The sequence below is a fragment of the Hemitrygon akajei genome, unplaced genomic scaffold (assembly GCF_048418815.1).
Source record: "Hemitrygon akajei unplaced genomic scaffold, sHemAka1.3 Scf000052, whole genome shotgun sequence".
Classification (NCBI taxonomy): Eukaryota; Metazoa; Chordata; class Chondrichthyes; order Myliobatiformes; family Dasyatidae; genus Hemitrygon; species Hemitrygon akajei.
Window position 1 is genome coordinate 7,459 of NW_027331938.1, and position 144,179 is coordinate 151,637.

Here is a 144,179-nt window from a genome sequence, read left to right on the forward strand (position 1 = left end):
CAACCTAACAGGAACATAAAGATTCTGTACACTCAAAATTTCACCTTTCCATGACCTCCATTTCTCTATTTTATCCTTCCCATAAAACAAATTGTCCCAATCCATTCCTTCTAAATCCTTTCCCATCTCCTCAAAGTTATCCTTTCTCGAATCGAAAATCTCAACCCTGGGTCCAGTCTTAACCATCTCCACAATTATATTGAAATTAATAGCATTGCGATCACTGGACCCAAAGTGCGCGCCAACACATACTTCCGTCACCTGACCTTTCTCATTCCCTAACAGGAGATCCAACACTGCCCCTTCTCTAGATGGTGCCTCTATGTATTGCTGCAAAAAAAAATATCCTGCACACATTTTACAAACTCCAAACCATCCAGCCCTTTTACAGTGTGGGCTTCCCAGTCCATGTGAGGAATATTAAAATCTCCCACAATCACAACCCTGTGCTTAGGTGCCAGGTGACCTTATATCACCTGGACAATGCAAACACCAATGACAGGACGTTGTTCATCGGCTGCAGCTCAGCATTTAACACCGTCATTCCCGCATTCTGACTGAGAAGTTACTGAAGCTGAGCAGTTCGCTGTCCCCGTTTCTTTCGCAAGAGGAAATCCTGCAGCTCAATTTCATATCTTCCTCTTTTACAGTTATGTTAACAGTTGGGCAACGCTCTCCATCCCTGTTCTGTCCTTGAATCACACTGGTGTTTATGCTTGCAGAGTTTCCAACAGGGAAACACGGAAATCCATTGGAACAGCAAGGGCCCCTCACGCACACCACTTGTTGGTCTGTAACTGCCGTTGGAGTTGACAGTGATGAGAGTTTTGAATCCATGGTCGGATCAGTACTCCTCTAATCAACGCGCTCCACACTTCCGCCCCCTCCTGTGAGGGAAGTCAAACCCACACGAAACTGCGGTTTGTATCTTAGCAACCGACTGTTGCAATTCATTCCACCACTGATGCACATTTCCAGTCAACGTGTTCATACCTTCCGAGAAGAGGACATGTTCAGGATAGATGCTGCGCACTTTCGGAAACTGCGTCAGCTTTTTAGGACCAAACATGCAACGGTCTGCGAGCTGGTGTTTCAACATCTTTGCCTCTGATCTCAACGTGCATAATGTACAAATCAACGGTTGGTTCAGCAAAGACACAGTAACTGTCAGACTCACACAAAGCTGAACCAGGCCCTTTGCCCGATCTGGTTTATCCCACCGAATATTCTGCCTGAGGTGGTAGCATTTACTCGCCCTTGTTTCATCGCATCTGACCAAATCAATTTTAAACAACCCGAATGCGTCCGCATCTACAAATCCCTCCGGCTGATCTTTCTACATCAGCATCAAGCTCTGTGTGAGATCTTTGCTCCTCGCGTCTCCTTGAAATGAATCCCCTTTCATCTTAACAAAGGCCCCGTAGTGTTGCCTTCTCTGCCCTGGAAAATGACTAACAATTTACATCCTGTGTCTGTACCTCACCGTTCCGTTCAACTAGATTCACTACAGCCTTTGAACACCACGGTTCCTGTACCCGACCATAACATCTCTGTCTCATTGAAAAGTACCTATGCAGAACTCCACACAAACATCCGCTGAGCATTCGCCACATTCAATTCCCAATACCAAACACCAGGTTCATTTCCCAATACCAAACACCAGGTTCATTTCCCAATACCAAACACCAGGTTCATTTCCCAATACCAAACACCAGGTTCAATTCCCAATACCAAACACCAGGTTCAATTCCCAATACCAAACACCAGGTTCAATTCCCAATACCAAACACCAGGTTCATTTCCCAATACCAAACACCAGGTTCAATTCCCAATACCAAACACCAGGTTCAATTCCCAATACCAAACATCAGGTTCAATTCCCAAAACCAAACACCAGGTTCAATTCCCAATACCAAACACCAGGTTCATTTCGCAATACCAAACACCAGGTTCAATTCCCAATACCAAACACCAGGTTCAATTCCCAATACCAAACACCAGGATCAATTCCCAATACCAAACACCAGGTTCATTTCCCAATACCAAACACCAGGTTCAATTCCCAATACCAAACACCAGGTTCAATTCCCAATACCAAACACCAGGTTCAATTCCCAATACCAAACACCAGGATCAATTCCCAATACCAAACACCAGGTTCAATTCCCAATACCAAACACCAGGTTCAATTCCCAATACCAAACACCAGGTTCAATTCCCAATACTAAACACCAGGATCAATTCCCAAAACCAAACACCAGGTTCAATTCCCAATACCAAACACCAGGTTCAAATCCCAATACCAAACACCAGGTTCAATTCCCAATACCAAACACCAGGATCATTTCCCAATACCAAACACCAGGTTCATTTCCCAATACCAAACACCAGGATCAATTCCCAATACCAAACACCAGGTTCAATTCCCAATACCAAACACCAGGTTCAAATCCCAATACCAAACACCAGGTTCATTTCCCAATACCAAACACCAGGTTCATTTCCCAATACCAAACACCAGGTTCATTTCCCAATACCAAACACCAGGTTCATTTCCCAATACCAAACACCAGGTTCAATTCCCAATACCAAACACCAGGTTCATTTCCCAATACCAAACACCAGGTTCAATTCCCAATACCAAACACCAGGATCAATTCCCAATACCAAACACCAGGTTCAATTCCCAATTCTGACTTCCTCACCGAAAGAGGGCAGCCTCCGTGGATCGGGAATAACGTCGCTTCCTCGCTGACAATCCACACTGGCTGCACACGGATGGGGAGCAGTTTAAAGATGCTGGCTGTCAACCTTTCTGAGGATCTATCCCGGGCCCAACATATTGATGCAATGGCCGTGAAGGCAATTTTTCATAAGGAGTTTGAGGAAAATTGATATGCTACAGGAAATACTCGCAAATTTCTAAAGTTGTGCCGTTGGGAGCATTCTAACTGCTTGCAGAACGCGCTGGTCTTGGACCCAGCACGTAAGTGCAATAGCAACGATAGCGTGGCAGAGCCCCCACTTCCTTAGGAGTCTGCGGAGATTCGTCCTGACGTCTAATGCTTTGACAAACATCGACAGATGTGTAATGGTGAGAGTATTGACCTTCTACCTCACGGCCTGGAATGAGGAAAGTCAATGCCTTTGAATGGAAAATCCTGCAAAAATTAGTGGATTCAACCCTGTCCACCATGGGTAAAGCCCTCTATAAACAATAGGGGGCTATGGGAAACAATAGACAATTTCTCTGGCAGGGACATTCTCGGCACAGCTTTGTGGGCCGAGGGACCTGTATAGTCCTGTAGGTTTTTCAATGGTTCTACGTTTTTTTAAAAACCATTGAGTGCATCTGCATGACGCATTTTCATCCATCATCAGACACCCTCACCACCCAGGACTTGAGCCTCCCGCGATGCTGCCATCAGGTGGAAGGTACAAGAACCTCAAAACTGGTCGCACCGGACTGAAGGATAGTTACAACCCTTCAGCCATCAGGCTCTTGAACAAAGCGGATAACTTAACTCAGTTGGTTCCCACAACCAATGATCTCTCTTTAAGGACACTTTATCTTGTTATTTCATGTTCCCATTACTTATTACTCTTTGTATCTGCGCAGTGTGTTATCTTGTCCACTCTCGTGGATTTTCCATTGATCCTGTTAAAGTTGCTAATCTACAACTTTACTGAGTACGAGTGAGAGTTGAGCAGTCCGGAAAGTGGGACTGGTCGGGTTCGCTAGAGGCCAGGTGCCGCGTCCATAGCCACCAATCATCCCCGAGGCCTCTCCGAAATGGACTTCAAACTAAATCTAATGCGGAACTGTGTTGTTCACTCGGTCTAGTTTTTCATTCGGAAAGAATCCGTCATTCAGCAACGAACAGTAAGGGTTAGATTGTATTCTGTAACAACGGGAATGAAATGAATGTTATAATCGGAGATCGCAGAACTCTGTGTAACTCTGTCTCACTTACCAAGGACATACAGAGAGATGGTCGCTGAGGTTTGTGAGCCATTAGCTAGAACCATATTCACACGGTATACCCCACTGTCCGACGTGATCACCGACTTCAGTAGAAGCGACCGGTTGGAGGAGAATGACTCAGCCCGCGATCGGTAGGCATTGTCTATGGACACGGTTTGCGGGTCAGATATCTGGATTCTGACGTCACAAGCGGCAGCGCTGTTTGGATCAGAGAATCTGTACTTTGCTGAAAATCTGGATCAAATCTTATGTGCTGTTCTACAACTATCTGCTGCTGTGGTGAATCAATAAAAATCTCAAAGAGAGTTTCTCTCACCCACATGCAGGAAGAGAAAGCGAGAGAGTAAAGTGAACGTCATCCACGCGATCCCGAGAGAGCGGCGCCTGTCTCTGTTACATTCGGAGAGTGAGCCACATCTCCTGATCACTATTGCAGACCTCGGGAGTCCCTTATCTGTAAACCCGGAGCTGAATGGATCGCACAGCGAGAAGGCGGGCTCTGAACGCACGTAAAACACTGCGGAAACGGGAGGCTATTCGGCCCTTGATATTCCTCACCCGTCCTCTATCAGCTCACGTAGCATTTTCCTCAGAACTATTTTCCTGCGAGATTGATGGACTGGTCGGGTGATGTCGCCGCATTTGTGTTTGCACACAAAGTCAGCAAGACCAAGGAATTCATTTTAACCTCAGGAAGGGGCAGTCGGCAGAACGCTCACCAGTTCTCATTGAAGGGTCAGCGGAGATAAGGGTGAGCAGCTTTAAGCTCCTTCTTAGGGTATCTCTGTTTGGCCGCACATATTTATACCTTCACAAAGAAAGTCACGTCAGCGGTTGTATTCTGTTACGTCATTGAAGAGACTTGGTATTGGTATGACATCAAAGACCGGGAAATATGCAAGATGGGGAGCACTCTGACTGTTTCCATTGCCCTCTGGTCAGCAGGCTCCAATGCCCAGGATCGACAAAGCTTGCAGACGGCAGTGTACACAATCACATCCATCACGGTACAAGCCTCACCATAATCCAAGACATCTTGAAAAGGTGGTCACTCAACAATACCAGGTCCAGAAATAAGGGCCACCACCTTCCGTGACCTGGTCTCGTCTCATTACCACCTTCCGTGACCTGGTCTCGTCTCATTATCACCTTCCGTGACCTGGTCTCGTCTCATTACTACCTTCCGTGACCTGGTCTCTTCTCATTACCACCTTCCGTGACCTGGTCTCGTCTCATTACTACCTTCTGTGACATGGTCTCTTCTCATTACTACCTTCCGTGAACTGGTCTCTTCTCATTACTACCATCGGGAATATGCTCTCCTCTCATTACTACCATCGGGAATGTGCTCTCTTCTCATTACTACCATCGGGAATATGCTCTCTTCTCATTACTACCATCGGGAATATGCTCTCGTCTCATTACTACCATGCGGGATATGCTCTCGTCTCATTACCACCATCCGGGATATGCTCTCGTCTCATTACTACCATCCGGGATATGCTCTTGTCTCATTACTACCATCCGGGATATGCTCTTCTCTCATTACTACCATCCGGGATATGCTCTTGTCTCATTACTACCATCCTGATATGCTTTTGTCCAATTACTACCATCAGGAATATGCACTGGTCACATTACTACCATCAGGAATATGCACTGGTCACATTACTACCATCAGGAATATGCACTGGTCACATTACTACCATGCGGGATATGCTCTTGTTTCATTACTACCATCCGGGATATGCTCCGAGGGAGCAGCGCCTGTGTCTGTTATACCTGGGGACTGAGCCACACTTCCTGGTCCTCGGGTCAGATAATTGGATCCTGTGAGTTATAAGCGTCAGTGTTGAACAGAAACAATATTTTCTTCAACAAATGATCAATTGTTGTGAACTATTCCACAAACATCTGCCACCGTCTCAGAATGAATTGCTCGGTCTGGCCCTTCCTCCCTTCTTGGCTGTGCCGAACCGTACTTCTTCCTTGTCCCACTGACCTGCACCTGGACCATTTCCCTCCAAACCCCTCTCATCTATGTACCTGTCCAAGTTTTTCTTAAATGCTAAAAGTGAGCCCGCATTCACCACTTCATCCGGCAGCTCGTTCCACACTCCCACCACTCTCTGTGTGAAGAACCCGCCCCCCATGTTCCCTTTAAACTTTTCCCCCTTCACCCTTAACCCATGTCCTCTGGTTTTTTTCTCCCCTAGCCTCAGTGGAAAAAGCCTGCTCGCAAATGACCATAAATCCTGCCTCACGCGATCTTCTCCAACATCCTTCCCACCGCTGAGCTAAGGCTCACTGGTGTATAATCTCCTGGGTTAATTTAATTATTCGTTCATTCATTTCTGTCATCAATTTACTCATTTTCGTGCTTCGTCTTCGCCCGGAGAATAGAGACGTTTGTCTCACCAATCCGCACAGTTAAAGTTCACCACAGCGAGAGGAAGGACAGATCGGGGCTGTATTTTGGACAGTATTTTAATAGACAAATGACTCCTGAGTTATTGACTCAGAGACGGGGTCTGACCGCCACATGACAGCTGAAGGATTATAGTTCATTAGTTCATTATTATTATTATTATTATTATTATTATTATTATTATTATTATTATTATTATTATTATTATTATTATTATTATTATTATTATTATTAGTAGTAGTAGTAGTAGTAGTAGTAGTAGTAGTATTTTTTTCCTCTTCTACTAATTCTGTATTACGTGTTGCATTGAACCGCTGCTGCTAAGTTAACAAATTTCACCACACGTGCCGGTGATAATAAACCTGATTCTGATTCTGAATCCACTGTGGAATGAGGTTGAAAATCTCACCGCGGACAAATATTGTCCCTGCACTGGAGTTTCGTCCTTTGGCCTCTCAATGTCAATATCATTTCACCGGCTCCTCGGAACAGAAGCCACGATAAAACAGAGAGTGGACAAAGAACGTTGAACCAAGTGTAACTAACTGCAGTAAACACAGACTCTGTTTACAAACGGAGCAGTCACTTGGAGCGGGGTTGCGACCAGGCCTAAAAGGGGGATCGTTAAGTGTCACTGGAGGCTGGGACCTGTGGCTCTGTCTTGTTAAGTCGATATCGTTTCTCTTTGGCAACGAACAAACAGTAAAGGTGAAATTGTATTATTTCACCACAGGAATAAAATGCAAGTAATCTTCCGGGAATGCGTGACTGAATACGGCGAAATCTCACTTACCGAGGACTTGCAGAGTGACGAACGCTGAGGTCCGGGAGCCGCTGGTTGGAATCATTACTACACGGTAATCCCCACTGTCCGCGCTGTTCACCGACTTCAGCAGAAGCGACCCGTTGGAGGCGAATGACTCAGCCCGAGAAGTGTATTCTTTAGTAACAGTCGCGTTCTGTCCGATCCAGTAGGCGATTATTTTATACCTAACATCCCAGACACCCCTGCTGACCCCGGCCGATGGCCGCACGGAAAAGAACGCATCACCCCCCTCGGGGACATTTATCCGGCTGTGCTCCACGTGGATGGTAAAGTTCTGAGACTGACCTGAGGAAGAGAAAACCGTATCAGGGAAAAGCGACAGAGGCGGAGAGACTCGGGACGACACAGATACTTACACAGAACAATAAGTACCGACATTTAAGCTGTAACTTCTCTCGCAATCTATTTTCTACAGCAACCACCCGCCGCTCTGTCAGTTCTCTGAACACTACCGGTCTGTGAGAGAGAGAGACCCTCACCCGCGGGAATGAAGAGACAAAGAACAAACGCCGAGAAGGACAGCCCCGCCATCCCGAGAGAGCAGCGCCTGTCTCTGTCACACTCGGAGACTGAGCCGCCCTTCCTGGTCCCCAGGCCGGATCACTGCAGCCCGTCATCGGAAAAGGCGGAGCTGAATGGATCGCCGAGCGAGAACGTGTCGGGGAGAATGAACGAGCCTGAAACGCGGAAGATGTAGAAGACCCTTCAGTCCTCGCTCCTCTTCTTTCCTCCTCTACCAGCTCTCGTGACATTTACCTGAAAACTACTTTCCAACCAGATAGGTAGACTGTCTGAGTGGCGCCGCCACGACAATTTTGCACACAAAGACAACACGACGAAGGAGTTGATTGTCGACTTCACGAAAGAGAAATCGGGAGAACATACACACGTTCATATTGAAGTGGTGCAAATGGCGAGCAGCTTTAAGATCTTTGGCGCGGATCTTCGTGGAAGATCTCCGCTTGGCCTGACATACTGATACATTCACAAAGAAAGGCACATCAGCGGCTGCAGCTTATTAAGAGTGTGAAGAGACTCGGCATGTCAGAAATGACACGGGGTGGTGTACAGCATGGACAGAGGCTGCAGAGGATTGTAGGCACAATCACATCCATTAACGGCACAAACCTCACCATCACGGAGGCACAAAGTCGAAACGCCCCTCAACACACAAACAGGAGCTTCTGCCCATCTGCATAGACCCATCGACCTCGATGTTGTACATAGTTAATGCTTGATATCCCACACCCCATCGCTGCTTATTTGTTCATTTGTCATTCTTTCTGTATGTTTTATTCCTACAGTGTGCTGTCGTTTGCAACCTGCTGGAACACGTAGTGGATTTGCCGTCTCCCTGGTTCTAATACGGTTATTAATCCATAGATGTACTAAGGATGCCTGAAGAAAATTATCCCCGGGGTTGTATCTGGCGACTAAAGTGGACTTTGATAAACGTCCTTGAAAGAGATGGAGCAAGTAAATTTGTGTGCAGTTAGCCCCTCCTGATTCGACAGCATCGGTGGTGTCGTCAGCAGACGTCAACATGCCATTGGAGCTGGGCATAACCTCATAGTCTTCCATCAGTGTAAAGCAAATAGAGCAGGGAAGCGAAACTCGCTTCTGTGAAACCTGACTTAATGTACCAAAGACAAACAGCCACCATGAGATGTTCCTGAGCTGACCTCAGCACCCTGGAACGAAGCAGAAATCAGGATGTGTCAGTGAAGATGTCCCACACCTCCCTTGGGAGGACTGAGAAGGTTCACGTGTGAGTTTGTATCTGAGAGATCAGTGGGTCGGTGAGATCACGTTTGACACCGAGGAATTTAATTTGCACGATTTCAGTGGAGGTGAGATCAGAAAATTCAAGATACTCTGCACGTACAGACACATGAGTGGAACCCCATTTTACCGGGCGCATCCAGAAACACCGCTGTTTAGCCCCTCGTTAACAGGCCAATCAACACAGCGGTGAGAAAACTATTTTTCTCGAACTCCGCACCTCTAGCCGTGATATGACTTGTTTCTCACCAAACAGAGAGACCCGGGATATATTGTCCACCCGCACCCCAATCTGAGCGAAGACTGTGTAAATGCTGCCCTCTTGCAATTTCCCGTCCTCAAGATATCACCGATCGTACACTGTATACAACAGGAAAGGTTTATTTATGAATGCCGACTTAATCAAACAGTGGTTCAGGAAGAGAAGAAAGGGAGAAAAATTAAATATTATTGCCCATTATAATCATAAAAATTAAAAAGTGCACAAAGTTGGAGCTCAAATTTTCCGGAAGCTGGATGTGTCTTCCCGTCTTCTGCCTTCACCCGGCAAACTGGCCAAGCTGGCATCAGACTCTACAGTCCGAAAGGCGTCGCCACCGAACGGTCAGCCAATTTAATCCGTAAACACGAGGAAATCTGCAGATGCTGGAAATTCAGGCAACACACTCAAAGTGCTGGTGAAACGCAGCAGGCCAGGCAACAGACGTTTCTGACCGAAACCCTTCGTCAGGACTAACTGAAAGGTAAGATAGTAAGGGATGTGAAAGTAAGAGGGGGAGGGGAATGCGAAATGATAGGAGAAGACAGGAGGGGTTGGGGTGAAGGTGAGAGCCGGAAAGGTGATTGGCAAAAGGGATACAAAGCCGGAGAAGGGAAAGGATCATGGGACGGGAGGCCTCGGGAGAAAGAAAGGGGGAGGGGAGCACCAGAGGAAGATGGAGAACAGGCAGAGTGATGGGCAGAGACAGGTAAAAAAAGGGAGGAGGGGGAAAACTAAATATATCAGGGATGGGGTAAGAAGGGGAGGAGGGGCATTAACGGAAGTTAGAGAAGTCAATGTTCATGCCATCAGGTTGGAGGGTATACAGCCAGTATACAGGGTGTTGTATCTCCAGACTGAGTGTTGCCTCATCTTGACAGTAGAGGGGGCCATGGATAGACATATCAGAATGGGAATGGGACGTGGAATTAAAATGTGTGGCCACTGGGACATCCTGCTTTCTCTGGCGAACAGAGCGTCGGTGTTCACCGAAACGATTGAGCCAATTGAATCCTCGCTGAGAGCTCCAAACGCCTTGTTACGACTCATCCTCCCGGCCTCAGTTGGGCGAATCTTATCTTTTGATCCTATCTCTCTTGCTTCCTTGACTCTACCTAATAGAAGAGACCTCTTCTAGTTCACGGGCCTTCAGCAGATCCTCCTCAGATTAGCCAAGTCATTAATGAAGGTCTTCTGTGCGAAGTCTCTCACTGCCAGTCCCAAAGCAGAGATCTACAGGCAACCTCGCATCGCGCCCGAGCGTCAAACAGTCCGGCGAGTGTCCAGGACCTTCATTCTGTGCCCAGCTGTACCCGCGGACCAAATGCCTGGTATGGAGACTGTATGTGTTCCTCTTGTTGATATCCATGGCTCCGAGCAGGTCTCGCCGTATCGGGTTGAAACCCCCAGGCTGGGGATCATCCTGAGGGCGATGAGGCGGGGCTTCCACTGGATCAGTCCTTCGCGAATCTCCTGTGTTACCCACAGAATCTAAGGGACGGGCGGACAGCACGCATATTCTTGAGCCGTGATTTTAGAGAAGAACACTACAGCACAGAAACAGGCCCTTCCGCCCTTCTTGGCTGTGCCGAACCATTTTTCCACCCAGTCCCACTGACCTGCACCTGGACCATATCCCTCTATACACCTGTCATCCCTGTACCTGTCCAAGATTTTCTTAAGTGTTAAAAGTGAGCCCGCATTTACCACTTCAGCTGGCAGCTCACTCCACACTCCCACCACTCTCTGTGTGAAGAAGCCCCGCCCCGATGTTCGCTTTAAACTTTCCCCCTTCACCCTTAACTCATGTCCTCTGCTTTTCTCTCTCCCCGAGCCTCAGTGGAAAAAGCCTGCTCGCAAATTGACCATAAATCCTGCATCTCGCGATCTTCTCCAACATCCTTCCAACCGCTGAGGTAAGGCTCACTGGTGTATAATCTCCTGGGTTAAATTAATTATTCGTTCATTCATTTCTGTCATCAATTTATGCATTTACGTGCTTCGTCTGTCTGTCTGTTTGTTTATTCTGCAGCTGCGTTCGCCCGGAGAATAGAGACGATTGTCTCACCAATCCGCACAGGTAAAGTCCACCACAGCGAGAGGAAGGACAGGTCGGGGCTGTATTTTGTACGGTATTTTAATAGGCAAATGACACCTGAGTTATTGACTCAGAGACGGGGTCTGACTGTCACGTGACAGCTGAAGGATTATAGTTCAACTTAGCAAGTAAATCAAAGTCAAAGTAAAATATATTATCAGTGTACACACATACACGTCACCACAAGCACCCTCAGATTCTTTTACTGTGGGCATATTAGCAAATCTATAGAACTGTAACTCTAAACAGGATCAGTGTAACTGTGCAAATGCAGATATAAATAAATAACAAGAAATCACGACTATGAGATAACAGGATAACAGGGTCCTTAAATCAGTGTGGTAATCTCCTTTTGGTGAAGAGTCTGATGGTTGAGGGTCAGTAACTGTTCTTCATTCCGGTGCTGCCAGTCCCGAGGCAGCTTTACCTTCTACCTCATGGCAGCGGCGGGAAAAGTGCACACACTGGGTCGTGAGGATCTTTGAGATGGTGGATGATGCTTTTCTCCGACGCGTTTCACGTGGATCTGCTCAGTGGTTTGGAGGGTTGTGCCCGTGACGTGCTGGGACGACTGCGCCACCTGCTGGGTGATTTGCCGCTCGAAGACATTGATCTTCCCACACGATGTCTGACTGCAGACTCTCAGTGCACTTCCCGCAACACATCCACAGAGGTTTGCCGAGGTATTTCATGACATGCCGGATCTCGGCAGGCTCCTGAGGAATTAAAACAGTTCTCGTGCTTTCGACGCAATTATATTTCTACGGTGGTTCCAGGACCGGTCCTCTGAGTGAGTAGCTCCCAGAAATTTAAAGTTACTGACCCCTCCACCTCTGATCCTCTGATGATTACTGGCTCATGGACCTCTGGTTTCTCAAAGGCCGAACATTTATTTGATGATTGCGTCGCTTTGTTCGTGTCTCGCCCTCCGGTGAAAACAATTTACTATCACACATAGAGCTGTACAGTGCAGGAGCAGAGCCTTCGCCATCGAAAAAAAAGTAAATCACATACCCTCTCCATGACCCCGTGGAATTGATGCCGCGCCCTCCTCTTCATGAGCTGTCATTCATTTGCCATAAACACCAATACGTCGGTCACAATTGTAATTTGGTCTACAGCTTCCGTGCTGAAATGATTGGACTGCAGCAGAAAGGAATAATTCCATTCCTCTTTCAGTTCTATTGGCAGAGCCCGTGTCTCGTGTCAATGTAAACATCAAGTATTACACTCTCAGAAAAAACAACGATACAGTTGTATTCCCCTGCGACGCTAAGGGCGCAATTCAGATAGAGCATGTTTAGAATACATCTGACCGAACTGATATCTTGTAGGTACGCAGTTAGATCATTACGTTAGTTTACACTCAATATCACCGATCACAGAAACAGCATACAATCTCTATTTCTGTTGTAGATGGGTCAGGGGATATCAGGATTCAGTCCGGTTGTCACACATACTGTCACGTCTGAAAATAACTTGTTCTGTCCAGGCAGTTCCCAATGCTGTCTCTAGATGGCGCAGTGGAGCTGACAGCAGGCAGGACAGGGCGACACCATCGAGTCAGTTGTCAACGTTGCCAGTGGAAATTGTACTTGCCAGGTTCAGAACAACGTAACTGCGAAACGCAGCGGATTTTCTGTAAAGATCAGCCTATCGCGTAAATAAAAGTTTCTGCCGATATTCCACTTCAATGGACAGCTTAATCGTCCAAGTAATTTTATTTTGCAATTTTGCAATTTTCATGCTGTGGTCTTCTGTCGAAGTCGGTCACCAGAGGAAAAAGAAAGTATGTGGTAAACATGGAGCAGCGTATCATGGAGGGTCTGGAGGGATTTATTTAGAGGTCAATTTACCGGGTATTTAAAATACTAATTTAAGGGGAAGGCGCATAATATTTTATGTTTCCCAGAGGATAGAGAACTAAAGAGCAGGTAGAACTCTCCGGTTAAAATTATGGAGTGCCATGTCGGCCTTTCTGCCTCAGTAACCGAGGGCCGCTGCTTGTCATCAGGATCGCTCAAAGCCGCTCTTCACGGTAGCAGCTTCACTTGACATCACCACATATTGTCGAGTGAAACTCCTGACGTTTTGAGAAGCAGATGCGTTTCTCAGAATACATATCCCCGATCAGTGCAAGCCTGACTTCACTAAGTTAAGGAAGCGACCCCTTTGTGAATAAAATACAGCCGCCGGACCCAGTGAGCGAACCAATCTTGGAGCCAGTTACCGGGGTATGAGTAACATAACATTAAGGGGTAGAAACATAAACCGCTGAAAACACTCAACAGGTCGGGTAGCATCTGTGAAAGGAGAAGCAGGAGTCGAGATTGCAATGCAGGACGGGAAGGCGGGGAACAACAAAGCGGCACAAAAATATAAAATTAACCTTTACCTGAGTAAATCTTCAAAAAAGATGGTTCCTTCAAATCTTCAAAAAATCTTCAAAAATCTTCAAAAGGTGGTTCCTCAGGAATACCAGGTCCATAATTAAGAGCGATCACCGTCAGGTATATGCTCTTGTCTCATTACAAACATTCGGGATATAGACCCTTCCATTGGTACAATCCGGAATATGCTCTCTTCCCAACAATACCATCCGGGATATGCTCTCGTCTCATTACTACCAGTCGGGACATGCTCTTGTCACATTACTGCCATTCGGGATATTTTCTAGTCTCATTACTATCATCCAAGATATTTTCTCGTGTCCTTACCACCATCCGGAAGTAGGTACATGACCCTGAAGACCCACGCTCAGAGATTTACCTAAATCTTCTGCAATCAGATTTCTGAACGGTCCATGGACCCATGAAAGCGACCTCATAATTCCTTTTTTACTTGTTAGTTCATTTACTTTTTCATTGGTTAATTTATTCGTTCATTCGTTTGTTTATTTACCGAAATACTTTGTACATTTTATGCATATATAACTTATTAATGAACTGAGGATGCGTTGCGCCACCTGGCGGTTATGACAGCAATGACGGGACTTCTCTGAATTGGCCATCCAGATGAAGAAGGACTCTCTATTGTTGGAACGGCCATTGCTGGAGTGGTGAATTGTTAGAGTGGTTCGGCTTTTGTGAAACAGGCTTAGGCGAGAACACGCTTGGATAAACCCAGCCGCATGCTCGAAGTAAGGAATGAAGTTTCAGGTAAGTTGATTTTTTTTTGTAATTACATAGCTAGTGCGCTGAGAATAGATGCCGAGTCAGTGTCATGTGTGAGATTTGTGTGAGATTTAGAGAAACTGAGATACCGCCTCTGTCCCGCATAAATAGATCTGCACAATGTCCATCCGGTGCAGCTCCTGAGCGAGCATGTTAAAGAACGGGAGCTGCTGGTCCATGAGCTTCGATTCACACGGGACAATGAGGAGGTGATAGGTAGAAGCTACAGGGAGGCAGCCACCCGAGATGAAGGCGACCGTATCACGGGTGACCTGCACGAGAGGCAAAGCAGATATACCGCCAGAACAGTGCCCCCTTGTGGCCATACCCTCAATAATAGGAGTACCGCTTCAGATGCATTTGGTAGGTTGCCGGTTGTGGAGATTACCAGGAGGAAGGTACTGAGACTGGCTCTGTGGCCCAGAAGGGGATGGTGAAAGGGGAGTGCAATAGCGATTGGGGATCCTCAATTAGAGGATCGGAACGCATATTCAGTGGACATGGAAGAGACACCCAGTTGCGCTCCGAATCCATGGTTTATCATGAAGGAGTCGCCGCTGCTCTTTCTTATCTGATGCAGCCTATCGGTCTGCCTGGTGGACTGAGAACCCTTTGGGCTGGAGAGCGACAACCAGAGCGTGGCAGATGGGCCGTAGCAGTGAAAGAGAGGACTCAGAAATCCTTTGTGCCCCTTCGAAACAGCAATCTTGCCCTTAGGCCCAGTGCTCAGCGCTCTAGTGAATGTACATTGGCCAGGAAGATGCGATGGAACAGTGGTCGTGTTCCGGTAGTTTCACTCTGGCCTGATACCCACCGCACTCCGTCCTCCCCTGGTCGATCTCGCTTTTCTGGCGGAATTCCGCTCACTTCCAGATGCAGTACTTGCATTGCTGGGAGTTTATCCTCGACGAGTCGTTACTGTTCACGTGGAGTTCGTATGATCGCTGGTGCATGTAGAGAATTCGCGTGTCTGTTTTTGTGCTTAATTGGCAGAAGACTGCGGCGATAACAGTTCAGAAAATGTACATCTTGTAGATCAGTGAGCTGACGGAAATTGTCGCCCTATATCGCCAGTGGTGCAATGTTTTTAAATCGGACGGGCGATGTTAAGGAGAGAGAAATGATACTGGAGTTTGAAGGAGACTGCTAGGTGGAGCGGCTCAGGTACGCGCGTGACCAATGCTCCCATTCTCACCTCGAGTCTGTATCTTCCACACTGCCCCCTGGTGGTGACAGCGTCCTGCCTGACTTCTGCACTGATGCCCTTAGGACCTTGCCAGTGAAAGTCTGGCCGTCACTGTGTTTCCGCCGGTGTCATTGATCGCCGTGTGCAGTTGTGTTTCTCCTTTTGTCATGCCCAGAAGCTGAAATTCCTCGAAGTTAAGCTGCCTGATACAGAAATACCCTTCGCATATGCGGGGAATTCTATTTGGGCTATAAATGAGAGACACCTCTGCATTATCGCGCCTTTGATTAAGGAGAGAGAGAGCGGGGAGAGGGAGAAAGAGAGAGAGGGAGAGGGAGAGAGAGAGAAAGAGAGAGAGAGGGAGGGAGAGAGGGAGAGGAGGAGAGAGGGGAGGGGGAGAGGGAGAAAGAGAGAGAGATGGGGAGAGAGAGAAGGAGAGAGAGAGAGAGAGAGAGAGAGAGAGAGAGAGAGAGAGAGAGAGAGAGAGAGAGAGAGAGAGAGAGAGAGAGAGAGAGAGAGAGAGAGAGAGAGAGAGAGAGAGAGAGAGAGAGAGAGAGAGAGGGAACTCTGAGATGAATGAGTCAGTACTGATCGGAGGATGAGAGGTGGAGAGGTTCAGTGACTTTATATTCCCGGATGTAACCATCTCAGAGGACCAGCCCTGGACGAAATATATAAATATAATTACAAGGTGAGCACAGCGGCGCCTCCTCTTCCTCAGGGGTCTGTGGAGATTCGGCATGTCATCGAAAACCTTGGCAAATATCCGCAGGGGTGCGGCAGGAAGGTGCTGACTGTCTGCATTCCGGCCTGGTGTGGGGAAACCAATGCCTTTGACCGAAAACCCCTGCAAAAGACAATGGATTTGCCCCAGTAAATCACGGGGAAAGCCCCCCCCCAACCACTGGGAACATTATTTCAAACGTTGCCCTGGAGAGGTGGCAACCATCAGCAAATGCGCTCACCAGCCAGGACACGCTCTTTGCTCGCTGCTGCCATCAGGGAGAAGGCACGAGTGTCTCAGGGCTCGGAGCGCCGGGGTCAAGAATGGTTACTCACCCTCAACCATCGGACGCTTGAACAAAATGGAATAACGGCACATATTCTCTTCCTGCTCTTCCCATAACCAATGAGCTGACAATTGTGGTCCCAAGGGTGGGGGAGGGATCGGGTCTGGCTTTGTGTTGGAATTGCATATGTGTTTGAACATTTGCGGAGTGGGTCAGGGTCCTGAAGATCATTCGCTGTTGCTGAGGGTCAGGGGGCGGGAAAGTTCAGTATAATCGGGTGCGTTGCCCGGAATTGGGGTGAGGGGTCTTTGTAGGGGCATGAGGTTGGGAATTGTTGTTGTGTAGTTCGGTTTGGGACTATGATAGAGTGACGGTGGCCAGTGTTAAAATGAAGGGTGTCTGAACAGGTCAAAGGAATGACGAACTCCCTGAATAAACCTTGAACTGTCCAACATTATATGATCTTAACATAATTGCACAGCAAACGAGCTGAAATTGCGCGCAGGAGAAACGAGGCAAATAAATGATATCCTCCTCAGATGATATTTAGTGGGATGAAGAAGATGTGAAGTGTAATGACGCAGTGCATCCTGGCTACTGATACTGGTACCTGGATTATGAGGATTCACCATCTGCAAGGTTCATAGAAACACAGAAAACCTACAGCACAATACAGGCCCTTCGGCCCACAAAGCTGTGCCCAACATGTCCTTACCTGAGAAATGACCTAGGGCTATCCATAGCCCTCTGAGCTCCATGTACCTGGCCAGGAGTCTCTTGAAAGACCCTATCGCATCCGCCTCCACCATTGTCACCAGCAGCCCATTCCACGCACTCACCACTCTCCAAGTCGAAAACTGAACCCTGACATCTCGGTTGCAGCATTCACTCATCCTGGGTCCTTGACTGCACTACTGCTAGAGTTATAAAGCAAATTACTGAAGGTTGTTCCTGGTCTCCACTAGCTACCACATACTGAAATTCCAAGAACATCTGCCCTGCCATCCCTGACCTGTCTCATATCAGAAGGATCATCCTATTTTCACTTGATATTTGGTTAAATCCAACCGGATAAATTATCCACTTTAAATTAAGCTAGTTTAAGTTATTAATTTATGCACATGATGACATTTGAGCTGTTCTGTTATCTCAGATTCTCCCAACCCAAACTTAGAAAACTAAAATGATGTGATATTTATCAGCCAGTCAGTATGTTTCTAACCATTGCAGACGTTTTTACTTAACCCATAACGCGGGGTTTCATTTTCCCTCTTTGGATAGGTTGGTGTTTTTTTTTTTAACTTAAGGCTTTATTTATGTGCACAGCTCTCACCTTTTCTCCCATTTGTCTCGTCATATTGCTTCAGCCAGGCAGGTTGAATTAAGCCAGTTACAAGAAAAAAAAAAGAGTTATTCACATCCTTTCCTGAAATCCGAAAATGCTTTCCTAGATGATGAAGTACTTCTGAAGTGTCGCCACAATTTCCAATGCAGGAAATACATTTTCATATTTGTGCTTATCAAGCTCTTCCAGACCAAAATGTGATAATGAATAGGTAGTTGTGTTTTAGAGTTGTCTGTGGGATTCATTGGACATGTGATTAGGAAAGGGGAGTTAGAATGCACGATGACTATGGGAAGGATTGAAGGGAAGAAAGCAAGAGGAAAGCAAAGACAAATGATGATGGAGACAGCAGCCAGAGAACTGGAAATGAATAACAATGAATTGATCCACTTGACCCGGAACAGGAGTGTGTGGGCCATGACAGTCAAAGCTCACACTGGACACGGCACCTGATGATGATGATGATGATGTCTATGGGATACTTGGGACAGCTCCTGCGTCATCATTGAAGCGAGTCCATGACACTCTTCGGCCTAGAGAGCTGATGTACTGTAGTGCTGATGTGCTGTAGGATTCAGTGCTAAGCAACTGAAAGTGCGCTTTCCTCGGAATGCCACATAATAACCATTTTCCAATGTCCTAAGGCCCAAATACTCCATTGATCAAAACTCCAAAAGCCAAGCCGATCACAGACTCTGACTGGGTGTGGAAGCCTTCTCTAATTGCCCACATCTCTAAGTATCCAGCCTTCATGTAATCAGCTTTGCACAAAAGGGCTCCAGAAGTGACGATTCAGCAATGTCTGAACAGCCCCATTTGCAGTGATAGACTCATAAGTAGCAGTCAGTACAATGGCATCGTACTGCGCTCATCATGCTACACCATGATGTTTGAGTCTTCATGTTCGTATGAGAGCAGCGTAAACCTTGGATTAATAGATGGACATCTAACAGAGTCTGACTGTTACCCTGGGGAGGCAGCATAGATGCACTGGAGTGGGACTTAAGATCTAGAGGTGCGACTGCTACTAGCTGACTCAGGGTGACAAACCAAACCTTCAGGGATATTGATTAGTATCGTCCAGTCCTCTATAAGCTTAGTGCAATAGTTAAGTTTTGCTGATTGGAATTACGGGCGTTTAAACTTGAGAATTCTTCAAAGCTTTTACACTATGAAGGGTAGAAGCCAAGAGTTACTGAATCACTAACGGCACTGCATATGCCACTCCATGGGGTATCTAACTGAAGAGCATCATCTTGTGCTGGGGCATCACCTCTCGGATCCTAGGTTATTTCAGATCTGGTATAAAATTGGAGGCTCCGTTGATTTCAGTGAAGAGTCTTTGCCTGCAGATTCATAAGCAAAGAAGCAGGCTTTTATTTTAATTATTTTACCTCAGTGTAATATATTTAATTATTTGCAAATGGTTTAATTTGTTCCCGTTAGCAACTCAAAATATTTAAAGAAGTTATTATTTGATTTACAATAATTTTTAAATAACTATTATCAGTGGTGATACCTTTGACAGAAGTTGAAGCTCCACGCGCAGTCTTTACCTTTCATCTGCAAGGAGTGTGTCAGGACAGAGCTGTTGTGCTGCTTCATCTGAGTATTACCTCGCTAACCTAACAATTTTAGAATTTCAACTTTATACTTTTACAAAACGCAGCCAAGTTGTATCCAGTAATCAAATACAATCACAGAAGATTCAGCAGGTGCTGCAAACCTTGAGCAGTACACACAAAATACTGGAGGAACTCTGCAAGTCAGGCAGCTTTTGTGGAATGGAATGAACAGTGTCCGCTTTTGGTCAAGACCCTTCATCAGGACTGGGGAAAAAGGGGCAGAATAATTTTATTTTGAGTTGTGCATTGCAACATTCAGCAAGTCGTGTCAGTACCCTCACTGACTATAACAAATTGCTTAAACTATTCTCCGTATAGATCCTTATCTTAGCTGGTTGCTGCATATGATTATTCTTGGAATTGTCCGTTTGACTGGAAGGACTTGTTGAATTTGATTGAACGGGATGATGACTCCTCTGACTAATCAGGTCAGCTCTTGTTCTGAGTGTAGTAGCAATGTTCATACCTCCTTACCTTTATTCCCATTGACCACCAAAACAATGTTCTCCCAATTGGTCATGTTTGCTCAATGTTTTCTTGTTACATAGACCTAGGTTCCAATGTCTTGGAGAATAAGGACCGATAGAAAGTGCGGACTTCTTTGATAATTTCGTCAGGATCCGTGATGGAGGAGCCATCGGCAGCCAGTAGCTCCACCAGCTGCTTTTGAACTCCCCACCACTACTCCAACGAGTAGAAGAAGGGAGAGCCGCGGTCCAAATCTTGCAGCATTTGGATCCGCGACCTCGCATATGCACCTCGGGACTGCTGAAGCTGCAGATGTCTGAGTGCGTCCTTCTTCTCCTGGTATTCCTGCCACATTTGATGGTCTCCACCGGTCGGACCAAGACGGGACTCGAGGTCAAGCAACGCTCTCTTAAGCCGCTCAATCTCAGAGCCCCGCCTCTTTGTCGACCCCCTAGTGTACTCCCGACATAAAAACCGGATGTGGGCCTTGCCCACATCCCACCACAGCCGTAGGGAGCTGAACTCTCTCCGTCTCTCTCTCCAGGTGGCCCAGAACGCTCGGAATGAATCCCGGAATCGGCTCTCCTCCAGCAGCCGGTTGTTAAAGTGCCAATACCCGGATCCCACCCGAGGGTGCAGAGGAGTAAATTCCATCCACACGAGGTAATGATCCGAGCACGACACCGGCCGCATGGAGGACGCCGACACGCGGGAGACATAAGCCCGAGAGATATACAGGCGGTCTATCCTGGAACCCCCCTCTCTAGATCTTCTGGAGAAGGCGCTAGAGTCGGGGTGAAGATTCCTCCAGCTGTCCACCAAGTCAAAGGAGCCGACTAGCTCCTTTAACTTTTTCGCCGAGGCTGGGTCGCGTTGGAGGCCCGAGCGGTCCTCCACCTCGAGTGTACAGTTGAAGCCTCCCCCGAGGATGACGCAGTCCCCAGGATCGATGGAACTCAGCAAGGTGGACAGCAGACAGAATAGGCGCGTCTGCATCATCCTGCGCCTTGGAGCATACACGTTGATAAAATGCAGCGGTACTCCATCGAGGCGCACAGCCAGGTGGAGCAGACGGCCGGGCAAAGCATCTTGGACCCCAACGATCTCTGGCCGGAAGGCTGGGGCCAACAGGATCGCCACCCCGCTAGAGTTGGAGCTAAGGTGACTCATGTAGACCCCGCCCTGCCACTCCAGGAGCCAAGCGGACTCGTCCCCCGGGGTGTTATGGGTTTCCTGCAGGAAACCCACCGCGTATCTCCCACCCCTGAGGACTGAGAGATTGTTATATCTGCGGAGAGAGCCCCTGCTACCGTTTACATTCAAACTAGCTATGGTAAGTTTCATATCGGGAGCACACTGGGCCTCAGCACCGGTACCCTTCCCGCTGAGAGCGGTGGCGCCCTCAGCCGCACAACCCCGAAGAAAACCAAGAATATTCTTTGCCTTCCGGGCCCGACTGCTACCATCACTACCCTGTGATCCACCATCTCCCGAAGGAGCGAGGCTGTTTTTCACCCTGATGTCCCTCACCAGGCCATCCAGGAAGGATTTCAGCTGCCGTCTGTCATTCCCTGACACTGCATTCTTCCTCCCCTTCCCTTTCCTCTTCCCCTTCCGTCTGAGGATGACGCGCAGGGATTTCACCAGCCTTGGCATGCTAGGCCAGCGAAGCGAGGCTAGTTTAGGCCGATGCTTTGCACCCACAGCGGAGTGAATGAACTCTCTGATCTCCTCCACAGGTATCAATGGGGACTTTTCAGGAGGGGTGAGGATGTCCATTGTCTCGCTATCAAAAGAATCTCCCTCCAACCCCTCACTGCAGACAGATTCCCCATCTTCCTCCTCATGAGTTGTATAAGGTGGCTGCCCCTGTAACCCACACTGCACAGCGGGTACCTCCCTCATACCTTCCCGCTCCACCGTCGCATCAGTCTTATCCACAGTAGCGACGAATAAGGGAAAATCCCCAGGGACTCCCTGCTGGCCATTAGTTGATGGGGTCGGCATGCAGGTTATATCACCCTGCCCAGGGGACCACAGCAGCTCTGGTCCAAGGGATTCACCGGCAGCCTGATGCTGACAGAGAGAGAGCTTGGTCTCCTCTCCGCTAGTCCTATTTAATACAGTTGCCTCCAGGGAGGCACTTACTGCTAAGTCCTGGGTGGAGGGCTCCAGGTCTGTTTTAGTTATGCAAACAGGCCCAGTACTAGCTTCCTGTACAACCACACCACCCACCACAGGACTGGTGGCTACATCTGGGGATTCAGGGTTAGACACAACTGCCACCCGGATTCCCACCCCTTTCTGGGACTCCCCCTCATCTACATTCTCTGCCCTCTTGGGGGAACAATCCCATCTCCTCTTCAAGCCGGAGGAGCACACAGGTGCGGAATTCACCGATGGAGCGTTACTCCCCGCCTCCATCACCCCGTCCGACTGTGCACTTCCCCGAGCCTCCCGCTCTACTTCAGGGCAAATGGGCGTGAGTTCTGCGGTCTCGGGGGCCGACTTCTTAATGTGTTTGGATTTCTTCCTCGCTTTCCTTCCCCGCACAGGCTCCACCCCGTCCCTCGCCTGAACCTCCCTGCACGTAGCCCCAGGATCACCCGCCTGAACCACAGGGGTAGGAGCAGAGACTGGAACAGACGTAGGAACAGGGACATGGTTAGAGACAGGGTCAGGGGCAGGAGCAGAGACTGGAACAGACGTAGGAATAGGGGCAGGGGTAGAGACAGGGTCAGGGGTAGGAGCAGAGACTGGAACAGACGTAGGAACAGGGACAGGGGTAGAGACAGGGTCAGGGGCAGGAGCAAGGGCCGGCACAGATGTAGGAGCAGGAATGGGATCAGGGGCAGTGGTAGCTGGGGCACTAGTTCCCGAAGTGGACTCCCTGGGTCTTCGGGTGTTCGGACAATCCCTCCGAAAGTGCCCCACCTCCCCGCACGCATGGCACCGTGGGCGCTCAGAGCTCCAATACACCTGATAATCTACCCCCTCGTGCCGGACAGTAAACCGGCCCTCAACTTCGTCCTCCTTTTCCAGCTTCATGAATACCTGTCTCCGGAAAGAGATTACGATACGGAGGGTGCGTCTATTCAATTTGTCCCTGACGGCAGTTATTTCTGACCGTACTTGCCCCAAGCGTGCTAGTGCGGGAAGCAGGTCCTCGTTGGGGATGAAAGGCTTTACGTGACCGAGGACGATGCGTTGTGTGGGAGCTGTCACTAGCTCCATCTGTAAAAAGATGTTCTCCACCGTGATCCCTCTACTGAGGGCCCGATGCACCAACTCATCATTCCTCAGGTAAAACACCGCCTTCCCGAACTCTTTCTCAGCGGCCAAAACACCATCTCTCCCCAACAAGTCCTCCATAGCCTCCGCGCAATTTTCCAGGGTAGTTCCAGTTCGCAAAATACATTGCACCCCGCGTTCAACTTTCACCGACCGAAACAGGGCGTTGTCCGAGGCTGGAGAGGCAGCCGCCTTTGCATAACTCCCCGAAGGCCTGCGACTCCCTGTAGACTGGTCCGGCATGTTACTTCTGTGTCCGAATCGAGAATGATACGGTGGTGCTGGTTATAAAGTCTTGGAGCGAGTTGAGTAACTGGCTGGAAAAGTTTGTACTCGACAGTACCTTGCTGGCTCCGTGCCAGAAATTCCAACGCCGGGAAAGGCTCCGTTAGACCTGCAGAACTTCCAGGCCGTGAGAGGTCGAGACGTCTCAAACGATGTTTCGGCTCCTGCACCAAACGAGAGTCACGACGATAGAGATGGAAGGATGTTGTCCCGATGTCAGTGGGGGAACAACAGCGTTTGTCTCCGGTTTTTGGAGCAACCCGGCTTCCCGGCGAGTTGTCAGTGGCCACAGCAGGGAGCTACGCAGTTCGCAGCCGTCAACGGACCCCGTCCAAACTGGCAGAAAAACTCAAAACGAAGCTTCCACTCTAAACCAGCCGCTCACTTAGATGTTCAAGAGACGTTTCAAAGCAATTTCCAAGTAAATCACGACCAACATACAGCAGTTTTTCGTCGATGTCTCCCAGCGCAATCAGAACAGCTCCACTCTGTGTCTCACCCCGGGAGTGTGTGACGGGACGGTGTGGAGGGAGATTCACTCTGTGTCTGACCCCAGGAGTGTGTGGTGGGACGGTGTGGACGGAGATTCACTCTGTGTCTGACCCCGGGAGTGTGTGATGGGATGGTGTGGAGGGAGATGCACTCTGTGTCTGACCCCGGGAGTTTGGTATGGGACGGTGCAGAGGGAGATTCACTCTGTGTCTGACCCCGGGAGTGTGTGACGGGACGGTGTGGATGGAGATTCACTCTGTGTCTGACCCCGGGAGTGTGTGATGGGACGGTGAGGAGGGAGATTCACTCTGTGTCTGACCCCGGGAGTGTGTGATGGGACGGTGTGGAGGGAGATTCACTCTGTCCGAACCCGGGAGTGTGTGATGGGACGGTGTGGAGGGAGATTCACTCTGTGTCTGAACCCGAGAGTGTGTGATGGGACAGTGTGGAGAGAGATTAACTCTGTGTCTGACCCCGGGAGAGTTTGATGGGACGGTGTGGAGGGAGATTCACCCTGTGTCTGACCCTGGGATTGTGTGATTGGACGTTGCGGAGGGAGATTAACTCTGTGTCTTACCCCAGGAGTGTGTGATGGGACGTTGTGGAGGGAGATTCACTCTGTGTCTGACCCCGGGATTGTGTGATTGGACGTTGCGGAGGGAGATTAACTCTGTGTCTTACCCCAGGAGTGTGTGATGGGACGTTGTGGAGGGAGATTCACTCTGTGTCTGACCCCGGGAGTGTGTGATGGGACGGTGTGGAGGGAGATTCACTCTGTGTCGGACCCCGGGAGTGTGTGACGGGACGGTGTGAAGGGAGAATCATTCTGTGTCTGACACCGGGAGTGTGTGATAGGACGGTGTGTAGGGAGATTCACTCTGTGTCTGACCCCGGGAGTGTGTGACGGGACGGTGTGAAGGGAGAATCATTCTGTGTCAGACGCCGGTTTTCCACCCCCCCCCCCCCCATCACTCTCGTACTCGGGATCTCAGTGGATTCACGTCGATTTAAACTGCGGGGGACAGGCGGGGGTCAATTAGCCAGGAATGGGCTTTGGAGGAGATGAGATCCTGGGCTCCTAGACTCTGCTTGTCCGACCTCCCTCAGCCTGGAGCTGAGACGCTACTGTGTCAGTGTGAGGAGCTCCGACCCATTGTTGCAGTGCACAGGGTGTGGAGGGCAACAGAAACCTCAAATAAAACTCGAGTCCGACACAAGACAGGAAGATACAGTGGTTTATTGTTTTTTTTATGAAAAATTTCAATGAAACAATATGTGAGCTGCTAACGTGCGGGAATAAATGATCTGCTCACAGTCACACACAATTAACTGTCCGGCGACAAGGAGTCAGAATAATCAATCCCTTTTCTCACCGTCACTCTGCATCGGGGAACCGATGATTATAAAATCACACTTCAGGGCCGTGTCCGGGATCGCTGCAGATCCAGTGTCACTGCCGAGGGATTTGTCCATTTAACATCATTATATCGGCCAGGCTGCCAAATGCACCGTCCTCAGCCAAGGGGGCAAAAGGATCCTCTCCCGGGATAATCCCCCCCCCCCCACCACCCCGGGACACCGGTGTCCCAGACTGAGCCCCGGACCCCCGGGCTCTTCCTGTCCGGGTAATTCCCCGGGGTGTCACGTGGGGAGTCTCGCACACGCACTTCCGGCGGAAGTTGCCCCGCCGGACAGCAGGCGGAAACACGTCACTGCGGGACCGCTGCGAGCGACGCACACAGCGCGAGGCCCGAGCCGGTTCCGTTAAAACCGTTGGGAATCAGCCCCCGCGCGCGGCCGTTAAAGGTAAGGGCGGGAGTTAAAGGGGAGGGCGGGGAGTCGGCCAAATGTCGCCATCCCGCGGGCGGGGATGTTCACACATTCAGATGTTCACAGATTCACTGTCAGTCCGGGTCTGACTCCCTGCAGAGGCTCCAGTTGCTTCTCTCCGGTCTCACTGAACCGATTCCACCGTAGCCTGAAACAGATGGGAGAATAAAGATGAAATAAACAGATTACACAACAGTGTCAGTAACAGGGGACCGGGGTTAATGTTTCAACAACACTCACAGACAAATATCACCAGAAAACCCGCCGATCCGCTGATATTTTATCACATTGAACATTAACACAAACACTCACCCGATCGACTCCAGACTCGGGAGGGTCAGTATGAGGCGGCGGAGAGCGGGGACAGATCGGTCTGTGAGCGAGTTGAATGTCAGGTCCAGCCAAGTCAGTGATGGGTTTGTACTGAGAGCGGAGACGAGATCCTCGGCACCAGAATCTGTGAGACCGACTTTGATCAGCCTGGAGATGAGAGAGAGTGAGGGTGAAGGACAGAGAGAGACAGGAGACGGTACAAATCCCCAGTGTTTATCAGTAACACAATTACTGATCACATTAATGTTCAGTGTCAGACACCCAGTGACTGTAAACACAATCTCCCACAGTCTGGTACTTACCCCAGTTTCTGTATTTTACACTCCGGGTTCCTCAGAGCCGCAGACACCAGTTTCACTCCTGAATCTCCCAGTTTATTATCACTCAGGTCCAGCTCCGTCAGTGATGGGTTTGTACTGAGAGCGGAGACGAGATCCTCGGCACCAGAATCTGTGAGACCGACATTCTCCAGCCTGGAGATGAGAGAGAGTGAGTGAGTGTGAAGGACACAGAGAGACAGGAGATGGTACAAATCCCCAGTGTTTATCAGTAACACAATTACTGATCACATTAATGTTCAGTGTCGGACACCCAGTGACTGTAAACACAATCTCCCACAGTCTGGTACTTACCACAGTCTCTGTATTTTACACTCCGGGTTCCTCAGAGCCGCAGACACCAGTTTCACTCCTGAATCCCCCAGTTTATTACCACTCAGGTCCAGCTCCGTCAGTGATGGGTTTGTACTGAGAGCGGAGACGAGATCCTCGGCACCAGAATCTGTGAGACCGACACGGACCAGCCTGGAGATGAGAGAGAGTGAGGGTGAAGGACACAGAGAGACAGGAGACGGTACAAATCCCCAGTGTTTATCATTAACACAATTACTGATTTTTTTTCTTCAGCACGACTGCGCAAGTCGGCCAGTGACAACAGTGAGAAGAGTTTAAAAGGAAGACAGATTTACAGAGCGAGCGTCAGAGGAGCGGGAGACAGAGTAGGAAGGCTTTGGCTCAACGGGACTTCGGCGATAAAGGGTCGAGGCGAGGTAGGTTATCTGTTTACAATACAGATAGATAGATAGATAGATAGATAGATAGATAGATAGATAGATAGATAGATAGATACTTTATTCAACCCCATGGGGAAATTCAACATTTTTTCCAATGTCCCATACACTTGTTGTAGCAAAAACTCATTACATACAATACTTAACTCAGTAATAATATGATATGCATCTAAATCACTAACTCAAAAAGCATTAATAATAGCTTTAAAAAAAAAGTTCTTAAGTCCTGGCAGTTGAATTGTAAAGCCTAATGGCATTGGGGAGTATTGACCTCTTCATCCTGTCTGAGGAGCATTGCATCGATAGTAACCTGTCGCTGAAACTGCTTCTCTGTCTCTGGATGGTGCTATGTAGAGGATGTTCAGGGTTTTCCATAATTGACCGTAGCCTACTCAGCGCCCTTCGCTCAGCTACCGATGTTAAACTCTCCAGTACTTTGCCCACGACAGAGCCCGCCTTCCTTACCAGCTTATTAAGACGTGAGGCGTCCTTCTTCTTAATGCTTCCTCCCCAACACGCCACCACAAAGAAGAGGGCGCTCTCAACAACTGACCTATAGAACATCTTCAGCATCTCACTGCAGACATTGAATGACGCCAACCTTCTAAGGAAGTACAGTCGACTCTGTGCCTTCCTGCACAAGGCATCTGTGTTGGCAGTCCAGTCTAGCTTCTCGTCTAACTGTACTCCCAGATACTTGTAGGTCTTAACCTGCTCCACACATTGTCCATTAATGATCACTGGCTCCATATGAGGCCTAGATCTCCTAAAGTCCACCACCATCTCCTTGGTCTTGGTGATATTGAGACGCAGGTAGTTTGAGTTGCACCATATCACAAAGTCCTGTATCAGTTTCCTATACTCCTTCTCCTGTCCATTCCTGACACACCCCACTATGGCCGTGTCATCAGCGAACTTCTGCACATGGCAGGACTCCGAGTTATATTGGAAGTCTGATGTGTACAGGGTGAACAGGACCGGAGAGAGTACGGTTCCCTGTGGCGCTCCTGTGCTGCTGACCACCGTGTCAGACCTACAGTCTCCCAACCGCACATACTGAGGTCTATCTGTCAAGTAGTCCACTATCCAATCCACCATGTGAGAGTCTACTCCCATCTCCGTTAGTTTGTGCTTTAAGATCTTGGGCTGGATGGTGTTAAAGGCACTAGAGAAGTCAAGGAATGTAATCCTCACAGCACAACTGACCCCATCTAGGTGAGAGAGTGATTTGTGCAGCAAATACGTGATAGCATCCTCCACTCCCACCTTCTCCTTATACGCAAACTGAAGCGGATCCCGGGCGTGCCTGGTTTGTGGCCTCAGATTCTGTATTATCAGCCGCTCCATGGTCTTCATCACATGCGACGTCAAGGCAACAGGTCTGAAGTCATTCAACTCCTTTGGTTGTGGTTTCTTCGGTACCGGGACAATACAGGATGTTTTCCACTGTCTGGGTACTCTTCTCTGATCTAGACTCATGTTGAAGATGCGCTGTAGTGGTTCTCCCAGTTCAGTCGCACAGGCCCTCAGTAATCGTGGGAAACTCCATCCGGTCCAGCCGCCTTGCTGGTACAGATCTTCCTCAGTTGACCTTCCACCTGTGCAGCCGTAAACCTGGGCGTGGGCCAGGTCTCCTGTGAGTGGCTATTTTCCTGTGAGGGAAGTAAGCCTGGTGTGGAGTTCTGCGGTGAGGGTGAGATTGTGCTGTCGAACCTATTGAAGAAGTTGTTCAGCTGGTTCGCTTTCTCCACATCTCCACTTATGTTTGCCTCCCGCTTTGCACCACATCCGGTGATGATCTTCATCCCATCCCACACCTCCTTCATGCTTTTTTTCTGCAGCTTTTGTTCTAACTTCCTCCTATACTGCTCCTTTGCCCCCCTTATCTGTACTCTGAGTTCCTTCTGAACAGACAGAGAGTATGTGTGTGAGGCTGGTTTTCTGTGCTCGGTGTCAGATGTGGGAGATCCTGGAGACTCCCAGCCTCCTGGACGGCAACATCTGCACCCGGTGTGTCGAGCTGCAGCTCCTTAGGGACCGAGTTAGGGAACTGGAGATGCAGCTCGATGACCTTCGTCTGGTCAGGGAGAGCGAGGAGGTGATAGAGAGGAGTTACAGGCAGGTGGTCACACTGGGGCCACGGGAGACTGAAGAAGTGGTCACTGTCAGGAGAGGGAAGGGCAAGAAGCAGGTACTAGTGAGTACCCCATGTGGCTATTCCCCTTGACGATAAGTACCCCTGTTCAAGTACTGCTGGAGAGGGGTGGGGACAGCCGACCTGGTGGAGGCAACAGTGGCCCTGTGGCTCAGAAGGGCAGGGAAAGGAAGAGGAAGACAGTAGTGATAGGTGACTCTGTCGTTTGAGGGCCAGACAGACGATTCTGTGGATGCAGGAAAGAAACGCGGATGGTCGTTTGCCTCCCAGGTGCCAGGGTCCGGGATGTTTCAGAACACGTCCAAGATATCCTGCGGTGGGAGGGAGAACAGCCAGAGGTCGTGGTACATATTGGTACCAGTGACATAGGTAGGAAAAGGGAAGAGGTCCTGAAAACAGAGTACAGGGAGTTAGGAAGGAAGTTGAGAAGCAGGACCGGCAAAGGTAGTAATCTCGGGATTACTGCCTGTGCCACGCGACAGTGAGTACAGGAATAGAATGAGGTGGAGGATGAATGCGTGGCTGAGGGATTGGAGCAGGAGGCAGGGATTCAGATTTCTGGATCACTGGGACCTCCTTTGGAGCAGCTGTGACCTGCACAAAAAGGACGGGTTGCACTTGAACGCCAGGGAAATCGATATCCTGGTGGAAAGGTTTGCTAAGGCTATTGGGGAGAATCTAAACTAGAATTGCTGGGAGGGGGTGGGAACTGAAATGAAGTGATGGCGAAAAGGGAGGTTGGCTCACAAATAGAGAAAATTTGGAGACAGCGCGAGATGGAGCATAGGCAGGTGATAGAGAAGGGACGCTCTCAGACCGATGGTTTGAGGTGTGTCTATTTTAATGCAAGGAGTGTTGTGAACAAAGCGGATGAGCTCAGAGCGTGGATCAGTACTTGGAGATATGATGTGGTGGCCATTCCAGAGACTTGGATGGTGCAGGGACAGGAATGTTTATTTCGAGTGCCAGGCTTTAGATGTTTCAGAAAGGACAGGGAGGGAGGCCACAGAGGTGGGGGCATGGCACAGTTGATCAGAGATAGTGTCACGGCTGCAGAAAAGGAGGACGTCATGGAGGGATTGTCTGTGGAGTCTCTGTGGGTGGAGGTTAGGAACAGGAAGGGGTCAATAACTCGACTGGGTGTTTTGTATAGACCTCCCAACAGTAACAGGGACATCGAGGAGCAGACAGGGAGACAGATTCTGGAAAGGAGTAACAATAACAGGGTTGTTGAAGTGTGAGATTTTAATTTCCCAAATATTGCTTTGCATCTCCCTAGAGTGAAGGGTTTTGACGGGGTGGAGTTTGTTAGGTGTGTTCAGGAAGGTTTCCTGACACAATTTGTAGATAAGCCTACAAGAGGAGAGGCTGCACTTGATCCGGTATTGGGAAATGAACCTGGCCAGGTGTCAGGTCTCTCAGTGGGAGAGCATTTTGGAGATAGTGATCACAATTCTATCTCTTTTACCATAGCATTAGAGAGGGATAGGAACAGGCAAGTTAGGGAAACCTCTAATTGGAGTAAGGAGAACTATGAGCATATCAGGCTGGAACTTGTAAGCATAAATTGGAAATTGATGTCCTCAGGGAAACGGACCAAAGAAATGTAGAAAATGTTCAGGGGATATTTGTGTGGGGTTCTGAGTAGATACGTTCCAATGAGATATGGAAAGGATGGTAGGGTACAAGATCTGTGGCGCACAAAAGCCGTTGTAAATCTAGTGAAGAAGAAAAGAAGAGCTTCCAAAAGGTTCAAAAATTAGGTAATGATATGAATCTGGAAGATTATAAGGCTAGTCTGTCAGCAAGTTTGATATCAGGTTCAGCCCCGTCAGTGATGGGTTTGTACTGAGAGCGGAGACGAGATCCTCGGCACCAGAATCTGTGAGACCGACATTCCACAGCCTGGAGATGAGAGAGAGTGAGGGTGAAGGACACAGAGAGACAGGAGACGGTACAAATCCCCAGTGTTTATCAGTAACACAATTACTAATCACATGAATGTTCAGTGTCAGACACCCAGTGACTGTAAACACAATTTCCCACAGTCTGGTACTTACCACAGCTTCTGTATTTTACACTCCGGGTTCCTCAGAGTCGCAGACACCAGTTTCACTCCTGAATCGCCCAGGCCATTCCACCCGAGTCTAAACACAGACAGATAGATTGATGAACATAGTGATTAAAACCGTGGGTCTGGGGGAATTTCTCTCACTCGGATATTTCAGCAAACATTAAACCCATTATTAATTCACTGATCATAGTTCCCTTCACTGTCAATGTCCCTGACTGCCCAGCTCCAATGAATTCACCGAATGTCAGTAATTTCGTCTGTCGCTGTGACCCTGTAAACTCCACATATTCTCTCTCATTCCCTGATGGTTAGAAAAGTGTTCCTGACGTGAGACAGTCGGAAAGGGCAGGGGTGAAGGGGAGAAAGTCAAACAGTGAGGATGATTTGAGAATCGGGGAATGTCGATGGGAGATGGAGGAAGAGACATCACCTAAGGTAAAGGATGGAAAGACACAGAAGGAAGCGGATGTGGAAGAGAGATCCCACAGGAGGAAGGGATGGGGAAGGGAGAACCCACAGGAGGAAGGGGGATGGGGAAAAGAGATCCCACAGTAGGAAGGGGGATGGGGAGAGAGATCCCACAGGAGGAAGGGGATGGGGAAGAGAGATCCCGCAGGAGAAAGGGGGATGTGGGAGAGATATCCCACAGGAGGAAGGGGGATGGGGAAGAGAGATCCCACAGCAGGAAGGGGGTTGGGGGAGCGAGAACCCACAAGAGGATGGGGGAGAGTGATCCCACAGGAGGAAGGGGATGGGGGAGAGAGATCCCACAAGAGGAAGGGGGATGGGGGAGAAAGAACCCACAAGAGGAAGGGGGATGGGGGATGGAGATCCCGCAGGAGGAAGGGGGACGGGGAAAATGAGCTCCCGCAGGAGGGAGGGGGACGGGGGAGGGAGATCCCGCAGGAGGGAGGGGGACGGGGGAGGGAGATCCCGCAGGAGGGAGGGGGATCGGGGAGAGAGATCCCGCAGGAGGAAGGGGGATCGGGGAGAGAGATCCCACAGGAGGAAGGGGGACGGGGTATAGAGATCCCGCAGGAGGGAGATGGGGTAGAGAGATCCTGCAGGAGGGAGGGGGATGTGGGAGAGAGATCCTGCAGGAGGTAGGGGGATGGGGGAGAGAGGTGCCGCAGGAGGAAGGGGGATGGGGGAGAGAGATCCCGCAGGAGGAAGGGGGATGGGGGAGAGAGATCCCACAGGAGGAAGGGGAATGGGCGAGAGAGATCCTGCAGGAGAGAGGGGGATGGGGGAGAGAGATGCCGCAGGAGGAAGGGGGATGGGGGAGAGAGATCCCACAGGAGGGAGGGGGATGGGGGAGAGAGATCACACAGGAGGAAGGGGGATCGGGGAGAGAGATCACACAGGAGGAAGGGGGATCGGGGAGAGAGATCCAACAGGAGGAAGGGGGACGGGGGATAGAGATCCCGCAGGAGGAAGTGGGGTGGGGCAGAAAGATCCGACAGGAGGAAGAGGGATGGGGGATAGAGATCCTGCAGCAGGAAGGGGAATGGGGGAGAGAGATGCCGCAGGAGGAAGGGGGATGGGGGAGAGAGATTCCACAGGAGGAAGGGGGATGGGGTAGAGAGATCCCGCAGGAGGGAGAGGGAATGGGGAGAGAGCTCCCGCAGGAGGTAGGGGGACGGGGGAGAGAGATCCCGCAGAATGAAGGGTGACGGGGGAGAGAGGTCCCGCAGGAGGAAGGTGGACGGGAGAGAGTGATCCCGCAGGAGGAAGGCGGACGGGGGAGAGAGCTCCCGCAGGAGGTAGGGGGATGGGGGAGAGAGATCCCGCAGAATGAAGGGTGACGGGGGAGAGGGGTCCCACAGGAGGAAGGTGGATGGGAGAGAGTGATACCGCAGGAGGAAGGGGGACGGGGGAGAGTGATCGGACAAGAGGAAGGGGGCGGGGGAGAGCGATCCCGCAGGAGGAAGTGGGATGGGGGTGAGAGATCCCGCAGGAGGAAGGGGGATGGGGGAGAGAGATCACACAGGAGGAAGGGGGATGGGGGAGAGAGGTGCCGCAGGATGAAGGGGGATGGCGTAGAGAGATCCCGCAGGAGGAAGGAGGATGGGGGAAGAGAGATCCCGCAGGAGGAAGGGAGACGGGGAGTGAGCTCCCGCAGGTGGAAGGGGGACGGGGCAGAGAGATCCCGCAAGAGGAATATGGACGTGGGAGAGAGCTCCCTCTGGGGGATGGGAGATGGGGCAGAGTGTTCCCGCAGGAGGAAGGGGGATGGGGGAGAGAGATCCCACAGGAGGAAGGAGGATGGGGGAGAGAGATGCTGCAGGAGGAAGGGGGATGGGGGAGAGAGATCCCACAGGAGTAAGGGGGATGGGTGAGAGAGATGCCACAGGAGGAGGGGGGGGTGGGGGAGAGATATGCCACAGGAGGAAGGGGGATGGGGGAGAGAGATGCCGCAGGAGGAAGGGGGACGGGGGATAGAGATCCCGCAGGAGGAAGGGGGAGGGGGGAGAGAGATGCCGCAGGAGGATGAGGGATGGGGGATTGAGATCCTGCAGGAGAGAGGGGGATGGGGGAGAGAGATGCCGCAGGAGGAAATGGGGATGGGGGGAGAGAGATCCCACAGGAGGGAGGGGGATGGGGGAGAGAGATCACACAGGAGGAAGGGGGATCGGGGAGAGAGATCCCACAGGAGGAAGGGGGACGGGGGATAGAGATCCCGCAGGAGGAAGTGGGGTGGGGCAGAAAGATCCGACAGGAGGAAGAGGGATGGGGGATAGAGATCCTGCAGCAGGAAGGGGGATGGGGGAGAGAGATGCCGCAGGAGGAAGGGGGATGGGGGAGAGAGATTCCACAGGAGGAAGGGGGATGGGGTAGAGAGATCCCGCAGCAGGGAGAGGGAATGGGGAGAGAGCTCCCGCAGGAGGTAGGGGGACGGGGGAGAGAGCTCCCGCAGGAGGAAGGTGCACGGGAGAGAGTGATCCCGCAGGAGGAAGGCGGACGGGGGAGAGAGCTCCCGCAGGAGGTAGGGGGATGGGGGAGAGAGATCCCGCAGAATGAAGGGTGACGGGGGAGAGAGGTCCCGCAGGAGGAAGGTGGATGGGAGAGAGTGATCCCGCAGGAGGAAGGGGGACGGGGGAGAGTGATCGGACAAGAGGAAGGGGGCGGGGGAGAGCGATCCCGCAGGAGGAAGTGGGATGGGGGTGAGAGATCCCGCAGGAGGAAGGGGGATGGGGGAGAGAGATCACACAGGAGGAAGGGGGATGGGGGAGAGAGGTGCCGCAGGATGAAGGGGGATGGCGTAGAGAGATCCCGCAGGAGGAAGGGGGATGGGGGAAGAGAGATCCCGCAGGAGGAAGGGAGACGGGGAGTGAGCTCCCGCAGGTGGAAGGGGGACGGGGCAGAGTGTTCCCGCAGGAGGAAGGGGGATGGGGGAGAAGGATCCCACAGGAGGAAGTGGGATGGTGGAGAGAGATCCCACAGGAGGAAGGGGAATGGGAACAGAGATCCCACAGGAGGAAGGAGGAAGGGGGATGGGGTAGAGGGATCCCGCAGGTGGAAGGGCGATGGGGGAGAGAGGTGACGTAGGAGGAAGGCGAATGGGGGAGAGAGGTGCCGCAGGTGGAAGGGAAATGGGGGAGAGGTGCCACAGGAGGAAGGGGGATGGGGGAGAGAGGTGCCGCAGGAGGAAGGGGGATGGGGGAGAGAGGTGCCGCAGGAGGAAGAGGGATGGGGGAGAGATGCCGCAGGAGGTAGGGGGATGGGGGAGATAGGTGCCGCAGGAGGAAGGGGGATTGGGGGGAGAGATCCCGCAGGAGGAAGTGGAATGGGGGAGAGAGATGCCGCGGGAGAAAGAGGGATGGGGCGAGAGATCCCGCAGGAGGAAGAGGGATGGGAGAGGGAGAGATGACGCAGGAGTTAGGGTGATGGGGGAGAGAGATGCCGCAGGAGGAAGGAGGATGGGGGAGAGAGATGCTGCAGGAGGAAGGGGGAAGGGGGAGAGAGATGCCGCAGGAGGAAGGGGGATGGGGGAGAGAGATCCCACAGGAGTAAGGGGGATGGGTGAGAGAGATGCCACAGGAGGAGGGGGGTGTGGGGGAGAGATATGCCACAGGAGGAAGGGGGATGGGGGAGAGAGATGCCGCAGGAGGAAGCGGGATGGGGGGGAGAGATCCAACAGTAGGAATGGGGGGAGGGGGGAGAGAGATCCCACAGGAGGAAGGGGGAGGGGGTAGAGAGATCCTGCAGGAGGAAGGGGGATGGGGGAGAGAGGTGCCGCAGGAGGAAGGGGGATGGGGGAGAGAGATCCCGCAGGAGGAAGGGGGATGGGGAGAGAGATGCCGCAGGAGGATGAGGGATGGGGGATAGAGATCCTGCAGGATGAAGGGGGATGGGGGAGAGAGATGCCGCAGGAGGAAGGGGGATGGGGGAGAGAGATCCCGCAGGAGGAAGGGGGATGGGCGAGAGAGATGCCGCAGGAGGATGAGGGATGGGGGATAGAGATCCTGCAGGAGGAAGGGGGATGGGGGAGAGAGACCCCACAGGAGGAAGGGGAATGGGCGAGAGAGATCCTGCAGGAGTGAGGGGGATGGGGAGAGAGATGCCGCAGGAGGATGAGGGATGGGGGATAGAGATCCTGAAGGAGGAAGGGGGATGGGGGAGAGAGATCCCACAGGAGGAAGGGGAATGGGCGAGAGAGATCCTGCAGGAGGGAGGGGGATGGGGGAGAGAGATCACACAGGAGGAAGGGGGATCGGGGAGAGAGATCCCACAGGAGGAAGGGGTCGGGGGATAGAGATCCCGCAGGAGGAAGGGGGGTGGGGGAGAGAGATCCCACAGGAGGAAGAGGAATGAGGGATAGAGATCCTGCAGGAGGAAGGGGGATGGGGGAGAGAGTTGCCGCAGGAGGAAGGGGGATGGGGGAGAGAGTTCCCACAGGAGGAAGGGGGATGGTGCAGAGAGGTCCCACAGGAGGAAGGGGGATGGGGGAGAGAGATGCCGCAGGAGGATGGGGGATGGGGGAGAGAGATGCCGCAGGAGGAAGGGGGATGGGGGAGAGAGATTCCACAGGAGGAAGGGGGATGGTGTAGAGAGGTCCCACAGGAGGAAGGGGGATGGGGGAGAGAGATTCCACAGGAGGAAGGGGAATGGGGGAGAGAGATCCCACAGGAGGATGGGGGATGGGGGAGAGAGATGCCGCAGGAGGAAGGGGGACGGGGGAGAGTGATCGGACAAGAGGAAGGGGGCGGGGGAGAGCGATCCCGCAGGAGGAAGTGGGATGGGGGTGAGAGATCCCGCAGGAGGAAGGGGGATGGGGGAGAGAGATCACACAGGAGGAAGGGGGATGGGGGAGAGAGGTGCCGCAGGATGAAGGGGGATGGGGGAAGAGAGATCCCGCAGGAGGAAGGGAGACGGGGAGTGAGCTCCCGCAGGTGGAAGGGGGACGGGGCAGAGAGATCCCGCAAGAGGAATATGGACGTGGGAGAGAGCTCCCTCTGGGGGATGGGAGATGGAGCAGACTGTTCCCGCAGGAGGAAGGGGGATTGGGAAGAGAGATCCCACAGGAGGAAGTGGGATGGGGGAGAGAGATCCCACAGGAGGAAGGGGAATGGGAACAGAGATCCCACAGGAGGAAGGAGGAAGGGGGATGGGGTAGAGAGATCCCGCAGGTGGAAGGGCGATGGGGGAGAGAGGTGACGCAGGAGGAAGGGGGATGGGGGAGAGCGATGCCGCAGGAGGAACGGAGATGGGGGAGAGAGATCCCGCAGGAGGAAGGGGGATGGGCGAGAGAGATGCCGCAGGAGGATGAGGGATGGGGGATAGAGATCCTGCAGGAGGAAGGGGGATGGGGGAGAGAGATCCCACAGGAGGAAGGGGAATGGGCGAGAGAGATCCTGCAGGAGTGAGGGGGATGGGGAGAGAGATGCCGCAGGAGGATGAGGGATGGGGGATAGAGATCCTGCAGGAGGAAGGGGGATGGGGGAGAGAGATCCCACAGGAGGAAGGGGAATGGGCGAGAGAGATCCTGCAGGAGGGAGGGGGATGGGGGAGAGAGATCACACAGGAGGAAGGGGGATCGGGGAGAGAGATCCCACAGGAGGAAGGGGTCGGGGGATAGAGATCCCGCAGGAGGAAGGGGGGGTGGGGGAGAGAGATCCCACAGGAGGAAGAGGAATGTGGGATAGAGATCCTGCAGGAGGAAGGGGGATGGGGGAGAGAGTTGCCGCAGGAGGAAGGGGGATGGGGGAGAGAGATCCCACAGGAGGAAGGGGGATGGGGGAGAGAGTTCCCACAGGAGGAAGGGGGATGGGGGAGAGAGATGCCGCAGGAGGAAGGGGGATGGGGGAGAGAGATGCCGCAGGAGGAAGGGGGATGGGGGAGAGAGATTCCACAGGAGGAAGGGGAATGGGGGAGAGAGAACCCACAGGAGGATGGGGGATGGGGGGAGAGAGATGCCGCAGGAGGAAGGGGGACGGGGGAGAGTGATCGGACAAGAGGAAGGGGGCGGGGGAGAGCGATCCCGCAGGAGGAAGTGGGATGGGGGTGAGAGATCCCGCAGGAGGAAGGGGAATGGGGGAGAGAGATCACACAGGAGGAAGGGGGATGGGGGAGAGAGGTCCCGCAGGTTGAAGGGGGATGGCGTAGAGAGATCCCGCAGGAGGAAGGGGGATGGGGGAAGAGAGATCCCGCAGGAGGAAGGAAGACGGGGAGTGAGCTCCCGCAGGTGGAAGGGGGACGGGGCAGAGAGATCCCGCAAGAGGAATATGGACGTGGGAGAGAGCTCCCTCTGGGGGATGGGAGATGGAGCAGACTGTTCCCGCAGGAGGAAGGGGGATGGGGAAGAGAGATCCCACAGGAGGAAGTGGGATGGGGGAGAGAGATCCCACAGGAGGAAGGGGAATGGGAACAGAGATCCCACAGGAAGAAGGAGGAAGGGGGATGGGGTAGAGAGATCCCGCAGGTGGAAGGGCGATGGGGGAGAGAGGTGACGCAGGAGGAAGGGGGATGGGGGAGAGCGATGCCGCAGGAGGAACGGAGATGGGGGAGAGAGGTGCCACAGGAGGAAGGAGGATGGGTGTGAGAGGTGCCGCAGGAGGATGGGAGATGGGATGGGAGGGGTGCCGCAAGAGGAAGAGGGATGCGGGGGGAGAGATGCCGCAGGAGGTAAGGGATGGGGGAGATAGGTGCCGCAGGAGGAAGGGGGATTCGGGGGAGAGATCCCGCAGGAGGAATTGGAATGGGGGAGGGAGAGATGACGCAGGAGTTAGGGTGATGGGGGAGAGAGATGCCGCAGGAGGTAGGAGGATGGGGGAGAGAGATGCTGCAGGAGGAAGGGGGAAGGGGGAGAGAGATGCCGCAGGAGGAAGGGAGATGGGGGAGAGAGATCCCACAGGAGTTAGGGGGATGGGTGAGAGGGATGCCACAGGAGGAGGGGGGGTGGGGGAGAGATATGCCACAGGAGGAATGGGGATAAGGGAGAGAGATGCCGCAGGAGGAAGCGGGATGGGGGAGAGAGATCCCACAGGAGGAAGGGGGACGGGGGAGAGAGATCCCGCAGGAGGAAGGGGGAGAGGGGAGAGAGATCCCACAGGAGGAAGGGGATGGGGAAGAGAGATCCCACAGGAGGAAGGGGGATGGGGTAGAGAGATCCTGAAGGAGGTAGGGGGATGGGGGAGAGAGGTGCCGCAGGTGGAAGGGGGATGGGGGAGAGAGATGCCGCAGGAGGAAGGGGGATGGGGGAGAGAGATCCCGCAGGAGGAAGGGGGATGGGGAGAGAGATGCCGCAGGAGGATGAGGGATGGGGGATAGAGATCCTGCAGGAAGAAGGGGGATGGGGGAGAGAGATCCCACAGGAGGAAGGGGAATGGGCGAGAGAGATCCTGCAGGAGGGAGGGGGATGGGGGAGAGAGATAACACAGGAGGAAGGGGGATCGGGGAGAGAGATCCCACAGGAGGAAGGGGACGGGGGATAGAGATCCCGCAGGAGGAAGGGGGGTGGGGGAGAGAGATCCCACAGGAGGAAGAGGGATGAGGGATAGAGATCCTGCAGGAGGAAGGGGGATGGGGGAGAGAGATCCCACAGGAGGAAGGGGGATGGTGCAGAGAGGTCCCACAGGAGGAAGGGGGATGGGGGAGAGAGAAACCGCAGGAGGAAGGGGGATGGGGGAGAGAGATGCCGCAGGAGGAAGGGGGATGCGGGAGAGAGATTCCACAGGAGGAAGGGGGATTGTGTAGAGAGGTCCCACAGGAGGAAGGGGGATGTGGGAGAGAGATTCCACAGGAGGAAGGGGAATTGGGGAGAGAGATCCCACAGGAGGAAGGGGGATGGGGAAGAGAGATGCCACAGGAGGAAGGGGGATGGGGGAGAGAGATCCTGCAGGAGTTAGGGGGATGGGTGAGAGGGATGCCACAGGAGGAGGGGGGGTGGGGGAGAGATATGCCACAGGAGGAATGGGGATAAGGGAGAGAGATGCCGCAGGAGGAAGCGGGATGGGGGAGAGAGATCCCACAGGAGGAAGGGGGACGGGGACGAGAGATCCCGCAGGAGGAAGGGGGACGGGGACGAGAGATCCCGCAGGAGGAAGGGGGAGAGGGGAGAGAGATCCCACAGGAGGAAGGGGATGGGGAAGAGAGATCCCACAGGAGGAAGGGGGATGGGGTAGAGAGATCCTGAAGGAGGAAGGGGGATGGGGGAGAGAGGTGCCGCAGGTGGAAGGGGGATGGGGGAGAGAGATCCCGCAGGAGGAAGGGGGATGGGGAGAGAGATGCCGCAGGAGGATGAGGGATGGGGGATAGAGATCCTGCAGGAGGAAGGGGGATGGGGGAGAGAGATCCCACAGGAGGAAGGGGAATGGGCGAGAGAGATCCTGCAGGAGGGAGGGGGATGGGGGAGAGAGATAACACAGGAGGAAGGGGGATCGGGGAGAGAGATCCCACAGGAGGAAGGGGACGGGGGATAGAGATCCCGCAGGAGGAAGGGGGGTGGGGGAGAGAGATCCCACAGGAGGAAGAGGGATGAGGGATAGAGATCCTGCAGGAGGAAGGGGGATGGGGGAGAGAGATCCCACAGGAGGAAGGGGGATGGTGCAGAGAGGTCCCACAGGAGGAAGGGGGATGGGGGAGAGAGATGCCGCAGGAGGAAGGGGGATGGGGGAGAGAGATGCCGCAGGATGAAGGGGGATGGGGGAGAGAGATGCCGCAGGAGGAAGGGGGATGGGGGAGAGAGATCCCGCAGGAGGAAGGGGGATGGGCGAGAGAGATGCCGCAGGAGGATGAGGGATGGGGGATAGAGATCCTGCAGGAGGAAGGGGGATGGGGGAGAGAGACCCCACAGGAGGAAGGGGAATGGGCGAGAGAGATCCTGCAGGAGTGAGGGGGATGGGGAGAGAGATGCCGCAGGAGGATGAGGGATGGGGGATAGAGATCCTGAAGGAGGAAGGGGGATGGGGGAGAGAGATCCCACAGGAGGAAGGGGAATGGGCGAGAGAGATCCTGCAGGAGGGAGGGGGATGGGGGAGAGAGATCACACAGGAGGAAGGGGGATCGGGGAGAGAGATCCCACAGGAGGAAGGGGTCGGGGGATAGAGATCCCGCAGGAGGAAGGGGGGTGGGGGAGAGAGATCCCACAGGAGGAAGAGGAATGAGGGATAGAGATCCTGCAGGAGGAAGGGGGATGGGGGAGAGAGTTGCCGCAGGAGGAAGGGGGATGGGGGAGAGAGTTCCCACAGGAGGAAGGGGGATGGTGCAGAGAGGTCCCACAGGAGGAAGGGGGATGGGGGAGAGAGATGCCGCAGGAGGAAGGGGGATGGGGGAGGGAGAGATGACGCAGGAGTTAGGGTGATGGGGGAGAGAGATGCCGCAGGAGGTAGGAGGATGGGGGAGAGAGATGCTGCAGGAGGAAGGGGGAAGGGGGAGAGAGATGCCGCAGGAGGAAGGGAGATGGGGGAGAGAGATCCCACAGGAGTTAGGGGGATGGGTGAGAGGGATGCCACAGGAGGAGGGGGGGGTGGGGGAGAGATATGCCACAGGAGGAATGGGGATAAGGGAGAGAGTTGCCGCAGGAGGAAGGGGGATGGGGGAGAGAGATCCCACAGGAGGAAGGGGGATGGTGCAGAGAGTTCCCACAGGAGGAAGGGGGATGGGGGAGAGAGATGCCGCAGGAGGAAGGGGGATGGGGGAGAGAGATGCCGCAGGAGGAAGGGGGATGGGGGAGAGAGATTCCACAGGAGGAAGGGGAATGGGGGAGAGAGATCCCACAGGAGGATGGGGGATGGGGGAGAGAGATGCCGCAGGAGGAAGGGGGACGGGGGAGAGTGATCGGACAAGAGGAAGGGGGCGGGGGAGAGCGATCCCGCAGGAGGAAGTGGGATGGGGGTGAGAGATCCCGCAGGAGGAAGGGGAATGGGGGAGAGAGATCACACAGGAGGAAGGGGGATGGGGGAGAGAGGTCCCGCAGGTGGAAGGGGGAGAGGGGAGAGAGATCCCACAGGAGGAAGGGGATGGGGAAGAGAGATCCCACAGGAGGAAGGGGGATGGGGGTAGAGAGATCCTGAAGGAGGAAGGGGGATGGGGGAGAGAGGTGCCGCAGGTGGAAGGGGGATGGGGGAGAGAGATGCCGCAGGAGGAAGGGGGATGGGGGAGAGAGATCCCGCAGGAGGAAGGGGGATGGGGAGAGAGATGCCGCAGGAGGATGAGGGATGGGGGATAGAGATCCTGCAGGAAGAAGGGGGATGGGGGAGAGAGATCCCACAGGAGGAAGGGGAATGGGCGAGAGAGATCCTGCAGGAGGGAGGGGGATGGGGGAGAGAGATAACACAGGAGGAAGGGGGATCGGGGAGAGAGATCCCGCAGGAGGAAGGGGGGTGGGGGAGAGAGATCCCACAGGAGGAAGAGGGATGAGGGATAGAGATCCTGCAGGAGGAAGGGGGATGGGGGAGAGAGATCCCACAGGAGGAAGGGGGATGGTGCAGAGAGGTCCCACAGGAGGAAGGGGGATGGGGGAGAGAGATGCCGCAGGAGGAAGGGGGATGGGGGAGAGAGATGCCGCAGGAGGAAGGGGGATGCGGGAGAGAGATTCCACAGGAGGAAGGGGGATTGTGTAGAGAGGTCCCACAGGAGGAAGGGGGATGTGGGAGAGTGATTCCACAGGAGGAAGGGGAATGGGGGAGAGAGATCCCACAGGAGGAAGGGGGATGGTGCAGAGAGGTCCCACAGGAGGAAGGGGGATGGGGGAGAGAGATGCCGCAGGAGGAAGGGGGATGGGGGAGAGAGATGCCGCAGGAGGAAGGGGGATGCGGGAGAGAGATTCCACAGGAGGAAGGGGGATGGTGTAGAGAGGTCCCACAGGAGGAAGGGGGATGTGGGAGAGAGATTCCACAGGAGGAAGGGGAATGGGGGAGAGAGATCCCACAGGAGGAAGGGGGATGGGGAAGAGAGATGCCACAGGAGGAAGGGGGATGGGGGAGAGAGATGCCGCAGGAGGAAGGGGGATGGGGGAGAGAGATCCTGCAGGAGGAAGGGGGATGGGGGAGAGAGATCCTGCAGGAGGATGGGGGATGGGGGAGCGAGATGCCGGAGGAGGAAGGGGGATGGGGGATAGAGAACCCCCACGAGGAAGGGGGATGGGGGAGAGAGATACCACAGGATGAAGGGGGATGGGGGATAGAGATCCCGCAGGAGGAAGGGGGATGGGGGCGAGTGCTCCCGCAGGAGGAAAGGGGATGGGGGACAGAGATCCCACAAGAGGAAGGGGGACGGGGGAGAGAGATCCCGCAGGAGGAAGGGGGATGGGGGAGAGAGATCCCACAGGAGGAAGAGGGATGGGGGATAGAGATCCTGCAGGAGGAAGGGGGATGAGGGCGAGAGATCCCGCAGGAGGAAGGGGGATGGGGGACCGAGATCCCACAGGAGGAAGAGGGATGGGGGATAGAGATCCCACAGGAGGAACTGGGATGGGGGATAGAGATCCCGCAGGAGGAAGGGGGATGGGGGCTAGTGCTCCCGCAGGAGGAAGGGGGATGGGGGAGAGAGATCCCACAGGAGGAAGGGGGATGGGGGAGAGAGATCCCGCAGGAGGAAGTGGGATGGGGGAGAGAGATCCCACAGGAGAATGGTGATGGGGATAGAGATCACGCAGGAGGAAGGGTGACGGGGGAGAGAGATCCCGCAGGAGGTAGGGGGATAGGGGAGAGAGATCCCGCAGGAGGAAGGGAGACGGGGAGAGAGCTCCCACAGGAGGAAGGGGGATGGGGGCGAGTGCTCCCGCAGGAGGAAGGGGGATGGGGGAGAGAGATCCCACAGGAGGAAGGTGGACGGGGAGAGAGATCCCACAAGAGGAAGCGGGACGGGGGAGAGATATCCCACAAGAGGAAGGGGGATGGGGGAGAGATATCCCACAAGAGGAAGTGGGATGGGGGAGAGATATCCCACAAGAGGAAGGGAGAAGGGCGAGAGAGCTCCCGCAGGAGGAAGGTGGAAGGGGGAGAGATATCCCACAAGAGGAAGGAAGGGGGAGAGAGCTCCCGCAGGAAGAAGGGGGATGGGGAGAGAGATCCCGCAGGAGGAAGGGAGATGGGGGACAGAGATCCCACAGGAGGAATGGGGATGGGGGAGTGAGGTCCCGCAGGAGGAAGGGGGATGGGGGAGAGAGGTCCCGCAGTAGGAAGGGGGATGGGGTACAGAGATCCCGCAGGAGGAAGGGGGATGGGGGAGAGACGTCCCGCAGGAGGAATGGGGATGGGGGAGAGAGGTCCCGCAGGAGGAAGGGGGATGGGAGAGAGAGATGCCGCAGGAGGAAGGGGGATGTGGGAGAGAGATGCCGCAGGAGGAAGGGGGATGGGGGAGAGAGTTGCCACAGGAGGAAGGGGGATGGCGGATAGAGATCCCGCAGGAGGTAGGGGGATGGGGGAGAGAGTTCCCGCAGGAGGAAGGGAGACGGGGAGAGAGCTCCCACAGGAGGAAGGGGGATGTGGGCGAGTGCTCCCGCAGGAGGAAGTGGGATGGCGGAGAGAGATCCCACAGGAGGAAGGTGGACGGGAGGACTGATCCCACAAGAGGAAGGGGGACGGGGGGTGAGATCGCACAAGCAGAAGGCGGACTGGGGAGAGAGATCCCACAAGAGGAAGCGGTACGGTGGAGAGATATCCCACAAGAGGAAGGGGGATGGGGGAGATATCCCACAAGAGGAAGTGGGATGGGGAAGAGAGATCCCACAGGAGGAAGGGGGATGGGGTAGAGAGATCCTGAAGGAGGAAGGGGGATGGGGGAGAGAGGTGCCGCAGGTGGAAGGGGGATGGGGGAGAGAGATCCCGCAGGAGGAAGGGGGATGGGGAGAGAGATGCCGCAGGAGGATGAGGGATGGGGGATAGAGATCCTGCAGGAGGAAGGGGGATGGGGGAGAGAGATCCCACAGGAGGAAGGGGAATGGGCGAGAGAGATCCTGCAGGAGGGAGGGGGATGGGGGAGAGAGATAACACAGGAGGAAGGGGGATCGGGGAGAGAGATCCCACAGGAGGAAGGGGACGGGGGATAGAGATCCCGCAGGAGGAAGGGGGGTGGGGGAGAGAGATCCCACAGGAGGAAGAGGGATGAGGGATAGAGATCCTGCAGGAGGAAGGGGGATGGGGGAGAGAGATCCCACAGGAGGAAGGGGGATGGTGCAGAGAGGTCCCACAGGAGGAAGGGGGATGGGGGAGAGAGATGCCGCAGGAGGAAGGGGGATGGGGGAGAGAGATGCCGCAGGATGAAGGGGGATGGGGGAGAGAGATGCCGCAGGAGGAAGGGGGATGGGGGAGAGAGATCCCGCAGGAGGAAGGGGGATGGGCGAGAGAGATGCCGCAGGAGGATGAGGGATGGGGGATAGAGATCCTGCAGGAGGAAGGGGGATGGGGGAGAGAGACCCCACAGGAGGAAGGGGAATGGGCGAGAGAGATCCTGCAGGAGTGAGGGGGATGGGGAGAGAGATGCCGCAGGAGGATGAGGGATGGGGGATAGAGATCCTGAAGGAGGAAGGGGGATGGGGGAGAGAGATCCCACAGGAGGAAGGGGAATGGGCGAGAGAGATCCTGCAGGAGGGAGGGGGATGGGGGAGAGAGATCACACAGGAGGAAGGGGGATCGGGGAGAGAGATCCCACAGGAGGAAGGGGTCGGGGGATAGAGATCCCGCAGGAGGAAGGGGGGTGGGGGAGAGAGATCCCACAGGAGGAAGAGGAATGAGGGATAGAGATCCTGCAGGAGGAAGGGGGATGGGGGAGAGAGTTGCCGCAGGAGGAAGGGGGATGGGGGAGAGAGTTCCCACAGGAGGAAGGGGGATGGTGCAGAGAGGTCCCACAGGAGGAAGGGGGATGGGGGAGAGAGATGCCGCAGGAGGAAGGGGGATGGGGGAGGGAGAGATGACGCAGGAGTTAGGGTGATGGGGGAGAGAGATGCCGCAGGAGGTAGGAGGATGGGGGAGAGAGATGCTGCAGGAGGAAGGGGGAAGGGGGAGAGAGATGCCGCAGGAGGAAGGGAGATGGGGGAGAGAGATCCCACAGGAGTTAGGGGGATGGGTGAGAGGGATGCCACAGGAGGAGGGGGGGTGGGGGAGAGATATGCCACAGGAGGAATGGGGATAAGGGAGAGAGTTGCCGCAGGAGGAAGGGGGATGGGGGAGAGAGATCCCACAGGAGGAAGGGGGATGGTGCAGAGAGTTCCCACAGGAGGAAGGGGGATGGGGGAGAGAGATGCCGCAGGAGGAAGGGGGATGGGGGAGAGAGATGCCGCAGGAGGAAGGGGGATGGGGGAGAGAGATTCCACAGGAGGAAGGGGAATGGGGGAGAGAGATCCCACAGGAGGATGGGGGATGGGGGAGAGAGATGCCGCAGGAGGAAGGGGGACGGGGGAGAGTGATCGGACAAGAGGAAGGGGGCGGGGGAGAGCGATCCCGCAGGAGGAAGTGGGATGGGGGTGAGAGATCCCGCAGGAGGAAGGGGAATGGGGGAGAGAGATCACACAGGAGGAAGGGGGATGGGGGAGAGAGGTCCCGCAGGTTGAAGGGGGATGGCGTAGAGAGATCCCGCAGGAGGAAGGGGGATGGGGGAAGAGAGATCCCGCAGGAGGAAGGAAGACGGGGAGTGAGCTCCCGCAGGTGGAAGGGGGACTGGGCAGAGAGATCCCGCAAGAGGAATATGGACGTGGGAGAGAGCTCCCTCTGGGGGATGGGAGATGGAGCAGACTGTTCCCGCAGGAGGAAGGGGGATGGGGAAGAGAGATCCCACAGGAGGAAGTGGGATGGGGGAGAGAGATCCCACAGGAGGAAGGGGAATGGGAACAGAGATCCCACAGGAAGAAGGAGGAAGGGGGATGGGGTAGAGAGATCCCGCAGGTGGAAGGGCGATGGGGGAGAGAGGTGACGCAGGAGGAAGGGGGATGGGGGAGAGCGATGCCGCAGGAGGAACGGAGATGGGGGAGAGAGGTGCCGCAGGAGGAAGGAGGATGGGTGTGAGAGGTGCCGCAGGAGGATGGGAGATGGGATGGGAGGGGTGCCGCAAGAGGAAGAGGGATGCGGGGGGAGAGATGCCGCAGGAGGTAAGGGATGGGGGAGATAGGTGCCGCAGGAGGAAGGGGGATTCGGGGGAGAGATCCCGCAGGAGGAAGTGGAATGGGGGAGAGAGATGCCGCGGGAGAAAGAGGGATGGGGCGAGAGATCCCGCAGGAGGAAGAGGGATGGGAGAGGGAGAGATGACGCAGGAGTTAGGGTGATGGGGGAGAGAGATGCCGCAGGAGGTAGGAGGATGGGGGAGAGAGATGCTGCAGGAGGAAGGGGGAAGGGGGAGAGAGATGCCGCAGGAGGAAGGGAGATGGGGGAGAGAGATCCCACAGGAGTTAGGGGGATGGGTGAGAGGGATGCCACAGGAGGAGGGGGGGTGGGGGAGAGTTATGCCACAGGAGGAATGGGGATAAGGGAGAGAGATGCCGCAGGAGGAAGCGGGATGGGGGAGAGAGATCCCACAGGAGGAAGGGGGACGGGGGAGAGAGATCCCGCAGGAGGAAGGGGGAGAGGGGAGAGAGATCCCACAGGAGGAAGGGGATGGGGAAGAGAGATCCCACAGGAGGAAGGGGGATGGGGTAGAGAGATCCTGAAGGAGGAAGGGGGATGGGGGAGAGAGGTGCCGCAGGTGGAAGGGGGATGGGGGAGAGAGATGCCGCAGGAGGAAGGGGGATGGGGGAGAGAGATCCCGCAGGAGGAAGGGGGATGGGGAGAGAGATGCCGCAGGAGGATGAGGGATGGGGGATAGAGATCCTGCAGGAAGAAGGGGGATGGGGGAGAGAGATCCCACAGGAGGAAGGGGAATGGGCGAGAGAGATCCTGCAGGAGGGAGGGGGATGGGGGAGAGAGATAACACAGGAGGAAGGGGGATCGGGGAGAGAGATCCCGCAGGAGGAAGGGGGGTGGGGGAGAGAGATCCCACAGGAGGAAGAGGGATGAGGGATAGAGATCCTGCAGGAGGAAGGGGGATGGGGGAGAGAGATCCCACAGGAGGAAGGGGGATGGTGCAGAGAGGTCCCACAGGAGGAAGGGGGATGGGGGAGAGAGATGCCGCAGGAGGAAGGGGGATGGGGGAGAGAGATGCCGCAGGAGGAAGGGGGATGCGGGAGAGAGATTCCACAGGAGGAAGGGGGATTGTGTAGAGAGGTCCCACAGGAGGAAGGGGGATGTGGGAGAGTGATTCCACAGGAGGAAGGGGAATGGGGGAGAGAGATCCCACAGGAGGAAGGGGGATGGTGCAGAGAGGTCCCACAGGAGGAAGGGGGATGGGGGAGAGAGATGCCGCAGGAGGAAGGGGGATGGGGGAGAGAGATGCCGCAGGAGGAAGGGGGATGCGGGAGAGAGATTCCACAGGAGGAAGGGGGATGGTGTAGAGAGGTCCCACAGGAGGAAGGGGGATGTGGGAGAGAGATTCCACAGGAGGAAGGGGAATGGGGGAGAGAGATCCCACAGGAGGAAGGGGGATGGGGAAGAGAGATGCCACAGGAGGAAGGGGGATGGGGGAGAGAGATGCCGCAGGAGGAAGGGGGATGGGGGAGAGAGATCCTGCAGGAGGAAGGGGGATGGGGGATAGAGATCCTGCAGGAGGATGGGGGATGGGGGAGCGAGATGCCGGAGGAGGAAGGGGGATGGGGGATAGAGAACCCCCACGAGGAAGGGGGATGGGGGAGAGAGATACCACAGGATGAAGGGGGATGGGGGATAGAGATCCCGCAGGAGGAAGGGGGATGGGGGCGAGTGCTCCCGCAGGAGGAAAGGGGATGGGGGACAGAGATCCCACAAGAGGAAGGGGGACGGGGGAGAGAGATCCCGCAGGAGGAAGGGGGATGGGGGAGAGAGATCCCACAGGAGGAAGAGGGATGGGGGATAGAGATCCTGCAGGAGGAAGGGGGATGAGGGCGAGAGATCCCGCAGGAGGAAGGGGGATGGGGGACCGAGATCCCACAGGAGGAAGAGGGATGGGGGATAGAGATCCCACAGGAGGAACTGGGATGGGGGATAGAGATCCCGCAGGAGGAAGGGGGATGGGGGCTAGTGCTCCCGCAGGAGGAAGGGGGATGGGGGAGAGAGATCCCACAGGAGGAAGGGGGATGGGGGAGAGAGATCCCGCAGGAGGAAGTGGGATGGGGGAGAGAGATCCCACAGGAGAATGGTGATGGGGATAGAGATCACGCAGGAGGAAGGGTGACGGGGGAGAGAGATCCCGCAGGAGGTAGGGGGATAGGGGAGAGAGATCCCGCAGGAGGAAGGGAGACGGGGAGAGAGCTCCCACAGGAGGAAGGGGGATGGGGGCGAGTGCTCCCGCAGGAGGAAGGGGGATGGGGGAGAGAGATCCCACAGGAGGAAGGTGGACGGGGAGAGAGATCCCACAAGAGGAAGCGGGACGGGGGAGAGATATCCCACAAGAGGAAGGGGGATGGGGGAGAGATATCCCACAAGAGGAAGTGGGATGGGGGAGAGATATCCCACAAGAGGAAGGGAGAAGGGCGAGAGAGCTCCCGCAGGAGGAAGGTGGAAGGGGGAGAGATATCCCACAAGAGGAAGGAAGGGGGAGAGAGCTCCCGCAGGAAGAAGGGGGATGGGGAGAGAGATCCCGCAGGAGGAAGGGAGATGGGGGACAGAGATCCCACAGGAGGAATGGGGATGGGGGAGTGAGGTCCCGCAGGAGGAAGGGGGATGGGGGAGAGAGGTCCCGCAGTAGGAAGGGGGATGGGGTACAGAGATCCCGCAGGAGGAAGGGGGATGGGGGAGAGACGTCCCGCAGGAGGAATGGGGATGGGGGAGAGAGGTCCCGCAGGAGGAAGGGGGATGGGAGAGAGAGATGCCGCAGGAGGAAGGGGGATGTGGGAGAGAGATGCCGCAGGAGGAAGGGGGATGGGGGAGAGAGTTGCCACAGGAGGAAGGGGGATGGCGGATAGAGATCCCGCAGGAGGTAGGGGGATGGGGGAGAGAGTTCCCGCAGGAGGAAGGGAGACGGGGAGAGAGCTCCCACAGGAGGAAGGGGGATGTGGGCGAGTGCTCCCGCAGGAGGAAGTGGGATGGCGGAGAGAGATCCCACAGGAGGAAGGTGGACGGGAGGACTGATCCCACAAGAGGAAGGGGGACGGGGGGTGAGATCGCACAAGCAGAAGGCGGACTGGGGAGAGAGATCCCACAAGAGGAAGCGGTACGGTGGAGAGATATCCCACAAGAGGAAGGGGGATGGGGGAGATATCCCACAAGAGGAAGTGGGATGGGGAAGAGAGATCCCACAGGAGGAAGGGGGATGGGGTAGAGAGATCCTGAAGGAGGAAGGGGGATGGGGGAGAGAGGTGCCGCAGGTGGAAGGGGGATGGGGGAGAGAGATCCCGCAGGAGGAAGGGGGATGGGGAGAGAGATGCCGCAGGAGGATGAGGGATGGGGGATAGAGATCCTGCAGGAGGAAGGGGGATGGGGGAGAGAGATCCCACAGGAGGAAGGGGAATGGGCGAGAGAGATCCTGCAGGAGGGAGGGGGATGGGGGAGAGAGATAACACAGGAGGAAGGGGGATCGGGGAGAGAGATCCCACAGGAGGAAGGGGACGGGGGATAGAGATCCCGCAGGAGGAAGGGGGGTGGGGGAGAGAGATCCCACAGGAGGAAGAGGGATGAGGGATAGAGATCCTGCAGGAGGAAGGGGGATGGGGGAGAGAGATCCCACAGGAGGAAGGGGGATGGTGCAGAGAGGTCCCACAGGAGGAAGGGGGATGGGGGAGAGAGATGCCGCAGGAGGAAGGGGGATGGGGGAGAGAGATGCCGCAGGATGAAGGGGGATGGGGGAGAGAGATGCCGCAGGAGGAAGGGGGATGGGGGAGAGAGATCCCGCAGGAGGAAGGGGGATGGGCGAGAGAGATGCCGCAGGAGGATGAGGGATGGGGGATAGAGATCCTGCAGGAGGAAGGGGGATGGGGGAGAGAGACCCCACAGGAGGAAGGGGAATGGGCGAGAGAGATCCTGCAGGAGTGAGGGGGATGGGGAGAGAGATGCCGCAGGAGGATGAGGGATGGGGGATAGAGATCCTGAAGGAGGAAGGGGGATGGGGGAGAGAGATCCCACAGGAGGAAGGGGAATGGGCGAGAGAGATCCTGCAGGAGGGAGGGGGATGGGGGAGAGAGATCACACAGGAGGAAGGGGGATCGGGGAGAGAGATCCCACAGGAGGAAGGGGTCGGGGGATAGAGATCCCGCAGGAGGAAGGGGGGTGGGGGAGAGAGATCCCACAGGAGGAAGAGGAATGAGGGATAGAGATCCTGCAGGAGGAAGGGGGATGGGGGAGAGAGTTGCCGCAGGAGGAAGGGGGATGGGGGAGAGAGTTCCCACAGGAGGAAGGGGGATGGTGCAGAGAGGTCCCACAGGAGGAAGGGGGATGGGGGAGAGAGATGCCGCAGGAGGAAGGGGGATGGGGGAGGGAGAGATGACGCAGGAGTTAGGGTGATGGGGGAGAGAGATGCCGCAGGAGGTAGGAGGATGGGGGAGAGAGATGCTGCAGGAGGAAGGGGGAAGGGGGAGAGAGATGCCGCAGGAGGAAGGGAGATGGGGGAGAGAGATCCCACAGGAGTTAGGGGGATGGGTGAGAGGGATGCCACAGGAGGAGGGGGGGTGGGGGAGAGATATGCCACAGGAGGAATGGGGATAAGGGAGAGAGTTGCCGCAGGAGGAAGGGGGATGGGGGAGAGAGATCCCACAGGAGGAAGGGGGATGGTGCAGAGAGTTCCCACAGGAGGAAGGGGGATGGGGGAGAGAGATGCCGCAGGAGGAAGGGGGATGGGGGAGAGAGATTCCACAGGAGGAAGGGGAATGGGGGAGAGAGATCCCACAGGAGGATGGGGGATGGGGGAGAGAGATGCCGCAGGAGGAAGGGGGACGGGGGAGAGTGATCGGACAAGAGGAAGGGGGCGGGGGAGAGCGATCCCGCAGGAGGAAGTGGGATGGGGGTGAGAGATCCCGCAGGAGGAAGGGGAATGGGGGAGAGAGATCACACAGGAGGAAGGGGGATGGGGGAGAGAGGTCCCGCAGGTTGAAGGGGGATGGCGTAGAGAGATCCCGCAGGAGGAAGGGGGATGGGGGAAGAGAGATCCCGCAGGAGGAAGGAAGACGGGGAGTGAGCTCCCGCAGGTGGAAGGGGGACTGGGCAGAGAGATCCCGCAAGAGGAATATGGACGTGGGAGAGAGCTCCCTCTGGGGGATGGGAGATGGAGCAGACTGTTCCCGCAGGAGGAAGGGGGATGGGGAAGAGAGATCCCACAGGAGGAAGTGGGATGGGGGAGAGAGATCCCACAGGAGGAAGGGGAATGGGAACAGAGATCCCACAGGAAGAAGGAGGAAGGGGGATGGGGTAGAGAGATCCCGCAGGTGGAAGGGCGATGGGGGAGAGAGGTGACGCAGGAGGAAGGGGGATGGGGGAGAGCGATGCCGCAGGAGGAACGGAGATGGGGGAGAGAGGTGCCGCAGGAGGAAGGAGGATGGGTGTGAGAGGTGCCGCAGGAGGATGGGAGATGGGATGGGAGGGGTGCCGCAAGAGGAAGAGGGATGCGGGGGGAGAGATGCCGCAGGAGGTAAGGGATGGGGGAGATAGGTGCCGCAGGAGGAAGGGGGATTCGGGGGAGAGATCCCGCAGGAGGAAGTGGAATGGGGGAGAGAGATGCCGCGGGAGAAAGAGGGATGGGGCGAGAGATCCCGCAGGAGGAAGAGGGATGGGAGAGGGAGAGATGACGCAGGAGTTAGGGTGATGGGGGAGAGAGATGCCGCAGGAGGTAGGAGGATGGGGGAGAGAGATGCTGCAGGAGGAAGGGGGAAGGGGGAGAGAGATGCCGCAGGAGGAAGGGAGATGGGGGAGAGAGATCCCACAGGAGTTAGGGGGATGGGTGAGAGGGATGCCACAGGAGGAGGGGGGGTGGGGGAGAGTTATGCCACAGGAGGAATGGGGATAAGGGAGAGAGATGCCGCAGGAGGAAGCGGGATGGGGGAGAGAGATCCCACAGGAGGAAGGGGGACGGGGGAGAGAGATCCCGCAGGAGGAAGGGGGAGAGGGGAGAGAGATCCCACAGGAGGAAGGGGATGGGGAAGAGAGATCCCACAGGAGGAAGGGGGATGGGGTAGAGAGATCCTGAAGGAGGAAGGGGGATGGGGGAGAGAGGTGCCGCAGGTGGAAGGGGGATGGGGGAGAGAGATGCCGCAGGAGGAAGGGGGATGGGGGAGAGAGATCCCGCAGGAGGAAGGGGGATGGGGAGAGAGATGCCGCAGGAGGATGAGGGATGGGGGATAGAGATCCTGCAGGAAGAAGGGGGATGGGGGAGAGAGATCCCACAGGAGGAAGGGGAATGGGCGAGAGAGATCCTGCAGGAGGGAGGGGGATGGGGGAGAGAGATAACACAGGAGGAAGGGGGATCGGGGAGAGAGATCCCGCAGGAGGAAGGGGGGTGGGGGAGAGAGATCCCACAGGAGGAAGAGGGATGAGGGATAGAGATCCTGCAGGAGGAAGGGGGATGGGGGAGAGAGATCCCACAGGAGGAAGTGGGATGGTGCAGAGAGGTCCCACAGGAGGAAGGGGGATGGGGGAGAGAGATGCCGCAGGAGGAAGGGGGATGGGGGAGAGAGATGCCGCAGGAGGAAGGGGGATGCGGGAGAGAGATTCCACAGGAGGAAGGGGGATTGTGTAGAGAGGTCCCACAGGAGGAAGGGGGATGTGGGAGAGTGATTCCACAGGAGGAAGGGGAATGGGGGAGAGAGATCCCACAGGAGGAAGGGGGATGGTGCAGAGAGGTCCCACAGGAGGAAGGGGGATGGGGGAGAGAGATGCCGCAGGAGGAAGGGGGATGGGGGAGAGAGATGCCGCAGGAGGAAGGGGGATGCGGGAGAGAGATTCCACAGGAGGAAGGGGGATGGTGTAGAGAGGTCCCACAAGAGGAAGGGGGATGTGGGAGAGAGATTCCACAGGAGGAAGGGGAATGGGGGAGAGAGATCCCACAGGAGGAAGGGGGATGGGGAAGAGAGATGCCACAGGAGGAAGGGGGATGGGGGAGAGAGATGCCGCAGGAGGAAGGGGGATGGGGGAGAGAGATCCTGCAGGAGGAAGGGGGATGGGGGAGAGAGATCCTGCAGGAGGATGGGGGATGGGGGAGCGAGATGCCGGAGGAGGAAGGGGGATGGGGGATAGAGAACCCCCACGAGGAAGGGGGATGGGGGAGAGAGATACCACAGGATGAAGGGGGATGGGGGATAGAGATCCCGCAGGAGGAAGGGGGATGGGGGCGAGTGCTCCCGCAGGAGGAAAGGGGATGGGGGACAGAGATCCCACAAGAGGAAGGGGGACGGGGGAGAGAGATCCCGCAGGAGGAAGGGGGATGGGGGAGAGAGATCCCACAGGAGGAAGAGGGATGGGGGATAGAGATCCTGCAGGAGGAAGGGGGATGAGGGCGAGAGATCCCGCAGGAGGAAGGGGGATGGGGGACCGAGATCCCACAGGAGGAAGAGGGATGGGGGATAGAGATCCCACAGGAGGAACTGGGATGGGGGATAGAGATCCCGCAGGAGGAAGGGGGATGGGGGCTAGTGCTCCCGCAGGAGGAAGGGGGATGGGGGAGAGAGATCCCACAGGAGGAAGGGGGATGGGGGAGAGAGATCCCGCAGGAGGAAGTGGGATGGGGGAGAGAGATCCCACAGGAGAATGGTGATGGGGATAGAGATCACGCAGGAGGAAGGGTGACGGGGGAGAGAGATCCCGCAGGAGGTAGGGGGATAGGGGAGAGAGATCCCGCAGGAGGAAGGGAGACGGGGAGAGAGCTCCCACAGGAGGAAGGGGGATGGGGGCGAGTGCTCCCGCAGGAGGAAGGGGGATGGGGGAGAGAGATCCCACAGGAGGAAGGTGGACGGGGAGAGAGATCCCACAAGAGGAAGCGGGACGGGGGAGAGATATCCCACAAGAGGAAGGGGGATGGGGGAGAGATATCCCACAAGAGGAAGTGGGATGGGGGAGAGATATCCCACAAGAGGAAGGGAGAAGGGCGAGAGAGCTCCCGCAGGAGGAAGGTGGAAGGGGGAGAGATATCCCACAAGAGGAAGGAAGGGGGAGAGAGCTCCCGCAGGAAGAAGGGGGATGGGGAGAGAGATCCCGCAGGAGGAAGGGAGATGGGGGACAGAGATCCCACAGGAGGAATGGGGATGGGGGAGTGAGGTCCCGCAGGAGGAAGGGGGATGGGGGAGAGAGGTCCCGCAGTAGGAAGGGGGATGGGGTACAGAGATCCCGCAGGAGGAAGGGGGATGGGGGAGAGACGTCCCGCAGGAGGAATGGGGATGGGGGAGAGAGGTCCCGCAGGAGGAAGGGGGATGGGAGAGAGAGATGCCGCAGGAGGAAGGGGGATGTGGGAGAGAGATGCCGCAGGAGGAAGGGGGATGGGGGAGAGAGTTGCCACAGGAGGAAGGGGGATGGCGGATAGAGATCCCGCAGGAGGTAGGGGGATGGGGGAGAGAGTTCCCGCAGGAGGAAGGGAGACGGGGAGAGAGCTCCCACAGGAGGAAGGGGGATGTGGGCGAGTGCTCCCGCAGGAGGAAGTGGGATGGCGGAGAGAGATCCCACAGGAGGAAGGTGGACGGGAGGACTGATCCCACAAGAGGAAGGGGGACGGGGGGTGAGATCGCACAAGCAGAAGGCGGACTGGGGAGAGAGATCCCACAAGAGGAAGCGGTACGGTGGAGAGATATCCCACAAGAGGAAGGGGGATGGGGGAGATATCCCACAAGAGGAAGTGGGATGGGGGAGAGATATCCCACAAGAGGAAGGGAGAAGGGCGAGAGAGCTCCCGCAGAAGGAAGGGGGATGAGGAGCGAGATCCCGCAGGAGGAAGGGAGTTGGGTGACAGAGATCCCGCAGGAGGAACGGGGATGGGGGATAGAGATCCCGCAGGAGAAAGGGGGATGGGGGAAAGAGTTCCCGCACAAGGAAGGGAGACGGGGAGAGTGCTCTCACTGGAGGAAGGAGAATGGGGGATAGAGATCCCACAGGAGGAAGGGGGATGGGGGATAGAGATCCCGCAGGTGGAAGGGGAATGGGGGATAGAGATCCCACAGGAGGAAGGGGGACGGGGGAGAGAGATCCCGCAGGAGGTAGGGGGATGGGGGAGAGAATCCCGCACAAGGAAGGGAGTCGCGGAGAGTGCTCCCACTGGAGGAAGGGGGAAGGGGGAGAGAGATCCCACAGGAGGAAGGTAGACGGGGGGAGTGATCCCACAGGAGGAAGGTAGACGGGGGGAGAGATCCCACAGGAGGAAGGGGGATGGGGAGAGAGATCCCACAAGAGGAAGCGGGACGGGGTAGAGATATCCCACAAGAGGAAGGGGGATGGGGGTGAGATATCCCACAAGAGGAAGTGGGATGGGGGAGAGATATCCCACAAGAGGAAGTGGGAAGGGCGAGTGAGCTCCCGCAGGAGGAAGGGGCAAGGCGGAGAGAGCTCCCGCAGGAAGAAGGGAATGGGGAGCGAGATCCCGCAGGAGGAACGGGGATGGGGGAGAGACGTCCCACAGGAGAAAGGGGGATGGGGGAGAGAGTTCCCGCAGTAGGATAGAGGATGGCGGAGAGAGATCCCGCAGGAGGAACGGGGATGGGGGAGAGAGGTCCCGCAGGAGAAAGGGGGATGGGTGAGAGAGGTCCCGCAGGAGGAAGAGAGATGGGGAGGGGAGATCCAGGAGGAGGAAGGGGAATCGGTTGAGCGATCCCGCCGGAGGAAGGGGGATGGGGGAGAGGGATCCCTCCGGAGGAAGGGGGATGGTGTAGAGAGGTCCCGCAGGAGAAAGCGGGATGGGGGAGAGAGTTCCCGCAGCAGGAAGGGGAATGGGGGAGAGAGATCACGCAGGAGGAAGGGGGATAGGGAAGAGAGTTCCCGCAGGAGTTAGGGGGATGGGGGTAGCGAGTTCCCGCAGGAGGAAGGGGGATGGGGAGAGGGATCCCGCCGGAGGAACGGGGATGGGGGAGAGACGTCCCACAGGAGGAAGGGGGATGGGGAAGAGAGTTCCCGCAGTAGGATGGAGGATGGGGGAGAGAGATCCCGCAGGAGGAACGGGGATGGGGGAGAGAGGTCCCGCAGGAGAAAGGGGGATGGGTGAGAGAGGTCCCGCAGGAGGAAGAGAGATGGGGAGGGGAGATCCTGGAGGAGGAAGGGGGATCGGTTGAGCGATCCCGCCGGAGGAAGGGGGATGGGGGAGAGGGATCCCTCCGGAGGAAGGGGGATGGTGTAGAGAGGTCCTGCAGGAGAAAGGGGGATGGGGGAGAGAGTTCCCGCAGCAGGAAGGGGGATGGGGAGAGGGATCCCGCCGGAGGAAGGGGGATGGGGGAGAGGGATGCCGCCGAAGGTTTGGGGATGGGTGAGAGAGTTCCCGCCGGAGGAAGGGGGATGGGGGAGAGAGATCCCGCCGGAGGAAGGGGGATTGGGGAGAGGGATGCCGCCGGAGGTTGGGGGATTGGGGAGAGATTTCCCGCAGGAGGAAGGGGGCTGGGGGGAGAGAGAACCTGCAGGAGGAACGGGGATGGGGGAGAGAGGTCCCGTAGGAGAAAGGGTTATGGGGGAGAGAGATGCCGCAGGAGGATGAGGGATGGGGGATAGAGATCCTGCAGGAGGAAGGGGGATGGGGGGTGAGATCGCACAAGCAGAAGGCGGACTGGGGAGAGAGATCCCACAAGAGGAAGCGGTACGTTGGAGAGATATCCCACAAGAGGAAGGGGGATGGGGGAGATATCCCACAAGAGGAAGTGGGATGGGGGAGAGAGGTCCCGTAGGAGAAAGGGTTATGGGGGAGACAGATCCCTCAGGAAGATGGGGGATGGTTGAGAGAGATCCCGCCGGGGGAAGGGGGATGGGGGAGAGAGATCCCGCAGGAGGAAGGGGGATGGGGGAGTGAGATCCCGCAGGAGGAATGGGGATGGGGGAAAGAGTTCCGGCAGCAGGAAGGGGGATGGGGGAGAGAGGTCCCGCAGGAGAAAGGGGGATGGGGGAGAGAGGTCCCGCAGGAGGAAGGGAGATGGGGAGGGGAGATCCCGGAGGATGAAGGGGGATGGGGGAGAGGGATCCCGCCGGAGGAAGGGGGATGGGGGAGAGGGATCCCGCCGGAGGAGGGGGATCGTGGATAAGGATCCCGCCGGAGGAAGGTGGATGGGGGAGAGAGATCCCGCAGGAGGAAGTGGGATCCCGCCGGAGGAAGGGGGATGGGGGAGAGTGCTCCCGCAGGAGGAAGGGGGATGGGGGAGAGAGCTCACACAGGAGGAAGTGGGATGTGTGAGAGAGGTCCCACAAGAGGAAGGGGGATGGGGGAGAGAGGTCACACAGGAGGAAGGGGGATGGGGAAGAGACGTCCCGCAGGAGGAATGGGGATGGGGGAGAGAGGTCCCGCAGGAGGAAGGGGGATGGGGTAGAGCTCCCGCAGGAGGAATGGGGAATGGGGAGAGAGGTCCCGCAGGAGGAAGGGGGATGTGAGAGAGAGTTCCTGCCGGAGGAAGGGGGACGGGGGGATGGAGGTCCCGCAGGAGGAAGGGGGTCGGGGGAGAGAGATCCCACAGGAGAATGGTGATGGGGATAGAGATCACGCAGGAGGAAGGGGGACGGGGGAGAGAGATCCCGCAGGAGGTAGGGGGATAGGGGAGAGAGATCCCGCAGGAGGAAGGGAGACGGGGAGAGAGCTCCCACAGGAGGAAGGGGGATGGGGGCGAGTGCTCCCGCAGGAGGAAGGGGGATGGGGGAGAGAGATCCCACAGGAGGAAGGTGGACGGGGAGAGAGATCCCACAAGAGGAAGCGGGACGGGGGAGAGATATCCCACAAGAGGAAGGGGGATGGGGGAGAGATATCCCACAAGAGGAAGTGGGATGGGGGAGAGATATCCCACAAGAGGAAGGGGGATGGGGGAGAGATATCCCACAAGAGGAAGGGGGATGGGGGAGAGATATCCCACAAGAGGAAGTGGGATGGGGGAGAGATATCCCACAAGAGGAAGGGAGAAGGGCGAGAGAGCTCCCGCGGGAGGAAGGTGGAAGGGGGAGAGATATCCCACAAGAGGAAGGAAGGGGGAGAGAGCTGCCGCAGGAAGAAGGGGGATGGGGAGAGAGATCCCGCAGGAGGAAGGGAGATGGGGGACAGAGATCCCACAGGAGGAATGGGGATGGGGGAGTGAGGTCCCGCAGGAGGAATGGGGATGGGGGAGAGAGGTCCCGCAGGAGGAAGGGGGATGGGAGAGAGAGATGCCGCAGGAGGAAGGGGGATGTGGGAGAGAGATGCCGCAGGAGGAAGGGGGATGGGGGAGAGAGTTGCCACAGGAGGAAGGGGGATGGCGGAGAGAGCTCCCACAGGAGGAAGGGGGATGTGGGCGAGTGCTCCCGCAGGAGGAAGTGGGATGTCGGAGAGAGATCCCACAGGAGGAAGGTGGACGGGAGGACTGATCCCACAAGAGGAAGGGGGACGGGGGGTGAGATCGCACAAGCAGAAGGCGGACTGGGGAGAGAGATCCCACAAGAGGAAGCGGTACGGTGGAGAGATATCCCACAAGAGGAAGGGGGATGGGGGAGATATCCCACAAGAGGAAGTGGGATGGGGGAGAGATATCCCACAAGAGGAAGGGAGAAGGGCGAGAGAGCTCCCGCAGAAGGAAGGGGGATGAGGAGCGAGATCCCGCAGGAGGAAGGGAGATGGGTGACAGAGATCCCGCAGGAGGAACGGGGATGGGGGAGAGAGATCCCGCAGGAGAAAGGGGGATGGGGGAAAGAGTTCCCGCACAAGGAAGGGAGACGGGGAGAGTGCTCTCACTGGAGGAAGGAGAATGGGGGATAGAGATCCCACAGGAGGAAGGGGGATGGGGGATAGAGATCCCGCAGGAAGAAGGGGAATGGGGGATAGAGATCCCACAGGAGGAAGGGGGACGGGGGAGAGAGATCCCGCAGGAGGTAGGGGGATGGGGGAGAGAATCCCGCACAAGGAAGGGAGTCGCGGAGAGTGCTCCCACTGGAGGAAGGGGGAAGGGGGAGAGAGATCCCACAGGAGGAAGGTAGACGGGGGGAGTGATCCCACAGGAGGAAGGTAGACGGGGGGAGAGATCCCACAGGAGGAAGGGGCAAGGCGGAGAGAGCTCCCGCAGGAAGAAGGGAATGGTGAGCGAGATCCCGCAGGACGAACGGGGATGGGGGAGAGACGTCCCACAGGAGAAAGGGGGATGGGGGAGAGAGTTCCCGCAGTAGGATAGAGGATGGGGGAGAGAGATCCCGCAGGAGGAACGGGGATGGGGGAGAGAGGTCCCGCAGGAGAAAGGGGGATGGGTGAGAGAGGTCCCGCAGGAGGAAGAGAGATGGGGAGGGGAGATCCTGGAGGAGGAAGGGGAATCGGTTGAGCGATCCCGCCGGAGGAAGGGGGATGGGGGAGAGGGATCCCTCCGGAGGAAGGGGGATGGTGTAGAGAGGTCCCGCAGGAGAAAGGGGGATGGGGGAGAGAGTTCCCGCAGCAGGAAGGGGAATGGGGGAGAGAGATCACGCAGGAGGAAGGGGGATAGGGAAGAGAGTTCCCGCAGGAGTTAGGGGGATGGGGTAGCGAGTTCCCGCAGGAGGAAGGGGGATGGGGAGAGGGATCCCGCCGGAGGAACGGGGATGGGGGAGAGACGTCCCACAGGAGGAAGGGGGATGGGGGAGAGAGTTCCCGCAGTAGGATGGAGGATGGGAGAGAGAGATCCCGCAGGAGGAACGGGGATGGGGGAGAGAGGTCCCGCAGGAGAAAGGGGGATGGGTGAGAGAGGTCCCGCAGGAGGAAGAGAGATGGGGAGGGGAGATCCTGGAGGAGGAAGGGGGATCGGTTGAGCGATCCCGCCGGAGGAAGGGGGATGGGGGAGAGGGATCCCTCCGGAGGAAGGGGGATGGTGTAGAGAGGTCCTGCAGGAGAAAGGGGGATGGGGGAGAGAGTTCCCGCAGCAGGAAGGGGGATGGGGGAGAGAGATCACGCAGGAGGAAGGGGGATAGGGAAGAGAGTTCCCGCAGGAGTTAGGGGGATGGGGTAGCAAGTTCCCGCAGGAGGAAGGGGGATGGGGAGAGGGATCCCGCCGGAGGAAGGGGGATGGGGGAGAGGGATGCCGCCGAAGGTTTGGGGATGGGTGAGAGAGTTCCCGCCGGAGGAAGGGGGATGGGGGAGAGAGATCCCGCCGGAGGAAGGGGGATTGGGGAGAGGGATGCCGCCGGAGGTTGGGGGATTGGGGAGAGATTTCCCGCAGGAGGAAGGGGGCTGGGGGAGAGAGAACCTGCAGGAGGAACGGGGATGGGGGAGAGAGGTCCCGTAGGAGAAAGGGTTATGGGGGAGAGAGATGCCGCAGGAGGATGAGGGATGGGGGATAGAGATCCTGCAGGAGGAAGGGGGATGGGGGGTGAGATCGCACAAGCAGAAGGCGGACTGGGGAGAGAGATCCCACAAGAGGAAGCGGTACGGTGGAGAGATATCCCACAAGAGGAAGGGGGATGGGGGAGATATCCCACAAGAGGAAGTGGGATGGGGGAGAGAGGTCCCGTAGGAGAAAGGGTTATGGGGGAGACAGATCCCTCAGGAAGATGGGGGATGGTTGAGAGAGATCCCGCCGGAGGAAGGGGGATGGGGGAGAGAGATCCCGCAGGAGGAAGGGGGATGGGGGAGTGAGATCCCGCAGGAGGAATGGGGATGGGGGAAAGAGTTCCGGCAGCAGGAAGGGGGATGGGGGAGAGAGGTCCCGCAGGAGAAAGGGGGATGGGGGAGAGAGGTCCCGCAGGAGGAAGGGAGATGGGGAGGGGAGATCCCGGAGGAGGAAGGGGGATGGGGGAGAGGGATCCCGCCGGAGGAAGGGGGATGGGGGAGAGGGATCCCGCCGGAGGAGGGGGATCGTGGATAGGGATCCCGCCGGAGGAAGGTGGATGGGGGAGAGAGATCCCGCAGGAGGAAGTGGGATCCCGCCGGAGGAAGGGGGATAGGGGAGAGTGCTCCCGCAGTAGGAAGGGGGATGGGGGAGAGAGCTCACACAGGAGGAAGTGGGATGTGTGAGAGACGTCCCGCAGGAGGAATGGGGATGGGGGAGAGAGGTCCCGCAGGAGGAAGGGGGATGGGGTAGAGCTCCCGCAGGAGGAATGGGGAATGGGGAGAGAGGTCCCGCAGGAGGAAGGGGGATGTGAGAGAGAGTTCCCGCCGGAGGAAGGAGGACGGGGGGATGGAGGTCCCGCAGGAGGAAGGGGGTCGGGGGAGAGAGATCCCGCAGTTGAAAGGGGGACGAGGGTGAGAGTTCCCGCTGGAAGAAGAGGGATGGGGCAGAGAGATCCCTCAGGAAGAAGGCGGATGGGGCAGAGAGATCCCGCAGGAGGAAGGGGGATGGGGCAGAGAGATCCCACAGGAGGAAGCGGGATGGGGCATAGAGATCCCACAAGAGGAAGGGGGATGGGGGAGAGTGATTCCACCGGAGGAAGGTGGATGGTGTAGAGAGATCCCACAGGAGGAAGGGGGATGGGGCAGAGAGATCCCACAGGAGGAATGGGAATGTGGCAGAGAGATCCGACAGGAGGTAGCGGGATGGGGCAGAGAGATCCCGCAGGAGGAAGTGGGATGGTGGACAGAGATCCCGCAAGAGGAAGGGGTTGGTGGAGAGAGATCCCGCAGGAAGAAGGGGGATGGGGGAGAGAGATCCCGCAGGAGGAAGTGGGAACGGAAAGAGGGATCCCGCCGGAGGAAGGGGGCTGGGGGAGAGAGATCCCACAGGAGGAAGGGGATTGGGACGAGAGGTCCCGCAAGAGGAAGTGCGACGGGGGAGAGCGATCCCACAGGAGGAAGGGTGATATGGAGAGAGTTCCCACAGGAGGAAGCGGGATGGGGTAGAGTGATCCCGCAGGAGGAAGGGGAATGTGGGTGAGGGATCCCGCAGGAGGAAGGGGGATGGGGGAGATAGATCCCGCAGGAGGAAGTGGGATGGGGGAGAGAGCTCCCGCAGGAGGAAGGGGGTTGGGGGAGAGGGATCCCACAGGAGGATGGGGGATGGGGGTGAGAGCTCCCCCAGGAGGAAGGGGTTTGGGGGAGAGGGATCCCGCAGGAGGATGGGGGATGGGGGACTGGGATCCCGCAGGATGAAGGGGGTTGGGGGATAGGGATCTCGCAGGAGGAAGGGGAATGGGGGTGAGAGATCCCGCAGGAGAAAGGGGGATGTGAGGGAGAGCTCCCGCAGGAGTAAGGGGGATGGGTAAGAGAGATCCCACAAGAGGAAGGGGGATGGGGAAGTGAGATCCCACAGGATGAAGGTGTTTTGCGAAGTGAGATCCCATAGGAGGATGGGGGATGGGGAAAAGAGATCTGACAGGAGGAAGGGATACCACTGGAGGGAAGAGATAACCCACGGGAGGAAGGGGAATGAGGAAGAAAGATCCCTCAGGAAGGGGTGTGGGGAAAAGACATTCCACTGGTGGATGAGGAAAGGGTAATAGAGAGCCGACAGAAGGAATGGGGATGGGGACGAGATCCCTAAGAATCAAAGGGGGGTTGGGTTAAAAAGTAACAGTGAGAAGGAACATTGTCAATGGACGTGTCACAGGCAGCAGGAAACACGGCCATTCCTGTGATTTCCTACCATTAAACCAATGGTCGTTATTCACTGATCTGATGAAGTCTCCAACGTCCCTTCACAAGGAACCACAGAACCCTCCTGTCCTTGGGGAATTACTGACCGATCCCCTGGGCTTTAGTCACAATTCTTTACACTCTGAATTATCACAGTTTAACCCAAATCCCTTTATATTGAAATAACACAATAGAACAGTTTCACTGTTACGAGTGAGAGATAAAATTAGTTACCTCAACTCCTGGCACTTGTGCAGCCCAGGTCCCAGCCGCTGGATTCCTTCACACTGAATGTTGCAGTTCTCCAGGTCGAGGTGTTTTATTGTATCACAGAATCCGATGACATGAGACAGGGCCGCGCAGTCAATCGGGGTCAGTGTCACTCTACTGAATGAAAGTGTTTCCACAGATCCCAGTGCGGCCTGAGCCAGTCCACGATTCTGAGACTCAAACAGGTAGTGCAATGTGTTCAGGAGGCTCCTTTTACCAGCTTCACTCCATGTGTTTTTACTCTGGCGTTTAACCTCCTCCTTCACCCAGTCAATCACCCGGCAGGTTGTTTCATGAGGAAATGGACCCAGAAACTCCACCAGGCCCCGAGCTGTCATTGGGGAGGAGAGACCAGCAACAAAACGGAGAAATACCTCAAATCGCCCATCTGTCGTGTTGTGAACTTCAGTGAGGAATTGCAGGAAATCCCCGGGATGTGGATTCAGGAATTGTGCGACTGCAGCTACAAACTCTTGGATGGTGAGGTGTGGGAATGTGTACACCACGCTCTGGGCAGAATCCTCTCTCTCCAAAAGCTCCATCAGGAACCCGGACAGGAACTGGGAAGGCTGCAGATTGTAGTTGATCAAATCTCCATCTGTAAACACAATCTTCTTCTCGGACACTCCTCTGAAGGCCATCTGACCAACCCTGAGTAACACATCACGGGGGCTCTCAATCTCACGGCCGTGGTTTTTCAGGATGTTGTAAATATAGTAGGAGTACAGTTGGGTGATGGTCTTGGGAACTCGCTGCGGGTCCCTGACTCTTTGTGTGAAGAAGGGGCCCAGTGCCAGAGCGAGGATCCAGCAGTAGGAGGGGTTGTAGCTCATGGTGTACAGGATATCGTTCTCCTTCACGTGTTTGAAAACAGCTTCGGCCACCGTCTGATCTTCAAAATGTCTGATGAAATATTCCTTCCGTTCCTCATCAACAAATCCCAGGATTTCAGCCCAGACACTGATCTCCGCCTTTTCCAATAAATGTAACGTAGTGGGGCGGGTGGTCACCAGCACTGAACACCCTGGGAGCAGCTTGCCCTGGATTAAACTGTACACAATGTCCAACACTTCACACCACCACTCGGGATCTGGGCACTGGTGCTTGGGTTCTGTATCTCTCCGACTGTCCGCAAAATCGATTTTGTGTTTGAATTCATCTAAACCATCGAATATAAACAGTAATCCTTCTGCGTTCTTCCAGACTTCTCTCAGGAAATTCCCAAAGTAAGGATACTGATCCAGAATCAGTTCCCTCAGGTTTATTCTACAATTAATGGTGTTTAAATCTCGGAATTTGAAACTGAAGACAAACTGGAATTGTTGGTATATTTTCCCCATGGCCCAGTCATAAACAATCTTTTGTACCATCGTTGTTTTCCCGATCCCCGGGACTCCGGCCACTGCTGCCGAACTCCCAGATTTGGTTTTACTCCGGGAAAAGCTGCTCTGGAATAACTGATCGGTATGGATTTTTTCCAGCTGTCTGCGGAGTTGTTTCTCTCTATAATCCTCATGGTCTCTGCCTCTTGCCAGCAGCTCATGTTCCACCAGTTTCCGATCTCGAACAGTAGAAATGACCGTGAGCTCAGCGTATCGATCATCCAGCTGGAAAACCTTCACCTTCTCCGTCATCAGGATCGTGTTCACTCTCAGTGTTTCAGTTTGTGCCCGCAGAGTCTCCTTGTGTTTCTGTTGAACATCTTCCATGGGAACAGAGAACATATTCAAAACGTTAAATGGCTCATCTGACAAAGAACTTTATTGCTGCATTTCAACATTCAGTGTTTGAGATTGCATGAATCAATTCAATGCTTCCATGGATATTAGGACCGAAAGTAAAATTCTGTTCACAGACACGGAATTGACAGCAATGGATGTCCCTGAAAATGTCCAATTCTCATGTTCTGGTTCTAGTTATTTGTGAAGGTGAACATTCCCCTGATTGCACTTTCTGAGGAAGCTTAAACAAGCATCACTCCCCACTAACATCTTAACTACATTCTACAGAGGCGTGGTTGAGAGTGTGCTGACCTTTTGCATCACAACCTGGTACTCCAGCTGCAGTGCTGCCGACAAAAAAGCCTTGCAGGGGGTGGTTAGGGGAGTAGAGAAGGTTATTGGGGTCTCCCTACCTTCTGTCCAAGACCTCATTCAGAGTCGATGCCTCCAGAAGACACGGTACATCATTAAATACCCCTCACACCCTCTCCATGAACTGTTTGTTCTTCTGCCATCAGGTAAACGTTACAGGAGCATCAAAACTAAAACCACAAGGCTACTAAACAGCTTCCTCCCACAGGCAGTCAGACTGCTAAATAGCTGCTCTACCTAACTCTGCTTTGGACACTTTTAACTTGCACCGAACACTTATAACTTGATTTAAAGCGACATGTGGCTGTTGTGTTTTATTATTTAGTGTTGTGTTTGTTATGTTATGATTGCACTGCTCCTGGGAAACGCTGTCTCATTCTACCCTGCAGAGCTGATGTACGGTTGGAATGACAATAAAGTTTTTGAATCTTAAATATCCTATTGCAATCCTGACTGCACCTCCGGTTACAACAACATTTCACTATATTTAAGGCATTGTTTGCATCATTAACAGAGGATGTTAATGTTGATCTGGTGTGGAACTATGGAGAGCAGGACACTGTGCATTTTGGCCAATCTGCACACTGGGGAGTGACAGGTGTCCACTGCTCTTGCATCAAAACAGGAGCAGAATGCGCGGGAAATACTCAAGTCGGGCAGCGTCTGGGGGAGAATCACAGTGAATTTGCGGATCGATAACCCATCGGAATGACAGGAATGAAAATGAGTAGTTTTCAATCGCAGTGATGGAGGATTGGTGGAAAGATGGAATCTGTGTTAATGGAAGAAGCCACAAGCGTCTGTCTCAGTGATGTACGTCGTGTCTGTGGGAGAGGGTGGTGAAGTCTTGGCAACTGCTACTCATCAGTCTTGCTGTAGGGGTGTGGGGCTCTGTCTAATGAGGCCTCCGTCTGTCAGAGTCGACCATGGATGTCCTGCCCCTGCAAGCCGGGACACTCCGATATGGAGAGGAAGCTTCTGCCGATGTAGCAAGCTCCCTCTCTCCTTGCATCTGATGTACACAAAGGAACGGCAGAGACTGACGCAACTTGGCACCAGAGGTGTCGCAGGAGATGCCAGTCTGCGTTGAACACCATTTAACACTGACTCAGGGACTCCAGCTCCAGGCTTTTCCCATTGGGTTTACTCCCAAACTCTTCCCCATGAGGGGTTACAGTTACAAGGCAGTGGAGTTTTGAGATCAGAGTTTTCTTGTTCCTGGGTGAGCTGCCAATCACAGCCAACAAGCCCCATCTGCCCAAAGTGACTGGTTGTAAGGCACCAGTAACCCACCTCTGCCCCTTCTCCTGTGGGAAGAAACGCTTCCACTGGGATTAGTGGCTAAACCGCACGTGAAGACCAAGAGCTGGACAGAGGCTACTCGCCACTGGGAGCATTTAATAGGTCGCGGCAGCTCATCCGCACTGTCACCCCCCCTCCCCCCGGCTATAACAATCTTAAGCAACCAAGGGGCGCTGTATTATTGACAATGAATCGGTAAATTGGTTTATTATTGTGACATGCACCACTGAAAATGGAAAACTTTTCTGCATGCGATCCAGATAGATCATTACATCACATCGGTGCAATGAGGTTGTACAAGGAAAAATGGAACAGAATAGCTCAGGGAAACAGTGTTTCAGTTGCCGAGAAAATGCAGTGCAGGCAGACGATAAGGTAGAAGGCCAAAGGATCATTGGGAGGTCAGCGTTGAGTTTTTTTGTGACTATGTTCCTAAACTGTAGAAATCAACACCTTAAACTACAGTACTGTGCAGAAGTCTGAGGTGTATATTAGGACTGACACATTTTGTCTTTTATTTTCTAGTTTGCACTTTATCCCGTTGTATTGCGGTTTGAACGGCATCGTCTGGATGAAAGGTGCTTTATAAATAAGTCATTATTATTATTATTATTATTATTATTATTATTATTATTATTATTATTATTATTATTATTATTATCTTAGCCTAAGCTGGTAAAACTTGAGGTACAGGCATAGCCAAGCACACTCATGTCTCAATTGATAGGAGATTTCAGACTATTCTCGTGGTGTATAGTATTATAGGTTTTCGAAGATTTACACAAGTATCGCCGTGTGGGCCTAATTTATTAATACTATTCTGTAAAGCCTTTAGGACGATACCAGTTATTGATATTACGATTGGGATAAATAATACCCTGTTCGTGTTCCATAGTCTTTCATTTTGCCCTTTCAATTCAACATATTTCTGGTATTGTTTTTTACTAGTTCATTTCTGTAAGTTATGTGTGTTTGGAATAGCTATATATATTTGAAAAGTTGCTTTTGCTTGTTTATCCTGTAAAATTACATCCGAACGCATATCATGGATTATCCTATCCGAAATAATGATCGGACACAGTATGATATGAAGGACTCTAACTCTAAAAGTGGAAGAGGCTTGTACGTTTAGTAAATTATGGTGTTTTTCATCAGTTGTAGTTTAAGCAATGTTTTTGTGAATGTTGTCCGCCATTTTATTGTGCTTGCGCAAGTAATGAGATTCAGTTGAACTACTGCAGGATCTTGTAAAGTCGGATTGGTTGTAGTTTCTCTTATAATTTTCAGCATATATCGTCTTGGACCTATCAGTCGTTTATTCTGTATTATCGATAACTACATGTGTCAACAACCTTGTCCTGTATTGCTACAATGATCCCTTCTGTTTCTGGGAAGAAGTCTCCAACTCTGAGCCAGGAGCTCGACGCTTCCTTGTCGACATCTAATCGGCTCCGATCGTGTGGATGTCCTCCGTGGGGAGTCAGACTCTTCCATTGGTTAACGTTTTCTACTATTATGATAGTTTCTTCATTTTTATGGGTTATGCTTTCATTTACGTTCAGTGATGTGTACCCCTTATCAGATTTGCATATGGGTGTATGGAGTGCTGAATCCTGCTTGCGTTATGACAGTGTGTCAATAGAGCTAATTGTGGATTTCAGAAAAGGCGAGATGAGGAAACACGACACACCAGTCCTCACAGAGGGATCTGATGTGGAAAGAGTGAGCAATTCCAAATTCCTGGCTGTCAGTATCTCCGAGTATCTAACCTGGACCCAATATATCAATGCAACTGCAGAGAAGGCACAACAGTGGCTATATTTCATCAGGAGTTTCCAGCATCACTCGAATATTTCTACAGGTGTGACTTGCAGAGCATTGTAACTGGCTGCATCACCGTCTGATTCACGAGGAACGGAGTAAGGCGAACACTCAACGATTCAGGAGCAACTTCTCCTCGACCATCCAGTTTCCGAATGGACATTGAACCCATCGATACTGCCTCACTAATCTCTTTTTAAATTTCTATATCTGCACTACTTATTTAGTTTAATATTTCATATAATCACACAGACATGCACAGCTATATATGTTCAACTTCCAGGCCCTGAAGCCACTTCGCTGCTCAGCCAGATCCACCGTCTGACAGGCCACATGTCTCGCATGGATAACTCCAGGTTACCGAAAGCAGTACTCTACGGAGAACTCTCTCGGGGCAAGAGAGATCGTGGTGCTCCGCGCAGGAGGTACAAGGACCAAATTAAGCAGAGGCTCTCTCAGGTAAATATGGAGGTCAACGAGTGGCAGCCGCTGATCCACGGAAAAGCCAGGAATTCTGAGGAACTCAGAAGAGCGACTGCTGAAAAGAAGAGGGGATGCAAGAAGGATCCAACTACCCAAGCGCCTGCATCCCAGCTGCTCCCGGGTCCACAGATCCAGAATTGGCCCCTACCGTTCACCAACAATCGTGTCGTCATCGAGTACCACCACCCCACTCTCTCTCTCTCACACACACACACACACACACACACACACCACACACACACACACACACACACACACACACACACACACACACACACACACACACACACACACACACACACACACACACACACACACACACACACACACACCTATTTGGGAAGAGAACAGGATTTAGGGTATGTTTCATGATCATTAATGCTTGGTGGAACCCCGGAATGTCCATGCCCTCAAACCCTTTTGTTCCCCGGATCTGGAGTACCTGGTGCTGCTGTGTAAACCTTTCCGGCTGCCAAGGGAGTTCCCGGCTGTTATTATCACAGCTGTGTAATAACAACATCCCCCAGTTGTGTGTTATTGTGACAGAGGGGAGATGATTTCCTTCAGAAATCGGTCAGGACTTCCCAAACCACAAAATTTGTATCAACAGTTCTGTGTGAACAGCACTTGCCGTGTGACCGACTGCTTACATTGCCAGTGATCAGCAGGAGCTCAAGAAATTCAGCTCCGATCTGTGCAAAGTTATCCAGGCAGCGAAACGACAATACAGAGATCGTATTCAGGCACAACTCTCCACCAACAACACACACAGCTTATGGCAAGCTCTGCATCCCAATGCAGACTTCAGACCTAAGTGCAGTGGTGCTGCCAACATCACTGCCTGTCTCCCAGAGGATCTAAGTCTCTTTACGCTCGGTTCGATATCGCCAACACTGAGACCCCGAGGAGAGCCGACAAAGCGACCTGCACATTGGTCATCTCTTAGGCTGAAGTTCGCAGGTGGACAGTCCAACGAGTGGACAGTCGCAAGCCTGCGGGACCGGACGGCGTCCCAGGGCGGGTACTCAGGATGCGCGCGGCACAACTGGCAGGTGTATTTACGGATATTTTTAATCTCACCCTCTCCCAGTGTAGAGTTCCCTCCTGCTTCAAATCATCCACCATTGTTCCTGTACCTAAAACAACTAAGGCAACATGCCTGAACGTCTGGCGTCCTGTCGCACTCACCTCAATAATAAGCAAATGCTTTGAGAGACTGGTCAAGGATTGCATCTGCAGCTTGCTACCACCCACACTGGACCCCCTACAATTCACCTACCGACACAACCGATCAACAGATGACACAATAGCCACTGCTCTGCACACCTCCTTAAACATCTGGAGAAGAGGGATGCTTATGTGAGAATGATGTTATTAGACTACAGTTCAGCATTCAATACCATCATTCCCTCCAGGCTCGACAAGAAGCTCAGAGACCTCGGCCTTCACCCTGCCTTGTGCAGCTGGGTCCTGGATTTCCTGTCAGATCACCAGCAAGTGGTAAGAGTGGGTTCCCTCACCTCTGCCCCTCGACCCTCAACACAGGAGCCCCTCAGGGCTGTGTCCTAAGCACCCTCCTTTACTCTCTGTATGCGAATGACAGTGTCGCTACCCACAGCTCCAAGCTGCTAATTAAATTTGCTGAGGATACTATATCTATTGGTCAAATCTCAAATAATAACGAGGCAGCCTACACAGAAGAAGTCACCACACTGACACAGTTGTGACAAGAAAACAACCTCTGCCTCAGTGTCGCCAAAACAAAGGAGCTGGATGCAATGTTGCAAAGACAAGAGGAATGGAGATAGACTAACCCCTATTGACATCAATTGATGTGGGGTTGAGAGGGTGTACAACTTTAAGTTCCTTGGCATTCACATCACTGAGGACCTCACGTGGTCTGTACACATCAATTGAGTGGCGAAAAAAGGCACAACAGCACCTCTTTCACCTCAGATAGAACCATAGAACATTACAGCACAGAAACAGGCCTTTTGGCCCTTCTTGGCTGTGCCGAACCATTTTTCTGCCTAGTCCCACTGACCTGCAACTGGACCATATCCCTCCAAACCCCTCTCATCCATATACCTGTCCAAGTTTTTCTTAAATGTCAAAGTGATCCCGCATTCACCACTTCATCAGGCAGCTCATTCCAGACTCCCACCACTCTCTGTGTGAAGAAGCACCTTCCCCAATGTCCCTTTAAACGTTTCCCCCTTCACCCTTAACCCATGACCTCTGATTTATTTTCTCCCCTAGCCTCAGTGGAAAAAGTCTGCTTGAATTCCCTCTATCTATACCCATCATAATTTTATACACCTCTATCAAATCACCTCTCATTCTCCTATATGCAAGGGGATATGGGATATCCAAGACCAAGGAGATGGTGGTGGACTTTAGGAGATCTAGACCTCATATGGAGCCAGTGATCATTAATGGAGAATGTGTGGAGCAGGTTAAGACCTACAAGTATCTGGGAGTACAGTTAGACGAGAAGCTAGACTGGACTGCCAACACAGATGCCTTGTGCAGGAAGGCACAGAGTCGACTGTACTTCCTTAGAAGGTTGGCGTCATTCAATGTCTGCAGCGAGATGCTGAAGATGTTCTATAGGTCAGTTGTGGAGAGCGCCCTCTTCTTTGTGGTGGCGTGTTGGGTAGGAAGCATTAAGAAGAGGGACGCCTCACGTCTTAATAAGCTGGTAAGGAAGGCGGGCTCTGTCGTGGGCAAAGTACTGGAGAGTTTAACATCGGTGGCTGAGCGAAGGGCGCTGAGTAGGCTACGGTCAATTATGGAAAACCCTGAACATCCTCTACATAGCACCATCCAGAGACAGAGAAGCAGTTTCAGCGACAGGTTACTATCGATGCAATGCTCCTCAGACAGGATGAAGAGGTCAATACTCCCCAATGCCATTAGGCTTTACAATTCAACTGCCAGGACTTAAGAACTTTTTTTAAGCTATTATTAATGCTTTTTGAGTTAGTGATTTAGATGCATATCATATTCTTACTGAGTTAAGTATTGTATGTAATTAGTTTTTGCTACAACAAGTGTATGGGACATTGGAAAAAAGGTTGAATTTCCCCATGGGGATGAATAAAGTATCTATCTATCTATCTATCTATAAAGTCCTAACCTGTTCAAACTTTCCCTGTAACTCAGTTTCTCAAGTCCCGGCAACATCTTTGTAAACCTTCTCTGCACTCTTTCAACCTTATTAATATCCTTCTTGTAATTAGGTGACCAAAACTGCACAAAATACTCCAAATTCGGTCTCACCAATGTCTTATAGAACCTCACCATTACGTTCCAACACTTATACTCAGTACCTTGATTTATAAAGGCCAATGTACCAAAAGCTCTCTTTACGACCCTATCTACTTGTGAAGCCACTTTCAGGGAATTATGTATCTATACTCCCAGATCCCTCTGTTCTACTGCCCTCCTCAGTGTCCTACCATTTACCTTGTATGTTCTAATTTGGTTTGACCTTCCGAAGTGCAAAACCTCTCACTTGTCCGCATGAAACTCTATCTGCCATTTTTCAGCCCATTTTTCCAGCTGGTCCAAATCCCTCTGCAAGCTTTGAAAACCTTCCTCACTGTCCACTACACCTCCAATCTTTGTATCATCAGCAAATTTGCTGATCCAATTTGCCACATTCTCATCCAGATCATTGAGATAGATGACAACTAACAATGGACCCCAGCACTGATCCCCGTGGCACATCACTAGACACAGGCCTCCACTCAGAGTAGCAATCCTCCACTACCACTCTCTGTCTTCTTCCATTGAGCCAATGTCTAATCCAATTTACTACCTCTCCATGTATATCTAGCGACTGAATCTTCCTAACTAACCTCCCATGCGGGACTTTGCCAAAGGCCTTACTGAAGTCCATGTATACAACATCCACTGCCTTCCCTTCATCCACTTTCCTGGTAACTTCCTCGATAAACTCTAATAGATTGGTCAAACATGATCTACCACGCAGCAATGGCAGGTATTCTTGGGAATAATGCACAAGGTGCAAAATCAGTTCATCCCCCAGAGAAGGAAGGATTCAAAGGGTGGGAAGGGGCCACAGTGGTTGACAAAGGAAGTCAAAAATTGCATAGCATTAAAAAAAGGAAATATGACAGAGCTAAGGTGAGTGGGAGGACAGATGATTGGGAAGTTTTTAAGGAACAACAGAACTTAACTAAAAAGACAATACGGTGCGAAAAAATGAGATACGAACGCAAGCTAGCCAGGAATATAAAGGAAGATAGCAAAAGCTTTTTTGGGTATGTGAAGAGAAAGAAGATAGTTAAGAACAATGTTGGGCCCATGAAGAATGAATTGGGTGAAATTGTTATGGGAAACAGAGAGATGGTAGAAGCATTTAATGAGTACTTTAGATCTGTTTTCACTAAGGAAGACACAGGCAATCTCCCAGATGTATGGATGGGCCAAGAACATATGGTAACAGAGGAAATGAAACAGATTGACATTCGGAAGGAAACGGTAATGAGAAGACTGATGGGACTGAAGGCTGACAAATCCCCAGGTCCAGATTGTCTGCACCCTAGGGCACTAAAGGAGGTGTCCCTGGAAATTGCGGATGCATTGGTAATCATTTTTCAATGTTCCTTAGATTCAGGATCAGTTCCTGAGGATTGGAGAATGGCTAATGTTATCCCACTTTTTAAGAAAGGAGGGAGGGAGAAAACAGAGAACTATCGACCTGTCAGCCTGACATCGGTAGTGGGAAAGATGCTAGAGTCCATTATTAAGGATGAAATAGTGGCATATCTAGATAGCAGTGATAGGATTGGGCCGAACCAGCATGGATTTACCAAGGGTAAATAATGCTTGACTAATCTATTGGAGCTTTTCGAGGATGTAACCAGGAAATTAGACTACATCCAGTGGATGTAGTGTACCTCGATTTTCAAAAGGCATTTGATAAGGTCCCACATAGAAGATTGGTTGGTAAAATCAAAGCTCAGGGCATCGGGGGGAAGGCATTGACATGGATAGAAAACTGGTTGGCAGATAGAAAGCAAAGGGTAGCGGTGAATGGGTGTTTCTCGGAATGGCAGGTGGTGACTAGTGGGGTGCCACAGGGCTCGGTATTGGGACCACAGCTGTTTACCATTTACGTTAACGATTTGGATGAAGGCATAGAAAATCACATCAGCAAATTTGCTAATGATACTAAGCTGGGTGGCAATGTGACATGTGATGAGGATGTTAGGAGAATTCAGGGTGACTTGGATAGGCTGGGTGAGTGGGCAGATACTTGGCAGATGGCGTTTAATGTGAATAAGTGTGAGGTTATCCACTTTGGGAGTAAGAACAGGAAGGCAGATTATTATCTGAACGGTGTAGAGTTGGGTAAGGGAGAAATACAAAGAGATCTAGGAGTCCTTGTTCACTGACGGTGAATGAGCAAGTGCAGCTGGCAGTGAAGAAGGCTAATGGAATGTTGGCCTTTATTACAAAGGGAATTGAGTACAAGAGCAAGGAAATCCTCTTGCATTTGTACAGGGCCCTGGTGAGACCACACCTGGAGTATTGTGTACAGTTTTGGTCTCCAGGGTTAAGGAAGGACATCCTGGCTGTAGAGGAAGTGCAGCGTAGATTCACGAGGTTAATTCCCGGGCTGTCTGGACTGTCTTACGCAGAGAGGTTAGAGAGACTGGCTTGTACACGCTAGAATTAAGGGATTGGACAAGATAGAGGCAGGAAATATGTTCCAGATGCTGGGAGAGTCCAGTAACAGAGGGCATGGTTTGAAAATAAGGGATAGGTCATTTAGGATAGAGTTAAGGAAAAACTTCTTCTCCCAGAGAGTTGTGGGGGTCTGGAATGCACTGCCTCGGAAGGTAGTGGAGGCCAATTCTCTGGATGCTTTCAAGAAGGAGCTAGATAGGTATCTTATGGATAGGGGAATCAAGGGATATGGGGACAAGGCAGGAACCGGGTATAGATAGATAGATAGATAGATAGATAGATACTTTATTCATCCCCATGGGGAAATTCAACATTTTTTCCAATGTCCCATACACTTGTTGTAGCAAAAACTAATGACATACATACTTAACTCAGTAATAATATGATATGCATCTAAATCACTAACTCAAAAAGCATTAATAATAGCTTTAAAAAAAAAAGTTCTTAAGTCCTGGCAGTTGAATTGTAAAGCCTAATGGCATTGGGGAGTATTGACCTCTTCATCCTGTCTGAGGAGCATTGCATCGATAATAACCTGTCGCTGAAACTGTTTCTCTGTCTCTGGATGGTGCTATGTAGAGGATGTTCAGGGTTTTCCATAATTGACCGTAGCCTACTCAGCGCCCTTCGCTCAGCTACCGATGTTAAACTCTCCAGTACTTTGCCCACGACAGAGCCCGCCTTCCTTACCAGCTTATTAAGACGTGAGGCGTCCTTCTTCTTAATGCTTCCTCCCCAACACGCCACCACAAAGAAGAGGGCGCTCTCAACAACTGACCTATAGAACATCTTCAGCATCTCACTGCAGACATTGAATGACGCCAACCTTCTAAGGAAGTACAGTCGACTCTGTGCCTTCCTGCACAATGCATCTGTGTTGGCAGTCCAGTCTAGCTTCTCGTCTAACTGTACTCCCAGATACTTGTAGGTCTTAACCTGCTCCACAGATTCTCCATTAATGATCACTGGCTCCATATGAGGCCTAGATAGTAATTGATAGTAATTGATCAGCCATGATCTTAAAATGGCGGTGCAGGTTCGAAGGGCCGAATGGTCTACTTCTGCACTTATTGTCTATTGTCTATTCAAGGTCCGACGGAATATCCTATCAGGTCCTGGGGATTTATCTACTCTGATTTGCCTGAAGACAGCAAGCACCTCCTCTTCTTTAATCTGTATAAGTTCCATGACTTCCCTACGTGTTTGCCTTGCTTCCATAGACTCCATTCTTGTTTCCTTAGTAAATACAGATGCAAAATACCCATTTAATATCTCTCCCATTTCTTTTGGTTCCATACATAACCGACCACTCTGATCTTCAAGAGGATCAATTTTACCCCTTATTATCCTTTTGCTCTTAACATACCTGTAGAAGTTCTTAAAATTATCGTTCACCCTGACTGCCAAAGCAACCTCATGTCCTCTTTTAGCCCTCCTGATATCTTCCTTAAGTATTTTCTTACTCTTTTTGTACTCCTCAAGCATCTTATTTCCTCCCTGTTGCCTATACATGTTATACATCTCTCTTCTTCTTTATCAGAGTTCCAATATCCCTCGATAGCCAAGGCTCCTTATTTTTATTCATTTTGCCTTTAACCCTGACAGGAACTTACAAACTCTGCACTCTCAAAGTTTCTCTTTTGAAGGTCTCCCACTTACCAATCACATCCTTGCCAGAGAACAACCTGTCCCAATCTACGATTTTTAGATCCCATCTCATTTCTTCAAATGTGGCCCTTTTCAGCTTTAGAACGTCAACCCGAGGACCAGATCTATCTTTATCCATGATCAAGTTGAAACTAATGATGTTATGATCACTGGAACGAAAGTGTTCCCCTACACAGGCTTCCGTCACCTGCCCGAACTAATTTCCTAATAGGAGATCTAATATTGCATCCTCTAGATCTAGGTAGATCTATATATTGATTTAGAAAACTTTCCTGAACACATTTTACAAACTCTAACCCATCTAGACGTTTACCAGTATGGGAGTCCCAATCAATGTGTGGAAAATTAAAATCCACACAATCACAAATTTCTGTCTCCTGCAGTTGTCTGTTATCTCTTTGCAGATTTGCTGCTCCAATTCTCGCTGACTACTGGGTAGCCCATAATACAGCCCTATTAATGTGGTCATACCTTCCTGTTTCTCAGCTCCACCCATATGGCCTCAGTAGAGAAGCCATCTAATCTGTCCTGCCGAAGCACTGCTGTAATATTTTCCCTGACTGGCAAAGCCACCACCCACCCTTCATCTCTCTGTCTCTATCACGTCTGAAACATCGGAACCCTGGAACACTGAGCTGCCAGTCCTGCCCCTCCTGTAGCCAAGTTTCAGTAATGGCTATGATGTCATAATTCCACGTGTCAATCCAGGCCCTCAGCTCGTCTGCCTTTCCCACAATACTCCATGCTTTGAAATATACACACCTCAGAAGATTATTACCACCACACACAACCTTGCTATTTGTGACTTTGCATGAACTACCAACATCATTTATTTTTACCCCCGTTCCACTATCTACTCTGGCCCTCTGGTTCCCATCTAGTTTAAACCCTCCCCAATAGAACTAGCAAACCTCCCTGCAAGTATATTGGTGCCCTTGTAGTTCAGGTGTAACCCGTCTCTCTTGTACAGGTCCCACCTGCCCCTGAAGAGGTCCCGATGATCTAGAAATCTGAAACCCTGCCCCCTACACCAGATTCTCAGCCACGTGTTCATCTGCCAGAGCATCGCACTCTTACCCTCACTGGCACGTGGCACAGGCAGCAATCCGGAGATTACTACCCTCTATGTCCTGTTTTTCAAGCTCTCTGTACTCACTCTTCAGGACATCCTGACTCTTTCTACCTATGTCATTGGTACCGATGTGTACCACGACATCTGGCTGATCACCCTCCCACCTCAGAATGCTGTGCAGGCGATCAGAGACATCCCTGACCATGGCTCCCGGGAGGCAACAAACCATCCGGGACTCTCTGTCACAACCACAGTATCTCCTGTCTGTACCCCTAACTATGGAGTCCCCTATCACTACCGCTCTCCTCTTCCTCCTCCCTCCGTTCTGCACTGCAGAACCAGACTCAGTGCCAGAGATCCGGCTGCCGCAGCTTGTCCCAGGTAAGCCATCCTCCCCCCCCCCCCCCCAACAGTATCCAAATTGGTATACCTATTTTGGAGGGGAATGGCCACAGAAGTACCCTGCATTAACTGCCCTTTCCCCTTCGCTCGCCTGACGGTAACCCAATTACCTGTGCCCTGTTCCTTAGGTGTAACTACCTCCCGGAAGCTACTATCTATAAACTGCTCAGTCTCCCGAATGATCCGGAGGTCATCCAGCTCCTGCTCCAGTTCCCTAATGCGGTCTGTTAGGAGCTGCAGCTGGATGCACTTCTTGCAGGGATCGTTGTCAGGGACACTGGATGTCTCCTTGACTTCCCACATCCTGCAAGAGGAGCATTCCAACATCCTGCCTGGCATATTCTCTAGTCTGAACAAAAAAAAGGAAAAACAGAAAATCAGATGTTTGAGAAAGTTTGGGATGGGCCCCTAAATGCTAACGATTTTCTATAGGGGCACAATTTTGTGCATCCTGACTGGCTGCATCACTGCCTGGTATGGGAACTGTACTTCTCTCAATCGCAGGACTCTGCAGAGAGTGGTGCGGACAGCCCAGTGCATCTGTAGGTGTGAACTTCCTACTATTCAGGTCATTTCGGAGATAGGGGGTAAAAAGTGCCCGAAGGATCATTCTGGACCCAAGTGTCACCAACCACAAACTGTTCCAGCTGCTACCATCCGGGAAATGGTACCACAGCGTAAAAGCCAGGACCAACAGGCTCCGTGACAGCTTCTTCCACCAGGCCATCAGACTGATTAATTCACGCTGATACAATTCTATTTCCACAATTGTATACATAAATACAGACTCACTGCACACACTTTACTGTAATCGTGCTGCTGGCGCAGAAAAACAATTTTCACGACATGTGTCCATGATATTAACCCTGATCCTGAAAATTTTTATCTGGCTGTTGTCTCATTTTTTTAGATCTGTTATTCATCATCCTCATACTGTCCTCGCTGATATCAATCCAAGTGCGCTCCAGTGCACATGGTGTTTTCCAGAAATTGCTATTTAAGTTCTTATTGTTTTGCATATTTTCCAGATCTGTTTCAGACCAGGATATTTTACCAAAATTATACATCAATATGGGCACAGTGAGCGTTTACTACCTTCGTTATATTTTTACTGTTCAGCTCTGTTTGGCAGATTTTCTTGATCCTTGATGTAAATGCAAAGTTTGTTCAGCCTTGCAGTAAATTCAGATTTTCTTCAGCCTTGAAGTAAATTTTGTTGGAAGGTTTTCCTTTATCACAATATTGTCTATTTTCTTTGCTTATTGATATCCTAAATATACGTTTCATATTCTGTTGCATTGTATCCTGATGCTCTGTTTGATATTCTACCGGCTCTATTGCACCTTTCTTTATGTTTAATCATGTTCTGTACTTTCCTAGTCTAAAGTTCATGCTTATATATTTGGAAATTAGTTCCATTATTTGAATTGTTTGTTTCAGCTTTACTGATGCAAGAGCAAATAATTTCAAATCATCAATGTATAGCTGTGTCAAGGTATAATTCGTATTTTTTTTCTGATTAGATACCTGATTTTTGTCTGTTTCAGTAAATTATGAGTGGGCTTAAAGCTAGACAAAACCACAGTGGGCTTAGTGAGTCGCTCTGGAAAATCCCTCGATTTATTTTGATAGTGGTCGTTGTTCCTCTGTGGTTGTTAATAGGACGTTTATTTTACGTGAATGCTTCATCGGATGTTGTAGAAATTTCACAAGTATTGTATGTATTTTATATATATTTGGAACTTCTCTTAAACACACGAGGAACAGAAACAGATTTTTTTTTGATTGACAATATAACACTGAAAGTTTTCTGCTTTCCACAGGGATTGAAATAGAATTAGATAATCTGTTATCTGTTGTTCAAACCCGAATGGTATTCTGTCTGCTCTCCTGTGAGTATATTGTTGTTATCTAAGTTGTTATCTGAGTTTTTATTAGTTACGAGATGTACGATGCTATAATTTTAGATATGAAATTGTCTTATTATTATTAAGAGCCAATAATAACATAGTAGGTAACCATTTAGTAGTCTTATAAATGCAGAATAAAGCTGTCGTTGAGGCTGGTGGTACATACCTTCAGCCTTTTATATGTTCTGCCCCATGGGAGTGTGACAGAGAGGATGTATGAGGTGGTTTGGAGTTCAGTAGCAAGGCTTTGGGTCGGGTTTGTGTCTTGCCAGCTTGATTGAGTTCCTCCAGGAGGTGACAAAGGTGATGGATGCAGTTACACATGGATATTGTCTACTTGTATATTGGTGGAGTGTTTGACAAACTCCCACATGGGAGGCTCATACAGAATATTAACATGCTTGAGAACTATGGGGAATTGTCCTGGCTGCCAGGAACACAAACTGGGAGGAATTTATTGGCTGGCGGGTGGTGAATCTGTGCAATTATTGTCATAGATGGCTGAGGAAGTCACTTCATTGGATATATTTAAAATGCAGGTCGATATGTTCCTGATTAGGATGAGCGTCGACGTTTACTGGGATAATGGGGTAGAGAGGAATTGAAGAGCAAATTCACTGAGCCGAATGGCTTAATTCTGCTGCTGGGTCTTATGGTTTTAGGGAGCATCTGGAGTATTGTATTCACTTCTGATTGTCCAGCTCTTGGAAGGATTGGAGAGGGTGCAGAACAGGTTCATCAGGGTGTTGCCTGGGTTCGGTGGCATGTGCTACAAGTAGAGGTTTGATAAACTTGGTTTGTTTACTCTGGAGTTAGAATAGAGATCTGACTGAGGTGTACAAGTTTGAGAGATATGAGTCTGGGTCGACAGCCTGTATTTTGTTTGTTTATTTTTACGTAAGACTGGTGTCTAATACCAGAGGGCATTTGGTTAAGGTGAGATGGGGTAAATTTACAGCAATTGTGGGTAGTTTTTTAACACAGTTGTGGGTGCCTGGAATTTACTGTCTGCGTCAACATGGCTTTGTGAAGGGAACGTCGTGCCTCACGAGGCTAATTGAGTTTTTTGAAGAGGTAACAAAAAGCAATTGATGAAGGTACAGTAGTAGATGTGGTCTACATGGATTTTAGCAAGGCATTTGACAAGGTCCCTCACGAGAGACTCATCCAGAAAATCATGAGGCACGGGATAAGTGGAACCTTGGCTGTTTGGATAAAAAATTGGCTTAAAGGAAGAAAGCAGAGGGTAGTAGTGGAAGGAAAGTATTCTGCCTGGAGGTCGGTGACAGTGGAGTGCCGCAGGGATCTGTCCTGGGACCCCTGCTATTTGTGATTTTTATACATGACCTGGATGTAGAGGTGGAAGAATGGGTGAGTAAATTTGTGGATGACATGAAGATTGGAGGAGTTGTGGATGGAGCTGTAGGTTGTCGAAGGTTACAAGAGGATATAGACAGGGTGCAGATTTGGGCAGAAAAGTGGCAGTTGGGGTTCAATCCAGTTAAGTGTGAGGTGATGCATTTTGGAAGGACAAACCAGAATGTTGAGGACAAGTTTAATCGTTGGTTACATAAGAGTGTGGATGAACAGAGGGACCTTGGGGTTCAAATCCATACATCCCTTAAGGTCACTGCACGGGTTGATAGGATAGTTAAGAACTCCTATGGGAGGATAGGCTTCATTAATAGGGGGATTGAGTTCAAGACTAGAGAGGCCAAGTTGCAAATCTACAGATCTCTGGTGAGACCGCACTTAGAGTATTGTGTTCAATTCTGGTCACCTCATTATAGGAAGGATGTGGAAGCTATGGAGAGGGTGCAGAAGAGATTTACCAGGATGTTGTCTGCTTTGGAGAACAAGTCATGTGAAGCAAGGTTAGCAGACCTGGGACTTTTCTCTTTGGAGCGTAGAAGGATTAGAGGGCACTTGATAGAGGTCTAAAAAGTTATGAGAGGCATAGATAGGGTGGATTGCTAGAACCTGTTTCCCAGGGCACCAATAGCAAACACTAGAGGGCATATGTACAAAGTTAAGGGAGGGAAATTTAGGGGAGACATCAGGGGTAAGTTTTTTACAAAGGGTTGTGGGTGCCTGGAACAACTTGCCAGGGATGGTGGTGGATGCTAAAACATTAAGGGTATTTAAGAACCTCTTGGACAGGCACATGGATGAAAGAAAAATAGAGGGTCACGTGGTAGTGTGGGTTTAGTACTCTTTTTAAAGGAATACATGGGTCGGCACAACATCCAGGGCGGAAGAGCCTGTACTGTGCTGTAGTATTCTAGTGTCTAGAGCCTAGTGACTAGGGTCATGTCGGAGGCAACTATGTTATAGATGCTCCTAGTTATACATGAATGTGCAGGAAATGCAAGGGAATGGTCAATAATATAAGAAAGGATACCAACGTTTTTTTTTTCTTTCCCAGATATATAAAGAGTGAAAAAAGGGAGAGGGTCAATATCGGACCACTAGAAACTGCTGTTGTAGTTGCAGTAATGGGTGAAAAGGAAATGCCGGACAAACTCTGTGCAAGTCACTGGCAGAATTCCAAAAGGTAAAGATCATCAGCAAACAGAATTGCGTGTAGTGCTATTACAAAGGAAAAGGGGCTTGGAAGATGAAAGGTCTGAAGATAGAAAAGTCACCTGGACTGGGTCATACAGTGTATCAGGAGCCTGCCTAGGGTGTGTTGGGATTCCCAGAGCGTTAGGACCTGGAGTGAAGGCTTCAGCAGAACCAACAGCTGGATTAATAGAAAAATATATTGTAGAATATTCAGGTTGCAAAGAGAGATTCTTTGAATTGTTACTTGAATCCAGAGATCAGCAAATGATTAATGGCGAATTTTGATTCCCAGGCTTTGCCAAGTCACAGACTAACACTTGAGATGTGGTTTGAACTGTGCATTTGATCACTCACCTATCAGCTGAGTGGGTAATTCAGATAAACCTTGGCCGATGTTCATGTATTCCTGTGGATCAGGACCTGTTTAAATATAAAACAAATCCATGGAAACAGAGCTAAAATAATTAAAATAACTAAAATGTTTATCTCAATGTGTCTTTGTGTTCAGTGCGTGTTTTTAACATACCGAGTTCCTGTATTTCCCTCAGTATTCTGTCCAACTTCGGTAACTCAGTCCTCCACATCAGAAAGGATTCCCACATCGCCCTCCGGACCTGGAAGCCTTTGCCATTCACCAAACTGAGGAAGAGTCTGGAACTCTCTGTCCGGTTTCCCTTCTCTGTCAGTTCAGTGACTTTCTACAAAAGGAAAACAATGAATTTATTGTGGAGCAGACAGACAGACATGGAGAATGTGCAGGAAAGTATCTGTTCATGGCCCCAGTAGCTTCAGAACAGATGCAGTCACTGGGCTGTTGCCTCATCCTCTCTGGGTTCAGTCATTAACAGAGAAACAGTAACTGAAGGAAATTCTAAATCAATAGTGTGTAAGAATAAGGATTTACTGACACCCTGCAGTAGATGCAATGTGATTAATTTCCTCGATCTGTCAATGTGCAGCATTACATCAAGAAGATGTGACAACAAGAACGGAAGAGAGGGGAGAGAGAGAGCAAAAACAAATGGATGGCGGGCATCACTGAATCGTGGCTGACAAAAGTTTATAGTTGGGTGCTTAAATCCAAGGATAAATATTGAATCGAAAGGATACGACGCAGGTAGGTGAAAGTGTTGGGTCGAAGCTGCTGTCATTAAAAATGAAAAGTCCTGAGAAAGAGGTGATGTCGGATTAGACGATGTGGATGTTAAGAAACTGCGTAGGTAAAATGACCCTGATGGAAATTATATACAGGCATGTTAACAGTAGCCAGGATGTGGGCTACAAATTACAACGGGGGAGAGAAGAGGCATGGAAAAAGGTCAATGCTAAAATTGTCACGGGGAGTTTCAATATCCAGGGAGCTTTGGAAAAATCAGGTCGGTGCTGAATCTCAAGTGAGGGAATTTATAGAATGCCTATGAGATGGCTTTTGAGAGAAGCCTATGGTTGTGCCCACTATAGGAAAGGCGGATCTGGATTCTGTGTTGTGTATTGAACCAGATTTGATTAGAGAGCTTCAGCTAAATAAACCCTTAAGAGGCAGTGATCATAAAATAGCAGAACTCAGCCAGCAGGTTGAAAGGGAGAAAGTAAAGTTAGAGGTATCAGTGCTACAGTAGAATAAAGGAATTACCTCGGCATGAGAGAGGAGCTGGGCAATAATAAATTCGAAAATGACACTAACAGGGGCAATGGCAGAGCAGGAATGGCTGAAGTTTCTCGGAGGACAAACAATCACAATGATGAAGAATTATTCTAAAGGGAGTATGATCAACCGTGGCTGACGAGGTAGTCAAAGCAGCACAAAAGCAAAGGAGAGGGCACAGAATATTACAAAATATAGTAGAAAGCTGGAGGACTGGGATGTTTCTACAAATCAACAGAAGGCAATTCAAAAACCGTAAATAGAGAAAATATGAAATATGAAGGCAGGCTAGAAATGATGTAAAATAGCTTACCAAAACGTCCGCCTGATATATGAAGATTGAAAGAGAGGAGAGTGGATATTGGGCCACAGGAAAATGACAGTGGAGAGGTACTGTCAGGGGACAAGGAAATGCCAGAAGATATCGGTCGGCATTTTGCGTCAGTCCTCACTGTAAAAACACTAGAACGTGCCAGATATTTGAGAATGTCAGGTGGCAGAAGTGAGTGTATTTGCAATTATTGCGGAGAAGGCGCTTGGTAAGCTGAAAGTTCTGAAGATAGATGTGTCCAGATCAACTCACCCGATTGCTTCTGAAAGAGGAGGCTGAAGAGATTGTGGAGACATTAGTAATGATCGCTCAAGAATCACTAGATTTTGGAATGGTTCCGGAGGACTGATCATTTTAAACTATAGGCCAGTTAGTCTGATCAGCGTTTGGGAAGATGTCAGCAGTCGATAATTGAGGATAAGGTTTCTGGGCATTTGGACGCACATGATCAGAAAAAGGTCAACATCCATGGAAGGGAATCTTGCCTGACAGAACTGTTGGAATTTTTTGAGAGAACAGCATGCTGGGTCGACAACGGAGAGTCAGTGCAAGTTGTTTACTTGGACTTCCCGAGGACCTTTGACCAGGGGTCCCACATAGACCGATGAAAAAATGAACACATTAGTGGCAATTGGAATGTAGTATAGTGAGGTACATGGCCAAATACTTTAGCAGAAATAATGAAGACGTAGACTATTTTTGAATCTGGGAGAAAATTCAGAAATCGGAGTTGTAAAGAGTCTCTGGAGACCTGGTGCAGGATTCCGTGCAGTTTGAGTCGGTGTTCGGAAAGGCAAATACAAAGCTCGCATTCATTTCGAGAGGATCAGAATATAAGAACAAGCACTGGCCAGACCACACTCGCATATTTTGATCCCCTGATCAGAGCAAATATGTGATGGCGTTGTGAAAAATCCAGAGAGGATTCTAAGTGAACAGAACCAGTGATGTTAAACCAGATTTTGATGGGAATGGATCCAGGATGCACCGTACTGGCTGGAGTGTGGAAGGATGAGGGGGAATCTAATTGTAACCTGTGGAATATCGAAAGGCATTGAGAGGACGTGGAGATGATGTTTCTAAGTGGTGGAGTCTAGAACCAGACGGAACAGCCTCAGATTAGAGGGACGTCCATTTAGAGCAGAGATGAGCAGATTATTTAGCCGAGGAGTAGTGAATCTGTAGAATTCATTGGCAGTGACAGCTGCGGAGACCAGGTCATTGGGTATATTTAAATCAGAGGTTGGTACCTTCTTGATTAGTCTGGTCAGCAAAGTTCACTGGGCAAAGGCAGGAGAATGGGGTTGACAGGGATAGTACATCACCCATGATGTAATGGCGGAGCAGAATCGATGGGCCTAATGGCCAATTGTGCTCTGATGCCTTATGGTCTTATGATGTGTAAAGACAAAAGAAGATTAAGAAATGTCAGTGCGGCTGTCTTATAATGGAGATGGTTACTGCCTGGCACTCATACCGTAAAATGGTAATGACTTCCTGAATGCAGGCATGGGTTTCCTGATTAACAGATGAATTATGAATTAAACATTGAATAGTCTTCAAGCAACATACACCTATGATGGAATTCAGGTAACTGAATATGGATGGGCTTAGGACATCGCTCGGAGAAATAAGAGAGGCAGGGTTTAAGGGTCAGGTATTGTTTAAGGGTCGGCACATCATTGTGGGCTGAAGGGCCTGTACTGTGCTGTATTATTCTATGTCCTGGATCTGAATGATTGATCTCCTAGAACAGTTACCAGAAGGGAATTGGAAAGCTTTTCCATAACACGAATAATGGACAACAATTATGGAATAAATCATCATAATTCCCTGATGGTCCACTGTACTGTGAAATAATCCCTCAGTTTCACTGCTACCAGGTCTGAGGAGTTACCGTTGTGAAGGAGATTTAAAGGTTTACCAGTAAAGCAGACGTCTCCAGATGATGAATTTATAGATCAGCATCATATTTACAGATTCTTGCCTTTGGATAATGCCTGTGTGATTCATTACAGACAGCGCCAATGAATCCCAACGAGAACAGAGTTACTCACGGGTGTAACACACTTGATTTTCTAATACCACTCATGGCTGAATAGGTCAGATCTAGGACAAGACAATCACTGTTTGTGAGCTCCAAGGAGAATGACCTGAAATGGTGTGTCCCTGTCTCTCATTAGTTAGATATTCAGCAAGTTAGCAGTTTTTTTTGTTTGCCCCTTCCCTTTCAGGAAATCCTATTGATCTTCTTCCCTTTCAGGACAACCTGTTGATTTTTTGGGATCATGAGATATCAGCTAGATCACCAGATTTATTTTATGTTTTGTGCTTTCTTCTGCCCTTTTAGATCAAACTATTGATGTTTGTGGTCATAAGATATCAGCTTTGTGCATGATCTTTCACATCTAATCAATCTCAGAGATTTTCGAGGAAGTTACCAGGAAAGTTGATGAAGGCAAGGTTGTGGATATTGTCTACATGGACTTCAGCACGGTATTTGACAAGGTCCCGTATAGGAGGTCGGTCTAGAAGATTCAGTTGCTTAGCATTCAAGATAAAGTAGTAAACTGGATTAGACACTAACTTTTTGGAAAGAATCCGGAGTAACACTATAGACTGTTGCATTTCTGTTTGGCGCCTGTATCTCGTGCAGTGTCACGGGGATCGCTGCTGTGCCTGTTGTTGTTTGTCATCTATATCAATGATCTGAATGAAATTACGGTTAACAGCATCAGCAAATTTGCTGATGACTTCAAAATTGGGAAGGTGCAGTGGACAAAGAAGAAGACTACACGAGCTTGCAGTGAGATCTGGACCAACTGGAGAATGGAGTTAAAAGGAGCCGATGCAATTTAATGCTGACAGGTGCAAGATGTTGCACTTCGGATGAACCAATCAGGGTAGATCTTACATAGAGAGACCGGTAGAACAAAGTGATCTGGGAATACAAGTCCATAAGTCATTGAGAGTGGCGGAAAATGTTGATGGGTTCTGAAAGAAAGATTCTTAGCGCATTAACCTTGGTAAATTAAAATATCGTGTACGATATGATGTTGTATAATACGTTGGAGAGGCCTAATTTGGATATTATGTGCAGTTCTGCACACCGACCTGCAGGACAGATGGAAATAAGTTTGAAAGTGTACAGAAAAAAAATTACAAGGATGTTACCTGGACTGGAAGACCTAAGTTATAAGAAAAGAGTGAACTGATTAAGACTTTATTCATTGGAACATGAAAGACTGAGCGGAGATTTGATAGAAGTGTACACAATTACTTTGGGATATAGATAGGATAAATGCAAGCAGGGATTTTGTACTGAGGTAAAGAGGTACTACAACAAGAGGTTATCACCAAAGGGTGAAAGGTGAAAATTTCAAAGGGTACAAAAGTGAAACCGGTTTACTCAGAGGGTGGTGAGAGTGCGAAACTAGCTAGCAGGGCAAGTAGTGGAAGTGGTTAAGAGAATTCTGAATAGATGCTTGCGTGATGAGCGTATAGAGCGCCATGGCCCGGTGCAGGTCAATGGGAATAAGTAGATTCTGTAGTCTGGCATGGAATAGATGGGCCAAAAGGCCTGTTTCTGTACTGTGTTTTGCTGTGACTATGACAAGTCAACCACACATTGTTTGGGAACTCACGGAACCAAGAGAAGCTGTGGTTAGCTGGTTTCCCTCCCTCAGGTACCGCAGTGAAGCCGGTTGGCCCAATTGACAGTTTAATACTCATCCTGGATTAATGAGATGAGGTGAAGCTACCCGACGGTTCAGCCAAGATTTGAAATTAGTTTCAGACCGAATACCTTTTGGAAGACCAGATATGCAGCCACTGCTCTTACTTCACACTGATAAATACAGCAGGTGATACAAGAAAAGGTGATGCTAAACCTGCAGTTCCCAGTGCTCCCCACCTTAAAAACTGAAACCAGATCTGCGAGAGACAAGTCAGAGATCAAAGTCTCCATTCCCAAGTCGATAACCTAAAACGTGCAGGAGATTAATGTTGATCACTATTCCCGCTGATACCAGCAGATCAGTGACAATACACGAACTGCACTCACCTCATTTTCTTCTCTACTGAAATGTCCCTCCTTTGTCAACATCCAACCCAGTCTCTCAACCTTTTCTTCAATTGCTTGTTTGAGTCTGTCTCTGTAGAACTTTGTCAGTTGGTACAGTCGATATTCCTCCCCCTGCGCCAGGAGGTCAGAGATTGTAAACTCTGGCTCTGTGAATATAAAAAGGAAAATGTTGGCTTGAACTCAGATATCCCACGTCTCCACCGCTCTCACCCAACTCAACAAAAAACCGTGTCTTGAACCTGCCTACAGATACAAAATAGGATTAATTCTCCATCTCCAACACCATCACACTGAGCACGGAGTCCCCCTACGGCTGTGTGCACAGACCACTGCTGTTCACTCTGCTGACCCACGACTGTGCTGCAACACACAGCAAGAACGACGAGTCAGCTTACAGAGAGGAGGTGCAGCAGCTAACGGACTGGTGCAGAGCCAGCAGCCTGTCTCTGAATGTGAGCAAAACAAATTTCTTGGTGTTCATCTAGCGGAGAATCTCAGCTGGTCCCTCAACACCAGCTCCATAGCCAAGAAAGCCCAGCAGCGTCTCTACTTTCTGCGAAGGCTGAGAAAAGTCTATCTCCCACCCCCCATCCTCATCACATTCTACTGGGGTTGTATTGAGAGCATCCTGAGCAGCTGCATCACTGCCTGTTTTGGAAATTGCACCATCTCAGATCGCAAGACCCTGCAGCGTATAGTGAGGTCAGCTGAGAAGACCATCGGGGTCTCTCTTCCCGCCATTACGGACATTTACACCACACGCTGCATCCGTAAAGCCAGCAGCATTATATAGGATCCATGCACCCCTCATACAATCTCTTCTCCCTCCTGCCATCTGGGAAAGTGCACCGAAGCATTCGGGCTCTCACGGCCAGACTATGTAACAGTTTCTTCCCCCAAGCTATCAGACTCCTCAATACCCAGTGCCTGGCATGACACCTTACTGCCCTATTGTCACGTATATTATTTATTGTAATGTCTGCACTGTTTTGTTCACTTTATGCAGTCCTAGATAGGTGTGTAGTTTAGTGTAGTTGTTGTGTGTTTTCTTTTCCTCTGTGTTGTGACCAGATTTGGAGTGGAACTGTGCTGGTTACTGTGACCCGTACACCCTGTCAGGTGACCAGCCCGATAAGCCGGTGACTGGACACACTTACTCCCAGTAAAATAGCACGATAAGCACAGTAATACTAATCACAACAGTTGAACGCACGGATGACCACGGGATCATAATGCAACGGTGTCCGGTGATACCGGGAAATATCACTGTGATTATCTTCCACAAGCTAAAATCTCCCTCGGTCACTAACTGTCCAGTAGTCTGTGTCACACAAAGACCAGCAACGGGATTACACATGGTCCAGTCTGCTGGATCACACATTCTCCAGTTGCTTTGTCACACGAGGGGCTGGAGACTGGACAAGGGGACTGGAGTTGAACAGGCTGACCATTCCCTTGAGATCTATGCTGTCCCCTCCCCTGGTTCCCTTCTTATCCCCCACCTGCTGATCATCATGTTACAACTATGCATGTCATTGGCAAAGTCTTGGTTATAGAGCTTTGTGTGTAGTTGCAGTTGCTAATCTATAGGATGGAGGTGATGAAGCTGGAAAGTGTGAAGTGAAGAATGAACAGTACGGTACTGGGCTAGGGTGTTGTTTTTTGTGTTATATGGTTGGGCTGGGACAGCTTGCACTGGAGCTCAGGAGCTTGAAGGGAAACCTTACACACACACACACTCACACTCACACTCACACTCATACACACACACTCACACGCACACGCGCACACACACACACACACACACACACACACACACACACACACACACACACACACACACACACACACACACACACACACACACACACACACACACACACACACACACACACACACTAATCAGGGGTGCAGATAGGGTAGATGGTCACAGTCTTTTTCCCCGGGTAGGGGAGTCTGAGACTCGAGGGCAGAGATTTAAAAGGGACCAAAGGGGCATTTTTTCACGTGGTGGCTGATGGGTATAAATTACATGCATCCAGAAGAGGCCGCAAACACAAATAAAATTACAAAATTGAGAGCATGTGGGCAGGAAAAAGGGGAGAAGAAGTTTACTCGGGAAATTTGGGAAAACTGCAGGAAAATGGGACATTTAGATCAGCATGAATTATATGGGCTGAAGGACCCGTTTCCAGGCTGGAACATCGTTTTTATTCCAGCTGGAATCTCAGATTTGAGCACAATCACATTGTCTAGAGGTGACAGAGAGATTTGGTCATTGGTTATGCCGGGTTTCCCAGCCAAGATCCTGGGAATTTAAATTCAGGTAGAAGATCATCTCAAGAGGGAAATATTTAGAAACTCAGGTTCACCATTTCTCCACAGCCCAGACATTCACTGGGGTGTTAAAACTCCGAAGCAGATCACAAATGTATCTACAATGAGCTGCCTCCTGTTCCTCAGCCATTCCCAGCACCGGCAATGATCTCCGCCCCGCTACAGAAAATAGATTTCGGTGACACCCCTCCTCCTTTGCGTAGCAGGCAAGAAAAACCAGGGGGGAGTTGGTAGCTTTCCTTCCAAAACCTGAAATGCTGTGTTATCATAGAATCTCGGAAATCCCGGAAATGCTCCTATCATCTGCTTCTGAATTTTATAAATGAAAGTTGAAGATGTCTTACATATCAGGGCCTGTCTGGAGGTGAAATGGACCCTGACCGTGAACATTCACATAAACCACAAGTTCGCTGTCACATTCCTGTCTGTGTTTCACCCACGACCACCTGATTCAGGAGCCCCTGCTCCTTTCACTCAGCTGAAGCTTTGTATGATGAGCGGAGTGATTCGACCATTACTGGTGTCAGGTCCCTGCGCTGGAACTGTTGGGTTGATCAATTACTCAAGGCCGCTTTACCAGTGTGATAAATGACACTGCTGGATGAAACTTTTCTATGCCCTGTTAACACCTCTGTCAGTTTTTTTTTCATCTGAACTATTGTGTACAAACGCGACAAAAGTTTAATTCAAAGATCCCTGTGATCATACCTTTGTCCATTCTGATTCTGACTGACGATTGTTGATTGTCGTCGTCTTGTTTACACTTTGGTCGCTCTGCAGGACAGCTCCACTTGCTGGTGAGGCTCTAAATTTCACAACAAGCAGACAGTGAGTCGGAGAGTACGACTACTTTGCAAATATGACAGTATTTCCATCCCCTGTAGCATTTGGCATGGGGACCAAACATTCCCTGTTAGTAACCACGTCCACACCATATCTGTCCACTGATACCTGGGGCATCTGCTGACAGAGTCACAGAGCAATAAAATCCAAATTCAGAGCGTTCGGCCCAACGAGACAATGACAACCACAGTGCCCACTGAGATGGTCACAATTTCCTGTGATGGGACCATCTCCCTTCTGGCCTCTTCACTCCATCTACACACCCCAACTGCTTTTTGAATTATGCAACTGCACCTGCCTCATCCACTTCCTCTGGCTGTTTCCTCCACATGATCCCCAACATCTGCATGAATCCGCTGCTGATCAGATTGGCTTTGCAATCTCTTTACCAGCCCCTGTCCATTTAGATCCCCTAGATGCTACCATAATCTTCTCTGTGAACAGAACTACTAATGTTGTGCATTCTGCGAAATTACCAGTCAAGTAATCCTTGTGTAATCGCATCCAAATCATTGCTATGAAATAACGAATATCCAAGGTCCCAATTTGTAGCCTCGCGGCACACCGCTAATTACTCGCCTCCATTGCGAGGAGAAACCTTCAACCAGCACTCTTTGCTTGCTACCTTGAAGCTAATTTTGAATACATCCAATTTGCTCTCTCCGGACAGCATGGGACCTGATCATCGAGACCAAGCTGTCATGTGACACCTTGTCAAAGGCTTTACTAAAGTCCCATGCACAACATCCATGGAAACATAACTTTGAATTTCCACCTCTGCTTCATGTCACGTTCACAGGTTCTGACAATGTAATTAGCAGAAAAGTACTTGATGAGCCCAAGGTATGTCAATGTAAATTATGGGTTGCCATGTGCTAGTGAGGACTGAATAAAATGCAGAGTTGGGATATTTTGCTTTATAAATGGTCTGTTCTCAGCAGAGGCCTACGCGACAATATATTCGAGGGTAAGTATACCACTGCAGATTGAAATAGCTAATGGGATCAAGGGCATGTTGCTGCAGTTCATGGTAATTCCACATTTCTACAATTTCCACACGACACACTTGGGGCTTCTTATAAAGGGAGGAAATTGTCAACGCATTTTAAGATGATTATAACGTAACAAGGAAACATCAGAACTAACCAAAAGCTACTTCAGATGATGCAGGACCTTCAAATGAGCAAACACTCAGAGAATGTGAGTGACTGTAAAGAGCTGGGCTTCTGAAAGCACATTACCAGATCTGGAGTGATTGCAACTGGGTCTGACCAAGGCATTCCACCTATTTCGTACCTTCCTTTGTAAAGATATGTAATGTTTACAGGACCAGTGTTCCAGTGAATGAGACTCACCAAACTTTCTCCTGACTGAATCAATGAAAACTCTGAGTCAGAGGGTTCTCTTCAGTTGGTACTCTCAGTCCTCGGGCTGGTTCACTTGTCGCTGTTCCCTTGTTCTCATTCGTGGCTTCTTTCCAGCTGTGGGCTTTTCTTCCAATAAATCTCTCACCGCAGGTCTAACTTTAACCAGAGAGATAATGAAACACATTAACAATACAAAGGAGAAAAAAATATTTCTGCTCAATTTTTTCGAAAGCGAATCTCACTGAAATTTAAACGCTGAAGACAAATAAAAGAATCTCATGGAACAAATCTGTAATTGTCCCTCACACGTCACAAATCCTGATACGGGATACGAAGGACTCATCATTCAGTCATGATAAGATATCAGAGCAGAATGAAGTGATTCAGTCCATCGAGTCTCCTCCATCATTCAATCATGGCTGATTTTTTTTTTCGCCCCAATGCCATATTCCTGCGTCCTCTTATAAAGTGCTGGAAACTCGGTACAACAGATTGCATCTGTGGAAAAATACACTGTGGATGACCCAGTATCAGAACTGGGATTATCCAGGATGATGCGTGATATGCTGAACGCTTAATTGCGCAATGTGGCCCAGATCACATCCTTGCTCATACCTATAATGGGGGAGGTACTACACACAGTGTTCTGAAAAGATAGTAAAAGTGATTATCGGGGCATTAATAGTGATCTTTCGAGAAACGAAAACGAAAAGCTCTTGAATTTATAGTAAATGGACCATCTAGTTATTCGCTGCTCAATATTAGTTCTATATCATTCAGCACCTGGGCGTCTTTGCCTCACAGTACGCTCCCACGGACAAGGAGAAATTATTATTAATTTTTCTTGTGTTATTCATTACTATTTCCTGGATACCAGAGAGGCTCCCGGTGAAACTGTTTTGTCCACTCTCTTGACTTTTAACATCTCTATAACAGGAAGCACGATAATGTACCATATACAATCGTGATTAATATGCATAGAATGTAACGTGGTTCGGTCTCCAATGTTCCCTCTAATTATTATTTTTGCAGCTACATGGATCAACCATTGCTCTGAGCCGGGAATTTTCACACGGACTGAGAAAAGCACAACATCGTAGATGTGTCCTCTTTTGTAAAATGCAACTATGAATATTTTAGGATGAAGACAGACAAGAGAAAAAAAAACATTCTTTTGATTTTAATTACTAATTAAAGGACAGGATAAAAATGCAGTACAACAAAGAAAAACGTTCAGGTTTCATAAACGCTTGTCCGGCAGTGTTTAATTCCATCTGCGCTGCAACAAAGGCTCCGTTCGTGGGAGCATTTTGGTTCTGCAGACTAAAGTCCCTTCCCGTACTGAGCATGCGCGATGTCGTCAGCGCCTTTTCGGAGCTGTGAGCGGGGCCTCGGAAACGGACCTGCAGATGCTGCAGCCCTGCGGTACAACGGGATCACATGACGGGTGGACGGTCTCCCACGTGACTCGGTGACTCCGCTCCTCGCCCCTCACACGCTGCCCGACAACCCCCCCCCCCCCACCGCATTTCAAACATCATCTCATAATTACACTGGATATATTTTAAAATTTCCCTCTGCATCTTCCCCGTCCACATCCCTCCATCCCCCGGGTCACAGTTACGGGTTTGAATCCCATCCCGGTCCGGCACACATTTTAGACCCAATCCAGAATTGTGCAGATTTTATTTAAATCAGTCTATGTTTCTATTCACATTTCCCCGGCCTCACTGAAAAGGAACACTGAAACATCAAGCGAGAAGCAACAGGAGGTGGCCATTCAGCCCATCCAACCATCAACAAGATGGCGACTACTCTCTCATCTCAGCCACATGTTTCTGCCCGTTCCTCATTTCCTCGATCCCTTCGGTCTCCACACATCTGCCGGCCTCTGTTTTATGTGAGGACGATCACCGAGTCTTCACCGCCCTCTGTGGTGGGGATTTGCAGACATTCAACACCCTCGGAGTGGAGGCATTTCCCCTCATCTCAGTCCCGGACAGTCCTCCCCCTTTTCCAGAGACTGGGATCCCTGTTCAACCGGTAATGATGTTGTGCATTTCAATGTGTTCACCTCTCAGTCCTCGATTCTCTAAATGAAAGGGTTATCACATTTGATCTTTCTTCATATGATGACCTCACCACTCCAGGGATCAGTCTGATGAATCTTTGTTGCACTCTCTACAACAAATACTCTCTCACCTCTTTGTTAATCCTCCATGGAATTCCACCTTCCACCTTCCCACCTCCCCCTCACCTGGATCCACCTCTCACTCCCCAGCTCTTGCCCCATCCCCACCCCTCACCTCTTTTCTCGGACTATTTCCCGTCACTCTCAGTCCAGAGGGAGGGTCTCGGCCCGAAATGTTGACGGTCCATTTCCCTCCACAGATGCTGCCCGACCCACTGAGTTCCTCCGGCAGTTTGTTCTTTGGTCTATATAACCCGTGTTAGCATTGGGGTGGGGCAGGATTTTACACCATATTCCAGGTACAATCTCAACAAAGTCCAAATAATCGTTAAAGTCATTTTCATTCTTATAACTGATAACTCTTACAATAAATACAATGTACTTTCTACCTCCCTCCCTAGTCACTGCACCTCAGTCCCTCATTACTTAACGCACAGATGGTGCAGAAGAGGTTTACCAGGATATTGCCTGGATTAGAGGGCATGAGCTATAATGAGAGGTTGGACAAACTTGGGTTGTTTTCTCTGGAGCCCTGCAGGCTGGGGTGAGACGATGGAGGTGTATAACATTATGAGAGGCAGAGATAGAGAAGACAGACAATATTTTTTATCCTGGTTAGACATGTCTAATAGAAGAGGCCATGCATTTAAAGTGAGGGGGAGTAGTTTGAAAGGAGGTGTGAGGGGCAAGTGTTATTACCAGAGAGAGTGGCGGGTTGCTAGGATGTGTTGTCCGGGCTGCTGGTTCTGGCAGACACAGCGGTGACTTTTAAGAGATATTTAAATCAGCACATGAGTGTGAGGGACGTGTTGGCAGAAGGGATTAGTTAGCCATTTGATTCCTAATTTAATTAGCTGAGCAAAACGTTTTGGGCCGAAGGGCCTGTTCTGGTTCTGTACTGTTCAATGTTCTGTGTCTCTTGTCAAGAGGTTTCAGGGAAACTGAGGTAAAAGGAGTGAGTTGGAGAAACAGGTCAGCTGGAGCCCAATGTGGGAACTGTGAGATCACCCACTTCTGTAGCAGAAACAAATATTGAATTTATTGCCAAGTGCACAATATGGGAAGGTACAGGGACAGAGAAACACTGACTTGTAGCAGCATCACAGGCAAGTACATTCAGATGACAAATTATACAATTCTGCGCCATTATCAATACAATATAGAAATACAAGTTTTATGTCATTAACAATATACAAATATTTATGTTGTGTCAATAATCATAAATATAGATTTTCTGTCATTAACAATGTACAAATATACATTTTTTTCAAGAGCAGTCTTGAAAATGTTAAATTTGTTCCCTCAGCCAAGTTGTTGACACAGTTTGGAAACAACTGGCTCCAAGCACCGGTCCCTACAACACCCACTGGAAAATCATGCAGACCCAAGAAGGGTCAGGCTATTCATTCCCTTTTAACACCAAGGCACCAGAAACAGGAGCAGGCCAGTCAGCCCGTTCAGTTCATCCTGTCATTCAATAAGACTCCAGAACAGTTCATTCTTGCCCCCCAACACGACTCCAATCCACTTGGAGTCTCTCAGACTCACACCCCTCTGACACCATCTTCACCCCCCTTCCCCACTGTCAATGGGCTCCTTCCTCATCCTGCTCCTTGAGACAAACAACCTCTCAGACTCACCTCCCTCTCACACCATCTTCACCCCCTTCCCCACTGTCAATGGGCACCTTCCCCAGAGACAAACAACCTCTCAGACTCACCCCCCTCTCACACCATTTTCACCCCCCTTCCCCACTGTCAATGGGCTCCTTCCCCAGAGACAAACAACCTCTCAGACTCACACCCCTCTCACACCATCTTCACCCCCTTCCCCACTGTCAATGGGCTCCTTCCCCAGAGACAAACAACCTCTCAGACTCACCCCCTCTCACACCATCTTCACTCCCCCCCTGTCAATGGGCTCCTTCCCCAGAGACAAACAACCTCTCAGACTCACACCCCTCTCACACCATCCTCACCCCCATTCCCCACTGTCAATGGGCTCCTTCCCCAGAGACAAACAACCTCTCAGACTATCTTCACCCCCCTTCCCCACTGTCAATGGGCTCCTTCCATAGAGACAAACAACCTCTCAGACTCACACCCCTCTCACACCATCTTCACCCCCTTCCCCACTGTCAATGGGCTCCTTCCCCAGAGACAAACAACCTCTCAGACTCACCCCCTCTCACACCATCTTCACTCCCTTCCCCCCTGTCAATGGGCTCCTTCCCCAGAGACAAACAACCTCTCAGACTCACCCCCTCTCACACCATCTTCACTCCCTTCCCCACTGTCAATGGGCTCCTTCCCCAGAGACAAACAACCTCTCAGACTATCTTCACCCCCCTTCCCCACTGTCAATGGGCTCCTTCCATAGAGACAAACAACCTCTCAGACTCACACCCCTCTCACACCATCTTCACCCCCTTCCCCACTGTCAATGGGCTCCTTCCCCAGAGACAAACAACCTCTCAGACTCACCCCCTCTGACACCATCTTCACACCCCTTCCTCACTGTCAATTGGCTCCTTCCCCAGAGACAAACAACCTCTCAGACTCACACCATCTTCACCCACTTCCCCACTGTCAATGGGCTCCTTCCCCATCCTGCTCCTTAAGACAAACAACCTCTCAGACTCACACCCCTCTCACACCATCTTCACCCCCCTTCCCCACTGTCAATGGGCTCCTTCCCCAGAGACAAACAACCTCTCACTTACCCCCCTCTCACACCATCTTCACCCCCTTCCCCACTGTCAATGGGCTCCTTTCCCATCCTGCTCCTTGAGACAAACAACCTCTCAGACTCACCCCCCTCTCACACCATCTTCACCCCATTCCCCACTGTCAATGGGCACCTTCCCCAGAGACAAACAACCTCTCAGACTCACACCCCTCTCACACCATCTTCACCCCTTCCCCACTGTCAATGGGCTCCTTCCCCAGAGACAAACAACCTCTCAGACTCACCCCCCTCTCACACCATCTTCACCCCCTTCCCCACTGTCAATGGGCTCCTTTCCCATCCTGCTCCTTGAGACAAACAACCTCTCAGACTCACCCCCCTCTCACACCATCTTCACCCCCTTCCCCACTGTCAATGGGCACCTTCCCCAGAGACAAACAACCTCTCAGACTCACACCCCTCTCACACCATCTTCACCCCCCTTCCCCACTGTCAATGGGCTCCTTCCCCAGAGACAAACAACCTCTCAGACTCACCCCCCTCTCACACCATCTTCACCCCCCTTCCCCACTGTCAATGGGCTCCTTCCCCAGAGACAAACAACCTCTCAGACTCACCCCCCTCTCACACCATCTTCACCCCTTCCCCACTGTCAATGGGCTCCTTCCCCAGAGACAAACAACCTCTCAGACTCACACCCCTCTCACACCATCTTCACCCCCCTTCCCCACTGTCAATGGGCTCCTTCCCCAGAGACAAACAACCTCTCAGACTCACCCCCCTCTCACACCATCTTCACCCCCTTCCCCACTGTCAATGGGCTCCTTCCCCAGAGACAAACAACCTCTCAGACTCACCCCCCTCTCACACCATCTTCACCTCCTTCCCCACTGTCAAAGGGCTGCTTCCCCAGAGACAAACAACCTCTCAGACTCACACCCCTCTCACACCATCTTCACCCCCCTTCCCCACTGTCAATGGGCCCCTTCCCCATCCTGCTCCTTGATCCCCCAAACAACCTCTCAGACTCACCCCCCTCTCACACCATCTTTATCATCTCAGTAAAATCCCTCACCCTCGTCATTCTGCCATATCACTCACTCTGCGAGTAGCCTGCATCAAACCAATGGGCCGAGCGGTCTCCTCCTCTCTGTCAGCAATACATTATAATCCGGCCACAGAAGTCACTTCACGTGGAGGGAAATGTAAATAAATAAAAAGGCTGGACATTTACTTTGAGATTTGTTCTGTTTTGAATGGGAGTTTGAGGACGGGAGCGGAAGTCGGTATCAGCAGGGGTAACGCCCTCTCGGCCGGTTCATCTCCGTAATTGGGTGTAAGCAGTGATTGACATCACTTCTCACCAATGTGAAGAGGGTAACGCCTCTGTTGACTGTCGGGTGGGGTGGGTGGGTCAGGTAGCTGTTACCTTAGCCGGTAAAATTCAACTGTCTCAGCACCAGTGTGACGTAAGGAAGTGCACACGTGACGTCAGATCCTAGTGTGGGGGAGCTCACACGTGACGTCAGGCATGAGGGGACGCAGAGTGTTATCAAATCCCAGTGTGCGGAATGTGAGTGATTTTAAAGAGCTGGGATACTGACAGCACATCACCTGACCTGGAGTGATTGTAACTGGTCTGACAGAGGCATAACTGGTACTTCTGGGCACTTTCAGTCTCATCCCAACTATTTACTACCTTCCTTTGTGCAGGTATGTAATGTCTAAAGGACCAGTGTTTGAGTAAATGAGACTCACGAGACTTTCTGCTGATTGAATCACTGGAAACTCTGAGTCAGATGGGTTCTCTCCAGTTGGTGCTCTCAGTCCTCGGGCAGGTTAACTTGCTGCTGTTCCCTTGTCTTCACTCGTGGTTTGCTTCCATTTGGGGCAGTTCTTCCAATAAATCTCTCACCTCAGGTCTAACTTTAACACAACGGGTTCGACGGACTCGGAGTCCGCTGCGGTCGGGGCGCTTTCACTGTGTGCTGCGTCTGCGAGGCTGGGTCTGACGGAGCTTTCATTGTCTGTGAAGCTGAGTCCACAAGCGCTTTGGAAGTCCATAGCGGGGGTAATCCCTTCTACCGACTGCGTGGGATGACGAGTCTATCGGGACCCTGAGGACTTGTGGAAACTGTGTCATGGTTTCTTTCGAACTTAGAATCTTTTATCATCTTTGGACTATTTTTTACTGTGCCCATGGTTCTTTTAAAAATCAGTTATGGTATTGGCTGCACTGTTGTAACTATACGTTAACTGTAACTATGTGGTTTTGTGTAGGTCTTGTAGCTTTAGTTTTTGGTTTGTTGGGTGGTAGAGTTGGTCTCCTGACTTGGTATGTCTGGGTAGTCTTGCTTTGTCTGGTGGGTTTGGAGCTCCTTTCCGGGGAAACACATTAAGATCGTAGCGCCTTCCGGTTCACAGTCCGGTCCATGTTCCTTATTCCAGGTTTTCCCCAGTTTCTGTTGAGGAAGCTGATTCTTGTCCATACCCCCTGTCTGTATCCCTTCCCTTCACCTTCCTTCTGGAGCCTTGCCTTGCCTTGAGCCATGCCTTCACCGCTGTCAAGTCCAACCACCGGAGCAAGATAAGGAACTGTCTTTCATTGTTTTCAGCTGGCGTTCCAAGGGTTTGCCCACCCCGATGTAACACTCACTGGTCTATAATCCCCAGGATTAAACCCATTGGGTTTATTGATGTGGCACAGAGCGACTGAGCAGAACCCAAGTGCAGGACACCGGCGTGGAGATTAAGCTGGGGATGCGGGCGCAGGCGTGAACGTTGGACAGCAAACCGGAGGAATCTTGACACGGAGCTCTGACATGGAGTCTTGACACGGTGACGCGGTTTTCATGGAATATCTTGAGACTGGAGTTGAACTTAGAACAAACAGTTCTAAGCAGTCGAGAGACAAAGTATCACATGGGAATAGACCAACAAACTGGCAACTTGTGATCGTGTCGCCATCGTATTTATTTCGCAGTCTCTGATGAAAACCAGGTGTATGGTAATTGAGTAAACTAGCAGCAATGGAGATCTAATGACTGAAATTAGGGCATAATTAGGGAGAAAGGAGCGTTAAAGGGGAACAGCCAACCGGAACCATGACAATTGAATTATGGAACAACATTTGACAGCCTCCAATCATGTGTTACTATCCCTGTGGCCAGAGAGGATACAATGATCATTGTCAATGCCCCGTAACCTCCCCCCTCACTTCCTGTAGTAATGTGGTGTATATTGGTAGATTGAACATCTCTTTCTTAATATTGCCATGCTGCTATGCTATCATCACAATCACTGTCCACCTCATTGGTAACTGAAGCAAAGCATTCATTAAGCGCCTCACCTATCACCGCATCCTCCAGCCACGTTTCCACCTTTGTTCCTGAGTAGTCCTAGTCCTACCCTCAATCTATTCACCCTCCTCTTCTTCACCCACATGTAGAATGCCTTGGGTTTTCCTTCGTCCTACTTCCCAAGGACTTCTCAAGTTGCCTTCGACCTCCAAGTCGCTTCTTAAGTTCCTTCCAGGATACCATATAATTCTCTAGAGCCTCGCTTGAATGTTGCTTACTGTACCTAAATAATGCTTCCTTTTCCCTCTTGCTTAAATGTTCTCATCCCTTGTGAACCACGGTTCGTTTATTTTAACATTCTTTCACTGTGTGTGGAACAAATCTACCCCGAACCGCATTCAAGTGTTCCTGAAATAAACTTCACAGTTCCATCTGGCATTTCCCTTTGAGAATGTTTTCCCAATTTACACCCCCAAGATGCTTCGAATACCATTGTAACTATCCATCCACTGGTTAAATACTGCCTCGTATCGTCTGCTACTATCCTTGTCCATGACAATGATAAAAGTTGGGGTGTTGTGGTCTCTATCTCAAAAAGGTCACCCATCGTGACATCTGTCACCTGACCAGCATCATTGCCTCATACTAGATACAGTATGGCAAATCCTCCAGTTAGCCCATCCACGTACCATGTCAAGAATCCTTCCTGGACACACAACACATTCTGCCCCATTGACACATTTTGGAACAAGGAGGTGGGATCAACATCAGGAAAGTTGAGATCAATAATGATAATAACCTTGTTGTTTTTGCACCTTTCCCAAATCTGCCAAGTTATCTGTTCTCATTATCCCAGTGGCTTTGGGGGAGGCCTATAGAATACTCACAGAATGATAGCTCCTTTCCCTTTTCTGATTTCCACCCACATTGATGTCCTCTGTTTATGTAACTGTCATATGATTCCTAATTAGTAAAGACAATTCTCCGCCTTTCACCTCCCCCCCCCCCACCCCATATGTATTATGAAACAAGTAAAACCTGGAGCATCAAACACCAATCCTGCCCTTGTAACAGTCCGGTCTGTGTAATGGTGATCCATGTTCTAAGTTACTCGTATTCTTAATACATATTGTATTGAATTAAAGACATTTCCAACTGACTACATGATGCCCTGTCCACATCCGATCCTTCCACAGTCTCTGTGAACTTCGCATCTACCTTTATATCAACTCTTCTATTATCTGACCAAACACTCTGGTTCCCATCCCGCAACGACTGAGTTTAAACTCACCCCGGCAGCTCCAGAAGTCCTGGCTGCAGGGACATCTCAAGTACAGATATAACCCATGCCTTTGGTACAGGGCCAAATGGGAACATAACTTCATTATAAAACCTAAATATGCTTAATCACAGGTTCGTAGGTTCTGACAATTTATTAGCAGAAAAGCATTTGATGGCGACAGGGTATACAAATGTAAATTATTGGTTGGCATTTGCTAGTTAAGACTGAAATGTGGTGCTGGGACATTCGGCTTCAAGAGGGTTTGCGGAGGCTTGTGCGACCACATACTCGAGGGCAAGTATATCGTTGCAGCTTGCAATAGACAGAGGAGTCAATGACATGTTGCTGTAGTTCATGGTGATTCCACATTTCTGCAATCACTAGAGCAGGAGAAAACTGCGGCCTCTTATAAAGGGAGGAAATTCTCAATGCATTTTGAGATTGTTGTGACCTAACACAGCCAAGCAAGGAAACAGCAGAACTGATAAGAGTTTGAAATGAGCAAACAATATGAGGGAATGTGCGTGGCTTCTCAGAGTAGTTAGCAAATCTGCAGTGAGTGCAAATGGGTCTGACAGACGCAAACTGGTATTCCGAGGCTTATTCAGTCCCACTCCAGCTATTTCCTACCTTCCTTGGCACAGAAATGTAATGTCTAAAGGACCAGTGTTTGGGTAAATAAGACTCACCAAACTCTCTCCTGACTGAATCAATGGAGACGCCAAGTCAGATGGGTTATCTCCATTTGCTGCTGTCCGTCTTCGGGCTGGTTCATTGTTGCTGTTCACTCGCCTTCAGTTGTGATTTTCTTCCTGTCGTGGTCTTTTCTTCCAATACATCTCGCAGGTCAGGTCTATCTTTAACCAGAGAGATAATGAAGCATGTTACTCATACAAAGTAGAACAAAGAAGTAAACTTATTGGAACTTAAACTTGAACTCATATATAATGATGCGAGTGAAGAAATCTGTAACTGCCCCTCACACTTTCTAAAGCCTGACATGGGATACAAAGAAACACACACAAAATTGCTGCAGGACCTCATCACACCAGGCAGCATCTGTATGTCGACTCTACTCTCTTCCATAGATGCTGCCTGGCCTGCTGAATTCCTCCAGCATTTTGTGTGTGTTGCTTGGCAGCATCTGAAGAGTTTCTCTTCTTTGTGATGGGACACAAAAAACTCATTACTCAGTCATGGTATAAGATACAAATCATAATGCACAGGAGTAGAATTAGGTGATTCGGTCATTCTAGTCTGCTCCAAAATCAATCATGGAGGATTTTTTTTTTCCAACACCGTATTCTTGCTTCCCTGCTATAGCACGCAACCTATTTAGCAATCCAGAACATGAATATACCCAACGACAGCCTCCACCACCCTCTGTGGCATCGAATTCCACAGATCAACCAACACTTGGCTAAAGTAATTGCTCTCATCTCAGTTTTAAAGTGAAGCTTCTTTATTCTGAGGCGGTACTCTCAGATCCCAGACTCTCCGTCTAATCAAGACACCCTTTCCATTCTCACTGCAACCAAACTTCCTGTCATTCAGTCGGTGTAAATAATCACCCCTGTCCTAACCCGCCAACCATGTGAACTCCACTGAACACAGGCCCAGGGCCATCAAATGCTCCACATGCATAATGCTTATCATTCCCCGGATTATTCTGGCAACAAAGAGCCCTGGGAGAGCTGGTGCTTGAGATACAATCTTGGGATGGAGGCTCCAGGAATATGGAACTGTCAGTGTTTGGGCTTCAGTCTCCGTTGGTGCTTTTACAGATGCGGCTGGATGTTCCTCCTTCCGCAATGAAGCAGCCGTCTCCGGGGGCTGGATCTTGGTAGCGTGAATCTCTCAGTGTGAGATGTGGAAAAGATGTGCGAGGCTCTGGGTGCGGGCTGTGACCCTCTGAGGTTGCATCCTGGGATACCACATGTGTCTTGACCCAGATAAAATGAATCAGGGAATCAAATTGTCCGCGTTTATGAGATGTTGAGCGAGTATTTCTGTTCTGTGCTCAGATGTTTGGTTCTGAAGTTCCTTTGGAAGCAAATCAGAGAATGAGTTCCCATTCCATCTCTCACAGGGAGAGGCTGTGATTAAATACCCTGTTTTGTGTTTGCACCGGTAGAAATAGGCCGGGGTTTCAGAACTGAATTCACATTTGGAAATTCCCCCTCACTCTCACCTGTCTATCTGCCAGTGGAAGTCAAAGAGAAACACTAGATGCTGAAGATAGAACAGAACATGGAACAGTACATCACAGGAACACAATAGTATGCCAAACCAGCTGAAAAGTAAATCAAACCCCCCCAAAAAAACTACACTACATTTTCTGTGTAGCCATGTACATTCATATACAAATCAACGGCATGAATAGTAAATTACAGAGATCTCAACACTGACACTCAGATCCCACTCGTCACAGGCCTCCATTCGTTAGAACCATCTACATTCATCCCCCTCTCCTTCTTGTTCTCTAGCCCGGTGTGAATCCACCTCGCCAGCCCCCTGTGAATCCCACGTGACCGAACCTCCCCGATCAGCTGCCATGCAGGATCTTGTTACAGACTTTACCAAAGTTCAGATGAACAACATCACTGCCCAACTTCACCTAACGCCCTACTTCATTCTTAAATAATCTCCAAAATACTTGACAGATATGATATCCTATTGGAAAGTGTTGACTGTAATTTCCCCATAACCAATGCCCAACCGCCCGGGATTTCAGCTTCACTGCAGACTGAGAAAATTCCGATCCCAGCTGCAGAATTACCAACCTGGACTGTAGCCCGTATACTGCCAGTTCCATATCATCAGAGTCACCAGCCCAATATTATCACCCATACAAAGACGCCTTGGTGCCGGCAATTTGCCGTGGAGTTCCTGCCATTTCCGATTCACAAACTAAGGTGGAATTGGAACCTAATGACCCTCTGCCGGGGCCGGTGCTCAGGCTGGTTCCCCGGTCTGTATAGAGGATGCGGATACACTTCAGCCTGACCCCAGCAGCTAAACCGAGCACATTTGATCTCTATGTCATCGCTGTGTGGGATCTTGCACAGCAGAGCGGGCTGCCATGTTTCCTGCAGTGTAGCAGGAACAAAATGTAAAATTATAAAGTAGAAAATGCTGGGAGCTCAGTACATCAGACTACGTCTCTGAAAGGAGAAATGGTGGAAGACCCAGTTCCAGAACTGAGACTGTCCAAGATGCTGCCGATCTGCTGAGCGTCTCCAGTATTTTCCCTTCCTTACTTTAAATTTCCTGGAACTGTAGTATTTACTCCCTCTTCATTTTAATGCACAAATAGTAACTGATTGCCACCCTGAACTGTAAATGCCACCCCACCCCAAACAATTTGTTAGTTCTGAGTTCATTCTGACCCTGGTGTAACACATCTTACACAGTCAATGCTCACAGCATCCTTTCCCCCCACTATCATTCTGTTACATTTGCTCCCGAGGCCACTGTCTCTACACTGAGAGGCGGTGACCACAGAGCGATAAAAACTGCAACACTTGCTGCAGCTCTGACGGGCCGTTACCCTGGAAACAGAGGAAGTGGCTCACTGAAAATAACCGAGAAAGGAAATAACAAACTCAACATCAGATGCTGTGAGTTCCGTTATGACAAAGATTAACAGTGCAGCCATTTTGTAACGGTGAATCTAAAATTGAAATGGTTGCTTTTACCCTGTCGCGTGTTGTGTCCAACTAAACCTCTGGTATTCCTAGCGAACAATAACTAACTAACTAACTAACTAACTAACTAACTAACTAACTAACTAACTAACTAAATAAACAGACAGGCACACAAATAAATAAATAAATGGAAAGCTGCAATACTAAACTTCACAATGAAGACAAAGTTAAGAAGAGAGATTGCTGAAATATATCATTGCGGCATTGGGATACAGGCTGGACAAACATTGAGCAAGCAGGTTGATATATATATCATTGAGCTGGTGGCATACAGGCAGGACAGAGATTGAACTAGAAGGTTGATATATATCATTGAGGTAGTGGGATACAGGCTGGACAGAGGTGGAACAAGATGGTTGATATATATATCATTGAGAATGATTTGTTTTACCGAACGGCCGCTTCCAGTGTGCTGGAAATATGTAAAACAATTATCGACCCCAGGCGTCGATCCAGGTGGAGTTTCGATCCGATACCGGGCCGGGTGATGGAGGTAAAGTTCACCAGGTACATCTTAATGGATGGGTTCAGTCTCGGCATCACCACCTCATCCCGCTCCTGGGAGCAGAACACCAGGGGCTGAGCATCGGCTCATCTCAGGCGGTTCGGTGTGAAGGTCCCATAACCCGGACCGACCACGACAGGTTGTATCCAGGAAGCGGGACGAGGCCGCCAGTTCGAGGAAGTTAATGGGACTCTCTGCCCAGCATGAGGTTCCCCGCACCCGGGATCGACTTCAGTACTCACCGATGGGAAATTGTCGGTTGCGTTCAACCCCAGTGACCGGCCTCAATACTGACCGATGAGAACTTCATCAATTTGTCCGGAGAGCAGCGAGATCCGTCCGCCGGCTCCCCACAGACGATCAGCTTCAACAGAGAACGGAAAGAAAACCCCGCCCATCCGGAGTCTGTGAGAGCGGGGGCGGGGCCTCGGAAGCGAAAACCTGAGATGCTGCAGATCTGCGTTTGAAATGGGAGCGAGAAACCGGTGACTCTGCTCCTCGCCCCTCACACGCTGCCCGACCTACCTGCCGCATTCCCCACATTATTCCATATTTACACCAGCTACATTTTTAATGTTTCCCTCTGTATCTTCCCCGTCCCCATGGCTCCATCTCCCGGTTCTCAGAGTTAAGGGTTCGATTCCCATCCCGGTCCAACATACAATTCCCACCCGAAACGGAATTGTGCAGGTTTCATTGAAATCACTTCTATGTTTATAAACACTCTTTTTCTATTCACATTCCTCCGGAGCCTCACTGGACAGGAAGACTGAAACATCAAGTGAAAAACAGCAGGAGGTGTCCATTCAGCCCCTCTAACCATCAACAAGATGGCGGCTGCTCTCCCATCTCAGCCACATGTTTCTGTCCGATCCTCATTTCCTCCATCCCTTCCGTCTCCACACATCTGCCGGCCTTTGTTTTTTTTTGTGAAGACGATCACTAAGGTCTTGCTCCTCCACCCTGAGGACGGTCTGATCGAAACGTCGGAATGGGAATCAGAATTAAAACGTCTGGCCGCTGCAATGTCCCCCTTGTGGCAGATGATGCAGAGATGCTAAACAAAAACCGTCTCCCAGCTTATGGCAGGTCTCACCGATGTGGAGGAGGCCGCATCGGGAGCACGGGACACAATAGATGAGCCCAGCAATAGATTCGCAAATGACGCGTTGCCTCATCCGGAAGGACAGCTTTGTGTCTCTGAATGGAGGTGAGGGAGGAGGGGTACGGCAGGTGTAGCACTTAGGCTTATGCAGGGATAAGTATCTGGAAGAAGATTAGTGGGGAGGGATGAATGAACAAGGGAACCAGGGGTGTGTCAGGAATGGACAGGAGGAGGAGTATAGGAAACTGATACAGGACTTTGTGATATGGTGCAACTCAAACTACCTGCGTCTCAATGTCACCAAGACCAAGGAGATGGTGGTGGACTTTAGGAGATCTAGGCCTCATATGGAGCCAGTGATCATTAATGGAGAATGTGCGGAGCAGGTTAAGACCTACAAGTATCTGGGAGTACAGTTAGACGAGAAGCTAGACTGGACTGCCAACACAGATGCCTTGTGCAGGAAGGCACAGAGTCGACTGTACTTCCTAAGAAGGTTGGCGTCATTCAATGTCTGTAGTGAGATGCTGAAGATGCTCTATAGGTCAGTTGTGGAGAGCGCCCTCTTCTTTGTGGTGGCGTGTTGGGGAGGAAGCATTAAGAAGAGGGACACCTCACGTCTTAATAAGCTGGTAAGGAAGGCGGGCTCTGTCGTGGGCAAAGTACTGGAGAGTTTAACATCGGTAGCTGAGCGAAGGGCGCTGAGTAGGCTACGGTCAATTATGGATAACTCTGAACATTCTCTACATAGCACCATCCAGAGACAGAGAAGCAGTTTCAGCGACAGGTTACTATCGATGCAATGCTCCTCAGACAGGGTGAAGAGGTCAATACTCCCCAATGCCATTAGGCTTTACAATTCTACCGCCAGGACTTAAGAACTTTTTTAAAAGCTATTATTAATGCTTTTTGAGATAGTGATTTAGATGCATATCATATTTTTACTGAGTTAAGTATTGTATGTAATTAGTTTTGCTACAACAAGTGTATGGGACATTGGAAAAAAGTTGAATTTCCCCATGGGGATGAATAAAGTATCTATCTATCTATCTATCTATCTATCTATCTATCTATCTATCTATCTATCTATCTATCTATCTATCTATCTATCTATCTATCTATCTATCTATCTATCTATCTAATTGTGGAGGGAGTGATCCCTGTTGAACCCTGTTTGTGACATCCTAAACAGATTTGCATGAATGCAATCCCTACATTCATTAGTTATCTCTTTCCTGCGATAGAAACGTTATATATTCCATACAGTGAATGCTCAAGACATCCGGGCCTCCACACCGGCTCCTGAGGTCACTGAGGGGCGGTGACCAGAGAGCGATAAATATGTTCAACAATCTGCAGCTCTGCTGGGCTGTTACCCTGGTGATGGAGGAACTGGCTCAGCAGAGCTATCTGAAAATAGGAAGTAAGGAATTCAACTTCACATGTTCTGTTTCATGAACCTATGAACATTTGGAGAGGCATAACATGATCAGGAATAGTCAGCTTGGCTTTGTCAAGGGCAGCTCGTGCCTTACCGGCCTGATTGAATTTTCTGACGATGAGACTAAACACATTTATGGAGGTAGAGCAGTTGATGTAGTGTATATGGATTTCAGCAAGGCACTTGATAAGGTACCCCATGCAAGGCTTATTAAGAAAGTAAGGAGGCATGGGATCCAAGCGGACTTTGCTTTGTGGATTCAGAAATGGCTTTGCCCACAGAACGCAAAATTGTTTGTAGATGGGTCATATTCTGCCTGGACGTCGCTGACTAGTGCTGTTCCTCAGGGATCTGTTCTGGCACCACTTCTCTTCGTCAGTTTTATAAAGGACCTGGATGAGGAAGTGGAGGGATAGGTCAGTACATTTACTGATGACACAAAGGTTAGAGGTATTGTGGATAGTGTGGAGGGCTGTCGAGGTTATAGCAGGACCCCGAATGGAAGCGAAACTGGGCTGAGAAGTGGAAGATGGAGTCTGACCCAGATAAGTGTGAGGTGGTTCACTTTAGAAGGTAAATATGATGGCAGAATATAGTATGAATTGTAAGACTCTTGGCAGTGTGGAGGATCAGAGGGATCTTGGGGTCTGAGTTCATAGTTCACTCAAAAATTCTGCGCAGCCTGACTGTGTGGTTCAGAAGGCATACGGTGTATTGGCCTTCATCAACCTTGTGATTGAGTTCAAGTGCCAAGAGGTAATGTTACTGCTATATAGGACCCTGGTTAGACCCCACTTGGAGTACTGTGCTTGGAGTGCAGTTCTGGTCGCCTCACTACAGGAAGGGTGTGGAAGCGATAGAAAGTGTGCAGAGGAGATTTACAAGGATTTCTCTGGATTGGGGAGCATGCCTTATGAGAATAGGATGAGTGAACTTGGCCTTTTCTTCTTGGACAGATGGAGGATGAGAGGTGACCTAATAGAGGTGTATAAGATGATGAGAAGCATAGATCGTGTGGATAGTCAGAGGCTTTTTCTCAGGGCCGAAATGGCTAACACGAGAGGGCACAGTTTTAAGATGCTTAGGAGAAGTTACAGAGGCAATGTCAGGGGTAAGTGTTTTTACGCAGAGAGTGGTGAGTGCGTGGAATGGGCTGCCGGCGACGATGGTGGAGGCGGATACAACAGGGCCTTTTAAGAGACTTTTGGATAGGTACATGGAGATAAAAAGAAGAGGGCTGTTGGGTAACCCTAGGAAATTTCTAAAGTATGTTCATGTTTGGGAGAGCACTGTTGGACGAAGAGCCTGTGTATTATGCTATGAGTTCTCTATGTTTCTCTGGTTCTATGTTCTCCATGTTCTCCAAATCTTGCCCAGCACAATTGCCCGTCACATTTCCTGCAGGCTAATAGGAATAAAACATTTTAAATGTAAAATTGAAAGTCATGTGTTGGAAACTCGGTACATCAGATTGGATGTGTGGAAAGATAAACTGTGGAAGACCCAGTATCTGAACCGGGACTGTCCAAGACGCTGCCCGATCTGCTGAAGATTTCCACCATTTTCTCTTTTTGCTTTAAATGATGCACAACTATTAACTGATTACACGATATTTGTGACGGTCAGAACAAATTAGCACAAATGTAATACCAATATTCATTGGTTTTCTCTTCAATCCAATACAGGGATAATGCAGTCAATGCTCACAACATCCATCCCACCCCACTATCAATCTGTATTCTCTGCTTCCAACCCTCCTTCCGACAACGATTAATAAAGCAGACATTTTAACTTTGAAGCTAAATTCGCAATGGCTGGTTTAACTTACTACGTGCTTTATTCAATAAACCCTCCGGTAGTTCCAGGTAACAAACACCGATTTCAGTATCAACTCAGTGAGTCAAAAATACGTCATAATGAAGACAACGGCAGAAGAGAGATTGTTGATATATAATCGTTGATGGGATACAGGCTGGTCAGATGTTGACCAAGATGGTGTATATATATATCTTTGAGGTGGTGGGATACAGGCTGGACAATGGTTGACCAAGATAGTTACACTGACATCCTTCATATACTTGAGTAAAAATCTTTACATTTCCGTCTAAATATGCAAAGTGCAATTTATAGTACTTTATAATAAATAGTATGTTCAACAATAGAACATAAAATACGATTTTGTCAGCATGAATTAATCATTCTCATAGCCTGGTGGGAGAAACTGTCCCGGATCCTGTTGATGTCCTGGCTTTCATGTTGCGGAAACACGAGGAAATCTACAGATGCTGGAAATTCAAACAGCACACACAAAATGCTGGTGGAGCACAACAGGCCAGGTGGCATCTATAAGGCGAAGCACTGTCCACGTTTCTGACCGAAACCCTTCGTCAGGACTAACTGAAAGGTAAGATATTAAGGGATTTTAAAGTAAGAGGGGGAGGGGAATGCGAAATGATAGGAGAAGACCGGAGGGGGTGGGATGAAGCTAAGAGCTGGAAAGGTGATTTGTGAAAGTGATACCGAGCTGGAGAAGGGAAAGGATCATGGTTTCGGGAGGCCTAGGGAGAAAGAAAGCGGGGGGGGGGGACACCAGAGGGAGATGGAGAACAGGCAAACAACTAAATATGTCAGGGATGGGGTAAGAAGGGGAGGAGGGGCATTAACGGAAGTTAGAGAAGTCAATGCTCATGCTATCATATTGGAGGCTACCCAGCCGGTATATAAGGTGTTGTTCCTCCAACCTGAGTGTGGCTTCATCTTGACAGTAGAGGAGGCCATGGATAGACATATCAGAATGGGAATGGGACGTGGAATTAAAATGTGTGGCCACTGGGAGATCCTGCTTTCTCTGGCAGACCGAGCGCAGGTGTTCAGTGAAATGGTCTCCCAGTCTGCGTCGGGTCTCACCAAAGGCCACACCGGGAGCACCGGACGCAGTATACCATACCAGCCGACTCACAGGTGAAGTGTCGCCTCACCTGGAAGGACTGTCTGGGGCCCTGAATGGTGGTGAGGGAGGAAGTGTAAGGGTAGGTGTAGCACTTGTTCCGTTTATAAGGATAAATGCCAGGAGGGAGATCGGCGGGAAGGGATGAGGGTACGAATGGACAAGGGAGTCGCGTAGGGAGCAATCCCTGCGAAAAGTAGAAGGGGGGGGGAAGGAAAGATGTGCTTGGTAGTGGGATCCCGTTGGAGGTGGCGGAAGTTACGAAGAATTATACGTTGGACCTGGAGGCTGGTGGGGTGGTAGGTGAGGACGAGGAGAACGCGATCCCGAGTGGGGTGGCGGGTGGATGGGATGAGGGCTGATGTGCGGGAAATGGGAGAGATGCGTTTGAGAGCAGAGTTGATGGCGGAAGAAAGGAAGCCCTTTTGTTTAAAAAACGAAGACATCTCCTTCGTCCTGGAATGAAAAGCCTCATCCTGAGAGCAGTTGCGGCGGAGACGGAAGAATTGTGAGAAGGAGATAGCATTTTTGCAAGAGACAAGGTGGGAAGAGGAATAGTCCAGGTAGCTGTGAGAGTCTGTAGGCCTATAGTAGATATCAGCAGATAAGCCGTCTCCAGAGATGGAGACAGAAAGATCAAGAAAGGGGAGGGAGGTGTCGGAAATGGACCAGGTAAATTTGAGGGCAGGGTGTAAGTTGAAGGCAAAGTTAATGAAGTCAACGAGCTCAGCATGCGTGCAGGAAGCAGACCCAATGCAGTCGTCGAAGTAGCGAAGGAAAAGAGGGACACGGAAACCCGTATAGGCTTGGAACATGGACTGTTCCACAAAGCCAACAAAAAGGCAGGCATAACTGGGACCCATGCGGGTGCCCATGGCTACACCCTTGGTTTGGCGGAAGTGGGAGGAGCCAAAGGAGAAACTACACTGGACGTCCATGGTTCCTCCGGCGGTTTGTTCTTTGGTCTGTATAACCCGTGTTAGTATGGAGAGCGGGATTTTACACCATATTCCAGGTACAATCTCAACAAAACCCAAATAATTGTTGCGGTAATTACCATACTTAAACACAAGAAAGCTTGCAAACGCTGGAAATCCAAAGCAATGCACGCAAAATGCTGAAGGAATTCAGCACAACAGGCAGTATCTGTGGAAAAGAGTAGACCGTTCGTCTACTGAACGTTCGAAATCTGCAGATGCTGGAAACTCAAACAGCACACACAAAATGCTGGTGGAACACAACAGGCCAGACAGCATCTATAAGGAGAAGCACTGTCGACGTTTCGGGCCGAGACCCTTCATCAGGACTAACTGAAAGGAAAGATAGTAAGAGATTTAAAAGTAGTGAGGGGAGGGGGAACTGCGAAATGATAGGAGAAGACCGGAGGGGGTGGGATGAAGCTAAGAGCTGGAAAGGTGATTGGTGAAAGTGATACCGAGCTGGAGAAGGGAAAGGATCATGGTTTCGGGAGGCCTAGGGAGAAAGAAAGGGGGGGGGGTGAACACCAGAGGGAGATGGAGAACAGGCAAACAACTAAATATGTCAGGGATGGGGTAAGAAGGGGAGGAGGGGCATTAACAGAAGTTAGAGAAGTCAATGTTCATGCCATCAGGTTGGAGGGTACACAGCCAGTATATAGGGTTTTGTTTCTCCAGCCTGAGTGTTGCCTCATCTTGACAGTAGAGGAGGCCATGGATAGACAGATCAGAATGGGAATGGGATGTGGAATTAAAATGTGTGGCCACTGGGACATCCTGCTTTCTCTGGCGGACAGAGCGTCGGAGTTCACCGAAACGATTTAGCCAATTGAATCCTCGCTGATAGCTCCAAACGCCTTGTTAGGACTCAACCTCCCGGCCTCAGTTGGGCGAATCTAATCTTTTGATCCTATCTCTCTTGCTTCCTTGACTCTACTTAATAGAAGAGACCTCTTCTAGTTCACGGGCCTTCAGCAGATCCTCCTCAGATTAGCCAAGTCATTAATGAAGGTCTTCTGTGCGAAGTCTCTCACTGCCAGTCCCAAAACACAGATCTACAGGCAACCTCGCATCGCGCCCGAGCGTCAAACAGTCCGGCGAGTGTCCAGGACCTTCATTCTGTGCTCAGCTGTACCCGCGGACCAAATGCCTGGTATGGTGACTGTATGTGTTCCTCTTGTTGATATCCATGGCTCCGAGCAGGTCTCGCAGTATCGGTTGAAACCACAAGGCTGGGGATCATCCTGAGGGCGATGAGGCGGGGCTTCCACTGGATCAGTCCTTCGCGAATCTCCTGTGTTACCCACAGAATCTAAGGGACGGGCGGACAGCACGCAGGTTCTTGAGCCGTGATTTTAGAGAAGAACATTACAGCACAGAAACAGGCCCTTCCGCCCTTCCTGGCTGTGCCGAACCATTTTTCCACCCAGTCCCACTGACCTGCATCTGGACCATATCCCTCCATACACCTTTCATCCACGTACCTGTCCAAGATTTTCTTAAGTGTTAAAAGTGAGCCCGCATTCACCACTTCAGCCGGCAGCTCATTCCACACTCCCACCACTCTCTGTGTGAAGAAGCCCCGCCCCGATGTTCGCTTTAAACTTTCCCCCTTCACCCTTCACTCATGTCCTCTCCTTTTTTCTCCCCTAGCCTCCTGCTCGCAAATTGACCATAAATCCTGCCTCTCGCGATCTTCTCCAACATCCTTCCCACCGCTGAGGTAAGGCTCACCGGTGTATAATCTCCTGGGTTAATTTAATTATTCGTTCATTCATTTCTGTCATCAGTTTACTCATTTATGTGCTTCGTCTGTCTGTCTGTTTGTTTATTCTGCAGCTCCGTTCGCCCGGAGAATAGAGACGATTGTCTCACCAATCCGCGCAGGTAAAGTCCACCACAGCGAGAGGAAGGACAGATCGGGGCTGTATTTTGGACAGTATTTTAATAGGCAAATGACACCTGAGTTACTGACTCAGAGACGGGGGACTGACTGTCACGTGACAGCTGAAGGATTATAGTTCAACTTAGCAAGTAAATCAAAGTCAAAGTAAAATATATTATCAGTGTACATACATACACATCACCACAAGCACCCTCAGATTCTTTTACTGTGGGCATATTAGCAAATCTATAGAACTGTAACTGTAAACAGGATCAATGTAACTGTGCAAATGCAGATATAAATAAATAACAAGAAATCACGTCAATGAGATAACAGGATAACAGGGTCCTTAAATCAGTGTGGTAATCTCCTTTTGGTGAAGAGGCTGATGGTTGAGGGTCAGTGACTGTTCTTGATTCCGGTGCTGCCAGTCCCGAGGCAGCTTTACCTTCTACCTCATGGCAGCGGCGGGAAAAGTGCACACACTGGGTCGTGAGGATCTTTGTGATGGTGGATGATGCTTTTCTCCGACGCGTTTCACGTGGATCTGCTCAGTGGTTTGGAGGGTTGTGCCCGTGACGTGCTGGGACGACTGCGCCACCTGCTGGGTGATTTGCCGCTCGATGATATTGGTCTTCCCACAGGATGTCTAACTGGAGACTCTCAGTGCACTTCCAGCAACACATCCACAGAGGTTTGCCGAGGTATTTCATGATATGCCGGATCTCGTCAGGCCCCTAAGGAATAAAACTAGTTCTCGTGCTTTTCTCGCAATTATATTTCTACGGTGGTTCCAGGACTTGTCCGATGAGAGAGTGGCACCCAGAAATTTAAAGTTACTGACCCCTCCACCTCTGATCCTCTGATGATTACTGACTCATGGACCTCTGATTTCTCGAAGTCCGAACATCTATGTGATGATTACGTCGCTTTGTTCGTGACTCTCCCACCAATGAAAACAATTTACTATCACACATAGAGCTGTACCGTGCAGGAGCAGAGCCTTCGCCATCGAAAAAAAAAGTAAATCACATGCCCTCTCCATGACCCGGTGGAACTGACGCCGCGCCCTCCTCTTCATGAGCTGTCATTCATTTGTCATTAGGACCAATACGTCGGTCACGATCGTAGTTTGGTCTACAGCTTCCCAGCTGAAATGATTGGACTGCAGTAGAAAGGAATAATTCCATTCCTCTTTCAGTTCTATTGGCAGAACCCGTGTCTAGTGTCAATGTAAACATCAACTATTACACTCTCAGAAAAACAACGATAAAGTTGTTTTCCCCTGTGACGCTAAGGGCTCAATTCAGATAGAACATGATTAGAATACATCTGACCGAACTGATATCTTGTAGGTACGCAGTTAGATCATTACGTTAGTTTACATTCAATATTACCGATCACAGAAACAGCATACAATCTCTATTTCTGTTGTAGATGGGTCAGGCAACATCGGGATTCAGCCGCAGGGTCCGGTTGTCACAGACACTGTCACAAGTCTGTAATCAACTTGTTCTCTCCAGTCAGTTCCCAATGCTGACTCTAGATGGCGCAGTGGAGCTGACAGCAGACAGGACGGCGACACCATCGAGTCAATTGTCAAAGTTGCCAGTGGAAATTGTACTTGCCAGGTTCAGAACAACGTAACCGTGAAACGCAGCGGCTTTTCAGTAAAGATCAGCCTGTCGCGTAAATAAAAGTTTCTGCCGATATTCCACTTCAATGGACAGCTTAATCGTCCAAGTAATTTTATTTTGCAATTTAGCAATTTTCATGCTGTGGTCTTCTGTTGATGTCGGTCACCAGAGGAAAAAGAAAGTATGTGGTAAATATGGAGCAGCATATCATGGAGAGTCTGGAGGGATTTATTTCGAGGTCAATTTGCCGGAAATTTAAAATATTCATTTAAGGGAAAGGCGCATAATATTTCATGTTTCCCAGAGGATACAGAACTAAAGAGCGGGTAGAACACTCCGGTTAAAATTATGGAGAGCCATGTCGGCCTTTCTGCCTCAGTAACCGAGGGCCGGTGCTTGGCATCAGGATCGCTCAAAGCCGCTCCCCACAGTAGCAGCTTCACTTGACATCACCACATATTGTTGAGTGAAACTCCTGACGTTTTGAGAAGCAGATGCGTTTCTCAGAATACAGATCCCCGAGCAGTGCAAGCCTGACTTCACTAAGTTAAGGAAGCGACCCCTTTGTGAATAAAATGCAGCCGCCGGACACAGTGAGCGAACCAATCTTGGGGCCAGTTACCGGGGGTAGGAGTAACATAACATTAAGAGGTAGAAACATAAACCGCTGGAAACACTGAGCACGTCGGGCAGCATCTGTGAAAGGAGAAGCAGAAGTCGACATTGCTATGATGTGAAAGAATAGGACCTGACATTGGGAAAGTGTGTATGGAACCGGAGGAATTAGCAGACATACTTCATGAATATTTTGCTTCAGTATCGACTACGGAAAAGGCTCTTGGTGATAGTAGTGACGACTTGCAGCGGACTGAAAAGCTTGAGCATGTAGATATTAAGAAAGAGGATGTGCTGGAAAGCATCAAGTTGGATAAGTCGTCGGGAACGGATGGGATGTACCCCAGGCTGCTGTGGGGGGCGAGGGAGGAGATTGCTGAGCCTCGGCCGATGATCTTTGCATCATCAATTGGGACGGGAGAGGTTCCGGAGGATTGGAGGCTTGCGGATGTTTTCCTTTATTCAAGAGGGAGTAGAGATAGTCCTGGAAATCATAGACAAATGAGTCTTACCTCAGTGGTGCGATAGTTGATGGAGAAGATCCTGTGAGGCAGGATTTATGTACATTTGGAGAGGTATATAACCATATAAACATATAGCAATTACAGCACGGAAACAGCCCATGTCGGTCATTCTAGTCCGTGCCGAACGCTTACTCTCACCTAGTCCCACTGACCCGCACTCAGCCCAAAACCCTCCATTATCTTCCTGTCCATATACCTCTCCAATTTTGCTTTAAATGACAATACCGAACCTGCCTCTACCACTTCTACTGGAAGCTCATTCCATACACCTACCACTCTTTGAGTAAAGAAATTCCCCATCATGTTACCCTTAAACCTTTACCCCCTAAGTCTCAACTCATGTACTCTTGATTGAATCTCCCCTACTCTCAATTGAAAAAGCCTATCCATGTCAACTCTATCTATCCCCCTTATAATTTTAAATAGCTCTATCAAGTCCCCCCTCAACTTTCTACGCTCCAGAGAATAAAGACCTAACTTGGTCAATCATTTCGCTGTAACATAGGTGCTGAAGCCCAGGTAACATTCTAGTAAATCTCTGTACTCTCTCTATTTTGTTGACATCTTTCCTGTAATTCGGTGACCAGAACTGTACACAATACTCCAAGTTCGGCCTCACCAATGCCTTGTACAATTTTAACATTACATCTCAACTCCTATACTCAATGCACTGATTTATAAAGGCCAGCATACCAAAAGCTTTCTTCACCACCCTATCCACATGAGATCCCACCTTCAGGGAACTATGCCCCATTATTCCTAGATCACTCTATTCCACTGCATTCCTCAATGCCCTACCATTTAACATGTATGTCCCATTTGGATTATTCCTACCAAAATGTAGCACCTCACACTTATCAGCATTAAACTGCATCTGTAAAAGGAGAAGCAGAGGTCGACATTGCGATGCAGGACGGGAAGGCGGGGAACAACAAAGCGGCACTAAAATGTTAAATGAACCTTCACTGGAGCGGAAGGGACATGGGGCCGAAGGGATTCGTCCAACAGTTCTGAGAGAGGATCTTCGACTTGAAATCTGAAACATTCCTTCTCCCCAGAGGCTGCCTGACCGTCTGAGTGTATTCCGGGATTTCCTTTTTCTTGATATTTCCAACATCCCCAGCGCCTACGTTGTCATAAAATTCAGTCAAATCCAATTTAAATATAAAAGGAAAGATATCTTCATGTAACCCGTCCTGATGGGTGACCACTGGGAGATCCCGATTTTTCAGGTGATCGAAGCTTAGGTCCAGGCAACAGGGTCTCCCAATCCTTGCCGGGTCTCACCGCTCTCTGTCTGTAAATCCGTCAAGACCGTACACCCCTCTATCCGAACCTCCCCTCCCCTTTACCCTTCCTTGTTTCTGAAGCACCCGGCAAGCACTACACATCTCCCCATTTCTGTCCCCTACAACCACCCTGTCTCAGTAAACACCTTAATTGCTGTTTCCATTAGGGTCTCTGTAACCCTCTCCGGTCCCGATAACCTTCCCCATCTCTGTTACTGCCCACACTGTTAACGAAACTTTTAAGATTCCCGGGGAGATGTGAACATTCTGTTGTGAAGATGCATTTTTTTTACCCGCTTCGTTACTATTTGTGGATGGGACAGAATTGCAAGATGAAATCCGTTGTGTTTGGGAAATTCTGTTCTGATTTCAGGAATCATCTACCCAGGGTGGAAGTTGAAGTCCCATGGAAAACAACGTTAAGGTTGAAGTTCCTTGTGACGAACAAGGGAATTCCTCAAAGAAGAACATGGATAAATGATGACAAACACATCCAGGATAATGACAGGAGGTCTCAATCTTCAGAAGAAGTTAATCTGAACATAGCCCATCTTCACAGAAACGACACAGGAAAATATAAATGTACCGTAAGCAATGATTTCAGTTGTAACCGCGCTGAGATCTACCTTCAAGTGAACTGTAAGTTTGCAGGTAGCTCATTACGTCATTTTGCCGTCCGGATTACTGATTACAGAAACAATGATTACGGATGCTGACACTAGAGGGCGCAATGGGACAAGTTATGGACAGGACAGGACTACGCCACCGAGTCGGTAATCAACGTTGACCATAGAAATTATACTTATCAGGTTGAGAACAAAGTAACCATCAAACACAGCGGCCTTTCTGTAAAGATTACAGAGCAGGGCAAGAGAAAGTTTCGGTCGATATTCCACATCCAACCACCGCTTCGACATCTGAGCAATTTTATTTTGCAATTTTCATGCTATTCTATACTGTCTACTTTAATCGTCCAGAAAAAAAGCTGGGTTGTCAGGGACGAGGACGATGGAGCATATATACCAGAGGGCCTTAGGAGACTGTCATGGTCCGGTCCGTGAAATTCCAATTGATGTTCACGGTCCGATTCACGGTCAGCTCCTTATTCCAGTTTGTTCATGTTTCTTCAGCTTCTGTTGAAGCAGCTGATTCGTGTTTGGGCTGGCCTCATAAATAGCTACAGGATTCAGCCTCTGGCTGCTGGATTGTTCCTGTCCAAACCCCCTGTCTGTGTCCCTTCTCTGCACCTTCCTCCTGGAGCCTTGCCTCGCCTTGCCTCGCCTGGAGCCTTGCCTCGCCGGGTTCTGGAGTCCGAGCCCGAGTCAAGACGCAGGTTCTGGGTCCTTGTTCAGTCTCTGGCTCGGAGCCCAAGCCCAGGCTCCTAGTTCCCAGTTCCATGTCCTGATTCCCTGTCCTAGTCAGGTCCCAGCCCAGGCTCGGAGTCCTTGTCTCGTTCGGGGCTGGTGTCATGTCCAGCGTCCTTTCTTCCTGTCTTCCCCTTCTTCCTTCTCACGCCTAGTCCTGATCCTGGTAGTTCAGTGTCTGTGTGTTACGTTTGGGTCCGCTCCCAACGCCCACATTATGACAGAGACATAGTTATAAGTCAAAGTGCCGGGTTTATTTTAAAACCAGTTTGCCTCTCCTCGTCCTGTGCTGGGGTTCCCTTGTCCCGTCTAGGAGTCTCACGTTCCGTCCTGTGCCTCTCCTCGTCCTGTGCTGGGGTTCCCTTGTCCCGTCCAGGTGTCTCACGTCCCGTCCTGTGCCTCTCCTCGTCCTGTGCTGGGGTTCCCTTGTCCCGTCCAGGAGTCTCACGTCCAGTCTGGTGCCTCTCCTCGTCCTGTGCTGGGGTTCCCTTGTCCCGTCCAGGAGTCTCACGTCCAGTCTGGTGCCTCTCCTCGTCCTGTGCTGGGGTTCCCTTGTCCCGTCCAGGAGTCTCACGTCCAGTCTGGTGCCTCTCCTCGTCCTGTAGCCACGTCTTGTCCTCGCCGGGTTCTGGAGTCCGAGCCCGAGTCAAGACCCAGGTTCTGGGTCCTCTGTCCAGTCTCTGTCTCGGAGCCCAAGCCCAAAATCCTACTCCCCAGTTCCATGTCCTGGTTCCCTATTCTAGTCAGGTCCTAGCCCAGGCTCCTAGTTCCCAGTTCCATGTCCTGGTTTCTTATCCTAGTCAGGTCCCAGCCCAGGCTCCTAGTCCCCAGTTCCATGTCCTGGTTCCCTATTCTAGTCAGGTCCTAGCCCAGGCTCCTAGTTCCCAGTTCCATGTCCTGGTTTCTTATCCTAGTCAGGTCCCAGCCCGGGCTCCTAGTCCCCAGTTCCATGTCCTGGTTTCTTATCCTAGTCAGGTCCCAGCCCAGGCTCCTAGTCCCCAGTTCCATGTCCTGGTTCCCTATCCTAGTCAGGTCCCAGCCCAGGCTCCTAGTCCCCAGTTCCATGTCCTGGTTCCCTGTCCTAGTCAGGTCCCAGCCCAGGCTTGGAGTCCTTGTCTCGTCCAGGGCCGGTGTCATGTCCAGCGTCCTTTCTTCCTGTTCTTCCCCTGCTTCCTTCTCACGCCTAGTCCTGTTCCTGGTAGTTCAGTGTCTGTGTCTGGCTTTTGGGTCCGCTCCCGACGCCCACATTATGACAGAGACATAGTTATAAGTCAAAGTGCCGGGTTTATTTTAAAACCAGTTTGACTTAGATGATCATTTACGTCAACCGCGAATAATGTCCCATGCTTGCCGGAGCATTTCAACTCTGAAGCTAAAATAATGGAGAAACGCGCCGGTTTATATGCCTCTGTCACAGAGGGACATTCTGTGCCCAATGCTTGTAAGCAGGATTGCCCACCGCTTCTCTTCACACCGGCAGCTTCATTTGGAATCACCACCGACTGTGCAATGAAGCTCCTGAAGTTTTGAGAAGTAGATCTCAGTGTTTCTCAAAGTACAGACCTCCGAGCAGGGCGGGCGTGACTTCACGAAGAGAAGGAATCGATCCCTTTGTGACTGAAATTCAGCCACTGGACATACTGAACGAACCAATCTTAAATCAAATTAAAATATGCAGGCAAGGAAAAAGAGGCAAACGAAATAAAAGGCGTCTTCTCCATGATTCCGTACGACTGTAGCCGGGAACCTCTTTTCATAAACTCCACGTCATTTGCCATTCAGGCCAATCTGTCGGTCCCGATTGTAACCGGGTCTACAGAGCCCAACTGATAAGATCGGACTGCAGTGGAAAGGGGCAATTCCGTTCCTCTTTCAGTTCTATTGACAGAGCCCGTGTCTCGTGTCAATGTAAACATCAACTCTTACAGTCCTCAGGAAGAGAACAATAAAGTTGTATTCACCTGTGACGCTAAGGACACAATTCAGATAAGAGATGGTTTGAATACACTTGAACGAGACAATATCTCCGCTTTCTGAAAAACCTAATCTGACCATAACCCGTCTGAGCAGAAATGACACAGGAAAATATAAACGTACTGTCAGTATTGAGGACAGCACTTACATTTCTTACTAACTTTTCTTTCAGTTAGTCCTGACGAAGGGTCTCGGCCCGAAACGTCGACAGTGCTTCTCCCTATAGATGCTGCCTGGCCTGCTGTGTTCCACCGGCATTTTGTGTGTGTGTTGCTTGGAGTATTGTGTCCAGTTCTGGTCGCCTCGCTACAGAACGAATGTGGCAGCGTTGGAAAGGGTACAGAGGAGATTAGAGAGTATGTATTACGATCAGAGGTTAAGGGAGCTAGGGCTTTACTCTGTGGCGAGGAGGAGGATGAGAGGAGACATGATTGAGGTGTACAAGATATTAAGAAGAACAGATGGAGTGGACAGCCAGCTCCTCTTCCCTAGGGCACCACTGCTCAATACAAGAGGACGTGGCTTTAAGGTAAGGGGAGGGAAGTTCAAGGGGGATATTAGAGGAAGGTTTTTCACTCAGAGAGTGGTTGGTGCCTTGGACTGCAAGCCTGAGTCAGTGGTGGAGGCAGACACACTAGTGAAGTTTAAGAGACTATTATACAGGTATTTGGAGGAATTTAAGATGGGGTTTATATGGGAGGAAGGTTTAAGGGTCGGCACAACATTGTGGGCCGAAGGGCCTGTACTGTGCTGTACTGTTCTATGTTCTATAGAGGAAATACTGAGTTGCTTTGACCGTATTTCTGGTTCAATTTTGAACGGCTGAAAAAATGAGGAATTGATGACAACAGCTTTCCATTCTGTTTTCTGTCATTAGCAGACACTGTAGTTTGAGACATTGATAGATAGATAGATAGATAGATAGATAGATAGATAGATAGATAGATAGATAGATAGATAGATAGATAGATAGATAGATAGATAGATAGATACTTTATTCATCCCCATGGGGAAATTCAACCTTTTTTCCAATGTCCCATACACTTGTTGTAGCAAAAACTAATTACATACAATACTTAACTCAGTAAAAATATGATATGCATCTAAATCACTAACTCAAAAAGCATTAACAATAGCTTTAAAAAAAAAGTTCTTAAGTCCTGGCGGTTGAATTGTAAAGCCTAATGGCATTGGGGAGTATTGACCTCTTCATCCCGTCTGAGGAGCATTGCATCGATAGTAACCTGTCGCTGAAACTGCTTCTCTGTCTCTGGATGGTGCTATGTAGAGGATGTTCAGGGTTTTCCATAATTAACCGTAGCCTACTCAGCGCCCTTCGCTCAGCTACCGATGTTAAACTCTCCAGTACTTTGCCCACGACAGAGCCCGCCTTCCTTACCAGCTTATTAAGACGTGAGGCGTCCCTCTTCTTAATGCTTCCTCCCCAACACGCCACCACAAAGAAGAGGGCGCTCTCCACAACTGACCTATAGAACATCTTCAGCATCTCACTACAGACATTGAATGACGCCAACCTTCTAAGGAAGTACAGTCGACTCTGTGCCTTCATGCACAAGGCATCTGTGTTGGCAGTCCAGTCTAGCTTCTCGTCTAACTGTACTCCCAGCTACTTGTAGGCCTTAACCTGCTCCACACATTCTCCATTAATGATCACTGGCTCCATATGAGGCCTAGATCTCCTGAAGTCCACCACCATCTCCTTGGTCTTGGTGATATTGAGCCGCAGGTAGTTTGAGTTGCACCATATCACAAAGTCCTGTATCAGTTTCCTATACTCCTCCTCCTGTCCATTCCTGACACACCCAACTATGGCCGTGTCATCAGCGAACTTCTGCACATGGCAGGACTCCGAGTTATATTGGAAGTCTGATGTGTACAGGGTGAACCAATTCAACTACTACATGTACCTTCCTTTGCTCCAGCACCAGCAGGTAATGGCCGATGTGTGCACTGTCTATAGAATGCAGCACAGTTACTCGCCAGGGCTATTCTACGAGATCATCCCGACCACCATTCACACCACTACCAACCACCTCACCGCCAACTAACAACCGTGCTCGCCTGGAGGGCGAAGGTCAGCAAGGAAAATGAGGAACAAAGCGATTAAACGTCACTTTTGCCAGCAAGACAATCTTTTGGACTCCAGTGAGAGACGATATTCCCGCTGCCCTCTCCCTTCATGGAAGATGAACGAGACATTGCAGGGTCACAGTCCTCCTGTCCCTCTGCAAGAATGGTCACAGTGGGTGCGGCCTCTGCTGTGCAGCTCCCCAGTACAGGGTTCAATCGCAGCAGCCAGGTGTGTGTGTGTGTGTGTGTGTGTGTGTGTGTGTGTGTGTGTGTGTGTGTGTGTGTGTGTGTGTGTGTGTGTGTGTGTGTGTGTGTGTGTGTGTGTGTGTGTGTGTGTGTGTGCTTAATCAATGTGCTTGGGAAACTTGCTGGCGGATGAGTTTTGTGGCCTATAGTTTAATATTCAATACATTCCCATGGAACTGATTCAATGCTTGAGAGAGGGTTGAGAGTCTCTTGTGTGTGGTGTGAGTATTATACTTAGTACAAGCTACAACCATGATGGAAAAAGAAGCTATTATTTATATCGATCTGTAAAACTGTCTGTATTTAGTTCAGCATGATCTTGGGGGTTGGGGGAGCGATCGATAGAGGAGGAACCGGTTTGCTTTGACCGTATTTCTGGTTCAATTAGAACTGCTGAATAAATTGTGGAAGTAATTACCGCAGATTCCCAATTCTCTCTTACCTATTGTTAGCAGACTGTGCAGTGTTAGACCCGGCTACAGAAGAAGCGAATGCAATTGCAAGATGCAAGTTCCTTTCCTCAGCATAATGGCCGATGTGTGCACAGTCTATAGAATGCAGCATAGTAACCTACCAGGACTGTTCCACGAGAATCCCCGGGCTACCACACACACCACTAACAACTAACCCTCCCCTACCAACTACCCCATCCTATACCTCAACAACCGTTCCCGATCTGAGGGCGAAGGTCAGCAAGGGAAAAGAGGAACAAGGCAAGTAAAGACTACTTTTCTCCCCAAGATTCCCCGCCACTCGGAAACCTCTCTGAGCTGCCTGCATCACGGTGCGGGTCCGATTCCCGGAATTCCCTCCCTGAGACAACTTTGTTAGCAGATTTCCCTGACAGCGTATAACAGTTTAAGGAGGGAGCCGACCACAAACCACTCAGTGACGGGTTTGTTCAGGGAGGGGTGATAAACTCCTGCCTTGCCAACAACACCCAGACCCATCCCTTCAATAAAACAAACAATCCCCCCACTCTTTGATGTAAACATTCCTCTGGAAATTGTTTTACTGGTGACCATTTATCGCTGAGATATGTCTCAGAGGAGAGAATAAGCTCACTGTGTAATCTATCAAAACACAACGATATTGGAAAAATCAGCCAACCTCATTTAAAACCAGAGCCCGAGAAACGCACCCTGTACTGCTAAATCTCTCTGCTCCTCACTCAGCTTTCTGAACGATAACAACTGGAACTGGGTGCCTGGATCAAACTTAAAATCAGCAACAAGTTCATCATCACTGATATATGTCATTCAATCTGTTGTTTTCAGGCGGAGATCTTGAACTAGCATAAGAACGAGAAGAACGTTGCGGTAGTATTCATGGGTGCAGAGATCATTCAGATATCTGATGGTGGAGGAGAAGTCCTGTTCCGGGTGGACTGAACGAGTGCCTTCATGTTCATATACCACCTCCCTGAGAGTAACATCAATACGTGGACATAAATGACCTAATGATTCATGCATATTAATGGAAATAAAACAACTTCAGAACGTTTAAAAAAGAGGGAACAATACAAAATGATGGACACTTTCTCTGATTCTGACATTCCAGCCTCTGCACCACTCCCTCTCTGAAACCGCACCCAATCTATGTAGACCCTCCCTGTCTCTTTAGACATCTTGCCCCCACTCCCATCCGACTTGATGAGTGCTCCTGCAGCAAAAGTCCATCTATTTCTCTGTAACCACAGCCTACCACCCCCCACCCCCCACCACCACCACCAGAACCACTACACAGCTCCCGGTCTCTTGAACCCCCTCCCGCCCCGCATCTGCAATCTAGAGCCTCCTCTAGTCCCGAGACCTTCCCTGTTTCTGTGTCATTCTTCAAGCACTAAACCCTTCCCCGGTTCTCAGCGGCCTTCCGGCCACTTCACAGTCTCAGTAACCCTCCCCGGCTGACCGAAGTAGTTCCCGCTGTTGCCGTTTCCTTGTATACATCCGACAGGAGATATTGTGGACACTGTAGGCATCCAACCAGGCTTGGGGCATGATCACTAATCTGACAGCACAGGACTAAGCACATTAAATGCTGACATCTGTTGGGCTTGAAATTCAGCCCTGTGTTCGTTTAGGAAGAGAGACAACCAATACCGGAATATTACAAAACTTGGGTTTATTGCAGAATCCGTAACTGGCACAGCGAATCCACGGAGTCGCTGGAGAAGGCGCGTTCCGACTTCCCCTTACAATCTGCTCTTATTTATACCCCTTTCCCCCCAGCACAGCCCCCCGCTACATATTAGGTAATATCGGGCACTTGTGTCCATCTTATTGGCCCGATGCCATACATTCACGAGTTACCTGTTTCTTTTGTTTACTGAATCGCGTGACACTAGCAGTTTCGGTGTAGCGGAATCCCCAGTTTCGCTTCCCCCCTCCCTCGCATTCCGGCCTCCTAATATTACGTAAGCCACTCCTGACCTGTAATGGCAGTCTCGAATTAACCCTAACATTAACCCTAACACTCCCTCCCTTGGCCTCCCAGAGGCCACATCCCTTACAATATTTTCCGCGGCTGCCGGGATCAGGCAGGGAGGTGAGCGTCCCCCGGCACTCTTTGGCGTGTCCTCCCTATTTGCTTATCCTGATTTGTCCGACCTAGGGTCACAAAATATGGGTAGGGGTTCCCTAAACATCCGCAATTTTTACAAGTAGCATGCAACATTTCAGAAAACTTATTCAAGAACAAATTCACAATCCCCCCCTTGCCATGGTCCATTTCAGTCCGTGTCCTCCCATAGCGCGTCCGCTTTCCGGGAGGGCCGTGTCCTCCCCTTCCACCGGGAACAAGGGTGCCTGGTACGCCGGTGGAGGTCCATTCTTTCCAGTCAAGGCTCGATCTATAGTCCGGATGACCAGGGTCCTGATACAGGGTATGCAACAACAACCACACGTGATAAAGATAGCAATTGAAATAGACAGTCCTAGAGCCGACTGTCCCAGAAACGCTCCCCACTTGTCAGAGGTCTTATTTAGCCAGTAGAAAATGATGCCAGTTATTGTCCCCCTCCCTTCTTACCTTTTAATGCCCTGTTGGAGACCTCGGTGACAGGGTATGGACCATGCCACCGTTTTTCGTTCCAGGTGAGCTTCCCCGGGCCTCGGAGGAACACTTCCACTCCTACCTTGATGGTGTCCGACCCCTGCGGCCTCTCACTGTTAGATTATTGAACTCGCACAGTTATCAATTTTACCATATTTCTAAAAAACTCTCATATACTCTGTTACTCAACACACAAATGTCTGAGTTTTGGTAACTCGAAATTGAAGTGCTTCATGTACACAGAGAGGATCAAATGTGGGACGGTCGCCTTTCAAAACCTGACCTTCGCGTGGGAGATTTCTCCTCTTAACAACCAGTCTAAGGTAGGCGCCGTCAGTATCCCTGTGTACTACGGTGTACCGCGACACTTTTCTCCTCACTCCTGAGACTTTTATGCCCATCGTGGGCGGCGGGTACCCTCACTCAGAAGACTTTTCCACGGGCGGAGGATCTTCCTAAAAACAGATAAGTGTTAGTACTCACCAGTCACGATTCTGCACCGGGAATGATCTCTCCCAGGGTAATTTGGGGTTGGTGAGGATCCGTCAGCAGACAAGATCTAACTCAGTGATTTAACTATCTAGTGGAAGTCTTCGATATAACAGGCACTTCCTGACCTTAGTCGAGCTTGCGGCCGCAAGTTGTCTGCTGTCGGACCCGCCAGCCTGTGTTGTCTCTCCCTCCCCACGTCGGGGTCACCAAATGTTGGGCTTGAAATTCTGCCCTGTGTTCGTTTAGGAAGAGAGACAACCAACACCGGAATATTACAAAACTTGGGTTTATTGCAGAATCCGTAACTGGCACAGCGAATCCACGGAGTCGCTGGAGAAGGCGCGTTCCGACTTCCCCTTACAATCTGCTCTTATTTATACCCCTTTTCCCCCCAGCACAGCCCCCCGCTACATATTAGGTAATATCGGGCACTTGTGTCCATCTTATTGGCCCGATGCCATACATTCACGAGTTACCTGTTTCTTTTGTTTACTGAATCGCGTGACACTAGCAGTTTCGGTGCAGCGGAATCCCCAGTTTCGCTTCCCCCCTCCCTCGCATTCCGGCCTCCTAATATTACGTGAGCCACTCCTGACCTGTAATGGCAGTCTCGAATTAACCCTAACATTAACCCTAACACATCCGACAGGAGATATTGTGGACACTGTAGGTATCCAACCAGGCTTGGGGCATGATCTCTAATCTGACAGCACAGGACTAAGCACATTAAATTCTGACATCCGACAGGAAATATTGTGGACACTGTAGGTATCCAAGCAGGCTTGGGGCATGATCTCTAATCTGACAGCACAGGACTAAGCACATTAAATTCTGACATCCGACAGAAGATATTGTGGACACTGTAGGTATCCAACCAGGCTTGGGGCATGATCTCTAATCTGACAGCACAGGACTAAGCACATTAAATTCTGACATCCGACAGGAGATATTGTGGACACTGTAGGTCTCCAACCAGGCTTGGGGCATGATCTCTAATCTGACAGCACAGGACTGAGCACATCAAAGTTTGACGTTCGTGAGATAATTTTCACTTCTTGTTTCTGAGAATTAAGGGTTCGTTGAATTGAGATCGGCAAGTGCTTGTTACGCAATACGAGACTGTTCGGAATCAACTATTTTTATAACAAAGAAAGCGGCCGATTGAAAACTGGAGAAACTAGATCAGCAGCAAAACTTTATTAACTCTTTATAAACCCCCAGAGAGATAGAGAGGGCAAAGTGCGGGATTGAACACGGGTCTCCGCAGCGGCGCCACTGGAGACCACAACCATCTCTGATCTCCAGTCACTGCTCTGTTTCCGAGTGTCATTTCGTCCTGCAAATGGCACAAATGTAGAAATTACTCTAAAGAAAGGACGGTTCAAGCAGCAACTGTGGAAAAAGACACAGTTTGCGTTTCGTGTCTGGATCAGCGATGAAGGTACCAGGATCCAGGAGCATGAATTTGGTCTCCCACCGAGACGTTGTTTCCGACAATTTCTGTTTGCACTTCAGATTTCCAGCAGCTACGGGGATTTTGTTTTAAATAATAATTTACTGGAAACTTTCCTGCAACGAACAATTGAAATTTCAGTGATGATTTAACAAATGACTGCGGAGTTGTTGGATAACCTGAGGATAATAGGCCGGGTGGATGGTCCCTGTTTATTGCACAGGGTGGGATAACCTATATGAAACTCTGCTGGTATCCTTGGCTGCGGTAGCAGTGAAACCTTCCCAAGGGTGATTAAAGTGCGTGGGGGTTTAAAGTGTGGAGATCTGTGGCACATATGGATATATGATAGATATGTACATTAAATGAAATATGGAAATGATTGTTGATGCTGAATTTCAAAAAAAAAAAAACAACAGAATAGGTGTTCCTCATTTTCATGTCAACGATTTAGATGACGGCATTGAGAATAACATCAGCAAGTTTTCTGATGATACTAAGCTGGGTGGCAGTGTGACATGTGATGAGGATGTTAGGAGAATTCAGGGTGACTTGGATAGGCTGGGTGAGTGGGCAGATACTTGGCAGATGACTCTTAATGTGACTAAGTGTGAGGTTATCCACTTTGGGAGTAAGAACAGGAAGGCAGATTATTATCTGAACGGTGTAGGGTTAGGTAAGGGAGAAATACAAAGAGACCTAGGAGTCCTTGTTCATCAGTCACTGAAGGTGAATGAGCAAGTGCAGCAGGCAGTGAAGAAGGCTAATGGAATGTTGTCATTTATTACAAAGGGAATTGAGTACAAGAGCAAGGAAATCCTCTTGCATTTGTACAGGGCCCTGGTGAGACCACAACTGGAGTATTGTGTGCAGTTTTGGTCTCTAAGGTTAAGGAAAGATATCCTGGCTGTAGAGGAAGTGCAGCGTAGATTTACAAGGTTAATTCCTGGGATGTCAGGACTGTCTTACGCAGAGAGGTTAGAGAGACTGTGCTTGTACACGCTGGAATTAAGGAGATTGAGAGGGGATCTGATTGAAACATACAAGATTATTAAGGGATTGGACAAGACTGAGGCAGGAAATATGTTCCTGATGCTGGGAGAGTCCAGTACCAGAGGGCATGGTTTGAGAATAAGGGGTAGGTCATTTAGGACAGAGTTAAGGAAAAACTTCTTCTCCCAGAGAGTTGTGGGGGTCTGGAATGCACTGCCTCGGAAGGCTGTGGAGGCCAATTCTCTGGATGCTTTCAAGAAGGAGCTAGATAGGTATCTTATGGATAGGGGAATGAAGGGATATGGGGACAAGGCAGGAACCGGGTATTGATTGTAGATGGTCAGCCATGATCTCAAAATGGCGATGCAGGCATGAAGGGCCGAATGGTCTACTTCTGCACCTATTGTCTATTGTTTATTGTCTATTCACATGTTGGGAGATGGGTCTGTTCAATCCTGCGAATACTTGGCCTCCACATCTGCCTGTGACAAAAGATTGCCCGGTTTCATCACTCTCTTTCTAAATACATTCCTCCTCATCTTCCTTTTAAAAGTACGCCCCTCAACCCTGAGGCTGTGTTCTCTGGTCTCAGAGTCTCCCACCACAGGAAACATCCTCTCAACACCCACTCTATCAATTCCTTTCACCGTTCGATAGGTTTCAGTGAGGCCACCCCTCAGGCCCAGAGTCATTGAAAGCTCTTCATATGCCATGCCATTCAATTCTGGAATAATTTCTGTGAACTTCCTTGAGCCCTTCTTCAATTTCAGCACATTGTTGGTCAGTTAAGGGGTTTAAACCTGCTTACAATGCTGCAAGTGGACCCTCACCCGTGCGTTATAACCATATAACCTACAACCATATAACAATTACAACACGGCGTTATGAGTGATGGACAGACCTGATGGACATTGGGGTGCAGAGTTAACCATTCCCAACCCTCCTCATGAGAACTACGAACTATTGCTGTTGTTATGCTGCTCATGAGAGAGAGATAAAGCACAGGTAAGAACATTTGCTACAGATAAGAGAGGGGACAGAGACTGTTGATTTCCTGTATTATGACTCTTTCTGGATCATTTACCTTCTACTACAAGGGGTTGGCTCGTCAACATTCCTCAGGAGATAGCAGGAGTGGCCTGAACTGACGGACACTGTCATTCCGAGTTGATGGATAGCTGAGACCCCGTGAGTGGGGATAAAAAGACAGGTCTGGACAGACACCCTGTAGACACACCAGTGGACACTGATTGAGTGTTGGGAACCCACAGAAAGGTGGGGGCTTCGAAGACCGAACCAGGAGATCGGTCAGTGAAGCTCACAGTGTTACAGCAAGGTCGGTGGGGACTTGTGTGTGTGTCCACTCATGCCAGAGTGACAGAAGAACGGTCTAGCTGAAGACCAGAGGGGTCATAACTGAATGACCACAACGATACGACGGATTAAGTAACCAAAGGAAGGTTTGGCTGCTGTAGCTGTTACCTCTCGCTCGCTCTCTCTCTCTCTCCAACGATTTCAACACAACAACCATAACTACTTCAGCATTTATGAACTGAACTCTATACTTTCCTATGACAATTCATTTACCCCTAGACATCGATAGACCTTGCTTATTATTGTTTATTATTATTATTCCTACACTTTTAGGTTTATTACTGCTAACTTGTGTTATATGTATATTTGCATTATTGATATGGTTTTGCTTATTTTTATTAATAAACACCTTTCAATATAGTACCACCAGACACCAACTGATTCTTCTTTCTCTGCTGGTCTGACACCCAGTTACGGCGTATGTAACAAATTGGGGGCTCGTCCGGGATAAAAGTCGCTTATCTGATCTGGTTGTGAGTTTTAACCGACGGGAAACCAGCTGAGATGGAAATTGACAAAATTTTAACAGACCCGACTATTATTAGCAGACTGTTCAGTGTTAAACCCTGCTACAGAGCAAACGAATGTAATTGCAACATGCAACTTCCCTTCCTCCACCACCAGCACATAATGACCGATGAGTGCACAGTCTACAGAATGCATCATAGTAACCTACCAGGACTATTCTACGAGAAACGCCGGACCACCACACCTATCACTACCAACTGTCTCACCCCTACCAACTACCCCACCCCTACCACTTACCCCTCCCTTACCAACTACCCCACCCTACACCTTAACAACCGTTCTCGAACTGAGGGCAAAGGTGAGCAAGGAAAAAGAGGAACATGGCAATTAAAGACTACTTTTGTCCCCAAGATTCCCCGCCACTCGGAAATCAGTCTGAGCTGCCTGCACCACGGTGCGGGTCCGATTCCCGGAATTCCCTGACTGAGAGACTTTGTTAGCAGCTTTCCCAGACAGCGTATGACAGTTTAAGGAGAGAGCCCAACAGAAACCGCTCAGTGACGGGCTTGTTAAGGGAGGGGTGATAAATTTCTGCCTTGCCAACAGCAACCAGACTCATCCCTTAAAATACAAACAATCCGCACCACACTTTTATGTAAACATTCCTCTGGGAATTGTTTTCCTGGTGACCATTTATCGCTGAGATTTATCTTAGAGGAGAGAATAAGCTCACTGTGTAATCTATCAACACACAATGATATTGGAAAAAATCAGCCAACATCCCTTACCACCAGAGCCCGAGAAACGCACCCTGTACAGCTAAACATCGCTACTCCTCTCTCAGCTTTCTGACCGATAACAACTGGAACTGGGTGCCTGGAGAATGTTTCAAATCAGAACCAGATTTATCACCACTGATATATGTCATTTAATCTGTTCTCTTGTGGCAGAAGTACAGAGCAATAGATAACCGTGTCTACGAGCTAAGATAAGAAGCATAGCATAAATAAGTATTGCAAAACGAGAAGAAAAGTTGCGGTAGTGTTCATGGGTCCAGAGACCATTCAGAAATCTGATGGTGGCGGAGAGAATTGAGCGTGTGTCTTCAGGTTCATATTCCTTCTCCCTGAGAGTAACATTAATAAGTCGAGTTAAACGTCATAATGAGTCATAAATGTTAATCGTAATGGAACAACTTCAGAACGTTTAAAAAAGAGTGAACAATACAAAATGATGGATACTTTCCCTATCTCTGACAATCCAGCCTCTACATCACTCCCTCTCTGAAACCGGAGTCTATGCACACACTCCCTGTTTCTTTAGACATCTTGCTCCCACGCCTCTCTGACGCTATGCGTGCTCCTGCAGCATAGACCTTCCCTGTTTCTGTGTCATTCTTCAAGCACTAAACCCTTCCTCGGTTCTCTACGGCCTTCCGGCCTCTTCGCAGTCTCAGTAACCCTCCCTGGCCCCTATCCAGAGGTTGGCTGACCCAAGTACTTCCCGGTGTTGCTGTTTCCATGAATACATCCGACAGGAGATATTGTGTACACTTGTGGTCACTATCAAGACAGGTTTGGGATATGATCTCTAATCTGACAGCACAGGACTTACCGCATCAAACTCTGACATTCGTGAGATAATTTTCACTTCTTGTTTCTGAGAATTAAGGGTTCGTGGAATTGAGATCAGGAAGTGCTTGTTACGCAATACCAGACTGTTCGGAAGGAACTATTTTTATAACAAAGGAAGCGGCCGATTGCAAACTGGAGAAATCAGATAGGCAGAAAAACTTTATTAACCCTTTATAAACTCCCAGAGAGTTGGAAATGTAAGAGAGCGGGATTGAACGCGGGTCTCCGCAGCGGGTCACTGGAGCCCACAACCATCTCTGATCTCCAGTCACTGCTCTGCTTCCGAGTGTCATTTCGTCCTGCAAATTGCACAAATGTAGAAATTACTCTAAAGAAAGGACGGTTCAAGCAGCAACTGTGGAAAAAGACGCAGTTTGCGTTTCGTGTCTGGATCAGCGATGAAGATACCAGGAACCAAAAACATTAATTTGGTTTCCCTCCCAGGCGTTGTTTCTGGCAATTTCTGTTTGCACTTAAGATTTCCAGCAGCTACGGGGATTTTGTTTTAAATAATAATTTACTGGAAACTTTCCTGCAACGATCAATTGAGATTTCAGTCCTAATTTAACAAAGGACTGCGGAGTTGTGGGATAACCTGAGGATAATAGGCCGGGTGGATGGCCCCAGTTTATTGCTCAGGGTGAGACAACCTATATGAAACTCTGCTGGTATCCCTGGCTGCGGTAGCAGTGAATCCTTCCCAAGGGTGATTAATGTGCGTGAGGATTAAAGTGTGGAGATCTGTGGCACATATGGATATATGATAGATATGTACATTAAATGAAATATATCTTATAGAAATGATTGTTGATGATGAATTAAAAAAACAAAAACAAAAAAGGTGTTCCTCATTTTCACGTCAACGAGTTAGATGATGGCATTGAGAATAACATCAGCAAGCTTTCTGATGATACTAATCTGGGTGGCAGTGTAACATGTGATGAGGATGTTAGGAGAATTCAGGGTGACTTGGATAGGCTGGGTGAGTGGGCAGATACTTGGCAGATGACGTTTAATGTGAATAAGTGTGAGGTTATCCACTTTGGGAGTAAGAACAGGAAGGCAGATTATTATCTGAACGGTGTAGAGTTAGGTAAGGGAGAAATACAAAGAGATCTAGGAGTCCTTGTTCATCAGTCACTGAAGGTGAATGAGCAAGTGCAGCAGGTAGTGAAGAAGGCTAATGGAATGTTGGCCTTTATTACAAAGGGAATTGAGTACAAGAGCAAGGAAATCCTCTTGCATTTGTACAGGGCCCTGGTGAGACCACACCTGGAGTATTGTGTACAGTTTTGGTCTCTAGGGTTAAGGAAGGATATCCTGGCTGTAGAGGAAGTGCAGCGTAGATTCACAAGGTTAATTCCTGGGATGTCAGGACTGTGTTACGCAGAGAGGTTAGAGAGACTGCCAGGACTTAAGAACTTTTTAAAAGCTATTATTAATGCTTTTTGAGATAGTGATTTAGATGCATATCATATTTTTTTTTACTGAGTTAAGTATTGTATGTTATTAGTTTTGCTACAACAAGTGTATGGGACATTGGAAAAAAGTTGAATTTCCCCATGGGGATGAATAAAGTATCTATCTATCTATCTATCTATCTATCTATCTATCTATCTATCTATCTATCTATCTATCTATCTATCTATCTATCTATCTATCTATCTATCTATCTATCTATCTATCTATCTATCTACACGCTGGAATTAAGGAGATTGAGAGGGGATCTGATTGCAACATATAAGATTATTAAGGGATTGGACAAGATAGAGGCAGGAAATATGTTCCAGATGCTGGGAGAGTCCAGTACCAGAGGGCACGGTTTGAGAATAAGGGATAGGTCATTTCGGACAGAGGTAAGGAAAAACTTCTTCTCCCAGAGAGTTGTGGGGATCTGGAATGTATTGATAAATATAAATATTTACAACCATAACAGAACGGCGGAATATTGTTTTCCATCTTCGGAGAGCAAGGGGTTTAGATGAGTTGAGTTTGTTAGGTGTGTTCATTGAGGGTTCCTGGCACGCTATGTGGATAAGCCTACAAGAGTAGAGCCTGTACTTGATCTGGTTTTGGTCAACCTGCGCGGTAGCTTTGAGCGTCCAATGGACTCGGACCACAAGATCCCTCTGATCCTCCACACTGCCAAGAGTCTTACCATTCAGTTCAGCATTCAACACAATCATCCCTCAGAAACTGATTGGAAAGCTGAGCCTACTGGGCCTGAACACCTCCCTCTGCAACTGGATCCTAGACTTCCTGACTGGGAGACCTCAGTCAGTCTGAATCGGGAGCAGCATCTCCAACACCATCACACTGATCACGGGGGCTCCGCAGTGCTGCGTGCTCAGTCCACTGCTGTTCACTCTGCTGACCCACGACTGTGCTACAACACACAGCTCGAATCATATCATCAAGTTCGCCGATGATACGACCGTGGTGGGTCTCATCAGCAAGAGCGACGAGTCAGCTTACTGAGAGGAGGTGCAGCGGCTAACGGACTGGTGCAGAGCCAACAACCTGTCTCTTAATGTGAACAAAAGAAAAGAGATGGTTGTTGACTTCAGGAGGGCACAGAGCGACCACTCCCCGCTGAACATCGACGGCTCCTCGGTAGAGGTCGTTAAGAGCAACAATTTTCTTGGTATTCACCTGACGGAGAATCTCACCTGGTCCCTCAAGACCAGTTCCATAGCAAAGAAAGCCCAGCAGCGTCTCCACTTTCTGCGAAGGCTGAGGAAAGTCCATCTCCCACCCCCCATCCTCATCACATTCTACAGGGGTTGTATTGAGAGCATCCTGAGCAGCTACATCACTGCCTGGTTCGGAAATTGCACCATCTCAAATCGCAAGACCCTGCAGTGTATAGTGAGGTCAGCTGAGAAGATCATCGGGGTCTCTCTTCCCGCCATCACGGACATTTACACTACACGCTGCATCCGCAAAGGAAACATTATGAAGGACCCCATGCACCCCTCATACAATCTCTTCTCCCTCCCGCCATCTGGGAAAAGGCTCTGAAGCATTCGGGCTCTCACGACCAGACTACGTAACAGTTTCTTCCCCCAAGCTATCAGACTCCTCAATACCCGAAGCCTGGACTCACACCTTGCCCTATTGTCCTGTTTATTATTTATTGTAATGCCTGCACTGTTCTTGTGTACTTTATGCAGTCCAGTGTAGGTCTGTAGTCTAGCGTAGCTTTCTCTGTGTTGTTTTTTTTTGTTTACGCAGTTCGGTCTAGTTTTTGTACTGTGTCATGTAACACCATGGTCCTGAAAAACGTTGTCTCATTTTTACTATGCACTGTACCAGCAGTTATGGTCGAAATGACAATAAAAGTGACTTAATTAGACTTGACTTGATTCGAAGGACTCGGACATCAGACTTCTTGTGATTTTAGCAAAGTCTGGGACATATATGTCCTGATATGGGAGCTGACATCCACAGGTTAGATGGGCAAATGTTTTAAATGTGTAATTTATAGTTCTATTACTGAGTAATGCACTGCACGCTGCCATCAAAAAAAAATATTTAACGACCTATGCCGGTGATATTGAACACGATTTTAATTCTATAAGCCCATAGGATCCGAAAGTATAGGGGCAGAGTTCGGCCATTTTGCTTATGGCGCCTGCGCGGCCATTTCATCATGGCTGATCCCATTTTCCTCTGAGTCCGAATCTCCTGCATTCTCCCCGTATCTCTTGGTGCCCTGGCCAATCAGAATCTATCAACATCTGCGTTAAATATACATAAAGACATGGTCTCCACCGCTGCTTGTGGCAAACATTTCCACGGATTCACCACCTCTTCTGAAGAAACACGTTTTTAGCTCCGTTCTAAAAGGAGGTCTCTCGAATTTCAAGCGGTGTCATCTTGTCTTTGACTCTCCCACCACAGGAATCACCCTCTCCACATGCACTCTATCTGTGTCCTCTGGTCCTAGACTCCCCCACTATAGGAAACATCCTCTCCACATCCACTCTATCTGTGTCCTCTGGTCCTAGACTCCCCCACTATAGGAAACATTCTCTCGACATCCACTCTCTGTCCTCTAGTCCTAGACTCCCCCACTACAGGAAACATCCTCTCCACATCCACTCTATCTGTGTCATCTGGTCCGAGACTACCCCACTATAGGAAACATCTTCTCCACATCCACTCTATCTGTGTCCTCTGGTCCTAGACTCCCCCACTACAGGAAACATCCTCTCCACATCCACTCTATCTGGTTCCTCTGGTTCTAGACACCCCACTATAGGAAATATCCTCTCCACATCCACTCTATCTGTGTCCTCTGGTCCTAGACTCCCCCACTATAGTAAACATCCTCTCCACATCCACTCTATCTGTGTCCTCTGGTTCTAGACACCCCCACTATAGGAAATATCCTCTCCAGAACCACTCTATCTGTGTCTTCTGGTCCGATACACCCCCACTATAGGTGTTTAACCATTCGACAGGTTTCATTGATGTCACGCTTCTCGATTCTAGTGAATACAGGCCCAGAGAAATCAAAGACTCATCATATGGCAAGTCTTTTAATCCCGGGATCATTTTCGTGTACTCCCTTTGAACCCTCTCCAATTTCAGCACATCCATTGTCGGATATAATGGGCCAAAAACGGCCTCACCAGTTCTTTATTATCTTTCAATATTACATGCTTACCTTTATATTCCTGTCCCCTTTGGGGCACCAGTGAGGCCTCACCGGGAGTATTGTGAGCAGATTTGGGGCACTGTTCTTGGAAAGGATGTGTTGAAACTGAAGGGCTTCAAAGGAAGTTCACTCACATGAGTCTATTGTTTTCATATGACGAACATTTGATGTTTTGGTTCTGTATTCATTGGAATTCAGAAGAATGAGGGGTGACCTGATAGACAGTTTCCTTCCTCTCAACTCTTCTGGATTCTAGTGAATACAGGCTCAGAGACATTAAAGACTCATATTATGACAAGTCTTTCATTCCTGGAATCATTTTCGTGAACCCCCTTTGAACCCTCTCCAATTTCAGCATATCCTTTCTCGGGTAAGGGGCCAAAAACTGCTCACAATACTCCAAGTGAGGCCTCACCAGTGCTTTATAAACTTTCAATATTATATGGTTACATCTATATTCTTGTCCTCTTGAAATGAATGCTAACATCGCATTTCCCTTCCTCACAACAGACTCAACCCCCAAATTAACCTTTAGACAATCCTACACAAAGAGAGCCAAGTCCCGTTGCACATCATTCTCTTATTGTTGCTTTTTCTCCATTTAAACTATAATCAGTGTTTGACACATGAGCTAATACAGTGATACTGGCGGTAAACGTTCAGTCGATGTGCTGCTCACGGTAATCCTAACGTCAGAGCTAACTGTCCTGCTTTTCATTAACCACGAATAGGAAGCATGTCCCCCTCTTGCCGTGCACTCCAAACTAACTGTGTCATTGTGTTCTACCGAGTCAGCGTCATTCGATGTGTTGTTGGGCCTGGATACGGATTCTGTAAAAATGCCACAGATCATGCATCACGTGTAACGTACTGTGTTGAAATGATGGCTCCAAGGAGATATATTCTGCTTAAAGCAAATTACTACAGATGCACAGATCAGAGATAAAACTACAGAATGCTGTCAATATTCTGGTCGCCTCACTACAGGAAGGATGTGGAAGCCATAGAAAGGGTGCAGAGGGGATTTACGAGGTTTTTTGCCTGGATTGCGGAACATGCCTAATGAAAACAGGTTCAGTGAACTCGGCCTTTTCTCCTTGAGCGACGGAGCATGAGAGGTGACCTGATAGAGGTGTACACGATGATGAGAGGCATTGATCGTGTGGATAGTCAGAGGCTTTTTCCCAGGGCTGAAATGGGTGCCACAAGAGGACACAGGTTTAAGGTGCTGGGGAGTAGGTACAGAGGAGATGTCAGGGGAAAGTATTTTACTTAGAGAGTGGTGAGTGCGTGGAATGGGCTGCCGGCATCGATGCGTTTGAAAGACTTTTGGATAGGTACACGGAGCTTACAAAACTAGAAGGCTATGGATAAGCCTTGTAATTTCTAAGGTAGGGACATGTTCGGCTCAAAATAGAGTAAAATACAGCAAAAAAGATTACTTGATGGCCTTGAAGACGGAACTGACATCCGGCACAGGCAGGTGCGAGCAGCCCGCAAACAGAAACGGCGATACACAGCCACGCACAACAGTGAGAACTGAACAGTCCGAGAGCAGGTCTGGCAGAGTTCACTGGAGTCCAGTTTCTGCGACCACCGTAAAGGTTGTATTGTATTCTTTCATCACAGGAATAAAATGAAAGGTATAGTCCGAGATCGCATGACTCTGTCTCACTTACCAGTGACACGCAGAGTGACCGTCGCTGAGGATTGGGAGCCATATACAACCATATACACAAGGTATTCCCCGCTGTCCAGCACGTTCACCGACTTCAGCAGAAGCGACCCGTTGTGTGGAAATATCTCTGCCCGCGATACGTACTCATTATCGACAGCCACGGTCTGTCGGATCCACTGGGCGACTGTTTTCCCATTAAAAATCCAGCTTCCACTGATGACGTTTGACGACGGCCGCACTGAAAAGAGCGCTTCACCCCCAACGGCGACATTTATCTGGCTGTGCTCAACGATAATAGTAAACTGCTGGGACTCACCTGAGAAAGAGAAAATCATATGAGGGAAAAGCGACAGACGCGGATAGACTTGGGAACTGAATTTAACTCAATCTGTACAGATAGCAGGGATCTATTCTTAGCTCAGTAAGGTCGACAATTATAATCTCATCTTCATTCAACTAACTACGAGTCGTTCTGTTGATTATATGATCACCAGTGTTTGGAGAGAGTGATACACACCCGCCGTTATGTGGAGACAAAGAACGAGAGCTGCGAAGGGCAGTCCCGACATCCCGAGAGAGCAGCGCCGATCTCTGTTACACTCGGAGACTGAGCCGCACTTCCTGGTTTGCGGGCCAGATATCTGGATTCTGACGTCACGAGCGGCAGCGCTGATTGGATCAGAGAGTCTGTACTTTGCTCAAATCTACATCAAATCCTGTGTGCTGTTCTACAACTATCTGCTGCTGTGTGGAATCCGATAATGATCTCAAAGAGAGTTTCTCTCACTGTGGTGAACTAGATATACCTGTCTGACTGCTCCTGTGGCTCCTCCCACAGACCCCTGCTGACTGCTCCTGTGGCTCCTCCCACAGACCCCTGCTGACTGCTCCTGTGGCTCCTCCCACAGACCCCTGCTGACTCCTCCTGTGGCTCCTCCCACAGATCCCTGTATAAAGGCGACTGTGGGCTGCTGCTCTCCCTCATTTTGAATAAAAGCCGATATCTCGCTTCCTTCGTTTCAGCGTGAGTTATTGATGGTGCATCAATTTTGTTGACTGGAAGTTAAAACATGGAAACCTTTTTACGCCCAGAACGTTTAGATTTGGACCCCCAGGACCCTGACGCAGCTCTTGCCTTTGAACACTGGCTTGTATGCTTCCAATTATACGAGGAGGTTCGTGCAACCGACCCATCTGTTAGGCACAGACTTCTCTTCTCGAGGGTCGCCCCAAAAGTTTATTCATTCATCAGGGACCTCTCGACCTACGAAGGGGCGCTTGACGCCCTCAAAAGACAGTACCTGCGACCGGTGAACGCAGTTTATGCCCGGCATCGCTTGGCTACCCGAAAACAGCGGCCTACGGAGTCGACTACTGCATTTCTCCGAGCTCTACAGGCACTCGTGCGGACTTGTGACTGCAAAACGCTCACAGCGGAACAGCATGCGGAACTCTTGGTCCGAGACGCCTTTGTGACCGGAGTCAGGTCAGTGTATTTGCGCCAGCGGCTGCTGGAAAAAGCTGATCTGACCTTACGCTCAGCGATAGAGACGGCTGATACGTTGGAGGCTGCACAGCTGTTCGCCAAGGCGGTCCAGCCGCGCGATTCCCCGCCGCCACCGGTTCCTGCGGGCGAATTCGCCAACGCCGCTGCCAGTCGCGGTATCACGAACACCCCGACCTCGCCAGGCATAAAACGTTGTTACTTTTGTGGGCTTCGGAAACATTCCAGAAACAGCTGCCCGGCTCGCAAAGCGACTTGTTCCAGCTGCGGGAAGAAGGGCCATTTCGCCAAGGTCTGTAAATCTAAACCGCGCCCGGGGTCGAGCAGCGCTGCGTCTCAGACCTGGGGGCCGCCATTTTGCACGCCCGGATGTGAGCGGCCATCTTTGCCGGCGTCACCAGGCCCCGCCCCTACCTACCCGTGTGCGACCTGGGAGCCGCCATCTTGCATGCCCGGATGTGAGCGGCCATCTTTGCCGGCGTCACCAGGCCCCGCCCCCGACTAGCCCCGTTCAACGCTGGCTACAGTGACCCTCGACCAAAGCGCTCCGCACCAGCTCGCAAGGTCGAAGATGGACATCCTGGTGCAGGGACACAGGACTAGCTGCCTGTTTGACACGGGCAGCACTGAGAGTTTTATTGACCCGGCCACAGTGCAACGCTGTGGACTCGTGACACGGCCGGTACGTCAGAAGATCACCTTGGCTTCTGGGTCGCATTCCACAGACATCCGGGTGGGCTGTGTAGCGACATTGGTGGTGCAGGGCACAGAATATCGGAACTTTGCGTTCCTGGTCATGCCTCGACTGTGCGCCCCTGTACTGTTCGGGCTCGACCTCCAGAGCCATCTCAAAAGAGTGACTATGGCATATGACGGGCCCCTCCCACCACTCACTGTCAGGAATCCTCAGTTTGGTGGGACTTCGCCATATACTCCGTTACCACACGCACATACACACCGAACCACACATCCCGCCCAGCACCATGCCGATAGCTGTGCTACTGACACTACTTGCAGTCTCTCCACCCTCAAGATCCCTCCCCCATCGCTGTTCACCAACCTGACCCCCGACTGTAAACCGGTGGCGACTAAATGCAGGAGGTACAGCGCGGGGGACAGGGCCTTTATTCATTCAGAGGTGCAGCGGCTGCTCGGGGAGGGGATCATTGAGCCGAGCACAAGCCCATGGCGGTCCCAGGTGGTTGTTGTTCGGACTGGGCAGAAAAATAGGATGGTTGTGGACTATAGCCAGACCATCAATAGATTCACGCAGCTTGACGCGTAACCCCTACCCCGCATCGCGGATATGGTCAACCAGATAGCTCAGTACAAGGTGTACTCGACAATAGATCTGAAATCCGCTTATCACCAGCTCCCCATCCGCCCAGA

The 144,179-nt window shown here is 50.4% G+C and overlaps 1 protein-coding gene and 1 long non-coding RNA gene across 2 annotated transcripts; both read right to left on the reverse strand.

Moving 5' to 3' along the window:
• Window positions 1–25,482: 25,482 nt before the first annotated feature.
• Window positions 25,483–69,938, reverse strand: LOC140721192 (NACHT, LRR and PYD domains-containing protein 3-like). Its single transcript, XM_073036051.1, has 7 exons — window positions 69,858–69,938; window positions 64,031–65,301; window positions 31,701–31,787; window positions 27,049–27,219; window positions 26,719–26,889; window positions 26,396–26,563; window positions 25,483–26,231 (listed from the first exon to the last, which is right to left on the reverse strand). Exons 1-7 carry the CDS (start codon window positions 69,936–69,938, stop codon window positions 26,144–26,146), a joined length of 2,037 nt encoding a protein of 678 aa, XP_072892152.1. The 3' UTR covers window positions 25,483–26,143.
• A 65,148-nt stretch (window positions 69,939–135,086) lies between these two features.
• On the reverse strand, window positions 135,087–141,570 carry LOC140721186 (uncharacterized). Its single transcript, XR_012097335.1, has 2 exons — window positions 141,288–141,570; window positions 135,087–135,244 (listed from the first exon to the last, which is right to left on the reverse strand). It is a non-coding gene; the product is annotated as an uncharacterized lncRNA (long non-coding RNA).
• Window positions 141,571–144,179: the final 2,609 nt, after the last annotated feature.

Bases quoted from the DNA above. Each gene is read 5' to 3' on its own strand.
- LOC140721192 (XM_073036051.1), bottom strand. From the start codon at position 69,938: ATGACGACACGATTGTTGGTGAACGGTAGGGGCCAATTCTGGATCTGT. The intron at 31,788-64,030 runs GTAACTAATTTT...GTCTGTGTTTAG, and splicing joins CACAAGTGCCAGGAGTTGAG to ACTCGGGTGGAATGGCCTGG. The intron at 26,232-26,395 runs GTGAGTGTTTGT...CATCTGTTTCAG, and splicing joins CCGAGTCTGGAGTCGATCGG to GCTACGGTGGAATCGGTTCA.